The sequence below is a fragment of the Bos mutus genome, chromosome 23 (assembly GCF_027580195.1).
Source record: "Bos mutus isolate GX-2022 chromosome 23, NWIPB_WYAK_1.1, whole genome shotgun sequence".
Classification (NCBI taxonomy): Eukaryota; Metazoa; Chordata; class Mammalia; order Artiodactyla; family Bovidae; genus Bos; species Bos mutus.
In genome coordinates, this window is record NC_091639.1 from 29,202,809 (window position 1) to 29,346,987 (window position 144,179).

The following is a 144,179-nucleotide window of genomic DNA, read 5'->3' on the forward strand; positions in this document are numbered from 1 at the left end:
GGTTGACTACTTTCCGTGTCCCCTCAACATCTCGGGAAGTCGCAGTCCAATGGCACTCCTGAAGCACCACCCATTGGGTGGCAACTTGGCTAGGGTTTGCTCCCTGGAGATCTCCAGACCCTTGAAGTCAAAGCCAGACAAGTAGACATGACAGGAAGTGTCCCCAAGTTTCAGATTCCACAAAGCAATTCCCATATTTGTTAGCAATTCAATTCTGAAATATTTCTTCCTACCTTTATGTCAAATTCCTCCATCCCGAAAGCCATAGGTTGAGTGACAAAGACAAAACAGGCAGAAAGAAAACATATGTGCTGCACCCTGGCTTGTGCTTTTGCATATGGCTCCATCGGAAACAAACATCTGTTTAATTTAAACACACTCACACACACAAGTGATAGAGACCAGAGCAGCTCTATAGAATGATTGGGGGTGGGGGGGACTCTACAACTTTAACCCTTAAATCTTGACTAGGAAAAAAAGAAAGTATTGGAATAGCAATCATGGCAAACACAAACAAGAGTCAAGAAAACTCCAGACATATTTTGATCAGACACCCAGGAGTATTTCAATCACCAGCCTGGTCAGCTGAGTCTGCGGCTCCTACTTGCATAATTAGGTTTCGAGGTGAATTGCTGAGGCTTCTAGTGAGATCCACAAAACACTATGTAATTTCCCAGACAGACTGTGGGAATACACTTCAGATGATCTCAGGAGTGGAAGATTCCATAGCGTCTATCCTGTAGACATTGTACTCTTTCACCCCTAGTCAATGGCCAATCCCTTCCTCCTGCCTAAATGCAGACACTATGAAAGGCAAGAGATTGGTAAAACAAATAGACACTGTCTATTACTGTGTGTCTGACACTATATTTACATTCACTCTTGTAATGCCTTTGGATAGTTCTAAGTAACTGAGTGATTGCCACAATTTTTTTTTTTTTTTAAATTAAGGGGCTAAAAGTTGACCCTGGCTAACCTCATAGTTACTAAGTGGCATGGCTAAGATTTAAACCCAGATCTGCAATTTTTTTCAGTATATCACATGTCTTTTCTGATATAAGAAAGAGCTGAGCTTTGTATGGAGTTAATTCCTTCAGAACATTTCACATATAACTTTCACCTTGACCTCATAAAATTTTATGTGGTAAACAAAAAAGTTACCATTTTTCCTTTTTTATCAAAGAGGAAATTGTCCAGATAGAAGGTGGCTTTTCCAAGATCATACTCCAAGTTACTAGAAGAACCAGATTCTTTTGACTCCTGATCAAGGGCTTTTTAAACTATATCGATCTGTCCCTGTCCTCCTTCCTGTCCTCATTGGAGACGTAAAAGAACTGATCACTATCTCTATCTCTCAGTAAAAAATTATACACATAGACAGACAGATGGAAATAGTGATGTCAGAGATAGATGATAAATAGAGAGATCTAGGTTTAAATAATCTTTTAGAAACATACAAACTAAGTAGAATTGCCTTCAGAACTCCTTCAGTCTTCATCCTGAGTCATCTCCATGCTGTGCCCAGATGCTCAGGGTCTCATTTTGACTCCAGTCTAAAAATCTCTGTCCTTGGACAAAGCTCCTTCCTTACTCTGAAGCAAACTTTGCCACATCAATGAGCTCCTTTCTCAGATCTTAGCCATTTGGAATTCTTCTGACTGCCAAGAACTACCTTCAGTCAGGCTGACTACCAATAATGCGAAAGTGAATATTAATGGTTTGTGATTTAATCATCCCAGGTACGTGTACATTCTAACAGGAATTTCCCAGAGGCAATCTCTCCAACTTTGGCCACCTGATACGAAGAACTGACTCATTGGAAAAGATCCTGATGCTGGGAAAGATTAAAGGCAGGAGGAAAAGGGAACAACAGAGGATGAGATGGTTGGATAGCATCACCAACTCAATGGACATGAGTTTGAGCAAGTTCCAGGAGTTGGTGATGGATAGGGAAGCCTGGAGTGCTTCAGTCCGTGGGGTCGCAAAGAGTCAGACACAACTGAGCAACTGAACTGAACTAAACCTCTCCAACAGTAGGAAGTAAAGGCACTGACCTTGGTCAATGGGCCAAATTTCTGGGCACAAGGATGACCCTCTATGATCCCAACCATATCCGCAGAACCACCTCCTCTGATATGTTTATGTAAGTCCTCTGTTTTCTCCAGATGCCCAGTTTTTTGAACTTTCCATCAATTTCATTGGTTCCCCTGAGCCTCGGCAAGCTTCACTAACCTCCTTTTGAATTGGATGTTTTTCTCTTTATGCATGCAGATTTCAAGCCATGATGAGTAATGAATTACTCACACCTGAAAGGTAAACAGCAAACAGGTAGGAACATGGGTTGATGGTGTCTATGCAGGCACTTGGTAAAGGTGTACCCCAAGAACCACCAGCCTCATGAGTCACCACAAAACCAAAGAGAGAATTTACTCTGACAGAGACAGCTGAGATAAATTCAAGAGATCATAAACATATACAAAATTTGGAAAAGAAGATTAAGTAACTAGGTAAACCCAAATTATTGTGGCTTTGAAGCACTTCTGGGACTCCATCATATAGAAGTAACTTGAAGTACAGAAAAAAGCATGATTATGTAAGTTTGCTGATCACGCTTGGATAATATATAGTAGGTGGCACTAATGGTAAAGAATCAGGCTGCCAATGCAGGAGACGCGAGAGACCGGGGTCCATCCCTGGGTCAGGGAGATCCCGTGGAGTAAGAAGTGGCAACCCACTCCAGTATTCTTCCCTGGAAAGTTACATGGACAGAGGAGCCCAGCAGGCTACAGTCCATGGGGTCACAAAGAGTCAGACACAACTGAGCGACTGCACACGTAACTGTCAAATAATAATACAGTGCATAGTAAATTCTGATAAATCTATATAAAGGAATATTACACAAATATTAAAAATGTTTATGAAGAGCTTTGATAATATATTAGTATGAGGTAGCAGTGTTTTATATATATATATATACATGTATAATTTTGTAATAGTAATGGGACATCAGTCAATAGGATGCAACAGTCTCATGGGTTATCTTTGTGAACTTTAGCTCCATCTTATTTGACATTTGGTATTCTCTCATTTATATTATATATATATGAAAATAGCTGTTCACAACTCATATGTATGGAAATTATGAATATTTTCTAATATAAATAGAAAGAGGAGAATGTTTCCAAATAGATCTTCAAAAATTTTTTAAAAACTGTGGAGGGGCTTCCCTGGTGGTTCAGTGGTAAAGAATCCGCCTGCCAATGCAGGAGACACGAGCTTGCTCCCTGATCTGGGAAGATCTCACATGCTGCAGAGCAACTCAGCCTGTGTGCCACAGTATTGAGCCCATGCTCTAGAGCCGGGGGAGCTGCAGCTACTGAGCCCACGAGCTGCCAACGACTGACATCCTCTCGCCCTAGAGCCGGCGCTCCTCAACAAGAGAAGCCGCACTGAGAAGCCTGAGCACTGCAACAGAGAGTAGCCCTTGCAGCAATGAAGACCCAGCACAGCCAAAAATTAAATAAAAAAAAAAAATTATTTTTTTTTAAATAGTGAGGAGTTTAAAAAAAAAACAAACAACAACCCAATATGGAAACAAGGCATCACCTAACTCCTAAACCTGAAACAATATGTCAGTCCTGTTCAGCTCTGAGTTTCTAAAAAGAGACACTGCTCCTCCTGTGGTCCCTTAGGTATCACATTCTTTCTTGTTCTCTGTGCCTTTTCTCTATGTTCACTTAGGTCTTGCTGGAATGTATCTTCTCAAACTTCTGCAATGAAGATCTTTGAGTGGTGAATCCTCTTAATCTTTCCTTCCTGAAGATTCCTGAGGTGAGGACTGGTCTACCCAGCTTGGGTCAGCTGCCCTCCCCTAATCCAATCAGCTGTGGCCAGGCCCATCTTTCAGCTCCATGTGCAGTAAACACGGAAGACGTAGGCAGTTTCTAGAAAAGTGTGGGTGGGGTGAGGGTTTATCTAGGCAAAATGATTAATAATGCAATAATAATAATAGGTGTCCAATGTATCCCTCCAACAGAAATGCAAATTGAGTCCTAAACTGCTGCATCTGAGAATATCTGTTGATAAGCCAAAGCCATTATTTCCTATTTTAGCTATTTTTCAAATTATGTCATTGTTTTCAAAACACTCACTCTCTTCTAGAGAAGCTGAAAGAGACAGCAGCCCACGCCCGTAGTTTTCAACTTTACACATTAGGATTCCCAGAGAGCTTTATTTTTAATTGCCAATGTCTGGATCCTACCCCAGAACCACTGAATTGGGATTTCTGAAAGTAAGGCTCAAACACTAATATTTTTCCCCAAACTTTTTATTTTGAATAATTTCATTACTACTGAAAAGTTGAAAGAATAGTACAGTGAAAACCTACATATCCTCCACTTAGATTGCACTAATTATTAACATTTAGGGATGAGTAGGGTTTTTTTTTTTAACTCCCCAGCTGATGTTAGTGTGATGGGATTGAGAACACCCCTAACAACAAAACAAAAAAGAGCACAAAATTAAGTAGATACGGCAAGAAAGATAAAGATTAAAAATGGCGTCCTGGCGACCCTCAAGATCCTGTATTTCATTCCCTGGGTTCTATGAGCCACCTTAGTATCATCATCATAAAATCACCTTCGGGGCTTAAAGTAGCATGATTTAGGACTTTGTTTATTGCTATCAAAAGGGTCAAGAATAATATTCAGAGGCAATAGAATTCTATAACCTCTTTCCTAATTTAGCAACAACAACAGAGGGTTTATTGACTTGAAAGATCAAGATTACATTAAGAGGAATATACTTTTTTCTTACTAACCCAAGAATTGAACCAGGGTCTACTGCCCGGCAGGCAGATTCTTTACCATCGGAGACACCAGGGAAAGACCTTTTAAAAACCAGAAGCTGTGTATTCCCAAGAGAGTGGGATTAAAGATAACTAGACCACAGGCTATGGTTTTGTGGAAGCAGCAACCGCTAAAGTAGCCGGTTGGTGAATCAAGACAAACCTTGCACAAGCCAGGCTCCATCTGAAAGGGGAGGTGTGGGGAGGAGGAGGAGAGGGAGGGGAATGGTGTGTCCCCAAGGTGACAAGTATTGTATCATAACACTGATGTGGTTTAGAATCACCAAAACCTGATAATAAAAGTAGACTGAATCTCAGTTAGTTCTATTATTCTTTTCAGACATATTTAAACATATGATTGTCTACGGATACTGCCTCCCATTATTGGCTGGACCCGGGCAAACCACCTCTACTCCCAACGCCTGTGCCTCTGCACCCATGTCCAATTTTAGCAAGATCAGGCGGTCACCAGGCTTGGAGCTGTCCCCTGATCACCTCATATTCGAATGACAGCCTTGGTTTCTGTTTACAAAATATCATTTATTTTGCAAAAAGACAATGATGCCATAACTCTATATCATGCAAATACTGTTGGAAAGGGGTTTAGGTCTGTATGATCTTAAGATGTCTCTAAAGACAGAAAATAGTTTTTGCTGTCTTTTAAGTTTTGCAGGGTTTTTTTTTTTTTTTTTTTTCTTTATTGAATTTGTTACATGTTTTATGTTTTGGGTTTTTTGGCCTCAGGCATGTGGGATCTTAGTTCCCTGACCAGGGATAACCTTCACCCCTGCATTGGAAGGCAAAGTTTTAACCACTGAGTCACCAGGGAAGTCCCAGTTTTACAGTTTTTAAAGCTAAACAAAAATCATTCCTGTGAGCTACAAATAAACTGATTTTTCCAAACCGTAAAAATATGAATGAACTTTCTAGGAGAAAATTTAATAAACCCAAATAACGTGAGGTCCAGTCAAGCCTCATTCTTTAATCGGGCAAGTTTACTTTAGAGGGGAAAACTCATTTTGTCAAAATTCAAAGAGAAAAAAGTTTTTAAGCAGAACTAAACTTTCAAAATTCACACTCAACAAATACAAAGAATCCTTCTGAAAAAGGAAAGAATCAAATTAAGCACCAATTTCAACAATATTTTAAGGAAGAACATGAAAAGCAATAGACATGGGGATGTTTGGGTGTCTACCACCACTCCTCGACCCGCCATACAAAGAACACAAGTCAAGAGAAATCTACCCAAACTTTGTATTCCTCCTGAGAAAGTCTGATCTCAGGAAAACAGTGTTTAGGATCAGGAATTCTTAATGCCATAGGTTAGTCATTAGAAATGCAGAATTTGTGTGTGTAAGGGTGTAAAAAGATTCCTCTGTATTCAAGGAGACTTTAAGGCTGGTGATGACTTAATAATAAGCCAAAATTATAGACAAAACATTACAAAGTGTGATGAGGGAAATTATGATTTTTAAAAAGTTAATTAGCTTCTGTATCTGTACTTAATCACTGTCAAGTCATCAAAGAAAAATTCCTTTAAAGATTCTACTTTCCTGGCCTCTGTTTGCATGGGATCAGAGAAGTGGAGAGTAATAAATAAAAACAAAAATATTGTCCTACCAGATTAGTGCTCTTATTGAATTATGCCAAGTGCCCCTAGGTTACCAAATTCCTTTTTAAGACTCTCTGTATATGTTAATGAAAGCCCACACCACACAGCCTCACTGGCTGCTCATCTCTGAAGTTCTCCAAGGGAAGGCCTTGGACTGAGAAGGTCATGGGGCTACTCACCGTGGCTAGCCAACGACACGGGCGAATTTGTCACTGGCAAATTCGACCTACTCCCGGCAGCTGGAGACGCAGATGTCAAAGACTTCCCTTTGCCATATCTCACAGCAAACCAGCAAGCTGGGCTCCTGTATCTCTGAGCCGTCAATTTAGCCCTGAATGGTGGCTCCCCTGGCTGAGACAGTCAGGCTGGGCTCTGCCTGACAGGCAGCCAGCCCCATACGCCCTGCAGCCTGCCAGGCAAGTCCTGCCTGGGAGTAGCCCCTGCCGTGGGAGGGGCAGCGTGGTGGAGAATGGATGAGTCATACACGAGGTGAACACATGCAGACTCTCACAAAAGGCCAAGGCTTCTCTTTCTGGCAAAGGATCCAGGACTATAGAGACGGCACAAGATTTGTGGTATTAGGTCACAGCTACTAACATCCTCACGCATCTGCCTAAGCCTGAAAATGGGATACGGGAAACACAAGTGTCTGTGCTTGGAGCTCTTTGGCTGGCTTTCTGGTCACGAAGATTATGGTTGTATGGTTTGCTAATTGTCTCTGGGTGTCCCTAGTTCAGATACAAGGTGGCACTGCCATTCCCAACCTCCTTGTAGTTGGATGGGGTCATGCAAGTTGTTCTGCCATGGGGACCAGCAATTTAAAATGGTAGCCACTCCATCCTGACTTCCTTGTAACAAGTATGGGGCCTGTTGACCTCTGATGGACATGAGTAAAAGGTGACGATTATTTCTAGTTGCTAAAATTTGTGGGCTATTTGTTACTTCAGCCATAACTTAGCCTCTGCTGATAGATACAAGGTCCAAGGCTCTTGGAAGATGACATAGATAGTTTTACGTCTTTCTAACTTTGAAACCCTCACAAATCTTTTTCAAATTTTTTTAGCATTCATGGACTTTCTAGCTCTCCCAAGTCCATGTTTCAAAAACCAAACTCACATTTATCTAAGGTGTGGCATTTTCAAAACCTGTATTAAAGGGTTCTTGTAACACAGAAAGAGGCACTCATTTTTAATCCCAGAGATCCCTCATCCTCATTTGACTTCCTGGGTCTTCTTTTGCCCCGGATCTTCTAAGGAAAGAAATCTGAGAATCCCCTTTGGGGCCAAAACCCACTCAAGTTCCACCAGCAGATGGAAAAATTCAGTATTTTCATTGTATATGTACCATACACCCAAGCATCCCCTATATTAGTGGATATATGTAAATTATGTAAATTTCACAGTTGACCTCTCAGAGCTCACCGTCTTATTGGGAAAAAAAAGAAACAGATGTGAGACTTCCCTGGTCATCCAGTGGCTAAGAATCCACTTGCCAATGCAGGGGATACAGGTTCAATCCGTAGTTGGGGAACTAGATCCCACGTACCTTGGAGCAACTAAGGCTGTGTGCCACAGCTACTGAGCCCCAGTGCCCTAGAGCTGTGCTCCATGGCAAGAGAAGCCACTGCAATGAGAAGCCTGTGCACCGCAATTAGGGAGTAGCACCTGCTCGCCACGACTAGAGAAGGCAACTAAGCACAGCAACTAAGACCCAGCACCTTAATGAATCAATCAGTAAGAGAAACATAAACGTGGAAAACGAGTAAGACCAAAGCAAGGATGGGTTGATGAAGGCTGGTCCAGGGTCATTTGATCCAGCCTGCAGGCCTGGAAGGGCATTTCCAGGTTATAGTGATGGCAAAGTCGTGGCAACAGGAGAAACTGAGGCTCATAGTTCATATGCTGGCTTAACTTTTCTTGAGCATCTACTAGAGACACAGAATATGAAAGACAGAGGTGTTCTTGGGGATCATCCAAGCCCAACCTCACACTGCCCAAAGGAGAAAACCAGTTCATTTATTTTTACCAGGGACTCTCAACTTTGGAAAAGGCGAGTCTTGGCCTAAATTAAGTACAGCAGAGCTCATCAGCATGGCTTGAATCTCATCACCAGTTGCTCTCTGACTCATTCATGGCACACTGGTTGAAGCTTTTCATCATGTTGTTCCAAATCTCCAAAACTCCAAACCCACTGTCTCTTTCTTGAGAAAGTCTCCACAGCTTGAAGTGAAACTGAGTGCCCTCCTTTTGCATATAATTACATTATCATGACTTTTGTAATGTTGGAATTGGAATCTTCCCATCTGAAGTCATCTTCACCAGGGTTGCGACCTAACCTGTCTTGTTCATTTCACTCTTGCTTACAAACTGGGTCACATTCCTTTTCCTTTCCATTGGCCTCTCCTGCCACCTGAAAGGCCTCCACCCATCTCCACCAAGAGTGATGGCCTCCACCCATCTCCACTCATTCTTGTCCTCAAGTGTCTACTCTGCTTTTGGAGCACCCACCAGGAACTAACGTGGCCCAGGTCCCCCTCTGCACCACCGAGATATGTGGTACACAAGATTGGCACCACTTCATCATTTAGGTTTTGGCTCAAATGTCATTTCAGAGAGGCATCCTCTGATTTGGTAGCCATTTATTTACCTAGCCAAGGTCATTCTGTCTTCTTGCCAAAAATCTAGACTTGATGACTCATCGTTATTTTGAACCAACGATGACAATGCAAGTCCTCTTACTGATCACTGAATTAGATGTAGATGGATGGCCATTTGTATTCAATGAGGTTTAGTGGGAAGTCTGCTGGGGGATAAGGGAACTTCTAGGAAGGATTTCTCCTGATAAAATGAGGGAGCTACACCAGGGGGAAAAATTTATCTTGCCCCTCTTCATCTCCCCTGTTCTCCCTTCTGCTTTTGGCAGCTGTAAGAGAATGTAACATCTGCAGCTATAGAAGTCATCTTGCAACTGCAAGGAAAATGTCAATGTATTGAAGATGGGGAAACAGATTGAAAAATTCTTGGTCCTTAATGATACCACTAACTTACTGAACCCACCCTGGGATCGATAACTTCTGGACTTTTTTTGATAAATAATTAGTGCTCCTAGGATTGATATGATCATAAGATTTTCTATTATATGTTGTCAGAGTAGCTTGACTGATACTCTAGTGCCCTCTCCAAAGTAGCACCCGTCATTATCTATGATATTCCATGTATTTTCTTCATACATATCACCACTGCAAATTATCATACTTATTGAAATATTATTGGTTGGTTTTCTTCCCTCACTAGAAAGTAAACACCATGGAGACAGGAACCTGTCCAATTTTATCACTGCTGTATTTTCAGCACATAGAACAGTAGCTGGTGTCTTGTAGGAGCTCGATAAATGTGTGTTATTCAAGTGATTGGATGAATAAATACCTCTGGTGACAACTCTTTGATACTTAACTATCTCTTATGGCAGATTGTGAGTTCCATTAGATCAGAGACCTAGATTTAATTATTTTTATCCCCCACCCCCAAACTAACAGACTGCTTGGCATACAGTAGGTAATTAATAAATATTTGATGGATGGAGACATATGCTCTCTGGGCCCTTCCTTCAATAGCCATGCCTCCACTTAGGACACAGCTCCTGAGAATCTCATATTGGACACCTTGGTGAAGGAATTCTGAACTGTCATCTCAGGACAGTTTCACTTACAAGAGAATTTTATGAGAGTCTTAACCTGGCATAAAATCCTTGAGATTAGACTCACAGACCAAACTTCTGATGAAGTACTTCCAGTAATCAAGAGCTGATCCCCTCAGAAGGCAGTGCTTACAATCCCATCGCAATTATGGGATATCGCAATTATCCCTGAGTAGACTCATATAGGTCTCTTTGTGACTGACAACGATTGCCTTGTCTTTGAAACCCTGAACACCTGCATGCAAGCAGCTGAACCTGGCAGGAATGAAATTACATATTTCACTGACTCTAAGATGCTATTGATTGAAAGATGTGGTGACTTTATGGATAGCTCGGAAATAACACAGGTAACTAAACTCTGAATCAGTGCCAGGAAACCATGGAACAGTACCAGAGGGTACTTCAATTTCAGAAGTGCATCTTAGAATTGGTAAAATACAAAATGTATTTGTCACTTTAGAGTAACATATGCAGAATTCCACAGCCCCTCCAGAGGTTGATCAATTTTTCCATGATTCCTCCTGAAACTTAATGATATATATTTGTTCTCTTCAAACCACAGAAGTAACTTCCCCCTAGTCCTCACATTACCAACCTCATCTCACATTTTAAAGAGAAAATAAAACCAGGAGATGAGACTCCATCTGCCTCTCACCTGCAAACCCACAAGCCCACCGTCGCGCACCCCCAGCTGCTCTTCCTTGCCTCCTGTCCTGTTAGAGGAAGCCCCTGTCTTCCTGTCAACACTTGTCTCTTCCCAGGAGCTCTGTCCTGTCTCTTCAGCTCTTCTCCAGGGTGACATTCTGTTAGATTTCCTATTTCCTGCCTCATCAAGCTCTCCCTCTGTGATGGATCATCCCATTAACCTTCACATATAACAAGTCTTTTCTTTCCTAAAAAAACAAAAACTAGTTCCCATTCTCCTACTCATTCCGCCCCACCACTTCCTCCTCAGCCAAGCTTCTCCTGCGAACTTTCCACACTGGCTGTGTCTCCTTCCTCACACTCAGTTCTCTTTCAGTCCTGTTTGCTCCTTCAGGCCACTGCAGCCAGCTGTACACAAGCCACCAGTGCGTGCTCTCCACCTTCATGAACCTGCGTGTTAACTCTCTACTCTCTTCTTGCTTGTTCTCTTGCTGCTGCTGCTGCTGCTAAGCCGCTTCAGTCGTGTCCGACTCTGTGCAACCCCATAGACGGCAGCCCATGAGGCTCCCCCGTCCCTGGGATTCTCCAGGCAAGAACAATGGAGTGGGTTGCCATTTCTTTCTCCAATGCATGAAAGTGAAAAGTGAAAGTGAAGTCGCTCAGTCGTGTCCAACTCTTAGCAACCCCATGGACTGCCGCCTACCAATTAAGATTTACACAACTTTCACACAACAGTAGGGTACAAATTATATTCACGTTCCCATAGATTGTAAACTAGGAAACACTGGAAAATATCAAGGGATGTAAAACAAGGCACAAAATTTTCATGATCTAAAGGTATTGAAATCATGCAGGGTGTGTTCTCTTATCACTGTAGAATTGTTTAGAAATCAAAATTAAAAAATATTTGAAAATAAGCCACATATTTTTAAGTGCAATGAAACACCATTATTTTTGTTTTGTAGCTAATCTTTATTTTATTTTATTTGAGTATAGTTGGCATAATATTGTGTTAGATTCTGGTGCACAGCCAAGTGATTCAGTTATTCATTTCTTTGACCATTGTCTCCAAATAAGTCCCTCATCCTTCCACCTACCAACCCTTTAATCCTAAATTGTTGCACCTTTCTTCTTTCTCATGGTTCATGTGTTCCAGTGTATAATTATCTGCATGCATGCATGCTGTGTGCTCGTCGTATTAGGTTCTTTGTGACCCCATAGACTGTAGCCTGCCAGGATCCTCTGTCCATGGAATTTTCCAGGCATGAATACCGGTCTGGGTAGCCATTTCCTACTCCAGGGGATCTTCCCAACTCAAGGATTGAACTCACATCTCTTGCATCTTCTGGATTGGCAGGCAGATTCTTTACCTGCATCACCTAGGAAGTCGCATAATTATCTACATATTTATTTAATTGGAAGTTGTCTGTCTTTCCCTCCTCCTCAGGAAAACCAGAGCTGGGCACACACAGTAAGTGTTTGGTTTTGAATACATTTGATAGCCACAGTTACTTCAACCATCCTTGAAAGTAGAGGGCTTCACATTCATATCAATCCCTGGTCAGCTTCCTCTCCCTTCTGGGGGTGGAGGGAGAGGGAAGAAGGAAGGGGGATAAGAGTTGCCACAGGACTGATACTTGAAGTAAAGCTTCTGAAATGTTTGATTTTTCAAAATGAAAAAAATTCAAGCATTACTAGATCCAAGATTCTTGGAAAGATAGAAATCTTGACAATTAACCCAATATACAAAATGTAAAGGTAAATTGGTATGGAAAAGTGGCCTCATTTCTGATATGTTACAATAAAACTTTTGTTTCATAGCTTAGAGCAACATTTCACTTTTGACAACTGCTCAAAACACCACTAGAAAAATCCATTGATCAAGCAACTCTAAGTTCATTACACCTTTTATACAGAGTAAGAGCACACCACCGTGATGGCCTTCATAAGGTTCACAAGAAAGAAATCAGGGGAGAATATGTAAAGGGTTGTTAGGTGATTAAAAACGCTGGGGAACTGGTGGGACTGGGCAGAGTTTGTGTCCAATGGCTTGGCTAGGTGTTTAAGACCAAGATCTTCAGTAAGTCTCAAAGAGCAAGAGGTTACTGTTGATAATAAGTTCTTTTACATAGTCCAGAGCTTTTTTTCTAAGTCACTTCAGTCGTGTCCGACTCTGTGCGACCCCATAGACAGCAGCCCACCAGGCTCCCCCGTCCCTGGGATTCTCCAGGCAAGAACACTGGAGTGGGTTGCCATTTCCTTCTCCAGTGCATGAAAGTGAAAAGTGAAAGTGAAGTCGCTCAGTCGTGTCCGACTTTTAGCGACCCCATGGACTGCAGCCCACCAGGCTCCTCCGTCCATGCGATTTTCCAGGCAAGAGGACTGGAGTGGGGTGCCATTGCCTTCTCCGAGTCCAGAGCTTATCTTCCAAGAATTAACATTTCCTGGAGACCAAGGTCTCAATCAATTTTTGCATGTTTTCTGAGTTATTTCACACTGGGACAGGAAAGAATGCTCAGTTCCAGTATTGTTTAACACAGGAAAATACACTGAATTCTCAGCCATCATAAAATCTTAATTGTAAATTTCTAAAACCTACTCTCCCAGTTTTCGCTGACAAGCCCTCTTCTTTGCCCACCCCTCATCTTCCCTCAACGCCATTATTTAAGTAGTCAATATTCTCATTTCCGATCTTAATCACTAGATAGGCCTTCAGGCTCAAATTCGATCGGCAGGCGACCTTGTTACCTTGCTCTTCCAGTGGTATTCTCTATCCCAGACTTAGCCCGCTGGGTAACTCTGAGAGGCTCATTGCTGGGACAGACTGTGATGTTGACTGTCTCCCGGGGGCACAGTGTTTCCTTTTCACTGTATTCATCTATGTACCTCAAGCCACTTCCCTGCTTTCTTTTTTGAAGGACTGGTCCTTTCAGCTGTGTTCCTGTCTTTGACAAAAATAACTAATAAACAATCTATAATAGGAATAGAAAAGAATTTTATTTGAGCCAAACTGAAGACTATAGTCCAGGAGACACAGATTCAAGAGGCACTTGAATTGTGTTCCAAAAAAGGTAGCGATGGGAATAGGAGGTATGCATAGGCAAAAAACCCTCAAAGTTATATAAACAGTTTGTCAAGAATTAGGATTGGAGCCAGCTTGTTAAGTAAGGGTTGTTGATGTCCAGAATGGTTGCACAGTTACAAGAGAAGACCTTGAGACCATGAGGCTTCCCTGGTAACTCTGTTGGTAAAGAATCCGCCTGCAATGCAGGAGAGCCGGTTTGATTCCTGGGTTAGGAAAATCCACTGGAGGAGGGAGAGGCTACCCACTCCAGTATTCTTGGGCTTCCCTGGTGGTTCAGCTGGTAAAGAATCCACCTGCAAAGCGGGAGACCTAGGTTCGATCCCTGGGTTGGGAAGATACCCCAGAGAAGGGAACGGCTACCCACTCCGGTATTCTGGCCTGGAGAATTCCATGGACTGTACAGTCCATGGGGTTGTAAAGAGTCAGACACAACTGAGCAAGTTTCACTTTCACTTCACCTTGAGACCACAAGTTTGCAACTGCCAGCTGCCAGCAGACATTGTTTTGAGAACGGCTGGTGGTGTCCTTGAGTCTGATACAGTTCAGAAAATTTAAGTTCTTGGTGACGCAGGAATGTGTCTGAAATCACATGCACAATGGCCATGCGGCTCCATTTTGCCTGAACCAGTTAGTCCATTTTGAGTTTTCAATGTGTTCTCTTCTTGACTAGTTAAAGTTGATGTACGATGCGTATCTGACAGGCTGTGTGACAGGCTGTTCTGCTTAACATAAAATTCAAGTCAAATCATGGCTGAGCCAGAGTGACTTCCCCATACCTCCATATGTGAATATTTCTTTCATCTTGTGTGGCTTAATATTTACTGGTCACTCCATTTCCCTTCCAGATGCAGACCCCAGCACTCTTACTCAGTGTGATGCTGTTGTTCTGCTGGGGTTCTGTGGGTTTCCGTCTCAGGTGAAAACCCCTAGACACACCTACTTCCTTGCTTTACAGGAGTCGGTGACCTTGCAGGTGGACACCATTGACTGTGGAAATCTTCTCCAAGATCAGACAACAGTAACCCTCTAAAGAGGAGAAACCACCATCTGTTCATGTACATAGCACCAAGGACAGGAAGAGATAACACCAAACACATGTTAGAACAGCTCTTAAAATTCAAGTTCTTAATTTTTTGTTAAAAAAATAGATCCAAAGATGTGATGACATCTATTCAACTTCCTTGAGATGGAGAATGCAAGCCCGGATTAGACTCCAAATTTCAACTCCTATCTCTACATTCAAGAATGGGGGTGGGGGTGGGGTGGGGAGGAATTGGGGAGGAACTATTCAGTAGTGAATAAAAACACTGAAACGCAACTTTTCCTTTGCCCTTTGCTTTGCCTGTAGATGCTTGCTTGCAAAACTTTAACAAGAAAAAGAAGACAGTTCTTACTAAATTTTGTGCCATCGAAGCCCTCAGAAGGCTGTTTTTCTCATTCTTTGGGACCTTTGTTTCCATTAAGAATCATAATTACTAGCTCTTACTTGCTCAAAATAAGCCCTGAGCCTTTCCCAGCTGATACCAGCCCACATGGAAGGCTTTGCTTCTCCCCAGAGTGCACTGTGGGGCTTCCCTGGAAGTTCAGTGGTAAATAATCTGCTTGCCAATTCAGGAGATGCAGGTTCGATCCCTGGGTGGGTAAGATCCCCTCAGTTCAGTTCAGTCACTCAGTTGTGTCTGACTCTTTGTGACTCTACGAATTGCACTATTCCAGGCCTCCGTGTCCATCACCAACCCCCGGAGTCTACTCAAACTCATCGAGTCGGTGATGCCATCCAGCCATCTCATCTTCTGTTGTCCCCTTCTCTTCCTGCCCCCAATCCCTCCCAGCATCACAGTCTTTTCCAATGAGTCAACTCTTCGCATGAGGTGGCCAAAGTACTGGAGTTTCAGCTTCAGCATCATTCCTTCCAAAGAAATCCCAGGGCTGATCTCCTTCAGAATGGACTGGTTGGATCTCCTTGCAGTCCAAGGGACTCTCAAGAGTCTTCTCCAATACCACAGTTCAAAAGCATCAATTCTTCGGCACTCAGCTTTCTTCACAGTCCAACTTTCACATCCATATATGACTACTGGAAAAACCATAGCCTTGACTAAATGGACCTTTGTTGGCAAAGTAATATCTCTGCTTTTGAATATGCTATCTAGGTTGGTCATAACTTTCCTTCCAAAGAGTAAGCGTCTTTTAATTTCATGGCTGCAATCACCATCTGCAGTGATTTTGGAGCCCAGAAAAATAAAGTCTGACACTGTTTCCACTGTTTCCCCATCTATTTCCCATGAAGTGATGGGACCGGATGCCATGATCTTCGTTTTCTGAATGTTGAGCTTTAAGCCAACTTTTTCACTCTCCTCTTTCACTTTCATCAAGAGGCTTTTTAGTTCTTCACTTTCTTCCATAAGGGTGGTGTCATCTGCATATCTGAGGTTATTGATATTTCTCCTGGCAATCTTGATTCCAGCTTGTGCTTCTTCCAGCCAAGCGTTTCTCATGATGTACTCTGCATATAAGTTAAATAAGCAGGGTGACAATATACAGCCTTGACGAACTCCTTTTCCTAGTTGGAACCAGTCTGTTGTTCCATGTCCAGTTCTAACTGTTGCTTCCTGACCTGCATACAGATTTCTCAAGAGGCAGGTCAGGTGGTCTGGTATTCCCATCTCTTTCAGAATTTCCCACAATTTATTGTGACCCACACAGTCAAAGGCTTTGGCATAGTCAATAAAGCAGAAATAAATGTTTTTCTGGAACTCTGTTGCTTTTTCCACGATCCAGCGGATGTTGGCAATTTGATCTCTGGTTCCTCTGCCTTTTCTAAAACCAGCTTGAACATCAGGAAGTTCATGGTTCACGTACTGCTGAAGCCTGGCTTGGAGAATTTTGAGCATTCCTTTACTAGCATGTGAGATGAGTGCAATTGTGCGGTGGTTTGAGCATTCTTTGGCATTGCCTTTCTTTGGGATTGGAATGAAAACTGACCTTTTCCAGTCCTGTGGCCACTGATGAGTTTTCCAAATTTACTGGCATATTGAGTGCAGCACTTTCACAGCATCATCTTTCAGGATTTAAAATAGCTCAACTGGAATTCCATCACCTCCACTAGCTTGGTTCGTAGTGATGCTTTCTAAGGCCCACTTGACTTCACATTCCAGGATGTCTGGCTCTAGATGAGTGATCACACCATCGTGATTATCTTGGCTGTGAAGATCTTTTTTGTAGTTTTTCTGTGTATTCTTGCTACCTCTTCTGAATATCTTCTGCTTCTGTTAGGTCCATACCATTTCTGTCCTTTATCGAGCCCATGTTTGCATGAAGAAATGGAAACTCACTCCAGTATTCTTGCCTGGAAAATCCCACGGACAGAGGAGCCTGGCAGGCTACAGTCTGTAGGATCACAAAGGGTTGGACACTAGTGAGCGTGCACACACACACCCACAGTGCACTGCAGGGAGCCCGCCGTTGTGTGGCTGGTTGGTGGGAAGAGCTGTGTGATCTCCAGTTCCCTCCTCCTACAACTCGTGTTCCACAGCTTCAAGTCCCTCGGATGATCATATTCTTTCTGGGGTAGCATGGTTCTCTGCTTTTGTGATCCTGTAGGCATGTCACCAATCACAAGATGGACATTTTAACCCCCTTGTGGAGAGAAAAGTCATTTTCTGCTTAGAATTCGAGCAGAGTCTGGATTTGTCTTTTCAGGCACGGTTATGGCACCAAGGACTGCCCACTGACCACCTGCTCTAGAGTCAGACCCCAACTGTATGTGAATTGTACAAAACCTTTGCAGAGAAGACAGGTGGCAAAATGAGAGATATTTATGAAGCCCATCACACAAGCTCACTACTGTGTGAGCTTGTTATTTACATAAGTGACCATGGAAGGATTTGATCTGGTTGATATAGGTACACGTTGCAGGGGAGAAAATGGAGCAATTCCCAGAGAACTGAGGGCAGGAAATGGCAAATCAGCTTCGATGAAGGGCCGAGGACACTGCAACCACCTGGGGTCAAAGGAATGACCAACAGACCAGAATGGTTTTGTTGCTGCTGTTGCGATGCGACTATTCTGAGAGCAGTATATGGAAGTATGAAGGGCCCTTTTCCTCGCTCTTCTCTGAGTAAATGATCACAGGGAAAGCCTTTTTTTTTAATTGAGAATTTTTGATTAGTTTCAGGTGTACGACATAGTGATTCAATATTTTTATAGATTATACTCCACTTAAAGTTATAAAATATAGGCTTTTTGCCCTATGCTGTACCATATATCCTCACAGCTTTTTTTTTTAATTTAAGCTAATTTTTTAAATTTATTTAATTGAAGGATAACTGCTTTACAATATTGTGTTGGTTTCTGCCATGTGTCAACATGAACCAGCCATATTTATATGTATATCCCCTCCTTCTTTATGTTTTTAAATATTTATTTACTTATTTAATTACTGCATCGGGTCTTAGTTGTGGCATGTGGGATTTTTTTTGTTGCAGCACCCAGACTCAGTTGCTCTGTGGCATGTGGGATCTTAACTGAACCCACATCCCCTGCATTGCAAGGCAGATTCTTAACCACTGAACCACCAGGGAAGTCCCAAGGGAAAGGCTTTAAATTGTAGCAATTATTTTTTTTTCCTAGATCTCTTTTGAATCAGGGAAGTGACAAGGTTTGAGCGACCTGCCAAGTTCACATGGCTACTACTTTTTAGAGCCAGTTTTCAAAGCCAGATCGATAGGATTCCAAAACCTCAACTCTTTGCAGTCGTCTCTCATGTGGAACTTGAGGCAGGCTAGGAGACTGTAGTGGCTGTGTCCTAGTTCTGGGGGAATTCAGTTGGTTGGAGAAGTCTGTAATATTTACAGCTTTCAGCTGTTATTTGTGGTTTTAAGCAAGGCGCCCTTGAGAAGCTGGGCTTTCTTTGACTGCCATCTAGTGGTCATTTAATCTCTGTAGGGAAGCTAAGCACTGCAGTTTTTGTTTTTCATGTCTTTGCTGAAAAGCCAATAAAATAATTTAAGTTTACAAAAATGTAGATCTAGAAACAAAGAATGTTTCCCCAAATCTTAACTTACGTGAGACCATGTTACACGGAGAAATCTAAGCAGAATATGAGACCACTAAATATGGACTTTGTAAATAATTTTCTCTTACGGATAGGAAAATTTGATACTCAGAGAAATATAAAAGGTTACAAAGAATGTTCTTTACACAGTACGTAGAGCGAGCATACAATCAAGAGCACAGGCTTCAAAATTAGCTTGCCTAGTTTTAGCTCTATCCTTCTATGCCTTGGCCAAGTTGCATAACCTCTCTGAGCCTGTTTCCTCAGATGTAAAAGTGTAACAGAAAACAACAACCTCATATGTGAAAGTGCAACAGAAGAGGTGGCAAGAATACACAGAAGAGCTATATAAAAAAGATCTTAATGACCCGGATAACCATGATGGTGTGATCACTCACCTACAGCCAGACATCCTGGAGTGCAAAGTCAACTGCGCCTTAGGAAGCATCACAATGAACAAGGCTAGTGGAGGTGATGGAATTCCAGCTGAGCTATTTAAAATCCTAAAAGATGATGCTGTTAAAAGTGCCACACTCAATATGCCAGCAAATTTGGAAAACAGCAGTGGCCACAGGACTGGAAAAGGTCACTTTTCATTCCGACCCCAAAGGGCAATGCCAAAGAATGCTCAAACTACCGCACAATTGCACTCATCTCACACACTAGCAAGTAATCATCAAAACCCCTCAAGCCAGGCTTCAACAGTATGTGAACTGAGAACTTCCAGATATACAAGCTGGGTTTAGAAAAAGTAGAGGAACTAGAGATTAAACTGCCAACATCCCCCGGATCATAGAAAAAGCAAGAGAATTCCAGAAAAAACATTTTCTGCTTCATTGACCATGCTAAAGCCTTTGACCATGTGGATCACAACAAACTGGGTAAATTCTTACAGAAATGGGAATACCAGACCACCTTACCTGCCTCCTGAGAAACCTGTATGCAGGTCAAGCAACAGTTAGAACCGGACATGGAAAAACAGAATGGTTCCAAATTGGGAAAGGAGTATTTCAAGGCTGTATATTGGCACCCTGTTTATTTAACTTATATGCAGAGTACATCATGTGAAATGCCGGGCTGGATGAAGAAGCATAAGCTGGAACCAAGATTGCCAGAAGTATCAGTAGCCTCAGATATGCAGATGACACCACCCTAATGGCAGAAAGCAAAGGGGAACTAAAGAGCCTCTTGATGAAAGTGAAAGAGGAGAGTGAAAAAGTTGGCTTAAAACTCAGCATTCAAAAAACTAAGATTATGGTATATGATCCCATCACTTCATAGCAAATAAAGGGGAAGAAGTGGAAGCAGTGACAGACTTTATTTTTTGGACTCCAAAATCGGTGCAGATGGTGACTGCAGCCATGAAATTAAAACACGCTGGCTCCTTGGAAGAAAAGCTTTGACAAACCTAGACAGCATATTAAAAAGCAGAGACATTATTTTGCTGACAAAGGTTCATATAATTGAAGCTACGGTTTTTCCATATCACATCCAGCTATGTATGGATGTGAGAGTTGGACCATGAAGAAGGCTGAGTGCTGAATTGATGCTTTTGAACTGTGGTGTTGGAGAAGACTCTTGAGAGTCCCTTGTACTGCAAGATCAAACCAGTCAATCCTAAAGGAAATCAACCCTGAATATTCATTGGAAGGACTGATGCTGAAGCTGAAGCTCCAATACTTTGGCCACCTGATGCAAAGAGCTGACTCATTGAAAAAGACCCTGATGCTGGAAAAGAGTGAAGTCAGGAGAAGGGGATGACAGAGAATGAAATGGTTGGATGGAATCACTGGACTCAATGGACATGAGTATGAGCAAACTCCAGGGGATACCTGGTGTGTTGCAGTCCATGCGGTTGCAGTCAGAAACCCCTCTAGCTCTAATCTTTGAACTCTGTTGCCTGTGCTTAATCATGTTGGCTTTGCACCTTTTCTAACAGAATACTGCCTGTAGTCTGAATATACAGGATAGCCTATTCTCAAGGCTCTGACCTTTACACTTTCCCATTAAAAGTTGTAGAACAGAGAATAACATTTGTCTCGGAGGTTTATAGGCTGATTGCTCACCTTTGAATCGGCCTGTTATTAGCCAATTAGCAGAGAAGAGCAGCAGGAGATAACTGTACTTTTATACGTTTTCTAAAACACTCCATCATCAAACCTGCTGTCTTTCCTGGGAGCCCCTAGGTTTTCTGCCTTCAGTTAGTAGGGCCTACAGTGGTTGGCTGCTTTTTCAGTTTCAAGCCACTGCCATCTGGCCAGAGAGGATTCGCATCTAAGACCATCTGATGGTCATTTTGTTCCAAATCTCAAAGCACTTGGGAGGTATTTTTACTATAAAATTGTCGTGGTTGTTTATTTGGGAAGGATGTTTTTACCTTAAGTCTCTTTCAATCTATGAAGTCGATTTTTCATTCATTTATTGTTTTTGGTCAGTTTCAAGGGAGAGGATAAGAGTGAAACATGTTTTTATTCTATCATGTCAGACTATATTTGCATCCTGTTAACATTTAGTAATATTTCTAAAAATACACACGAAATATTAACAAGTGATTTCCCTTATTAAAGAACTAAGTTACTCAATGCACTTAAAATATAGCTTTACTTTTCCTAGCATTATTTACACAATTTTCTAGGAATTGACATATAGCTATTAAAAACCACTTATAAAATGATATGAAAAAATACCACCCAATAGCTGCAAAATGAAAAACCACACCTGTGATAAAAACTGACTCTATACGAAAAATATTGATACTTATTTCTAAATTTATTTTCCTTTTATGTAAGCATATTCACAATAAAGTTGTTAAGTGGTAAAAATAAAGGCAATAATTGTTAGGGTTCAGAAAAAAAATTTCACACTCCACCACCACCTAGTCTCTTAAACCTTGATTGGCAAATAAAGTCAAATAGACCCATTTGAGTTAAGCTGCTGCCAGCTTTTACTTCCTAAAATAGGGCTAAATTTGAAAACTTTTCCTTCAACCATCTGCACAGTTGTTAGACAATGTCTAATGTCCTTTCAAACATTGTAACTATAATCCAAAATTTTACCATCATTTCCACCTGCAGGGCTTAATTTATCCCGTGTTTATAAAGCCCAACAAAAAGCAAAAACTATCAAAACTAAAAATTTTAAAATGACTTGCTACACTTATTTTCCATATTGCTTCATAGTAGTGTCTTAATCCTTTTCTGATTCAGATCTTTCGGATTTCCACAAAGTCTGGAGTCATAGATGTGCTCAGCAAGAGTAAATTGGCCTTCATGTCTTCTGGACAGTAGTGCCCCCTTATCTGTGGTTTTGCTCTGTAAAGTTTCAGTTACCTGCAGTCAATTGCAGTCCAAAAACCATGAAAATTTCCAGAAAGAATTCATAACCTTTAAAGTGCATGTTGTTTGGAATAGCATGACAAATCCTGCAACATCCTGGTCTGGACATTAGTCACTTCGGAGACACAGGGATGCAGTGCTTACATTAACTAACTCTTTGCTTTAATAATGTCCCCAGAGCCTAAGAGTAGTGATGCCGGCAATTTAGAAATGACAAACAGTGCTTCCTTTAAGTGAAACAATGACAGCTCTTGAGAAGGAAAAAAAAAAATCATCTGCTGATGCTGCCAAGATCTATGGCAAAAAAGAATCTTCTATCCATAAAACTGTGAAGAAAGCAAATTCCTGCTAGTTTTGCTGTCCCACTTCAAGCTGCAAAAGTTAGGCCCAGCCACGATGTGTGATAAGTTCCTAGTTAAGATGAAAAAGGCATTGTATTTGTAAAGTATCATGAGAGAGAAACCATATTCATATGACTTTCATTAGACTATATTGTTATAATCGTTCCATTATTAGTTGTTAATCTCTTAACTGTGCCTCATTTATAAACTAAACTTCATCACAGGTGCGTATGTATAGGAGAAAACACAGTATAATGTAAGGTTCAACACTGTTTGTGGCTCTAGGCTGCCTCTGGGGGGGTCTTAGAACGTACCTGCTATGGATAAGGACACATGACTGTATTTTCTCTTATTTACCAGGACATCCAGTTCTAAGTTCAGAAACCCAAAAAGTTTATGTTCAAGTTTATACTTAAGCCACCAAGCAATGGGTGGGTAGTTGGGGCTTGGGAAAACTCTAGTCAGTTTTTAAAATCCTCCTGTATTCTATTCTCATATCTTTATATATACTCTACTTTGCTCTTTCAAATCAGCTTTTTCCAGATGACAGAAAAATGTAACTGTGGAGAGCTTCCATGCTGAGACTAGCTCTTTGTTTCAAATGTTTAAAATCTCAATCTCTGAGTCAATAAGAGACTTCAATTTGGGCAAAGCACTCTCAGCTCCATTTTGAACAGAAGACAAACGAAAGGTGTATTTCCTCCGAGGAAAGGGATGCTGCATTCAGAAACAAGGGGAGAGGATGTCCGTGCCTTTTCATCTGCCTAACCCATATCATCTCCATCACTGCCAGATGTTTTTGAGAAGAGTAAATTAACCTCTCCCATTTTAAAAAATCTACCCCATGGCAAACACTCCATGAGGTACTTCATATAAATCATTTCAAATTCTCCCAGCACTATGAGGTAGGAATTATCTCACAGTTCCAACTGAAATAAAAGACTCACAAAGGTTCAGGAAACATCATACAAGCCTAGAACTTTTGATGCCTTTATATCTTCCTGCTTGCACTGCTGTATTTGGATCACAAAGAGCTGGACATGACTGAGCGACTAAAACTGTTTTAATTGGAAAACTCAAAGTAATATAAAATAATCTTCGTCATACTTTGCAATAAGCATAAGCTGAAGTTAATGAAAAAATAATAAAGACCAACACAACTGGCAATACTATTCTTTATTTTCTTTTTGAAGGAGAAGCATGCTTTTTTACAGCACCTGTAAACAAGTCAGTGAAGTATACTGTTCTGAGTTTCCCCATAAATATATATTATTATTATTATTTTTTTGGAATGTTAGAATACCACAACACCAACTGCATTACATAATAGTTACTGAAGGCAAGTTAGGCTATAACAAGGGTAAAATTTTATGGCTAAAAATATTCATAGCAGCAACTTTTAAAAAGATGATTTTATTAAATCAAGTCATTGCACTTGGTCATTTTATTGCTACAGCAATACAAGGCCATTAAATTTTAACACTTCTCATTGCTGATTTGAACTGATTGTCTCATTCTATTCATACATTTCAAGTTTAAATGCAAGCATAAAATGTTTACCAATACATCTAGAGAGCACTTGGGTTGTTGTTGTTTTCTGTGATCACGGTAAGAAGCATAAAAAGAGAATCCTCTGTTACACCAGGCCCATTCTCTCTTCCTATCTTCAGACTTAGATTTTGTAGAGAGGTAACAGCTTTATAGAATGACCGAAGCCTAGTGGTCGCATACATACACACAGTACATCTAATATTAAAATATAACTCCCAAAATTAGTAATATGACGTGTTTCAGAGAATAGCAAACCTGAACAACACACTCACCAACAATTTGGCAATGACAGATGCCAAGCAGTTCACCTCCACTCTGTCATTTATACTCACTCGTTATTAACAAAAAGAGAAAAAGATTTATCCCCAAGTAAAAGCTATTATTATTACACAGCATCTTGTGATATGAACTTTACAGGAATTAATAAAATTCCTATATCAAGAGCAAATACTGGTGAATTGCTAGATTAATCGTTTTTCCCTTTGAATTTGTTGGGTTTTCTTTACTATTTGGTCAAGGACAGGAAAACAGATATGCTACTTTATTATTTTTTAATTCTAACTGAGGCAAACACTTTATTAAATGCCTTTCTGCACTCATGACCATCTTGATCTTATGAACTGGTGAGAAAATGATCAACAAAAACTTTAAGAACAGCCTCAAATCCTCTGGAAACTTCCCCTACCCTATTATTAGAGTGGGGAAGAGTCCTTTCATAAGACTTTACAGTCATCAAGCTGAAGGATGATTTCCAGAATACACTGTTTTTATTTCTACCTAAGGACTTTCATATTAAAAGAAAATTAGATGCAATTTATTTAAGTAAAAAGAAATCATTCATTTGACAAGTCATTTAAAAACATTAGATGAGGAATAAACAATTTTGTTCAGTAGTGACCTCATCAGAAGAGCCCAAGGACTTTAAAAAGTTAAAATGTATTCACTCAACACACAATCAGATTTCCCCCAAAGCACTAAAGTCGTGGATCTAACATCAAGTAATTATGTATTGGAGTGTCTATTATTTTCTATTTCACTCTTCTTTTATTAGAGACAACATGACAAAATTTCATTAACACAAGATTTCAGTATTTTAAGACTAAAACTTAAAGGAAAAATATCGGTTTGGGGGTTTAAACAATACATAACAGAAGCATGATAGATGGTACTTAAAATCTGTAAGTCATTTGCTATAATAAAGCTTAAAGACTAATCTTTTTGCAAAAAAAAAAAATCAAATTTTTACTTTTAATATAAACTCACATATGTTGAGACATTATTATCTGTAGATAACATTTTAAAATGCACAAGTGTTCATAAGTGACTCTGAAGAATCTGCTCTTCATCCATTTTGTGAAAATGCATTTTGAAAATGGACAAGTATATTTGGTTTTAAATAAGCCTTATGATCTACTAGACACTCTTTTTAAAGTTGGTACCTAAACGATAGCCCAAAACATCTGCACCAGCTAGTTTAGTCCAGCAGGTGAATCACGCAAGGGAAAACCTGAGTATACACACAATGACGGCGCGTCCAAGTAGGTAACTGCACACTGAAGTTCTGAAACTTCCGGAGTTTCGTTTTCTACACTTCCGTTCTTAAAAATCAGAGGCAGGGGCACAAAGAATTAAATCACAAGATCATGAAATGAGTTAATATTTGAGCCCGTAAAATAAGCAGAGAAGTACAGCAATAAGGCTGGTGTCTGCATATTATATGTGCTGTTGTTTGTAGGCACAACAAGTTAAGGGTTAAATTGACATTTTTAGTTCCTTAGACCTCATATGAGCTTAAAAGATAGCTCACATTTTCCCCAATATATTTAATAATCTGATACATTTTAACTAAATTCCTTTTATGAATCCTATAGTGCAAGCAATATAAAATATTCCCAAAGTTGAAGAAGTTATTTTGATTATTTCATTAGTTATTACTATATGCATGGGTGAGTAATCTGGTTCATAGCTAGGAAACTATTTCATCACCCAGAGTACAAACAGCACTGCAAACAAACAGGCACAACAGTGTAATCCTGGGTTAAGAAGCTAAACATAAAAATATATATATATACAAAGTTTATATCCCTTATGTTTTATGGGAAAGGTAGTGGCTACAGTTACTATAAAGCTAAATTGTCCCTCTCAAATGATATATTTTACAGATTATTTGAAAAGATATCACCATATTTATAGTATAGATCTCTTTAAAAATAATACTACAATTTTGATTAAAAAAAAAATTGTGAACTTTCCTTTTTATACAGATTCAGTAGTATTTTAAAGCAAACTCAACAAAAAAGTTTGCAATCCCAGCACATAAGAAATAAGGCCTCTTTTTTTTTTCGTATTGGCAAAACAAAATATATAAAAAAAATTTACCCTCCCACCTACAACTTTTATATAGATATAGTATACTATATTCATATAGTATATGAGTTCATATACTCATACTCTTTATCACAACATCAGCGTTTATTATTTCAGTTGAAGTCCATAGTGTTGCTTCTGCATCCCTGGAACACTGAGAACACTGGGTGCCCGTCACCTCAGGAAGACAGGAATGCTTTCTTCAGCTTCTCTATTTCCACCTAAAATACAAGACATAAATTGAGCAACAGATAAAAATCTTTACTTTAGTAAGGTATGTTTATTTTCATCATAAGTCAAGAAGATCTGATCATAATTTCAAGCCTCCAGATTTTGGTTTCCAATCTAAAATCTAATTTCCAATGGTGTGATAAATACTTAAAAGGTTCAACAGAAGAAAATGTCACAATGCAAGTTCCTTAGTGGTAGGTAACAACAACAAAAAAAGCAGCTACAGCTGCTTTCGTAGAGAACAATGTTAAATAATGTAATTGAAGATCGGTAAGAAAATCTTTAGCCCTGCAAAGAACAAGAGCATCCTTGAAACCAAATTAAGAAATACACTCATACCTATAATTACACAAAGCGGGCAGTTCAGAATATTTTTTCCCAAAAAGTAGGACCAATTTAGTTCTACGTTTTTTACTTACTGCTTAGATAATATTGGTAAATCACTTAACCTCACTTGGTCTCAACTTCCTCAAGTGTAAACTAGTATGTTCTAGATTAAGTTGCCTTTGAAGCCCAAGAATATATATAAAACTCAGTCAGTGGGTTATAAATATGTCCACCATTAGGTAGAAGACATTCTTCACTTAACAGAAATTCATGATTTAAGACACTGAAGAAGAAAGTTAGAAAAATTCACAAAATTTTCACAGTAACTCTAGAGTTGTTTTTAATTTTGACATAATACAAATAACTAAGTTGAAGCTAAGAGATTCAATACCACACTTGTGACTCCATGCAGAACTTGTACTGGTAAAGTCTAAGGCTTTAAAAGCCACAGTTTTTGTACTCTCTTCCCAATTATATCCCTTTCATGGATCACAGCCTTGTCATGGAGAAGGGACTTGTATAACTCAATGAAGCTATGAGCCATGCCATGCAGGGACACCCAGGACAGACAGGTCACAGTGCAGACATTTTGATCATCTTTGACCATTCACTGCATGTAGAAACATTTAGAGTTTACCTTCTCCTTACAGCATCATCCTTCTCTCCCATCATCCCTTTCCCCAATAAGGCATAAAAATAATGCATGTTATGGCTAACTTCTGACAAACAGTTCATTACTAAACGATGAGCATTTTGCAACTGTCGGAAAGTATAATTTCAATAAGCTCACCATCTCCTAATGGATCCTAACCATTCAAGAACGGTTTGCTTATTTCAGGATATTTCCTGGTATTATTCTTTGACTAAAACCATCATGCACTGGAGAAGGAAATGGCAACCCACTCCAGTGTTCTTGCCTGGAGAATCCCAGGGATGGGGTCGCACAGAGTCGGACATGACTGAAATGACTTAGCAGCAGCAGGAGCAAGACGATTATTAGCCAAACATGTTAGCAGCATTGGATTGAGACAAAATACCCTCAATCTTCAGCTAGAGTTTCTCTTTTACTATGTTTATGTCCATTGTTCATCACTAGCTTTTCATATAACTCCACAGTATAATTTAATACTATCTGATGTTAATGTTAGGGCTTCCCTGGTAGCTCAGTGGTAAAGAATCTGCCTGCCTATCTATGCAGGAGATGTGGGTTCAATCCTTGGGTCTGGAAGATCCCCTGGAGAAGGAAATGGCAACCCAGTCCAGTATTCTTGCCTGGGAAATCCCACCGAGAGAGGAGCCTGGCAGGCTACAGTCCATGGGGTCACAAAAAAATCGGACATAACTTAGCAACTGGACAACAACAACAAATGTTCATGCTACAGTAATTCAAAGTGTTATTTTTAATTTGGAGGAAAATATAGTTTCTCCTTTAAACTATGATCCTAAAACTCTACTGCTTTATTAAGTACACTTTTGCAAATACAAGGGTCAAATTTTTCCCAATTAAAAAAATAACACAGGTCACTAAGAAGCTAAATAACAGCCGATTTTGCTGGGAAACAAAAATTAGATGAAATTCTTCAAAATAAGAGACAAATAATTCATTTGACTTTTCATAATTTTTATGACAAACTAAATCATATATACAAATTTAGCATTATTAGTTCCTCTTGCTAACATTAATACCTTATTTCCATGTATGAATATTGTTATGTATAAAAATATAAGGAACAACATTCAAGAAACATTAAAAAAATTTTTTTCAATGTCTACCATGCCTTACACTGGAATTTAACATACATTTAGAAGATGTTATGTATCTCCTACCATTTATTAGTGTGACAGAAATTTGTCAGCAATCTAATATGTATACAGCACTGTACTAAGAGCTATGGGCAAAGATGAAACAGAAAAAGATCCCACCTTCAACAGTACAGAAGTGGGCAAAATAAGTATATAACATAAATAGCGATGGTAGAAAATTATTACATATTCATCTCCTATAAGACTAAACAACATGAATTTGAAATAAGAAAAACTGCCTTTAATCAGAAGACTGGTGGCCAACTCAATGAATGTCATTGTTTGAGCAGGGCCTTGAGAATCTACAGAACTTGGGGATGAGAAGACGAGACAAAAGGGACACCCATGAAAATACAGTAGGAGCAAAAATTCAGACCAGGGACTTTCCTGGTAGTCCAGTGGTTAAGACTCTGCATTTCCACTGCAGAGAAGCAAGGGTTCAATCCCTGGTCAGGGAACTAAGATCCCACACACTGCACAGCACGGCCAACGATGACAATAATAATAATCCAGGCAAATCAACTGTAAGGGACAATTGGGGATAAGAAGCAAGTGAGCACAGAAAGATAAACTAGGATTAGGACATAAAAGACTTCATATACCAAGTCAATAAGCTTGAACTTCATTCAGCAAGTAAAAAGAAGTTCTCAAAAACACTGAGTGAGGAAAGACAAGAATGAGAGAAACAAACTAAACAGAAGATAAGAGCATGAGAAATGGACAGAAATAGTGGGAATAAGGAAGACGTTTCGGGAGTAAAGCCAGACCTGAAAAGTGAGTGGAATTAGAAAAGATGGAAGTCCCACATCTGCATGACTAGAAGGGCAACAAACTTTCAACACAAACAGAAAATCCGAATCTGAATAGAAGGTATTAAGGGTAACGGGACATGCTAGGTGGAACATTCAGGAAGACTACTAGCTGGAAACACAAGAGAGACGCTGGGAAAAGAAGAACTAGACTTCAGTGGAAGATGCACCACACTAATCGCCATACTGCTGGGCACAGGTGAGCACCGTGGATACAGAGAGGAGGGCTGAGGATGGCACTGCAGGAGCACCTCACTTAGGTGAGGAGGGACGAGAAGTCAGAAGAATGCAGGGTCACAGAACCCAGAACACACTTTGAAAAGTAGAAACGTGAAGCGCTGGAGAAACTGAAGAGACACAGGAGTTGCCTTCAGAAACCCAAGATGCAAAGGGTTAAGGACTGAATTAAAAGCGAAGAATCACTGACTACAAATATATGCTTTTCTTGTGCTTTTGCTGGTTTTGCAACAAATGAAAAGAGAAAACTACAGATCAAGAGGGTAGCAAGATCTCAGGGGGGCTTTTTATTTTTTTAATAAAGAGGAAAATTGAGTATTTTCAGGCAAAGAAAGGAGAGTACCAATAAAGGGTACATGTCAGATAAAAAGAGTAAAAATGGAGTTTTGATAATCTGCCAAATACCTTCACATATAGTATCTCAACAAGTAAAGCTAAACTAGGTAAGTGACTTCCTCATTAAAGCTATGTAACTTAATACCTAAGAGCAAAGGTTCTGAAGTCTGGCTGCTTCTGTTAAAAAATGTTAGCTCCACTGCTGACTTAATCATTCTAAACCCTAGTTTCCTCATTCTTAAAATAGGAACAATGATGCCTACAAGTTGTTATGTGTCCAATGAGACAATGTTCAGGAAGTGCTGAGTCTGACATATGCACAGTTCTGAACTGAAAGTCACAAGGCTACGTCAGAAGAGGAGCTCAAGTTTGTTTGTTTGTGTTTTTAAGAAGTTCCATGTTTGCTGTTCCACAGTGAGAACAAAAAGACACAGGGTAAATAAGAAGGTAAGGTAAAATAGGGAGGAGTATATCAGACTTAAATACAAAATGGGAAGAGCCTCTTAAGAAGAGGAAACACTGAGATATGCAGGAAAAAACTCAAACACAAAAAAATACAAATGAAGACAGAAGTCAGTGAGGATGGAAAAAAGGGAGATAAATAAGTGAGACTGTCAGTCATCAGCAGATTGAAGATGATGACATTAGCTATAAAGTAAAATTAATTCAGTGAGAAATAGAAGTCAGCAAATCTAAAACCATTTCATTGCCATTACCACTACCCCTGCCCCCAAGCAAAAAATGGAAAAAAAGTTTAACTGTGAAGAAAACTACAGGTCAAGAGAGAAACAGAGTGCAAAAGATCTCGAACTAGACACTTTTAAGAGACAAGAATGATGTCTGCTTTATTTAAGAGTGCATCCCGTGTGCCTCATGCCTACAAGAGTGAACGCTCAAAAACATTTGCTGAATGAATGAATGGAATGTGGCAGGGAGTCAGCAAGAGATTAATTAAATGGTGACCCATGGTAGGGAGTGTCCAACCAAAGCAGGATAGCATAATTTGTGGTGGAACCAATTGCCCAGTTGGGTTGGAAAAAACATGTCTAGTTTATGCTGACTACAATCTCAATGCTGGAAGAAGTGAATTACCTCTAGATTACTTCTCATTTCCTTCTCTTCTTCCAAATCTTTTCGTAGTTTATCCAGTTCTTTCCTAAAAACAAAGTTATTTATTGCTGTTAAGTCTTTCAATTAATAAATGTATTTGAGTAAGGTGAACAAATCTGTTGGCTGATATCCCAGAACATTAGGAAAAATTTTACAAAGGAAACAACCACGTTGATTAGAAAAACTTCAAATTCTCTAGCTGAGACAATTCAAAATGACAGTTAAAAGCAAAGCAAAAGCAGGGCAAATCTGAAAGAATGAAATTTTTAAGTGAATACAGGTAATTTTCCATATTCAGTTATCATCCATTTCAAGGCAGGACACACAGCTCAAATAAGGTGATAAAATGAATGTGACAGTATGTCACAGGGCAAAACAAATTATAGTTTTTAATAGAATAAACTTGAACTTTACATATATCTTTCTCTCTCTTTTTTAAACTTAAATATTACATTAAACTCCAAAATCCAAACCAATAACAAAAAACTTCAGCCAGCAATTCTTCTCCTATAACTCATGTTCTCATTTTTCTAGGCTTCTTTCTATCTTTTTATATAGTCATTTTGCCTTCTATTTGATTTTCCAGGAGGAATTCAAGACTTTTAAAATAGTCTTTGGAAAGACTTCTAAAAGATCTGATATATATGCTTTAAAATATAGGTCATTAATATTTTTATTCATTCAACAGCTTATTTAAGAGCATCTACGGGTAATCTGTATATGTATTTCTTAGTTCTTAACAGCACACTTGGCATCAAAAATGTAAGATGTCCCAACCCATTTATTTTATAAATGCCCAACTCAACCCTAGCAAAAAGTGATTCCAATCCTCTGAGAAGAAAAACAAATATACATGCAGACATATCCCAGATCCAAAATAAGGTGAATCTTATTTGCCAGTACTTTTAAGACTAATTAACCCCTATGTTTGACATTTCTAGCCTCAAATTACATTTTTCAGGCCTATCTATGCTATAACAGGCATTACCAGCTCACTTCTTTTCTGGCTGTAGTCAGGCACTCCACGGTACGCATGCACCACACCTTGCTTCTCATTCATCAACTGATGGACATTTAGGTTGTCTGCACTTTTTGGCTGTTATGAAGAACACTACCTATGATTTTTGTACAAGTTTTTGTTTGAACATTTGTCTTCAATTCTCTTGGACAGCATTATACCTTGGAGAGGAATTGCTGGATCCTATGGGAACACGACAGTTAACTTTCTGAGTAACTGTCAGGCTGTTTTCCAGATTGGCTGTACCATTTTACATGCCCACTCTCTCAGTGCATGAGGATTCCAATTTCTCACTTCCTTGCAAACACTTGTGATCGCTCAGTTTTTATTACAGCCATCTGAGTGGGCATGAAATAGTATCTCACTATTTTGATTTTGATTTGCCTGTGCTAATGACCAATGGTGCTGAACATCTTTTCATGTGGCTATTGGCCATTTTTCTATAATCAAACTGCTGGAACCTAGTCTATAATTGAGCTACTACTTTCTGTTTTCACTGATTTGCCTTTTTCATAATCAGGCTAGGTTTCCTTATTCAAGCTTTCCAATTCCTAATTGGAATAATTAGAATTAATAACTGAGTTTCTAATTATTCTGTTTTCTAATTCAAGCTTTTTGCCAAGAGGAGACACTATTAAAAAATTTCTTTGAAAACAAACTTGCTCATACTAGAAACGTCTTTACTTGAGGTATGTAATTTGGAAGAACTCTTTACACATGTGTTAAGTAGTACTCAAAGAACACAAGGGCTACTTACCCATGGTCCTTTTTCAGTGCTTCCACAACACACAGCAATTCAACAATCTGAGCTTTAAGTTCATCCAAGGAATTTTCTGCTTCTACCTTAGCTTTGATTTCTAATGGAGTTAGAAAAGAAGCTGTATTTGGTTTAGAAGTACTTGAAGGTGTTGGAAGGTGCACAGGTGGCTGAAAACATAATAAACAAAATTTTTATTTTATTTGTATTTATATTTAATAAGTTCAAAGGATTTTTTTTTTTACCACAAGGAGATAAATAACTGAAGTAATACTTTCAAGATAAATGATAAACTTGAAAATCAAAAAAAGCAGCTTGATGTTCACAACTGGAAAAAAACCACTAAAAGACCAAAGAATAAACCTGTAATTACTAAGGGTTTTTCTTAGAAATGTCAAAGGTTTCATTTAAGAAAAAAATCCATTATATTTATCTTATGGCTGCCTATTGGACCATCTAGAAGCAAGAATATAAAAGCATTATTAAGGTACTACTTTGATCCTTCATATTAAATAGTTACTGTTTAGAATATCCAAAGAGCTCCAATGAAAAGCAACTATAAAGAATGCAGTAAGTCCAAAGAGGCATTAAAATGAATCCATGGCCTGATACCCTTTTCCTATTTCACTTGGGCACAGCAGGTATTGATAAAATTTCAACAGACTGCTGTCAGCTGAGAGAATCAGATTAAGTGTATCTGATAATCTGAATGGCAGTCAGATACCCTGCAATGAATCTGAGGAGCAGGAATAATCTTCTCAAACATAAGATGTGTGTCAGTTGTTGTAATACTATCTTAAATTAAATGGCAAGGGTCTAGAAAAGGCCCTCAACACCATGTAACAGATGGAAGAATAGAAGTCATTCCTGTGTGCATCAGTGCTTATTATGGTGTCAAGCTCACTATGATGTAAGGAGTAAAGAACTGTTGGCTTCTGCAAAACAGCCCGTGTTTTAATGGGAAATGAAACAAATGTATAGATCTATGCCTTAAAAATTATGAAACAGGTAGCATTTGTGCTACTCATTTAAAATAATGTAACCCTCCTAAAAAGAGATCTACAGAGAATAATGCAACTTCAATTTAACAGTAATCATTTTATTTAGTTTTAGTAGGCATTATTTCTTGGCTTAAGAAATAATCCTTCCTGACAGACACTTTTAAACCTCGTAATTCTGATGTTCACAAAGAACGCTACAAATCATACAAATCTTAGACCATGATGCACCTCACCTTTGGAGAGTAGCATGAATCCTTCTTGTGTTCAAATGGCTTTAGGTTGGCACTGTCATCTTCTTTTGGTAACTTCAAGGTTTTTTCTGGGCTTTGAGTTGGCTAAATGATTTTATTTTTTAAATCAAGAAACAGAAAACACCAAAGAAAGAAAAGGTAGTAAGCATCTAGATAATAAACTAAGCAACTTTTATCACTGTTTTCAGCAGCTACTGTTCCAGATATCCCGTTGTTGTTAACAGCATATTACATAATTTCATGCAGTAAGCATGGAAAAACAGCTTGTCTATTAGCAACAAAAATTTTCTCTACTTACATTAACTTAAAAGCATAATAGTGCTTAAGAGGTAATATATTAATACTTAAAGTACTACCAGTATCCCAGGCGATGCACAGAAAGCATAAAAAGAAGTTATAAGGGGGTGGGGAATGCTCTCACTTTTTCCTGAAGTGAACAGGTACCACTCAATTCTAATTATTGTTGTTGGACAAGGAGATTACACAGGTCCCCTGTCTCCTTTCGACACTGTGCTCTATGGTTACGGTCTTGGGACAGCTCCATTTCTGATTCTGTAATCTTCCATTCCACATTCTGCGGAAATGAACAGGTCTCTTTCCCCATATCTCTTAAATACAACCCTTGGCCACTTACGTATAGCTGTCTTTCTGATTTTTTAAACTTCAGTGGAACTCTAAATCCCCCTTTCTTATCTTTGGAAGGACTCTGGCTTTGCTAAATGGTCTTGCTTCAGAGCAGCAAATGTAACTCACAGAATGTGCACCATTGAAGCGGCCAGGCAGTCTTCTTCCAGGCATCTTCGGTCTATTTGCAGTGAGATGTAGTAAGTTTTCTGAGGAAGCGATGTCATCAAAATTTACAAGATCTGGAGAGTAAAAATAAACATATCTATTAAGAGATAACTGCACATTTTAAAAGGTAAAAAAGAATGTCTCTGTATTTTCAACAAACTATAAAATTAGAAAGAGTACCACTAAGACTCACAAGTTGACCTGTGCTTTTCATATGCATTTGGAAAACAACACTCACCCTCAAACACTAACATTCTCTTTACCTGATACATTTTATATATCAACAATATAATGTTCATATCTTCCATAGAGACTTAGACCTCAACAAAGTTCTTATTGAAAAATATAAATCCGTATCATAAGCTGTGTGTGTGTTAGTTGCTCAGTCGTGTCTGACTCTTTGCGACCCTGTGGACTGCAGCCTGGCAGGCTCCTCAGTCCACGGAATTTTCCAGGCAAGAATACTGGAGTGGGTTGCCATTTCATACTCCAGGGGATCTTCCTGACCCAGGGGCTGAATCCAGGTCTCCTGCATTGCCAGCAGGTTCTTTACCATCTGAGCCACCAGGGAAACCAGTAGTATGAAAAAGCCAATCTTCCTAAGTTCTTACTTACAAAAAAAAAAATCTACTTCAACTCAGAATTAATTACAACATATCAAAAAATTAACTCATGGAATGTGTATTAAAGTTCAAGTAATATCCTAATATTAAAATGTTAAAAACTCAATTTTTTATCTGGAACCCTGCTGCTTTCCAACCACATTTCTTAAGGTAAAGATGAAGTGTAATTTAATGTCTTTATACATGTATGTGCATAGTATACTGTAGCTGGGCTTGGACCTATTCATATACTTCACTGCACTTCTGTTCAGACAGCATCCATGTGTACGAATCAGATGACGGTCATAAATCTAAGGCAGGTTCAGACAGCAAGGGAAAATGCTACATACATCATCCATGTGCTTTCCCATCACCAAAGGCTGGTTGACCTTTCATTCAGTATCTTGAGTTTAAGAACAAATCTAGGTTAATTTGCATCTCTGAAACAATGGTATATAATACCTTCCCTTTTGCTAGATGGTCCAGAAAACCTTCCTGAAGGAGCTGATCTTTAATTTTGAAGCCCAGATATCTTAAGTGGTATAAGAACCCTCTAATTCCAGACACTTCCACTATTATTAAAATCTCCCTCTGGCCCAGATTCCAAACAAAGAACATTAATCACAGCAAATATGCCATCACTCATTTCGGCAGCAAGGCATCTTTCGCCTTGTCTTCCAAGTATGGAATCATTCTTCACGCTGCCATTGCCTAGAAGTTTAAAATGCTTCCTGTCAAATATTTACATGCACAGATTCAAAGAACTGCTATTTCTTAAAAGAAGTCCAAAGACAGTTATCATTATTGCCTTTAAAACTTAATCAATTTTCATATTCTAAATAATTTAGAGAATTTTTTTTAAAGGGCTGGAAGACACAAAGGTAAAACAGGCAGAGGTTACTACTACTTGGCAATATGCATTCTGTAATAACTGTATTTGTTGACCTCTGTTAATTCTTTTCCATACTCATGTTCTGGGGTTGCTTTATTCTATCTTGGATCTAGTCACTAGGCTAATATATCACAACAAGCAATCTAATATGCTTGGTTTGATTTCTGTCTTGAATTGTTTGGTAAGTGTACACAAATAATTATAATATACACCAAAGCATAATAAGAAACACAGCGGCTTTAATGGAAAATGCATTATATAATGTGAGAGATCTTGAGTTTAAATATATATCTAAATATCTCATTTGTTAATTACTGCATAAATGAAGATAACAGTCTTTAAAAGGTGTTAAAAATATGCTATAGTTTGAAAGGTTAGAAACTGCTTTTTACACTGATACATACATACTGACAACCTACAAAAAAAATCTTGAAAAGCACAATCCAGTAATTTTTGCCTATGGAGATTATTTTCAAATGCATATTTAAGCAACATGCAAAAAGAAAAAGAAATAAAAACACAAGAAGAGATGAAGCTAAATGAAATTTAAAAGGTAAATGAAAGGAAGATTTACAAAATTATATATCATGCTCATGTAAAATGCCTTCTATATGTCCAGTTTTGGCCCACAACACCAAGACAAGTAATTTTACTATTCTAATACTCTCTCAGGTCCTCCATTTAAGTCACTGGGTTAGTAAAATGAAATAGTGCACATTTCTGACTCATGATATGTTTGAATGTTTTTAATTTTACCTAAGAGTGGTATCAGTGAATCTATATTTTACACATGGCATGAAAGGCATGAGAGGCACTTAACTCTTGCCATCACACAGCCACTCTGCTTGCCGTGTACACTGCTACACACTGCCGAATACGTGGAATTTTTAAAAATCAAAATGAAATATAAAATTTGGGGGAGAAAATAAACTGACTTTTATGGTTGTTAATTAAAAAAAAAACTTTTATCAAAAGAATATTTTAAACTAACTAATCAAGAAAAAATTTCCAATATGAATTTCATTTTATTTTAAAATGGAAAACCAAAAGGGTTAGAATAGACAGACAAACATGTACACTTTAGTAAAATCACAAAGAAAACTCAATGTGCACCACCTATTTATACTGAATATATTATTTTGATTTCTTTTATAAATTGTCATCTTACCAAAATGGAGAAAGGTAGGATAATTTCCTGACACGTAAGAAGGGAAACATGGCAAACAGGCTAGGAAACAAAATCTGGAAAGAAAAGTCAAGGATAGGAATGTCTAGAAAAGACTAAACCAAAAGAATTATTTTACAAAGCAGGAAAAAGGAACAGTCGTAAATGAATAGAACCATTTCATGTTTAGCAGATATTGCAGTTTATCTAAACTTACATTAAGATGTGTATTAGATTTTAGATTTATTCTTTTGTGTTTCATAAGGAAAAACTATGACTAGTATTAATTTCAACATACATTAAACTAGAAAGAAGCCTTTTTAAAAATTACTCACTTAACACCACGACAATTTCTAAAAGGATGCTTTAGTACTTACTGAAACTAGAGGTCAGAGTAATAAATCAACATATTAACAACTCATTGATATATTTGCAAGTGAAATTAAACCACCTTATAGTCAAGTTTTAGTCCTCAGCAGATGATAGTAGTTACAATAAGACAGGCAATTTTAATTCTGGTATAATAGGAAAAAAAAAGTGCCAAATATTATTTTTAAGTATCTCACCATAAAAATACAACTCAATATAACACTTAAAATCTCCCACAGAAACAAATGAAAATTCAACTGTGCCTTATGTGAAACTCTCTATAATGATATTATCAAGCAAATTATTATTAGAAAATAAAAAAGTTTAATTACTGCCCTTATTTCCCAGGTAAATTCTATATTTTGGGGTACAGTGTTTTCTTTTGGTTTGAATCCTAGCTTAGATGCAAGTTCACTTTTTAAAGCGTCTACCACTCAACAGGCAGACATCATATTTGAAAAATCTCACCATAAGTTGAATAAATATTGAGAAATTAATTTAAACAAAACAGATCAATTATTAAATAGAACTGAAGAGAAAGAAAACCATTCTACTTAACAATGATGACTTTCAGATCAAATAATGTATATATTTCTACTATTTCTTTTAATGTAAGAAGAATTATCACAGAAAGATAATCAAACAGGATAAAATACTACACTCTATAAGAATACTTCATCAATTGTCCTTTCTCAATGAAATAGCTGTTTCCACTAAATTTTCTAGCTGGAGGTTTAAAACTACTTACAAACCAATTTTACTTTCTGGAAAACTTACTATTTTAGAAATATTTAGACTATGTGAACTTTATACTTAACCTGTAGTAGCAGTAAGGTTATCCTAAACCTATTTTTGATGAAGTGTTGGAAAAAGAGAAAAGAAAAGAAAAAAAAGAAAGCATGCTTTGACAGCTCTGCAATGTACAATGCTATCTTGTATCATACGAGAATATTTATGAAGAAACGTTTTAACAAACTGAAACAAATTAAGTATTCTAGGAATTTTTCTTATATGAACAAAAGTCAGACTCAATATTTATATACATATGTTTATATATGGCTTTATATATAAGGAAATCAAATCAGAGAGTAGGGAAAGGAATTTATATCCTTAACAGACAAGAGTAGGTACATCAGAGATTTAAGGGATCATTCAATTGTTAGATAAGTGAGAAAACTGAAGAAACACGTCAATTACCTACCAACTAATAATTTAAAACCCACATTTTTTAACAGCAAATTCTACTATATCATTTCACCTCAAATTATTATTTTACAAAATAAATTCTAAGGAGACTTTCATGTATGTTTTAAACTTTCTGGAACTTATGTTAAAGGGCTAGTTTCATGTTATTTAAAAAATTTTAAACCTCACACTGACCCATGTATGTAAATTAAATCATACCTCAACGCAAGGCCAAATTTGAGGCTGTATCTGGTAACAAGCACAGTTCTGTTTATTTTTTTAAGGTGCCAACATCTCGAAGAAGAGGTAAAACAAGTACCAGGTACATTTTATACTACAAGTACTAAGAACATAATATTCTAATTAAAAAAAAAAAAAAGGAAATAAAAGCCTCTGATGTGAGGCTTGAAACACAAGCTACTTGCTGTCAGCAGCAATGCCTTTTATCTTAGCATCCTACTTGTGCCCAAAACACTACTGTGAATACACACCTGCTCAGTAAGTATTTGCTACTTAATATGAACTCAATTTCCAAAATCTATATTTTCTGAACTTCACAGTGAGTAACTGCAATACATCAAAGGCAGTGTGACAGTGGAAGATACAAAGACTGCAGCTTGGAAGTTAACTGTTAGTTTTTTGACCATGTATAGTCTTAGCACCTCTAAATTATTCATTTCAACAAAAAAGCTAACTAGAAATCAGAACATTTCAAACCCTGTTCCACAAAGCCTCTAATTTTTAATGAAGAATAAATAATGGTTATGGATATAAGACAAGAAATGGGACCAAGAAACAAAGGAAAAAAACAGAACTTTTCAATCACCAGTAGTCACACATGTCAAGGAAATAAAGCTTGCTAGTAATCATATATAGATGAGGTTTGGGGGGAAAAGTGAAAAATTTGTTTTAATCTACAAAAATTTTTGATAATTTCCAAGACTATGAGGAAACTAAATAGAGCAAATGTTAAAGAATGATACAAGTAACAAAAAATACAGGCAGGGGAAAAAAAACCCAAAAAACTCTAAATATTACACTTTCAGCTACCAAAGAGACTTTTTAATCAAAATCCAGAACTTCTGTGATAAAAGACTGCAGAAAACTGTGGAAATTCAAAAGATAATACCAATGGATTTTTGATATCGAGTCTGTGTTTAATTTCTTCTTTACTATTGAAAACATATTTCTAGCTACATTTAAAATCAAACAGAAAATAGTAAGAACTAATAGAATTATATTTTTTACTACTAACCTCAATTTTTTTTAAATTAAAGGATTTTTTTTAAAAAACAGAAAGATGATTTTTGTTTTTATTTAACTACCAGTAAATAAGAACAATTTTTTACCAAAAATATACTGAATATATTTGAGTGAATGTCTCTAAAATATAATCAACCTCTCAATTTCCAGAAATTATTGATAAATATGACTTCATCCAGATCAGGCATGATCTAAATATATGATGAAACACCTATAAAACATTCCAATTAAAAAACTATAGGCGGCTATGCTAAAGTCAGAGCTTTTGTACTCCCAAACTAAAAAGAAGGAAGAAAAATACAATCACCTTAAAAATAAGAAAGGAAGCACATTTTACAATAGTGATTAAAAAAATTTTAGTGTAACTGGCCTTCAAGTTTAACTGTAAAGAAATGTTAACTTGAAGCTAAAAAATACATTAAGACATTAAAAAAAAAAATTTTTTTTAGGAAATACCAGAGAACTTAAAGGGGATTTAAAGAGTTCTCTTCTGGTTTATGTGATCTTGAACATTTGCTGTAACTGTAACTTACTTTGTTTAGATGCAAAATAGGGAAAAATGGTCTCTGCCTCTTAAAGTCAGTGTTAACATAAGAATATGTATGAGAAAATGTGTTTAAAATGTTAAAAAACTAAAGAACAAATGCAAACTGCTAAAAAACAACCATTACCACAAAGTAAGGACTGTGTGATGCTTTTCCTAACAGTGAGACCTTTATCTAGACTTTATCTAGACTTCTCTGATGCAAAAAGAAAAAGGAAAATGACCTCTCAGTATTTCATTTTATAACCAAGAAGTATAAAACACCAGGAGACAAAGAAGATTAATGGGCTAAAAAATTAGTGATAAAACTGAAGGAATAATATTTAGCTAAAGATGTAAACCTTGCTATGTATATATACAGAGAGAGAGTCATGAAAAGTCTTATTTTTCAGAACTGGAAACAACAGTATTTGGAGATTTCAGTAGGAACAGAAAAATATTCTTCTTAAATATAATCTAGCATGGCACTGAAACTCCAGTTCATTCATATCTGCCCAAGTTAGGTGGTATGGTCGTTCCACTAGAGGGACAGAACGATAAATGGCTGATCTTTTAATATCCATCTCAGTTCTCTGACCAGTGACAAAGCTTATGTGAACCAGAAATATTTTGTCCATTTATATTCTTTCAGTTTCATTTTCTTTTTGGCTTGAGAGATTTTAAACAAGTTTTAATTAATTTCCATTATATCCACACACAAATCGTATTTTCAGTAGTTTCTGAAAACTGTATTTGCACTTTTATTTTTTATACACCATCTTTCCACATGTTAACTTACCTGTTTCTTTAGAGCTTCTAACTGTAAATGAATCTAGGTCTACTGATTTTGGTCTAAGTGGTAACTGTTCAGAATCTAGCTTTGGTTTTGATACTGGCTCAGCTTCAAATTTTGATGAGCTGGTAGAAACATCTCCATTAATCCTGAAATGAGAAAAATCAAACACATGCAAAAATCATTTGTATCTGAAGCATGACCATCTTTTTAACATTGTGATTTAATGACACTAAAGATGTTACAGTATAACACTGATTTTTCTTATTCGCCTATAAAATTATTTCCATAAACATAAACCTCTACCCTAAGACCTATCCTAATAAAATAAGAAATGTAAATAAAACAGTTTAACATAAGTGTGTCTGCCTAGAGTGAACGTAAGATTAATAACATTTAACACAGATTACAGTCTATACGAAAAAGATGAAAAGCAAGGACTTTAAAAATAACTTTTACGATTAAAAAAACAGTAGAGCCAAAATTATGTCAAAACCAAGTAAATCAATAAACTAATTTAAAGTTAGATAAAACCTACTTGGCTACAGGAGGAGGTGGAGGAACCGGTTTTTCAGGGCGCTTTGGGTACACTGCTCCAGACCTCAATATATTATTGGCTTTGGTGGGTGGAACAGGCTTCTTGGGTGGGACTAGTGGAGCAGCTGGTTTAGAAGGTTTCTGTTCCAGCACTGATTTTTCATCTGATTTTTCTATTATTTAAAAATATTTAGAAAGTTACTAACAATCAGAACTATTTTTAAAGCTAATGTCAGACTAGAAAGGTGTGAAACAAAAAGAGACACTTCGTGTATGTGTACAATTTCATCTGTTTTAAAGTTATAATTTAACTTTAAATTATTTATGAAGTATTAGTCGCTCAGTCGTGTAGGACTCTTTGCGACCCCATGGACTGCCGTCCTCCAGGCTCCTCTGTCCATGGGATTCTGCAGGCAAGAACATGCAAGTGGGGAGCCATTCCCATCCCTTCTCCAGGGGATCTTCCCAATTCAAGGATCAAACCTGGGTAGCCTGCATTGCAGGCAGATTCTTTACTGTCTGAGCCACTTTAAACTTAACTATCATTTTTAAAAAACTCTACCCTGGTAGGAAGGGGGAGCACTGATAATCTTCTGATTAACAAATAATGCCTGCTTCTTACTGTCTTCCCACCATCCTTTGCTCTTAGGGTTGGTATTCTACTCCAATATAATCATGTATAATTTACTCTAAGCAGAAAACAACATTATCTAGACTTAAATCCAGTCCACTTTCTAAAACTGAAGTATAGGGAACTAAAAATGAGTACAAACTCTAGTGCCATTTAATTAATTTATTTAAAAATAATCATGATGACAAAAAATTTCTTTTGAAAAACTGAGGCTACATTGATTAGCTGCAGGTAAGAAAATGACAGGCTTATATTTATAATTTTTATCATTATATTAAGAATTTTATTAGTACCATTTCACTGAATAATTTTATGAGATAGTTAATAAAATATACTGGGGGAAAAAAAAATTAAGAACAGTACCATGTCATGTTAATAAAAATTTTGTCACCAAAAAGGCATAGTTATATACATAATGACATACTTGTAAGTTCTTGTTCCATATTTTATCAGTGGTCACTTGGAAATGCTTTAGAGAAAAACACAGTAACACAGTACTCTGCAAAAAATAGGAAGTATATCCTTAATTGATTCTACTTTCCTAACATTTTAGAAAAGTTTAGGGAAAAAAAAAAAAAAAAAAACCCCGTATTTATCCAGTTTGAAGTGACTCAAACTGGAATGTGATGTATTTTCAGAAGTCTAAGTACAAAGTTCAAGGAGCTATCATCACAGGAACACATCTGAGTAACCACTGCTCCAGCCAAGAACTAAGCCTTAACATTAATTCCTTCTCTTCATGCCTCTTTCCAATCACCACCTCAACGCACCAATCCAAAGGTGTCTTCTAACACGACAGATCACTTCTGAATATTTTAAGTTTACACCAATGAGATCATAATATGCTGCTGTGTGAAACTCTATTGTATTCATTTGTGCTATGCTATATATTCTTGCCTGAAGAATCCCATGGACAGAGGAGCCTGGCAGGATACAGTTCAAGGGGTCGCAGAGTCAGACACAACTGAATGACTAATGCACACACATGCTATACTGTATCCTGGCACATGCATTACTTCAATTTATTTATCCATTCAACTACTGATAGACATTTTGTACTCTTTCCAACTGAGGGTCAATGTAAATGATGCTACGATAAACTTTGAGTCTTTTGGTGTACATATGGAACACACATTTCCTGTGAGTATATAATTAGAAATAAAAGTGCTGGGCAACAGGGTCAACTTTAGTTCTCAAGGGTAGACACAACGACTTACATTCCCACCTACAATGTATTAGGGTTTTGATAATCTGGATCCTCACCAACATTTAGTATTGGTGCTGCTGTTGCTAAGTCTATTGTAAAAAAATTCACTCATGTTGGTGAGAATCTTACTTTGGTTTAAATAAAATTACATTTCCTTGCTGAGTAATGAATTTGAGTAACTTTTTCCTACTCAGGTAAGAATGAAGCAGGCTACTGAAAGGTATGTCCAGGAAAGTCTTCCCCCAAAGCAGGAGAAAAGCATGTGCTCCTAAGTGTTGGGATCATTACTATCCTGAGGGACAACACGTATGATGAGCACAGCACCTCTGAGAAAACAGTGAGAATGATGCTGCAAAGCAGGTCTGAGACAACCCGTGCGGAGTCTTGGACAGGGAGGATTTAAGCTCCATTCTTATGATATGGGAAAGTGCCCCATGAAATATTGGGGAGTCACCTAAGAGTCAAAGGTAAGATGGTGATCTGTTTCATGTTTTCTAGTAGCTCCACTTTTATCCTTATCAATAAGGCAGGGTTTTTCAAAGGACATGCTCTGTGAAATGGCCATCAAGAGAGAGATAAAAGTAAGAAACACACACTGGAAGAATACATTGTATCTCCTGTCAGAAGGCTAAGGTTCCTCCAAGTGGACCTAGCCTAGCTATGGTTTGAAAAAGCTCTGTTGACTCTGGAACAAGAAAGAGAGATAAACTTATGTTTATTTTTTTAAAGACATAATGTAATCTATGTCTATAATAATAGTCAGACCCTCTGAACTGATATTGGCTCTCCCTGAATGCTAGTTAATAGGCAAAGCACTGACATTCTTCTTATTTCTTGCACCAGATTAAAGTCATACCAGGTTGAGGAGAACATTTTCAAAATATTAAGAATGCTTTCCTTGTTGTAATTGTCTTATTTCACTTATTTAAAAATTTCTTACATTTGTACACCTAAACTTTGAAATCAACACTTCATAGTAAGCTTGAAAATTTTTTCAAAGAAGAGTTTTGGTGGTTTTGGTAACATTTAGGGATAAGGGGGGAAAAGGTCTTTTTTATTCATTTACATAATTACCACTTCTGGCATTCTTCATTACTCTGTGTACATCCAAATGACAACACAGGATCATTTTCCTTCTGCCAAAAAGAACCTCTTTAAACCGTCCCTGTGTGGTACATACAGGTCTACTGGCAAAGTATTCTCTCAGATTTTATCTCCAAGTTTTAATTTTGCCTCCACTGCCTGAAAAGTAATTTTGCTAGGTGGAGAATTCAAGGTTGTCAGTTATTTTCTTTCAGGCCTTAGGTTTTTCTCTTTATCACTGCTTTTCACAGAACTTATTATGATGTGTCTTGAGGTGATATCCTTTCTGTTTTTTCTGCTTGGAGTTCACTGAGCAGCTTGGATTTGTGGGCTTCAAGTTTCTTTCAAATCTAAAGATTTTTCAACCATTATTTCTTCACATTTTTTTTTCCTGTCCCTTCTCTCTCTCATTTCCTCAGGGACTCCATTCACACATAAGTAAATCCATTTTCTTTCTGCTGCCTGAAAACTGCTTCTAGATAATAAGCTGGGGGTAACTTTAGGGTTTGCCTCATTGGTTTCAGTGATAACTTCTCTCAGTGATAACAGCCCTATGTTACCTGTTGTCCAATGTCTGAAACCACCGTTAAATGTATTTTACGCAGCTTCCTAGTCGTCCAACTCAAGAGGGCAAATTCAGTCCCTGTCACTTCCTCATGAAAAGGATTTTGAAAAAATAAAAGTAATAAAAATGTGTTACCTCCCATTTTGTTTATAAGATCAACTGATTGATTTCAGGAAATATAGAAAGTCACTAACTTATTTTAACAAAACCCTTACCTACTTGATAAAGGGGACTACAAAAGAAATAAAATAATGAAAATAATTTAGTAACAAACTTCTTACATGTGTGTGTGTGTGTGTGTGTGTGTATATATATGATTCTATATAACTTTGTATGGTGAGTTTTTCATGTAGGACAGATATTATAACCAAGTACCAAAATAAACTGATCCAAGATGTGGACCTAACAATAGGTATATCACAAGACTAATCAAGAAATATCTTTGCATCTAAATTTAAAAATCTCAAATGTAAAAAAAGGAGGAGGAGAGTTGAGGATATAAAAACTTTCCATGGTAAGCCCAGACCGTGAGAAAGAGATAAAGCTATGAAGGTGTATGACATTCAGAGTCAAGAGTGTGGTTGCTACATTTAGTGAATAAAGTAGAAGATAATACCAAAAATGTCATCTGGGATCATTTCCTAACAACACTAAATACAGACCAGGATGTGGAGCAACAGGAACTCTCATTCATTGTTGGTGGGAATGCAAAATGGTGCAGACGCCACGAAAGACAATTTAACAATTTCTTACAAAACTAAACATGCTCTTACCATATGAACAAGCAATTACACCCCATGGTATTTACCCAGGTGAACTGAAAACTTATGGACACACAAAAAGATGGCACAAGTTTTAAAGCAGCATTGTTCATAACTGCCAAAACCTGAAACCAACTTCAGTAGGTGAATGGATAAACTGTGGTACATCCAGACACTGGAATATTAATCAACACTGAAAAGAATTGAGCTATTAAGCCATGAAAGGACATCGATAAACCCTAAATGAATATTACAAAGTGAAGACAATGTGAAAAAGCTATGTAGTGTATGAGTCCAACTATATGACATTTTGAAAACCACAAAACGAGGGAGAAAATTAACAGATGGGCAGCCTCAGGGGTTGGAGGAAGGGAGGGACCTAAAGCACAGAACACAGGAATTTTCGAGAGGTAAGAGACTATTCTGTCTGACAGCACAGATATACATTTGTCCAAACTCATAAGCTGTCCAATGCCAGAGGTGACCCCCCAGTGTAAACCATGGACTTTGGCCGATGCTGTGAGTGGAGGTGCACTGCCTGTAACAAGTGAACCACTGTGGGGTGCACTGATGGAGGGGAAGGCCGTGCATGCCTAGGGCAGGGAGGATGCGGGAACTCTGTGCTTTCTGCTCAACTCTGCTGTGGTTCTGAAACTTCTAAATAAATTAAAAAAAAAAACCAAAAACTTTAAAAAATTAATCTGGTAACAATGTGAAATAGAAGCCAGACTAGGGACTGAAATAAGAGAAATCATTAAGAGAATACATTAACACTTTAAGCAAGAGACAAGAACAGGAAGGAGAATCAACACTGGCAGTAGATACAAAGTATTCTGCAACAGTGACAAGTCTTTGCAAGTGTCTATAACCTACTCTGCTAGATACACCACTGCAGATCTTGTGTACAAGAAGCAGGTATTAACAGTAACAAAACATGTGACGTTTTCAAACAAAATACATATTTTGGAATACCTTTCCAAGTTTACATGATAAATATACACAGTGAAAATCAAACAATACATAATAAATCACTTCCATGTTTTAGGTTAAGACCTCACTCTTATACCTAAGAAAAAATTTTTAATATATTTCAACTGGGACACTATGAAAATAATAAGTATAACTGTTTAATATTTGGTTTTCTCACACATTATTAGAAATAACTGATTAAATGCTATATCCTTACTGAAGTGATGGTATAACTTTCTCATGAATGTAAATTGGTATCAGTTTGAGTAAAATCTTAATTTCCTATTGATCTGCACAAACTCCTTCCAGAAAACTCCAAGAATTTCATAATACATAATGAACACTTGTTAAAAATCAGTGTCAGTGACTCAATGTGGAGATACATTTTTCTCTACACTGATAAATAATAATTATTTTTCTGATACTGGAAGAAATCACCTCACCTTTTTCCTCATGCTTTGTGGGAAAATACTTCTTCTCGGTACCTACCAGCTCAGGCTTTGAAACTAAAAGGGGGAATAAAGTTAATACTTTAAAAAAAAGATAGTTTTAGAGCACAAAGATAATTATACTACTAAAAGCAAAAGTTAAAAAAATAATGTAAGATGAAAACACGGTTTACCAGAATGAGCAGTACACTGCAATCACTCTGTATCTGACCCTGAACCTGCCACTGTCCCCTTGAGTAAGGGACAGCACTATGGCTGAGCTCCTACTCTATCAAGGGAAGGCATTCACATCCTCTGCAACACCACTGCTCAGGAGAACTTCCTGTACTGATGGAAATACTCTGTTTTTGTATGGTCCAATACTGACCACTGACTGAGACCTGAAATGCTGCTACTGCAACTATGGAATTAACTTTTACATTTTATTTAATTTTAATTAATTTTAAAAGCCCAGTATGACTAGTGGTTAAAAACTCTCCAATGCCAGCTTCTATCGAAAATTACCTTTAAGGTATCCTTGCTCTGAGATAAGGTTAGCAAACACAAAGCTGAAATTATGGAGGAGGGAAGGACTTGTGTTACTCAAAAAAAAAGCAAATCTTTCAAGGAAAAAAAAACTGGACTGCACATCTTAAAAATCAGAAATTATGGGTTAGAATTTAAAAAAGTAGAGTCAGATTATAAAACATTAACTCTGGAAAACACTTCTAGGTACTCATCATTTATGCAACTGTTTAAAAAGGAAAAACAAAACTCTTCCAGATTGCTTAAGCATTATCACACTCTTTGAAGAATATATAAATAAATCAGTACTTGTTTGTGACACTGAAAAATGGATTGCATCTGAAAACTTATCAGCTAGGTAAATATTTAAGATTTAAGCTTAGTCAATTTTCTTAACTCAAAATGTCATAAAATATCCAAATTATTTTCAAAATCCCAATTTTATATGGTTTATACTTTTAAAAAATACTGACATATTAATACACATGAACACTCAATTTTCATAGATTTTAAAAAATTATATATAGTGTCATAGCATTTAATTTTTGCTACCAAAAATAAATGATTTACAGAAGACCCAATTTCATCATTTTAGAACTTAAAACTATAAAAAACAGAAAACTGAATAATCTGTTTCTTACTTACTTGGACCCTTAGCAGGTGGTGGTGGTTTCTTTGGTTTCTATTAAAATAATAATTGTGAAAACAGTAAAACACTTACATATTAAATATTTATAGTTAAATTCTGATCATAAATAATCTAAGTTACATAAATACCTCTCCTTACCCCATCCCTGCTAGAAATTATAAAATGGTAAGATTCAAGCAACTCCACAAAAGATTACAGACAAAAAATTTATCCTATTAGAACAAATGCCTCTTTGATCAAAATTCAAATACTTCAAAAATTATCACTGACTTAGATGAATTTAAAAAAGCTTAATGATGAGCAGAAACATTCTTCTTTCTCTCTCCTATTTTAAGATTCCTATGCACCATTTTACCTCTCTTTACCTGGCAGGGAAAGAAAGATACTTTATTTTAAAAGAAGAGGAATACCTAATAAATACAGAGAGCTTTCACTTTTGATTATTCAGGACTCTCAAAAAGAACAAAAAGGCAAAGGTCTATTTTTTAATTTATTAAAATTCTCTTGGGTTTAGAAGCATTCATTCATTTTTGCCTTAAAAAACTTGAAACACATTTCTAAGTTTGTGAATTTGGTTTTTCCAAATTAAAAATAACTGATAATCAATACTCCATGAACATCTAATAAAAGCCAAAAAAAGAAAATGAGCTCATTAACAAGAGTATAAAGTGTGTAAAAATAAAGCACACCTGAAGCCTGTTGAATTAATAATGAATGAAATTTAGCAAAGGAAGAATCTCAGACAGTGTAAGCTTTCATACATTATCCTTTTGTAATTTACTTTAAATAAAAGACTGCAAAGGTTAGAGATTTCTGCACTGGCTTAAATTAAATATGGCTTACTGCCTTGCTGGGGTTTGCCAGCTCTCTGTGTAAATCTTTTCCTCTTGTTTAAAAATTCATTAATCCCTCCATAGGCAAAAAAGAGGGATCAAACTGTATAAAACTAAAAGATCATTGACTCAGTCTCACATTATTCATTGTGAGAAGTGAGATCAATACATTAAATCCTGTAAGGAGGCTAAATAAAGCCTTCTCACTGTCCCAGAAATGCAGTGACACAGTAACAGTAACCAACAGTACCTTAAAATAAAAATTTTCCACAAAATTAAATATAATGACTTACAGTCAAGTGCTAACTTGTCTGAATAGTACAGCCAGTCTTTTTTCTTTTAATCATAATAAAGTAATAAAGTCTAAGTTAATTTTTAGTCAAAGGAAAAGAAAAACAGGAACAAAACACAGACGTGATACACTGTTTTGTTTCACCATAATTCAAATAATTTTTACCTGATTATATAAATCTGAAATTCCTGGAAAACTACTCAGTAACTATGTAAAAACTTGTTTTTTTAAGAAACACTGGTAAAAGGTTTTTTAACTTATCATCATCACTAAAAAAGAAAAGCTTACAGGAAAGTCCTTATCCAGTTCATTTATCTGAACAGCAAAATTGTCTGGAAATACTCCTTCTTTACCATTCAGTTCACCCTTCCACCAGCCAGTTTCTCCAGTCTCCTAAACCGCAAAATGAAGAATAAAAATAATGGTTATGTCTAAATAAGAAAAAAAGTTAGCAACAAAATAAGAAAACACTGAATTCCATTATTTTTATAAAGAAAAAATAAAGACCTAAAGCAGACTTTGAGATCCTACTAAAAAAATATATTTCCCCACAATATGAGGGTAAAAATAATTTCCAATACATCAGTTATAACAATAGACAATAAACATTTGCTTAAAAAAAACCTTTCTGCTCACTTACTATATGCCAGGTTCTCAGGTCACAACAATAAATATGACAAAGTCCCAGGTCTTTCATAGTTTACCTTCTAGTGTGAATGCAAGACTACTGAAAAAATATTTCTATGAATACATTAAGTTACTCACTGAAAAACTTGCGAAGTGTCTTACCTTACTTATCAACTGTATTATCTCCCCCTCTTTAAAAGTCAGTTCATCTTCATTAGTACCTTCATAGGCAAATAGCGTTCTACAGTATTCCTTAGCTAAAATGAAAAACGTAAATAAAGTTTACATATAAATTACTTCTTTCAACAAATACTTATTAAGCCTCCATTTTGTCTTAAGAAATGAATACTAGAAGCTTTTAGAGATGGTTTCAATAATTTTAGCCAATTTACTTCATGCTGAATTAAATAACAAGTTTCATTAATCATTCATTCAAACAGTTACTATGTGCCTACCTGTTCCACGCACAGTTCTAACTGTACTGGATATATCAATGAATAAAACCTCCAAAAATCTCTGACCTCATGATGTTCACATCTAGGAGGATTTAATACTCTGATGAAGTAGTACAATGTAACAAGTGTCTTCAACAAATCTAATAATATATTTGAGCATGCTTCACTCAACATGAACATTTCATTAAAAAACTTACCTTTAAGTTTACCTTCAGTGTCTGTTTTTGTTATCTCCACACTCTGAGTTTTGGATCCTAGTGACGGTGTGATTAAAGGCTAGAATAGAAAGGACAGTATCGTCTACTTTAAGTTATAACAAAGCTAATAAGGTTAAACAAAATTTCCATTAACAATTATCTAGCTTTCCCTAACAGTACTTATAGCCAGATTAGTAATATAACTGAAAACTCTGCCATGAAAATGATAAATATCTGAAAAGCTATTTAAATGATAGTCTAGAACTTCTAGTTTTAAAATGCTGTCTTAAGGATAACAAACATACTCTGATACCCAAAATGCTATGATTTTAGAACCTCCAAAACAAATAAAAACAGCATTTGAAAATGTACCATGTACCAATCTCTAAGCTAATAAGCACTTTACACGCCTTGCAATTTAATCCTCAGAACAATCAGAATAAAGTAGGCACTATCAGTCACCCTTTTTATAAGTTAGAAAGCAGTTAAATAACTTGACTACAATAAAAATAATTTAGCAGTGCAGCCCAGATTTGAACCTTCAAAATTCAACTCCAGAAGGAGGGCTCTTAAACGACAGAACTGAACTTCCTTACCATCAGAGAAGAAAAGAAAGTCTTTATACTTACTTCAATGCTGCTATCAGAATGAAAACATTTAGGTAATGTTACAACCCTTGTAACTATATAGTCTAGTGGACAATTTTCCATTGTAATCAACTACAGTAAGCCTTTCATCATGTCTTAGTGTTTCCTTAAGTTCTCTCCTCAGAAGTAACACTACATTTGACCTTAGATTTCATTAGTTAAAAATCTGAGCATACTGCTAACTGGTAATATCATTGTACGTTCTATTTATCTTTTAAAATACTCACTTTAATTTCTCCTAATTTTTCTCCATTATATCTTCCAATCTGGTGTTGCCTACAAACACACATGTGCTCCCTACTTTATCAATTCCTAGGTCAGTGATCAAATCAAGTCTTGGAAGGCCATCTTACATGGTAATCCTGAGAATACCCTCACTTACAACAACTCTTTACTGAACATTATCAGTGGCAAAGGAGGGGCTTCCTTGGTGGTTCACTGTTGAAGAATTCGCCTGCCAATGCAGGGGATACGGGTTCAATCCCTGGTCCGGGAAGATCCCACATGCCATGGAGCAACTAAGCCCGTGCGCCACAACGACGGAGCCCACGTGTTCTAACTTCTGAAGCCTGTGCTCCTCAAGCCTGTGCTCTGCAACAAGAGAAGCCACTACAACGAGAAGCCTGTGCACCACAACTAGAGAGCAGCCCCTGTTCACCCCCAGTAGCAAAAAGCCCACACATCAATGAAGACCTAGCATAGCCAGAAATTTTAAAAAAATGGCAAAGAAAAGATTACCAGTGTAATCAATAATCAATCAATCAATAATCATCCTAGCATAGCCAGAAATTAAAAAAAAAAGGCAAAGAAAAGATTACCAGTGTAATCAATAATCAATCAATAATCATCCTAGCATAGCCAGAAATTAAAAAAAAAAAGGCAAACAAAAGATTACCAGTGTAATCAACAATCAGATAAAGTTATTCAACATAACCATAAGCTTTAGAGTTAAAAAGGGACCCCAGATCATCTAGCCTAATATCCCTCATAATACAGACAGTGCTTCTAGACATTCCTAGCTGTTACAGGACTATATAGCACCATCCCAAAAAGAATTCTAATCTGTACCTTTAAAACCAAGAATGAATTAGGCCCATAATCCTAATGTCAGACAGTCACACAGCTAGGAGAGGGCAGAGGAGAAAGTGTAAGCTCTCTTTCCAGAACCTAACTTATTATTATATAGGAAAATATGTAACAGGCTGGGAAAGGAAGGAAAAAAAAAAGTTGAAACTAACCATTTTAGGAGAAAACTTCAGAATATATTTCACCAACCAAAACAGTCTTAATAGTGAAATGTAACTAAAAAAGACAAGTAAACACTAAAACATTTTCAAATATTATGAGTTAAATAAGACACAACAAAGGAGAACCAGAAGGGAAACAATACTTTAAAAGTCAAGGGACAAGCCTCCTGAAGTTAAGTACTCAAACTAATCTCCAAGGTGTTAACACCAGAAACAAGACCTGAAGTAAACATCCTAAAGACTGTAGCTATTTCCCCCCCAAAGTAAAAATTTAATGATTTATTTTAAAATCTCTTAATAGATGGTACATTCTCTTTATTTCACAATGCCAGTGAAATGCTAGTAAAAAATAAAGTTCTCCATACATCTAGGGCTAATGATTAGTAGATTTCACCACTATTAACAATCCAAAAAAAAACAATCCAGAGAAAAATTAAGCAAGGCCTAACTTAACTTAATATCTCACTGTGAATTCATTTTAAAATGGCCCATTTAAGGGCTACTTCAAACTGAAAGGCAAAACATAATTTTAGCTTTAAAAGGAAAACAAAAATGTATTTGCTTTTATATTTTTACATTATAATAACTAAAAACTTAAAAATTTCCACTAAGAAAAATTTGTGTTAAATTTACCCCCCATCCAATTTTATAAGAATCAAATGTAAACATTAAAGGAAGTCACTTAAGCTTAAAAAGTTTCTCACAGTTTCTCATTCATAACCTATCACCAGCAATCTCAAAAAAAAAAAAGGAAGCAGAATTGCAAACTAATTGTGACATTTTTAAAACTGCTTAATGAGAGAATGAAGAGGGTTAATCTAAGGAAAGCACATCACTACTACCTTCTCTGGTTTTTTCTCCTCTGTTTCACTACTGGATGTTCTTGTTCTCAGTTTCACAGAGCCTTCTTTAAAAATATCTCCAAATCCAATTCCTCGGATTTTCTTTGGCTGGGTAACTGATGCAGGTGCAGTTTCAGTCCCGTTCCCCAGAGAGAAGGGTAAAGGTGAGGTAGGCCCAGTCAGAGCAGTTTCTGAAAGGATAACTGGTTGTTAAAGAATGACACCTAAAATCACAAAAGCCTTGACATTCCACTTCCACAGGATTTATATCCTATACCTCCTAATAAAAAAATGGTAGAATAAAAATAAAATTGCTGAGTAGTAAAACTATCCTAAGCACTTTATACTGATTTTTTTTCCTATATTTAAGAACAATTTTAGGTATTTCTAATTCATAAAAGGCCAATCAGAAATGCAGGAAATCACAGTATATCAGTTTCTTAAGAAGAGTACATCAAAATTTACAGCTCCTTTACAAAGATGACACAAGACACAAACGGTAAACGTGCACGATATGCTCAGTGAGCATTCAATGTACTGAACGAACAAATACATCAATGCTGACTTAGTTAAATAATAATGTTTATATTTAGAATTTCCCTTTACTCACTTCCATTTTTAAATTTCAGATTTGGGAATACACTGGATCCAGGGAAATGCCATCAAACCCATATACCACTGCTCATATTTCTCACAGGGGTGAAAGTACATGAAAAGACAGTTTTACAGGCAAGGCAAAAGGACACTCTAAACAACAAAGGCTAAGAATATTCGACAAAATGAAAGGGCAGTCACTTTATTATAAAAACTGAAATATAACACTTCCCTAGAAAAGCAAAGCTTTTCCTGAAATTGACTACTAAAAAGATATTAATCTTGAGGTTTTTATATAGAAACCACTAAGTAATAGAATAGATTATAAATTTACCATGTTCCTATTAAAAAATATAAAAAGGGGCTTTCTTATACCTTTTATTCCACAGTTCTTCAATGAAAACAGAGGGCATGAAAATAAATTATTCATAAAAGCTCAGGTAATACTGTCTACCTACTGTCTAGAGTCAGAATTATCTTCTTAGCAGTAATAGCCAGAGTTTAACTGGTCAAACCACAACACATCCCATATACTTCATTCTATCTATTAAAAGAAGGAGTGTAAGAAGAAGCTATGTAAAATAAATGCAGTGGATATGGCATTCCAATACTACAAACAAAACAAAACAAAAATTTTATAATGTACAGTTGGTAATTCCTGTAACAGTTATCTGAAATAGATGCTATTTTACTGACTGAAGAAGACTGTCAAAACATCAGTTAACACAGAAGATGTTATATTTCATTCTCTAAGACCCAATGTGTAAGATACCAAATGCTTAAATTAAAACTCAAAGGACATCATGTCTTCAGTAAAGTTCTAAAGATCCTATAAAGTGCTCACTTCTTGGTACTTACATCAATATGCAAAATCTTTCTGCCTGAAAATTTGAGTTTTAAAAAAAGGGAAATTACAGTGTACTTCAACCACTGACTTCCCACCCCATAATCACAAAGCTCCACATTTAGAATGCACTGTTATTGTAAAGGGGTTAAGCAAGCAAGGAAGTACATTTTTAACAGATATGATTCTGCAAGGTTACTAAAATTCAAATAAGGCTGAATAGTGCAAGGAAATGCCCAAAGTATTATAATTATGAAGTAATGAACTACATCCAAATTTAAATTCGATTTTCTTTTGCTACTGATCCCTTATGGACTTTGAATTTCATACAATATTTTAAGGGCTCAGTTTATATGGCATCATAAAGACTATTTCACTACACACTTTAATTCACACTAAATTCTTTTTTTTTTTTTCACACTAAATTCTAACATTAAAAATAAACATCAATAGATACAATATCTATGACACTTAATACCAATATGTGCCTGAAGTAATTCAGGGGACAGGGTGCAAAGTAGTAACTGTCCCTCCAACATTCCTATGTTGAAATCCTAGCTCCCCAAATGAAGAGGTGGGCCTTCAGAGAGGTGATTAGGTCATGAGGGCAGAGCCCTCACGAATGCGATTAGTGCCTTACAAAGAGGCTCCAGATAGCTCCCCTGCCTCTTCCAACTTGTGAGGACAAAGTGAGAAGTCAGCAACTATGCACCAGAAAGGAGCCTCGATCTTGGACTTCCCAGTTTCCAGAACTGTGAAAAATAAATCTCTGTTGTTTTGAATGCTACCTAGATTGTGGTATTTTGTTACAGCAGCTCTAATGGACTAAAACAATAGTCTTCGTATCTTGACTCTACACTGTCTTTGAAATAAAAAAGCAATATCAACAACCTTAAGGTTGTATGTCTATACCTCATTTTTATGAATCTATGTAACCATTATAAAACTGCCAAATAACACGAATGTACAAATGTGAATTCCTGAACATTTTCATTACATACTTTTCTATAAAGAAAAATATCTACTTATCCCTATGCCACCACTTATGAATTTAATATCTCTTAAAAAAAAAAAATCTCTCCTAAATCCCTCAGCAGTTCACAGATGCAATTCCAAGTTTGGGGATAAAGCTTTTTTGATTATACTTTTGAATGGTCTCTAAATGACAAGGTCACAAAATAATTAAATTACATTCTGGCTGCACATGGAAAACAAACTCTATTAAGTGATACAGAAGATCAGAGGAAGAGTCTTTTAAACTCCTAATATTTCAGAAGTAGGCCGTTTGCAAACTCTGATCACAACTGTATATAAGTAGACCTTCAGTGGGAAGAAATCAGGTAACATAAGCAGTATCGTTTCATAATAAGGGTAGTATAAGTTTACTTTGGGTTGAAGCAGACATCAGAAAGAAAAATAGTAAATTACCTAGAAGGGAATAGCTACCCACTTTTGCCTGGAGAACCCCATGGACAGAGGAGCCTGGCGGGTACAGTCCATGGGGTTGCAAAGAGTCAGACACGACTGAGCGACTAACATTTTCACTTTAAGTCCTTGTCATAAATTGCTTTTTTTAAAAGTAGATAAACTAAAGCTCATAGTTCAAAAAGACGAGAGACTAAAAATATACAAAATGAACACTAGTCATATACAAAATTTGTTTAAATCTATTCAAATTTTTAAAATAGTCTACCTGAATCTTCCTGGGCTTCATGAGTGTCATCATCTGTTACCTCTAATTCTTTCACAAAATTGGAGGGAAACAGTCCCAACTTGTTGTTCAGGGTTCCACTCCACCAGCCTTCTTCTACCTGAAAGAGTTCACAACTCAAAAATAATAATAGTTTCTCTTAAGTTTTCACTTCCCCCACAGAAAAATTGAGCTACAGAAATGAACAGGCACAAAGGTAGTGGTGCAAAATAATCCCTTTAAATCTATAAGAAAAAACAAAAGGGAAAAAAATTTTTAAGTAGATTAAATCTACGTGGATTGAATTACTCATACACGGATTAATCAATAGCACTCTGCAACCCTTCCACAATGAGATCTTATTAATAAATCAAAGAACAGAAACATGCCATCCAATCTGAATTCTGGACACACATAACTAACAAACCTAACAAAACAGTGTTCTCTGCCACAAAATTTGGAATGCTGTGTCCTGCAGCAACAGGAGGTAAGCCAGTCCCTTATCTTGTGTGAGTCCATCTCATTCGTAAAATGGGGATAAAAATTCCTATCTCCTTAGGTTGTTCAGAAACTTACATGAAATAATAAGTTTGAAACACTCAGAATGGTGCGTCAGGCATAATATGAGCTTGATGAACACTGTTATTATTGCCACCTGGTAGCAATAAACCAGAACTGCCTTTTATAAACACATTGGAATTTAACAAAAACTAGCGATAAATTACACGTTATCAAACAAAATCAGCTGCGGTGGCAATACTTGATATCAAAATATATACTCTGAAAATGGCATCTTTAGCTGCTAAATAACACTTTGATATTCCTTTAATGATAAAAGTAGATATATGAAAAACTATTTTTGAAATATTTTAAAATCTTATTCTAAGATATTAAAATGAGGCAAAGTGTTTTGGGGTTAATATTTGAATGTGATAATTCAAACAAAACAAAGCTTTTACATTCTGCTTGCAAACATCTCTGCTGTGCAAAAGGTAAAAATCCTTCTGTTTTTATGGCTTGTGTCTAAAGTGAATTCAGAATCAAAGAAAGGTTTATATGCTCAGCTACTTAGATTACACCAATTTTAGCTTAAAAAAAAAGAGCTTATTTTATTTTTAAAGTCAAAGATACAAATTCGGTACACAAATATTAGGCATAGCAAGGATGAATAAAGCTTTATTTCTACAATTAAACAACCTTCCTTTAGGTCATTAAAGATCCACTTTAAAATCTGTATCTTAAAAAAAAAAAACTGGCAAAATAAATTTTAAAAATTAGTATTTTTACAAAGCATTTTTCTAATATCCAGAGCATTAATTCTAATTGCTGCTTTATCTCTAACATGTGTTTTCCTTACCTCTTCACTAATATCAATAATATCTCCCACTTTAAGCTCCAGTTCATCCTCATTTTGTGGAATGTATTCAAAGAGAACTTTACACTGACGCTTCTTGGTCTCTAAAGGAAGTCACATAAAAAAATTAAGAAAGACCTTTAAAACAAACAGTAGCAGCTTTATTTACACACCATGTTTACTGTCACAGGATTTGTATGTATGAATGAAAACCGAACACGGACGCATTCTCAACAGCACCGTTATCTGTGCCATCTGGCTTTCCACCTGGCTCCCCACCCTAGAAGCGCTTCCTTCTCCTAAAATGAATTCAAGCCAACTGCAAATAAGGTAGCTCTCAGAAATGAAATCAGATCCAACTGATTATACAAAAGTAAAATTTCCACTGCCAATTTGCAAACTAGAAACACAGACTTTAGACACTATTGGCATAACAAATTTATCACAGACACGTCCTTCGAACCAGTGATTTTCAGACTGCTTCTTGATCAAAATCTAGGAATACTTTAAGGCACTAAGTCAAGAGTATCTGTGTTTAAAAAAAAAAAGATACAATGCACAAATCTAAAATGTATTTTATCTTATTTAATAATTTTTCTGACAAAAACACAAGTGAAGACAAAAATAATTTCACTGTAGCGTTTTAAACAAGCTTCATTTATTCAGAAAAGTAATGATTATATAATGTAGGACTTCAAAAGATGTAACTTGATTCTTTTTAATGAATATCAGTATCTTTTTAAATAATTTAAAGTTAATAAAGAGTATTAATTAGCTCCTCTGCCCCTAAGCATATGTCAATTAACTTCAAACAACCTAGTGATATTTTAATCAAAAGCTTTGTTTTTGTCTTGTCTTTCACACTAACATAATTCTCCAGTTTTTTTTCCAAGATAGTATGCAAAATTATTTGCAAAGGAACTTCTCATTTTTAAAAGGAAAATCCACATTGTATAAAAATATCTAAATAGCCCCTACCATTGCCACAAAATGTGAGTCATTTATTTAAAAAAGAAAATTTTTTTTGTATGATTCTGTATTTTTATACAGCTTACTCTTCAGTTAGAATGACTGCCTATAATGAACTTTTCTATTAGTTGGCAACACAAGTTAAGCAATTTGGAGATTCTTCACATTTCAAATGGCACATACAATGTCTACCCATACATACTGGTCAATAAATATTTACTGAATTTCTAAAATGTATCAGAACCTTTGCTAAGCACAAAAGAAAAGAAATTAAAGAGTAAAACTGTCAATAAAAGGATATGTAGCATTCAGTCGATTTTTTTAACTAGTATTTTCTTAACGTAAGTAACCTCCATACAGCTTTTTAGAACTACAGAGAAATTAATGATAAAGTATTTCTTTAAATCAGTATTTTATAAGTAAAGCTATTAATAAGAAAGCAAATAAAGAAGTGTAACAACAAAGGCAGTGACAAATTTTTATGTACCAATATTACTCCAAGTCCTTCATAAATACTTCACACACAAAAGAGCATAAAAACTTGCTAAGACATATTGTATCAAGGAGAAACAGGAACTCCTTCCCACTGCATCAGGCTGCTTTCTTCACAGATTAGAGTGCTTTACCATAACTCATGTACCCTAGTCATGTCGGATCCTTATTCTCTGAAAATACCATGGACCTGCTTATCTTTATGGGTCTTTCAAAGGCTGCAATTCTAACTGCAATGCCATACTCTCCAATTTTTATGTGAATGATATGTCCTACATAAAGAAGAGCTTAATGACACTTTATTTGATGACTTGGGTACAGAATTGCCCTTTCATTTGAATCTGAACTGCACATTATGTATGTTTCTAGTCATCAAGCAAAGAGCCAACTCATTGGAAAAGATCCTGATGCTGGGAAAGATTGAAAGCAAAAGGAGAAAAGGGCAGAAGAGGGTGGTTAGATGGCATCACCAACTCAATGGACATGAATCTAAACAAACTCTGGGAAAGAGTGAAAGATGGGGCAGCCTGGCGCGCTGCAGTTCATGGGGTGGCAAGGAGTCAGACGTGACTTAGTGACTGCACAACAACAACAAGTACGGTTCTTAATAGTATAAAATACTGCAATGACAAGTACAGACATTTACAGAGCATTTCTTATAATATTTACTTAACATGTTAATACTTTGAAAACCCTATAAGGTAATTATTACTATCATCCTTGTGTTAGAGTAACTTGGCATTTTCCTCTGTTAAATTGTGAGTTTTGAATCATTATCCATATCTAGTTTTTATTTGGTAGATTTGACTGTCCACATTAACACTGCTCTTATGGTCTTCATACCCACAGGTATTACAGTATTCATCACATGAATGTCAAATAATTTCAGAAAAACCTTTTCGAAATATTTTTTATTTTCAAATGTAAGTCATCACAAATGGGAAGTATTTCATGGTTCTTAAAAAAAAGATCTAAATATTTAGATCAAACAGAGTTCTTAAGTACTTCTTATATTATTTCTCATTTAAGAACACTTAATTTTTTCCATCAAATGCTAAAATGAAGAGCATATCATACTCAGAAGTTAGAAGCCTGAATGCCAAAATTTCAGCGATAGCAACAAAAAGATTTTTTTTTAATTTTATTTTTAAACTTTACATAATTGTATTAGTTTTGCCAAATATCAAAATGAATCCACCACAGGTATACATGTGTTCCCCATCCTGAACCCTCCTCCCTCCTCCCTCCCCATACCATCCCTCTAGGTCGTCCCAGTGCACTAGCCCCTAGCATCCAGTATCGTGCATTGAACCTGGACTGGCAACTCGTTTCTTACATGATATTTTACATGTTCTGATCCACTTTTAGTTCCATTTAGTTCTGGAAAGTAAATCGTCAAACTTTATTACAGCATTTTCTAATGTAAAAAAAAATTTTTTATCAATTTCTTTCTCCAGTAAGCAAAGGCAGTCATCAAAAGTAAAGAAACATCAAGACTGAGCCATTTGCTACATGGCTGAATTTTTTTAATTTTTTCTTATCCTCAGCAATAAAAAAATCATATTAAGCCAGTAAGTGAAAATTTTAAGCTTCTCAAGATTCTACCTATACTGCTGAGATATACACTTAAGATCATCAAAATCTTAGAAAACATTATCATCATCACTAGCATGAAGAAAAAAACTCATGTACTTAGGGATGAAGTATCATGTCTAACAACATGTCTTCAACAGATATATAAAGCCAATATAACAAAGCAAGCTTAGGTGAAGAATATACCACGTTTAGCACACAATTATTACTTCAACTTCTCAGTAAGACTAAATTTTTCAGAATAAAATAAAAAATCAAAACACCTTACCCCATTCATATGAAAGGTTGCAGCCAGGGAGCAGTCATTTGAATGAGGTTTTATTCCCCTTCTAAGTCAGAATATTTCAATGTCAAAGAGCAGAGCCTGAACTACTAATATGCCCCTTCCTTTTCACATGTATGCTGCAAAGATGTATCATCAGTGACCATACTTTGATGAGATTCAGAAATTTATCTTTTTCAGTACTGACTCAAAATTGGGAGGCATGTTACCAAATGTTATCTGAGAATCAAACACTATGTGGATTATATTCTAGTCAACCAACTTTTAATGTATCATCATTTCTTTCTATACAACTACCAATGATTTATCAATATTAATCTCAATGCATCTTTTGCATTCAAAATAACTAGATGGAAAAATCACTTCTGTAGCATGAATTCCCACTAATAAGGAATACAATATACCATGAGTAGATTCATATCTGGTATCAAGGTTTTCCAAATATAAAGTGGAATATCCACTAATATTCCACACTGCACATTATATACAACTGTGATGCTGAAAGACATCAATTCTTTACTCCAAGTAAAAATATTCTACACCATTATATCTGTGCCCGATTTTACAAGGGTCTCAGCAGGGATTCCATTTGTACATGTTTTTGCTATAAAAGAGTAAATTGGTTCTATTCTATAATTTTAGCAACTTTTTACAATCAACTTTGCCCTGGAAAATTTTCTGTGCTCAATCTAAAAATAACTGTCTTACTAAAGAAGATGCTTAATTTACATGCAATAGCAAAAGTTTCAATGGTTTCGTGACCAGACTTTGCAGAAAAAAAAATAAAGCCAACGTTTTTTGGCTTTGGAGAGAAAAACAGCTAACGATTCCAGTCTCCAGGTATCTATCATATTAACTATGTGAACTTTTCCTTGTGGTTGCTTAGTCAAAATTCAGCACACATGCAGATTCACTTGTCTTGGCAGAGATTTGAACTGAACCTTCACAATGCAGTGTTTATCATTATCAACCTTTACAATGGTTTGGGGTTTTTTTATATTAACAGTCTTGATTAAAAGAGTATATACTACTATTTAACATTACAATGAACGACTTTGAATAACTGATCTATTTCATTAACCAAGGAAATGATGCAAACTAACGGTAACAAAAAAAATCTGATTAAAAAAAAATTAGCTGCTTTTCCTGGAAAAGTAATCTGAAAGCAAAAACAACCTGCATCCTGTTTTAAATGTTACTTAGCACACCAAGTGACTAATTTAGTCTTTGCAGCACATGCACTTAAAAACAAGTTATGGAGGAACCTTAGGAAAAAGCCTAAGCCTCTTGGCACCAACTATATAATGGTTTCTCCTTCTTACAAGAAAAATGGACAGTGTTCTCAAAGAAGGTGAAGTTTAGTGTCCTTTCCTATTAGGAGACAAAATAAACCTGAAGTCCTTTGTCTCGCCTCCACTTAAGAAAAAGTGTGTTCCTTTATAGCTCAGTAGAGCTAAAGAAAGTAGTATATATATCTTACAACAGACAGAGATCATAAATAACTATTTTATGGGTCTAAAATTCTCCTTGTGCACAGAAATTCTACGTAGAGATTCATGTATAGCTTGCGGAAATAACTCCGTTATCTATTCCTCAATCTCCAAACAGTTTCAGAGTCCAGGACAACCAGAACTACTAAACAGTCCACCTTCGGGCAGAAGACTGAAGGCAATGTGAGTGATATCTAAATATTGTCTGTACACTGCACTCACTGGGAGAAAAGAACAACAAGTAGTACCTTTTAACTGGTCTGTCTCTGTGTCATGAAACCTGTTCATTTTTATGAAAACCTATTTTTATTTTATGAAAATAATCAAGTGTGATATAATCTAGAAAGTAGAGATTTCCCCTAACTTCACAGACAGTAGCATAGAAAGTAACAGGTTTAAGATATGAGACTATAAAAATCAAAAATAATCTTACATTTATGAAACATATATTAACAAAATTTCTTTATATTTTAGGCTACCTGGTACACAAGGTAGTAACCAGCATCAAACACAAGGGACCCCAATATCAAAGAGACTGGTGTGGGGAGTGGCGAGGGAGGGAGGGGAGGTGGGTTTAAAAAAAAAAGAATGATCGAAGATAATAGTGGATAAATACTCATTTATAACTTATTAAATCAAACTGAACATAGTATTCAATCTCTAATGGGGCCTCAGGTTTACTATGTTAAAACACTATCTGCTCCCAGGCTTGAAGTACTTCTTTGAGTAACAGTCTTTCCAAAGACTACGTTTTTGACAACAGCAATATTACTAGTCTTTTTATTTTTTTTAAGCCACTTTTTCACCAGCAGTAAAATAAAACTCAAGAGTCTAAATGATCTAAGGTCATAAGACAGATTCAAATAGTGTCTGATTTTAAATGTGGTACTCTCCCTCTATATTAAACTCTTCTTTGGTGTAAACATATTTACACCAAATACTTCAAAGGCACTCTGCTAGGCCAACCACCTTGGAAAACTGAATATCCATGTTCAGATGGCTAACCACTAAAGAAAATGTATTATCAAATGCTTGCATCTATACTGCTTAAGGATGAACAGACATTTTAGCATCCCATTTAATATTTAATAAATAATATTCAAGTAAATTTAAGGCAAAGGATTAACTATCCAACAGAGCCTGTAAGATCAACAAGAAAACAAAGCCTTGTATCTCAATTTACAATTCCTATAGAACAGCTCATGCTGGATTTCCAAATGAAGACTGACGACATGGGCCCATAACTAGTAACTGAAGAATAAGTAGGAAGTTTCTGTAGTCTGCTACAAAAGGTTGATTTTTCTTAATACAACTTATGAACAGTTAGTTATAAAACAAACGTCTATTCTGATTTAAATGAAGAAGAAAATATTATTTACATACTCTTCTTAATGGTTTTGGTTTGTGGAAGTGGCTGAATTCCTCCAGGCAGAAGTCCATAGGTGCTTATTCGTTGTACGAGATTTGCTACATTCCCGTGCCTTTCCCGCCTGATGGGCAAACTGTCATCCTTGGATTCTGTCTCTTTCTTAATTTCCTACAAAAGGGGAAATCAGCAAATAGGCAAATTAAGCTGTATTTCATTAAATTAAACCCTCAAATGCAAAATACCAAAACCAGGTACATTGATTATTATATAAAACAAAGTATCAACAGTTTGTAACCTTTTTCTCTGCCCACACATATCTAAAGAATATCACACTTTGGTTACAGCTCCAACAAAATGTTATTTATGGACACTAAAATTTCAATTTCATATAATTTTCACATGTGATTAAATACTGCTTCTCATTTCATTTTTTCCAACTATTTATATAACTCTTAGCTGGCATTCTCAGTTCAGTGACACTATAAAAACAGGTGGTATTTAGATTTGGCTCATGGGCTGTTGTCTGATAAACCCTGTTCTAAGTCACAGGTCTAAGAGAAGATAGGTAAATCTTCATGAAAAGAAGTATGAAGTTTTACTGGAAGACATAAAAGAAGACATAGGAAAGAGAAGTCATGCCATGTTCAGATGTTGAAAACTCATTATCATAAAGATAGCATTTTTCCCCTAAAATTGATACAATGCAATTGAATAAATATGTCAGATTTCGGAGAGCAATTAAATAAACTAGTTCTAAATTTGTAGAGAACAACAAATGACCAAGAACAGCCAAAATACTTCAATGAAAAGAAAGTGAGGGGATTTTTTTTTTTTTTTAAGAAATAAAGAAAAACCATACGATACTACGAATCAGAGTGTATTGGCACAAAAACAGACACAGTGATAAATGAAACAAAATCCATAAACAGAAAAACGATTTACAACAGGCAAAAAGGGAGGGAAAATATTAATCTTAAAATAGATGGTGCATGCACTGTTTCACATTTAGGCAGCAGGGAATCAAACTGGATTCCTGCCTCACACATTTAATATTAAAATTAAGTTTCTGTTCATTAAAAGTAACCAACCACAAGAAAAAAGTAAATCCCTAACCAGAAGGTATTTTTCACAACAAAGAATCTATATCTCCAGGTGTTTATGTCTACTGCAATGTTAACGAGTTGTTACTCTAGCTGGTAGGATTTCAGATTATTATGTTTGATGCTTGCTTTTTTGTGTTTTTTTAACAAGGCATATCATTTTGCAAACAGAAAATTTTTTCATTTTGGAATATCTGTTAAATGATGAGAAACTGTGAAAACTATTAAAGTATAAATCATAGAAGACACACAAAATATTTCACACTGTAGTGACTGCTTCATTTTTACTAGTAATGTATGTAAGGAAAACAACTTCAATTTGCTACTAATAATAAATGACACACCATATGAAAACTTCAGTTTTCAGATCACAGTAAGTATTTTTCAAACTAATAAAAATATGAAATCTATGTAAAAACTAGTAGCTATAACCTCAACATGCCAAAGAGTACTAATTTTGGATTCTCCTGAACATCTCATGAGCTACCTACATTTTAAAAAGATAAATATCGTATCTCTGAAAGCTATTGTTGCCTCTCTGGTACAAGAGACCAAGAACCTGGCTTGATATTCAAATCTTATTCCTCTAGGAAAATAATTCCAGTTTGACCCAATGTGAGACAGGAGACAGATATCCTGGGTTTAAATCTTCATTCTATCCTGTTCATAGGCTAAATAGATATTTGTGTTATCTTTTAACAAAAATTAACCATATAAACAGGTATGATATACAAGACAATGACAATGTCTACCACTTCTAAAAATATAAATTTACAACATACTGCTCAAGATCTAGAAACATTTTGAGGACCTTCAATACTCACTGAGAAATCAAACCCATGAATATTAGATATAATATATCTTCTGAAGACAAAAGACACGAAGAGAGGAGGAAAGCAAAACAAAAAAAATATACAATCTACAGTAATATGGAAAACTCAGGTTTACAGCCTTCCACATACACAGTGCCAACTAAGCCATTATCAAAAGTACCAAGTGACTTTAGGGTCTAAGCAAAATTACAAATAAGGTAAGGTCCACTTTAGGCTCCACCCTGCTCCATCTCTGGAACCTCTTCCTGTTACAAATTACTACCACCAGATACACACACACACACACTCTCTCTCTCTGTCTCTCTCCAATCTCTCTCCCCTTTCTCTCCCCCTTCTCTCTCCCTCTCTCTCTCTACTCTAGTCCCTCATTCCTGGACACATAGTGCCTCGAAATTATTCTTTGGCTATCATCTTAAATAGCAATTTTATAGAGCACCTATGAAGGGTCAGTAAGGCTTCTACTGTTTCTTCCTTCTGCCCTTTATTTTGATGCTGTGAAAAGCGCTGCACTCAACATGCCAGCAAATTTGGAAAACTCAGTAGTGGCCACAAGACTGGAAAAGGTCAGTTTTCATTCCAATCCCAAAGAAAGGCAATGTCAATGAATGCTCAAACTACTGTACAACTGCACTCATCTCACATGCTAGCAAAGTAATGCTCAAAATTCTCCAAGCCAGGCTTCAACAATACATGAACCGTGAACTTCCAGATGTTCAAGCTGGATTTAGAAAAGACAGAGGAACCAGAGATCAGATTACCAACATCCACTGGATCATCAAAAAAGCAAGACAGTTCCAGAAAAACATCTACTTCTGCTTTATTGACTATGCCAAAGCCTTTGACTGTGTGGATCACAACAAACTGTGGAAAATGCTTTAAGAGATGGGAATACCAGACCACCTTACCTGCCTCCTGAGAAATCTGTATGCCAGTCAAGAAGCAACAGTTAGAACTGGACATGGAACAACAGACTGGTTCAAAATCAGGAAAGGAATACGTCAAGGCTGTATATCATCACCCTGCTTATTTAACTTATATGCAGAGTACATCAGAGAAATGCTGGACTGGATGAAGCACAAGCTGGAATCAAGATTGCCAGGAGAAATATTAGTAACCTCAGATATGCAGATGACACCATCCTTATGGCAGAAAGTGAAGAGGAGCTAAAGAGCCTCCTGATAAGCGTGAAAGATGAGAGTGAAAAAGCTAACTTAAAACTCAGCATTCAGAAAACTAAGATCATGGCATCTGGTCCCATTACTTCATGGTAAATAGATAGGGAAACAGTGGAAACAATGACAGACTTTATTTTGGGGGGCTCCAAAATTATTGCAGATGGTGACTGCAGCCACAAAATTAAAAGACACTTGCTCCTTGAAAGAAAAGCTATGACAAACCTAGACAGCATATTGAAAAGCAGAGACATTACTTTGCCAACAAAGGTCTGTCTAGTCAAAGCTATGGTTTTTCCAGTAGTCATGTATGGATGTGAGAGTTGGACTGTGAAGAGGGCTGAGTGCCAAAGAATTGATGCTTTTGAACTGTGGTGTTGGAGAAGACTCTTGAGAGTCCCTTGGACTGCAAGGAGCTCCAACCAGTCAATCCTAAAGGAAATTAGTCCTGAATATTCACTGGAAGGACTGATGCTGAAGCTGAAACTCCAATACTTTGACCACCTGATGCAAAGAACTGGCTCATTTGAAAAGACCCTGATGCTGGGAAAGATTGAAGGTGGGAGGAGAAGGGGACGACAGAGGATGAGGTGGTTGGATAGCATCACTGACTCAGTGGACATGAGTGTGAGTAAACTCCAGGAACTGGTGATGGACAGGGAGGCCTGGTGTGCTGCAGTCCATGGGGTCGCAGAGTCGGACACGACTGAGCGACTGAACTGAGACTGAGAATCAGCCAGTAAATAAAATATTGACATATTAACACTGTGACATCTCTTTCCTACAAATTTCACTTCCTTTACTGACTTTGAAAATGACTCTAGGAGATGCAATGAAAGAATGAGCCCTCACTTAAAACAGTATCATGTACTGACAAAGCAAAGTCAGAAAACTAAACCTCACTGTACAAATAAGGGAAGTCTCCTACACAACAGGTAATGTCAATACAAAACCAGTCAAGAAAATACAGCGTGGATGATTGCTGTATAGATAAGAATGTACTACACATTGACTTGCTTGTTTTCGTAAGGATAAGAAAGTAGGGTAAGGAGTAGGAAGTAGTAAATTAAAGGAAAAGATGAAAAATATAAGCAAATAAGAAGCAGCTTTAAAAAGGTGGGAAGGATATAGTTACTCTTGATCTGAGGTAAAGAAGAATACTTAATTCCAATCACATTAATCAAAAAAGGTAACTTAAAAGGTTCATCAATAAAATTCATGAACCACTCCATCATGTTGAAATATACCTATTTTATAATTTGATTATCTAATCATGGCCAGTGAACGACCATGATCTGAAAATAGAAAGCAATTACCTCTAGAACATAGAAGCAAAGGTCACAAAGAATAATAAAAACCAGATTAGATGGCAGGAGCGTTCTACTTCTCAGACGAAAGAGGCAGATAACTTAACCAACAAATCTCTAAACAGTTATAGTTCTGCTTATGCTAATTAAAATCTGAGACCCCCCAGTGGATGCTTGAAAACGCAGAGAACACTGAGTCTTACAGATACTATGTTTCTTCCCATGTATATATACCTATGATAAAGTTTAATTTATAAATTCAACACAATAAGAGATTAACTGATAATAAAACAATTATAACAATACATTCTAATGAAAAGTTACATAAATGTGGTTTCTATCTTTCAAAATAACTTAAGAGATATAATGCCTTCTGCATCCTAACTAAGCACTTACCGCCTCCTGTGGCAGTAACTTTTCCATCTGAGGTAAGACAGCAAAACTAGTGTGAACTCCTTTTTTCTTCTTCACAATTTCACAGACGAAAAGATTCATTCTTAATGTAGATCTTAGCAACCTCAGCACACAACTTTTTCTTGTTTATTAAGCTTTCACACCTTTTCACTCATATGATTTCTGTCATATCTGAATGGTCAGCATCACTACTCTTGCACTTTGGGGCCATTATTAAATAAAATAAGGGTTACTCGCCCACAAACACTGGGATACTGAGACAACTGATCTGATAATCAAGAGGGCTACTCCTAAGTGACTAATGGGTAGGAGACTCTGGACAAAGGGATGATTCACATTCCAGGCAGAAGGGTGCACAATTAAAACACGACTTATTTCTGGAATTTTCCCAAGGATAAGGAGGGGACTACACTCAATTACTTTTAACATTCAGGATTTCCAAAAGTGTTACCTAAAACTAGTACCTTCAACTTTATAGAAGTATAAATCAGAAGATATGGAAGTGATATTACTAAAGAAAAGAAAACTAAGCAAGATTACATGTTTATTTGATACACATCCACTGTTAAAGGTCACATAAAATCAAACTGTCATTTATTTCATTCAAATAATAATTCTTCCTATGGAAATAGTGGAATAAGATTTTAAAACTAAATCAGAATGTGATATTTTAAAAACAAACAAAAAATCACTGAAACTCTTTCAAAGTATCCATCTCATCATCATCTTATTTCCCATATTGCTAATTAACTTTTCTTTAAAAGCAGTTTTAAAAAGACATGAATAAATATTTAATGTCTACTTAGCCATTTAACTTATGAAATCTAGAAATAAAATGAAAACAAACATTTTTGAAGGCAAGATAAGTTGTCACACTACATATTATTTAAGAAAAAACCAGGTGCAATGATTTGAATATTTTTTTCTAAACCAGTAAAAAAAAATTTGTTCAGAAATTTAGGTCCAAACAAGAGTAAACAGCTGAATGATTTTTACTTACTTACCAGCTAAAGTGTGAATAACTTCTGTTTCCTTGTTCCTTATTATACCAGAAAGTCTAAAACATATTATTATCAAGCTCTGAGAACTCTTCAAAAGGGACCAAAATCCCACTTTAAATTAAAAAATATAAAGAACAGCAATTCACTTACCAGCTCTGAACCATCTTCTGTGGACATACTCATTTATTTTTTAAAGCACTAAAGTCAAAACTGTATTATTAACAGATCTTAGAATAACCTGTAGCACCTCCACGGAATAAGTATAGTGCTCACAGGAAAGGTGCTTCAAAGCTTGAACATTAGGATCTCCTACCACAAATACTGTCCTGCTAATACTCTTCAAGTCCAACTAATAAAAATAATTTCTTTTCACCTCTTTTATATCTTATTCCATTGGTATTTCTCTGTTTTCTCCGTACTGCCCTGTGCTTCAACACTGGTCAAACTTTCAAGTGTACCTTGAATAGTAATGCTCCTCCCACTCTCCAGCCCAACCTCCTCTGACTCACTCTCAGTGAATCAGACCATGGCCTCTACCATACCCGACACTCTTCAGTGAACAGAGTCCACTAACGTTAGTAAATGCATACAACTAGTCAGCTGCACTATTAGCTACTGTCATGGTTATCTTAACCTTCAGAAAAAGTCAAAATCGCTCAGTCGCGTCCAACTCTTTGTGACCCCATGAACTATACAGTTCATGGAATTCTCCAGGCCAGAATCCTGGAGAGGGTAGTCGCTGTTCCCTACTCCAGGGGATCTTCCCAAACCAGAGATAGAACGCAGGTCTCCTGCATTGCAGGTGGATTCTTTACCAACTGAGCCACCAGGGAAGCCCTAACCTTCAGAAGCAAGGCATAACTTAGAGGGTATCAAATATGCTTATTACCTTTTTACTGAACACTAATCTATTCTTATGTTAAAGGTAACTAATACTACATTTTTCTGAACACCAGCTTTATAACCACAGCTTAAGGGAAAAACAGCTATTCCAACACCACTTCTAAAAGGAGAAACTTCTATATTGTGCAAGTTTTTAGACTGCTAAAAATCTCTATCAAAATGCATCACCATCTAGATTATCTTGTGGAGAGATGGAATACATATACTTTTCCCTACTTCTCTCACTAACCACAGTTTAAACTCTGAACATTACATAGACATAGAATACAGAATAAAAAAGAAAATTTGATAGCATCAAATGTTAATGAGAACATTAAAGAAAAACACTCATTACATCACTGGTAGGAGTTTAAATTAGCATATTAGAAAATAGCTAAATACTCATAAAATATGCTTAAGACATAAACTGGAACACTATATGGCTATTACAAATTGAATCCTAAAGGAAACGAACCCTGAAGGAAATGAACCTGGAAGGACTGTTGCTAAAGCTGAAGTTTCAATACCTTGACCACGTGATGTGAAGAGCCAACTCATCGGAAAAGACCCTGATCCTGGGAAAGACTGAAGGCAAAAGGAGGTGACAGAGAATGAGGTGGTTAGACAGCATCACCAGTTCAATGGACATGCACCTGAGCAAACTCTAGGAGACAGTAAGTGTGCTGTAATCCATGAGGTGGCAAAGAACTGGACACAACTTAGCGACTGAACAACAAAGGAACTTCTACTATAGACGCACTATATGATTATTCCTAAATACCTGACATTCGGGGCGAGGACGGGTGGGTTAGGTGGGTTGGGTGGGGGGTGGGTGGGGGAGTGGCAGGAGGAATCACACACTAAAAAAGCAATGATTCTGTGAAAACCTCTGAATCAAATACTAAAAATACCAATGATTATGCAAACAGTAGGACTTGGGGCAGACTACTCTAAACCTATGCATGCTCTGGAAACTGACCACTAAAAATGTAAACAAATAACATAATCAGAACCTCAAAAGATGAGCAATAACCTAAGATTACCCAAGGAGTTATGACAAATAGATTCTTCAGGAGTTATTAAAAATGCATAGAACAATAAAGTAGAAATGGTGGCTAGTGGATACTAAGATAATGCAGACAGAAGCAGACGGAAGCACCAGAAATTAAAAGCCCTTATCATGTTAGGACTGTGTAACTTTGAGGAAAATATCCAGTTATAGAGGATCAAATATAAAAAAGGAAAAAAAGAGGTTTTAAGAGCCAAAAGAATTCCTGTCTATGCAAGCAGGTAGGTGAGTTTTAACTTTTTACTGAAATTAAAACACTACACTCTATGACAGCTCACCTTGTCTAGAAAAATAAATACAACTTTGTCCCAACTTCATTCCTCTATTTATCAATCACTGATGAGTGATATAAAACACATTTTGGCAGATGTGACTATATTATGTATCCACATCAAAATCTCACGTTAAGTATTTTAAAAGCTGCAATCTGACACAGTACTTATGTAAATGTATAAATCACACAAAACAGTCTTTATTTATGTGTAGGTAAATACATATAAAACTATGTGTTAGAAGGATACACAGAGCTTCAGAACACAGGCAATTGGGAGAAAGAGAAATGAGAAGAGGGTAATAAAAAACTCAATGTTACTGTCATGCTGTCTTTATTATAAAGTTAACGCTCTGAAGCAAAAAACAAAGTGACAACATTCTTACATTAAGTTCACAGATCCTTGTCCTATGGTTTTTGTAAAATATTTTCTAAATCATATATAAAGATGAACTAACATTGCAAAGAGACACTGAAAACAGACACGTTAGCCACACAAAAAAATTTTACAGTATCTACAATGTTTCATAACAGGCTACAAAAATGATGTGACCTTTCTATCCATCTTCCAGCCCTATTTAAATGCTGCTTTTCAGTATAGTTATTCAAAACAATAACAGGAATTTTCTATAGGAAGCTTCGTTCTACCATCGACACCACAGTTCTGTGTCTACAAAGCACCATACTAGTGTCCCACTGAAAGCTTATTTTCCAGTAGACAAAAAAATTTATTTTTTTTTATTTATTATTTTATTTTTTTATTTTTCCTTGAAACTTCTAATACGCATCTGAAATGATAAAAGTCAACTACCTTACTAAACTGTGGACTCTCCACTGTTGTTCATCACCTGTGGTTAACTTTTTGATAAAAATTCTGCTTTCAGCCCCTTCAATAAATGCTTCTGGGAAAACTGGACAACTACATGTAACGAATGAAATTAGAACACTTCCTAACACCATACACAAAGATAAATTCAAAATGGATTGAAGACTACAGGCAGAATGGTCGATGACATAAATCAAAGCAAGATCCTCTATGACCCACCTCCTAGAGTAATAGAAATAAAAACAAAAGTAAACAAGTGGGACCTGATTAAACTTAAAAGCTTTTGCACAGCGAAGGAAACTATAAGCAAGGTAAAAAGACAGCCCTCAGAATGGGAGAAAATAATAGCAAATGAAACAACTGACAAAAGATTAATTTCCAAAATATACAAGCAACTCATACAACTCAATACCAGAGAAACAAACAACCCAACCAAAACAGACATTTCTCCAAAGAAGACATACAGATGGCTAACAAACACATGAAAACATGCTGTACATTGCTCATTATTAGAGAAACACAAATCAAAACTACAATGAGATATCACCTCACACCAGTCAGAATGGCCATCATCAAAAAGTCTACAAACAATAAATGCTGGAGAGGGTGTGGAGAAAAGGGAATGCTCTTACACTGTTAGTGGAAATGTAAATTGATACAGCCACTATGGACGACAGTATAGGGATTCCTTAAAAAACTAGGAATAAAACCATCATATGACCCAGCAATCCCACTCCTAGGCATATGCCCTGAGGAACCCAAAACTGAAAAAGACACATGTATCCCATTGTTCACTGCAGCACTATTTACAATAGCTAGAACATAGAAGCAACCTAGATGTCCATCAACAGATGAATGGATAAAGAAGTTGTGGTATATATACACCACGGAATATTACTCAGCCACAAAAAGGAACACATTTGAGTCAGTTCTGCTGAGGTAGATGAACCTAGAACATATTATACAGAGTGAAGTGAGTCAGAAAGAGAAAGATAAATATTGTATTCTAATGCATAAATATGGAATCTAGAAAAATGGTACTGAAGAATTTATTTACAGGGCAGTTAAGTGAAGAAGAACTAAAGAGCCTCTTGATGAAAGTGAAAGAGGAGAGTGAAAAAGTTGGCTTAAAGCTCAACATTCAGAAAACAAAGATCATGGCATCCAGTCCCATCACTTCATGGCAAATAGATGGGGAAACAGTGGAAACAGTGGCTGACTTTATTTTTCTGGGCTCCAAAATCACTGCAGATGGTGATTGCAGCCATGAAATTAAAAGACGCTTACTCCTTGGAAGGAAAGTTATGACCAACCTAGATAGCATATTCAAATGCAGAGACATTACTTTGCCAACAAAGGTCCATCTAGTCAAGGCTATGGTTTTTCCAGTGGTCATGTATTGTGAGAGTTGGACTATAAAGAAAGCTGAGTGCTAAAGAATTGATGTTTTTGAACTGTGGTGTTGGAGAAGACTCTTGAGAGTCCCTTGGACAGCAAGGAGATCCAACCAGTCCATCCTAAAGGAAATGAGTCCTGGGTGTTCATTGGAAGGACCAATGTTGAAGCTGAAACCCCAATACTTTGGCCACCTGATGCAAAGAACTGACTCACTGGAAAAGACCCTGATGCTGGGAAAGATTGAGGGCAGGAGGAGAAGGGACGACAGAGGATGAGATGGCTGGATGGCATCAATGGACATGGGTTTGGGTGGACTCTGGGAGTTGGTGATGGACAGGGAGGCCTGGTGTGCTGTGGTTCATGGGGTCGTAAAGAGTCGGACACAACTGAGCGACTGAACTGAACTGAACTGAATAAACAGACATAGAGAATAGACTTATGGACATGGGGAGAGTGGAGGAGAGGGTGAGATGTATGGAAAGAGTAACATGGAAACTTACATTACCATATGTAAAATAGATAGCCAATGGGAATTTGCTGTATGGCTCAGGAAACTCAAACAGGGGCTCTGCATTAATCTAGAGGGGTGGGATGGGGAGGGAGATGGTAGGGACGTTCAAACAGAGGTGATATATGTATACCTATGGCTGATTCATGTTGAGGTTTGACAGAAAACAACATAATTCTATAAAGCAATTATCCTTTAATAAAAAATAAATTAATTAAAAATAAATGAAAGGCTAAAAGAAAATTTTAAAAAATTCTGCTTTGTAATAATTTTGTTTACAGTAGAGTTGCCAAGGTACCGCCCAGAGTTCCCATATATCTCCCATATATATGCCACAGTGATACCTGGCGTAACTGTATTACACTTGTCAAAACTAAGAAATTAAAATAGTACATTACTACTAACAGAACCACCAACTCTATAGAGATTTCACAGTTTTCCCACCAACATCCTTTTTCTATTCCAGAATCCAATCCAGGACACCACAATGCATTTGTCACTATGTCTCCTCAGTCTCTGCTCAACATCAGTTTCTTAGGCCTTCCTTGTTTTCTAATGACCTTGAAATTTTTGAAAAGTACTGATCAGATATTTGTAAAATGTTCCTTAATTTGGGTCAGTCTGATGTTTTTTTTCACAAATGGACTGCAATGATAGGTTTGGGAGAAGAATAAATACCGGAGGCTCAGCAGATACATGGTATCAACATAATTTATTACCGACGATGTTAGCGTTGATCACTTGGTAAAGGCAGTAATTGCTGAGTTTCTCCACTGTACAGTTGCTGTTTTTCTCTTCCATCTATTCTTTAGTCCAACCTACACTTGAAGGATACTTGGGGGTGGGGACAGTATTTACAAATATTACTTGGAATAATTCTGTAAGATTTATCCTTTCTATTCCATTATTTACATAACAATCCATTTATATCAGCATTTATTTATTTAGACTCGTGCATATCTATCTGCTCTTCAAATACTAGGTTATTCTGATGCTCAACCAGCTTTCCAGTTGGCACCTATGTTGCCTTTTTCCAAATTCTTACTCTCGGCACTACTAGCTGCTCCAGCTCATCCTGTGAATACCGTGTTGCAGCCATAGGATCACTCCTCTCAGGAGCCTCCTTTTACTGGAAAATGATATTCTGAAACCAAGATCTGAGCAACGAGTGTACTCACTGGTACTGGTGTGTCACTGCTTCCAGGCCCTCAGTGGAAGAAATGAGGAATATATATACGCATGTGTAGTGACCGGAGTATAAACACACACATATAAAATTATTTCTGTATGTATCTGTACATATTTTAAATTAAACACGAGTTCATGTTGATGTCTCCCAACTCTAGTCCACCCTGTGGTTCATTTTAATCCCAGATTAAGCTTCCCTGCATCTCCGAGCAAACACAAACAGCATCCTCTACTAGCAGGCAGATTAAATTCAAGTTCTACAATTAGCTGTACTGTAACAGGATAGGAAAATGTATTTTAAGATGGGAGTGCCATGACAGGTCATCTCCACCAGTGTGACCACATGTCAGCACGGGGACTACCTATCAGCACACAATTTAAAACAGACCCATATTAATACTTCTTACTAAGTTCTTTTTTTTAACCACTGTTCTATTACTTCAATATATTTTTCCTGAAAAGCCACTTCCCCCACTCACCCCAAAAAAGAGACACAGAGAGAGAGAGATGAGAGGCCAATGTTGCAGCTTACTATATACAGACTACAGACTAAAGACAGGCCATTTTAAAAGGAAGAAAACAAAGACATTATGTGATTTTCCTTATATCATTCTACCAACAAAGGGAGACTTCATTTGACTGGGTTTAAATGTAGTTATTCTGCTTCAATTTTGACAGCATCTGCTTTACACTCCATTTTAGATTAGAAGAAAGTCAATTTGTAAAGAAAAAATAAACAAAAGAGCTCAATTCCTACTACAGCTTTTCTCAGGTCTTTTGAGAGGTAAAATGTAGTTAGTTCACCTTCTCTAAAACCAATTAACAAAGTATGTGTTCATACTTAGTAAAACCGCAGCTGAGCAAATATTTACAAAACATTCACACTGCACAGACATTCTAACAACTACTCTGCAAGTTGGACAAACCAAATGAGAGATAGACTCGAGCCTTCCCAGAAGAGCTCACAGCCACAAATTCATGAGAAGAGGGATGTGGCTGAATGTAAGAAAACTAATCCAGAAAATAAAGACAACTATAGTAGTGTTAGTTGCTCAGTCATGTACGACTCTGTGCAACCCCACCATCTGTCCGCAGAATTCTCTAGGCAAGAATACTGGCGTGGGTTGCCATTCCCTTCTCCAGGGGATCTTCCAAACCCAGCAATTGAACCGGGGTCTCCTGTGTTGCAGGCAGATTCTTTACTGTCTGAGCTACCAAGGAAGCTCTGGGTTAAGACTATTATAAATGGCATGTAAACACACAGATATCCTTTACTTTTTTTTTCCTCCTCTACATTTCTGAGAACTTTTTTAGTTTGTAATATATTTAAAAATCTTGATTGTTTTCTGGCAGAAGTGACTAGAACATTATTTAAAAAGGAACGTCTGGTGGTAGTTGAAGAGTATTTGTTACTATCAAAGATAACTGCTGCAAAGCTGAAACTTAAGAATACAAGATTCTCAAAGGGGCTAGAAAAGCAACAAAACCCAGTAAGTGTTTTTACTCACACTTGAGTAAAGAGGCAACTATCTCAGATTTCAGTTCAGATTCTGTTTTATTAGCTATCCAACCTTGGGTAAACACCATTTAACCTCTCAACCTACATGTCATTGATTTAAAATGGGGCTATCGTCTTCCCTACTTCCTCCACAAGATGTTTAGGCTTAAATGGAAATGTAGATAGCAAAAACTTTGCAAATTACAAAGTGCTACCTACATCACAGGTAGACAGGTACATGTACACACACACACACACACACACACACACACACACACAGAGTTTTATAATCCCCCAGGACACCAGGCAACAATAACATTCATTACAGTGATACCTGAGTCTCCAGTTTTTTTAATTCCTCAGACAAAAAATTTATCTAAAATATTTTAGTGTTAAAAATATGTGTATGCATCTCTTCAAGATTAAATCCGATAGAGCAACAGCAAGGAATCTAACTGAGAATGCTCACCTTAACGAAATTATCAGGAAACATGCCTCGCCTCCCATTCAGCTCTCCTTCCAGCCATCCCTCCTCCTGCAGTTTCCTCACGTTCCTGATGACTTCCCCAACTCGGATTGTTAGCTCATCGTCATGTACAGCATCGTAGTCATACTCCACAATATAGTCAACTAAAAAAAAGAAACAAACATCTAAAACTTAACTCATGAAATACTACTAACCATACTAATAAACTTAAAACTAAGGAACCTATTTAGCAATGATTAATACAATAAAGATACCATCAAAGCTTACCTCAGTTTTTAATATTTGGCTACACCCGCAGATTTCTTTTTTGCCTAACTATAACGCACAGTACCAGTGTTACGGAGAAACCTCAACACAACATACAATTTACCTCGTCAGTTATCCTGCCAGTCAGCTATACATGCTTTGTGACAACCCCTAAGGCGGCCCCCATGATTCCCATCTCTTGGTATTCAGGCCCTTGTGTACTTCTCTCTCCGTTAGTGTGAACGTGATCTATGACTGACTTCTAGTCACCAGAATGTGACAAAGATGATGGACTGTATGTGATGACATAAGGCTGTAATACCCCTGCTAGGAAACTCTGTCACTTCCTGGCTTTGAAGACACAAGTTGTTTTGTTGAGCTGGCCTATGGAGAGGGCCACATGCAAGTAACTGAGGAAGTCTCTGGATGAGAGCCCACAAACAGCTGAGGCCCTCAGTCCAACTGCCCACAGGGAACTGAATGATGCCAACAGCCTCGTGAGCCTGGAAGCAGATCCTTCCCCAGCTGAGAAGCCAGCCATGATCAATACACTGATTGCAGCCCTTCAGAGGATGTAGCCATGCCCGGACTGAAGAAACCACAAAAACCGTGAGATAATAAATGTGTATTATTTTTATCTGCTAAGTTTGTGGCGATATTTCTCACAGAAGCATAGAAAATGAATACACCCTGAAATGAAGGCTGTTAAGGATTTTAAGGTTATAGGACAGCATATAAGCATACTATTAATATTTTAACTAGTCATACCTCCATTACCTTTTCTTCCTCCGAAAAGAATGATTAAGAAAAAAGAACACATATATACAACTATACCAAAAAAAAAAAAAAAAGGGAAGGGAGTATGGGCAGACACTGTTGGCTACCAAACAAACAGCCACTCCCACACCGACTCCTCCTCCTCCTCCTTCCTTTCTCACTGAACCCTGATTCTGTTCAGGTATTTTGGAACTCTGTACTTTTACAAGTGAAGCTTCTCTCAGACTCAGAGGGTTAAACCCTGAGGATTAAACTATTTTAGACCAGTACTTCTCAAATACTAATGTACAATCAGGTCATCTTGTTGACTTTGGGAATCTTGCTTAAGCGCAGACTGAGTAGGTCCCAGGACACCTAACACTTCTGGTCAAGGAGATAAATGTCTGAAGAGAACTGATTTATAGCAGGGGCTTCCTAGGTGGCTCAGTGGTAAAGGATCCACCTGCCATTGCAGGAGATGCAGGGACACAGGGGATGCAGGTTCAATCCCTGGGTCAGGAAGATTCCCTGGAGAAGGAAAGAGCAATCCCCGTCAGTATTCTTCTCTGGGAAATCCCAACGATAGAGGAGCCTGGTGGGCTAAAGTCCACTGGGCTGCAAAGTATCGGACACGACTGAGCATGCACACAGATCACACACAGATTTATGATAATCTCATTCATATTCTCTATCTCACACACACACACAGACTGGTTTTCAAATACAGATATGATGAATCGACTCAGACCAATACAATGTAAGTAGGGGTTCTTGAAAGGTTTTATTTGACCTTATAAACAAAACACAAGGAAAGAGTGTCCTCCTACAGACTTTGGATATTCTTCATTGAGAATGTAATGGCCAAAACTGCTACAACTAGATTAGACAAGAAAAACAGCAGATATGCTTAGAATACAAGAAAAGAAAGATGAAAATGGCTTGGATCTTTACTAGACTGATTCAACTGCTAATCTAACCAGCCCTATAACTTTTAGATTTCTTGTTATAGAAGCAGTTTTTTCTTAACTTTTAAGTAAATTCTAGACGAGATTTGTATTTGCAGCTGAAAACATACCAATCTGAGATGGAAATTAGCAAGAAACTTAAAATTCCTGAAAATGGATCCATAACTGATAAAGCCAGAGCTCAGAAAACTTAAGGAAACTATAACTGAGACATCAAACTGCTCTGCAGAACCCCAGAAAGGCCAGAAATTAAGAAAAGGAACGCTCGTGGGAAACACAGAACTGAAAATAGGGAAATTAGCGTCTCACAGAAGAGCTGAGACCCATTATTAACCACAACAGTTCTGAGACAACAATGCTACACAGGTAGGTATTTTTCTTCAAAGGTAAAATACTAAAGGGTTAATCTCCGAAACACACACACATACACACACACAATAGTCTGGGGGAACTAGTAAAGCTACTATGGATGAGTGATGGTTTCCTAGAAAAACGACTTCTGATACCCAGAATTTAGAGGTCTCCAGAGCAATGGGTGGTTTCCAACCTACCAACTCTAAAATAAAATTAAAAAGTTACACCCATATAAAGAGTTCCCAATCAGCTTTTTGCTTTTCATTTATTCATAAATATGAATAGTAGACAACAGTTAACCATGAAAGACGATGATAAACTGAAAAACTCCTCCTGGATGAAGCACACACCAACCTCTCCCCTTCCAGAATAATTCAGTATTAAAGTCACTAGGTATACAAAAGCATAGTGGGGGGAAGGGAGACCAAGGAGGGGAAGGAGTCTGAGAAGGTGTGAGAAGACAGGGACCAAAGAGTAGAGAAGGTATCCAAAGCTAGGAGGGCAGGGGTGGCTGTGACGCTATCAGAGCCAAAGTAGGATGAGAAGCGTGTCTGTCTGTGGCGGTTCCCCAGTGCAGCCTATCACAACTCGAAGGCAGGGTGAGGAAGGCATCCATGTAGAGGTGACATGATATGGTATGCCAGTTCCCAGTCACAGTGGTGAGGGCATCCAAGCTGATGGGCAGCCTGGTGAGGAACAGAAGCCCCCTGTAGTGGGGTTAGGGCCAGATCACCATGCAGAGGAAAGGTAACCTAGACGGAGGGTGGAGGTCACCCAGAAAGGGGTGGAACAACCTGTGCCAGAGAGGAGGGTGTCCATACAAGGGTGGGGAATGACTGGCTACATCTAGGAGAGTTGATCAAATAAATTAAGGACAATGGAAGCCAAGTTTCTCTATGAAAGGAAGGGAGTTACAAACATAACGGGAAAAGACTTCACTTAATCCTATGATATTAAGTGGGAATGAGAAGTATCACTGTGAACTCAGGGTTTTCAATACACAGACATTCACATACACATAAACACAAATGTACCACACGGGCATGCACGCTCTATCCACTGAAAGGGCCTGAAACCACAACCTATCAACGAGCAAACCTAATGCTGAGATCTTATAAAAACCACTTTCTACTGAAAGGAACCAGGAATCCTTGGGAAGATATGCAATTCCAGGGCTTAGGCAGGAAAAGTACAAGATAAACGTGGAACAGGGTGTTGTGCTAGAAAGCAAGGAAGTTCTCAAAGAAGATAAGCTGATGTCCAAGGACACGGAGAAGTAACATCAGAACACATCCTACTGGCCAAGTCAATACAATCTGAGCATCAAAATAAACGATGAAAAAACGAAAATAAATGACAGTGTAACAATATACCCCACTGAATAAAGCAAAAAAAACCATGAGTCCACACATATATAAATAAATGTTAATTTCTTACATTTTATAGAAGATCCTGATCTGTAGAAAACACTAAAATATTCAGGAGAAAAGCATCAGTCAGGAAAAAATTCTTTGTATTGTACTTTAAACATTTCTACAACTTAATGTCTAAAAATTTTTAAAGATTTAAACTGTACAAATTTTTACCCTCAAGAGATGTAATAAAATCAGAACAGAATGTTATAAAAAAAAGAAGTATGAAAATAAAAAGCATTTGGAAATATATCTTCCAATGAGTCGTGTTAATTTTTTTTTGCAAAGGTAGAGACAAACAAACCCAAGAAAACTTTATCAAAACAGGTAAAGAGACATAAAGAAAATATAAAAGAACAGACAAGACACAGATGGTCAATTCAAAATCCAAGTAACGGTTCTAGGGGGAGAAAAGAGAAAACAGAGAATAGGTAGTGAAATAATAGAAGAAAATATTCCAAAGCTATATGAAACAAATCTTCAAATAGAGAGGTCTATGAGAAGCCAGTACGATACAAAAATTTTAAAGTAACTACTTGGGCGGGGCAGGGGTGGTGAACTCAGAGATTGGAACTGACGTATACACACTGCCGATACTATATATAAAATAGATGACTAATGAAAACCTACTTACAGCTCAGGGAACCCTACTCAGTGCTCTCTGCTATGCTGTGTTTAGTTGCTCAGTCATGTCCGACTCTTTGCAAACCCATGGACTGTAGACCACCAGGTTCCTCTGTCCATGGAATTCTCCAAGCAAGAATACTGCAGCAGGTTGCCATGCCCTCCTTCATGGGATCTTCCCAACCCAGGGATCAACCCAATGCTCTATTGTAACATAAACAGAAGGAAATCCAAAAAAAGAGGAGATGTGTATGCATACACATACAACTGATTCATTTTGCTGTATGGCAGAAACTAACACAACATTGTGAAGTAACTATATTCCAATTAAAAATTAATTTAAAAAACATATCCTAGAAATTTATCTGAGAAGAAATAAAAAGTTCATATACAAAAGAATGAAAATCATATTCATTAGGAGACTTCTCACTGGCAACACCAGATTCCAGAAAAAGAAAATAAAAAGGCAAAGCCACCTAAGTACTGAAGAAAAATGTATTCCATATTCAAGATATAACATTTTCAGACAGACAAGGACAAAGAAAATTAATTCCTACATATGCAATTTGGCCACCTGATGCAAAGAGCCGCCAACTCAATGGAAAAGACCAATGTTGAGAAAGACTTCTGAAGGCAAAAGGAGAACAGGGCAGCAGAGGATGAGATGGCTAGATAGCATCACTGACCTAATGGACATGAATCTGAGCAAACTCCAGCAGACAGTGGAGGACAGAGGAGACTGGCGGGCTCTAGACCACAGGGTCAAAAAGAGTCAGACACGACTCAGTGACTGAACAACAACAATACACAGGCGATTACATGATCTTATCTGACAGAGTAAGAACCAAAAGACAGGATACAAAATTCAAGAACCAGTGAAGCCAGCCTTAGAGTAAGAAAAGTTCTAAGACAGTAATTGTGCTATAGATCTAAGGAACAGTCTAGATTAAGCAGGAGACAGAAAGTTGAGGAAGTATTTGGGGGCAAAAAAGAAGTGAGAGCCAGACTGTGAAATTGTATACTATCCTTAAGAATCTGGAATTCAAAGAGACAATAAAACTATAAGGAGAAGAAAAACTAAAGAGACTAGAAACTTCTGAAAAGGCAAAGAGCTATACAGTGTTGAAAATATAATCATCATATACACTACTTGGCTGCAAACTAAAAAGTATTTACATGGTCATAATAACAGAGACTAGTTATTAATTTTAACACTGAAAACCAACCCATAACAAAACAAGACTATATTACGGTTACAGAACAAAATGTAAATATTAACAAGCCTTCACATTATAGGATAAAGTAAATACTGGAGAGGTTGATAAAGAGAAAGGTAAATCTTCATCATACAAACTTCGAAGTCCAGAAATAATGCGTTAGTTGCTGAAAAAGAAATAAAAGTGTAACTATAAAACTCAGAATTCAGAAAGGTATCCAAGAGAGAAATAAAACTGTATTGGGATAAACTTAGAACAGAAGTGAGATTACAAGTAAGCCAAATCTTTACCTATCACATCAGAAGGTTAAAAAACGCAAGTATCCAATCAGAAACAGCTACACAAACTTGTTATTTAGAAATACAAAAGCCAAAAAATCAAAACTGAAAGATTAGATAGTTCTAAGTTGCTTCCCTCTGGAGAATGAGAACAGAGGAAGAGAACAGTAAGGCAAGGAAATACCGTTTTTTTCATTGTAGTTGTTCAGTCGCTAAGTCATATCTAACTCTTGGTGACCCCATAAATCGTAGCACACCAGGCTCCTCTGTTTTTATAGCATATGCAGGTATTACTTGTATAAGATTTTTTTAAGAAAGCACTAAGTATTAAAAGTGGCTTGTCCAATATTATTATAAAGATGTTTATAACTCATGATTCTGTTTCATAATTTAAAAGTTTACTGAGTCAAAGATAATTTATTTCTTCTAAATAAAACACCATATGGTAAATAAGGTTAAATTCTTGCCCTTTTATTTTAATGTCTGGCCACACCATGCAGCAGCATGTGGGATCTCAGCTCCCCAACTAGGGGCTGAACCCATGGGTTCATTGGGAGCACAGAGTCTTAACCACTGGACTGCCAGGAAGTCCTTCTTGCCCTTTTAAACATTTTTAATTAGGCTTGCAATACCATTCTAAATAATAAAGGTTATAAAACAAAGGTACTGTAACAACTTATTTTTGTAAAAAGGGAAGAAACAAACATATGCACAGAAAAATATAAAGAGTTACATTCCAAAATGTTAACAGATGCCTGAAGGGATCTAAGATGCTGTTTGTTATCTCTTTTTGATATAATATTTCACCTTTAGTAAAGAATTAAAAGAGTGGGGGAGTACGTACTTGGGATTGGCAGATTGGGATTCTGGGGTTGACACGTACTCATTGCTTTATTTAGAGCAGATAATCAATGAGGACCTACTGTGTAACAGCAGGAAACTGCTTGGTATTTATTCTGTAACAACTAAATGGGGGAAGAATCTGAAAAAGAATAGACACATGTAGATGTATAACTGAATCATCCTGCTGTTCACCTGAAACTAAAACAACACTGTTAATCATCTATACTCCAATTAAAAAAAAAATGAATGTCACCCAAAAGAGAGGACAGGACTTGGCCTCATCCTGATCTATGGGAAGAGTTTGTTTATTGAGGGGTTCTGAAGTTCCTCAGGCACCTTTGTTACCTGAAGACTTTACCAAACAATGTCATTATGTTGGGACTTCAAACCCTGTTGCAGCTGTTCTACCTCTGGAAGCGCTAGACACTAAACAGGTCAGTTACCTGGGCAGTCAACTGTATCTTTTCAATAAAACTCTGGACACGAAGACTCAAGTGAGTTCCCCTAGTTGGCAATACTCTCCATGTTGTCACACATCCTCGCCAGGACTTAACGCCATCCGTGACTTTAGAGAGAGAGACTAACATCATGTCTCGTACCTTCCTGAAATCTGCCCCAGGCTTCTGTCCCCTTGGCCAACCTTAATCTGTGTCCTTTTACAACAGAATACCATCCCCAAGAGTATAACAGCTTTCAATGAGTTCTGCAAACTCTTCCAACCAACTGTCAGAGGTGAGGGCAGTTGTGGGAATCCCCAAAGTCTGCAGCTGTCATAAGTGAGGGCATTCTTAGAAACAGTAACCCATATTTCAGGATTTTTCTACAATAAACATACACTAGTTAGGTAAAAACAAGTTACTAGAAACACTGATGCTCACTAGACAGTATGTAACAATGATACTTGCAGAAAAGCTACAACAGTTTAAATAAAACTTCATTTAATTCACAAGTCTGCTATACCAAGAATCAGCATCCTCCATATTGTGGAAACTCAAAAAATTCATTATTTTAAATTTCAAATTAAACAAAACTCTTTCATCACTTAAAACAATTGTATTTTGACTGACTAAATTTATTTCTTCACTTTAAATGGTTGCTTAAAGTGAAGAAACACATGTTGACTAAAAACATTTGGAAAGAAAAAAATAAAAGGAAGAGAAAATGCACATCCTGAAAAACACTCTAGGACTATAAAAGGTATACAGACCCTGTCTATCACTGAGGGCTCTTCCCCCTGACCTACTCTCCTACAAAACCAATTGTTTCAGACGACACTTTCTGGTTGTGGATTATTCATTGTGCGTTTCAATTGTGACTGGCACTGAAAGAGAATGTTAAATTTAAATTACTTTGGCTATGTAACAGTTTCTTTTTAAAGTGTGAAGAAAGCTATCCAATTTAAGCAGATATGACATTTTAGCATTTATCTGATCAGTAGGGTAATAAAGATTTTAAAACATAGCAACAAAAGACTCAAAATAGAAGAACACTAGATAATCTGCACCAAATCTCACAAGATGAAATATAAAAACCATTGATGAAATATAAAAATCACTTTCTTAGGAAGATTAAACTACTAAAAATGTAGCAATTTTATCAGATGAAACTTAAGTGAGCACTAGAAATCTATACACACAGTTTGAGATAGGACCTAAATATATGCACCCAAGCACTGTACCCCAGCTTAACGTTATGTGGATGACTCAGGAAACCTCACACCAAGACAAAAGAGAAGAAACCAGAACCTTCTCTGGGAGATGCCCTATTATGTCAAGAAATACTTTTTTAATTTACAATATCCAGAGACAAGGAAATACAACCTGGCAAGTAAAGTGAAAAAAAAAAAAAGATTAAAATAAGTACCTAGGGAAACAAGAAATAACAGAAACACTTCAATGAATTCCAAATACTGAACTCATCACATACAGACTTTAAAATGATGGCATTTACCATGTTCAGAGATATAAACTACAGCTTGAAAAACTGACACAAAGCTAAATAGCACAGACAGTGAGAAAATAAACCTGAACCACAAAAGTATTCTAGAACTGAGAAAGACAATAACCAAAAGTAGGAACTCAAAGGATACGTTTTAAAGTATATTAGACAAGGCTGCAGAAAATTAGCTAAAAGGCAGACAGGTAAATAGAAACTAACCAAAATTAAGCCAAGAAGGACAAAAATATAGACAATAGAGATGAGAATGTAACAGAAACAGAAGATATAGTAAACCAGTCTAACATATTTAATTGGCATCCCAGAGGAAGAAAATAAAAACTATCTGAAAAGTTAATAGCTATGAACTCACCAAATTGATAAAAGAGATCAAACCACAGAGTCAAGAAGTCTAAGCAATTCCAAATGGAATAGACAAAAAGAAACCTGCAACTCAACACAGTAAATCTGCCAAATAGCACAGAGGAAAAAGAAAAAAATCTCAGAAGAGACAAATTTTTAAACGGTTACCAAGGAAGCAACACTTAAAATGGGCTTCTGATGAGCGACAATGGAAGCCAGAACGCAGCAGTTTCATATTTCCAAAATGCAGAAAGAAAATAATTGCAAATCATAAAATCTGAACCAGAGGGGAAAAATCCTTCAAAACACAAGAAGAGACAAGCAAAAACAGAGTTTGCCACCCTGAAAGAAACTCTGAAGATGTTCTCTGAGGACATCAGGAAAAGAGGAACACAGCCAATACCCAGGGAGAGACTCAGTAGGTAAAGGCAAAGCGAGGTAAACACACAGGCAGGTAAACACCGAGTAAAATACAAAACCGACTCAGAATGGACTAAAGACTTAAAACCGGAAACCATGCAACCCCTCACAGAAAACACAGGCTGTGAGCTCCTTGTCATCAGTCCTGGGGATGGTTTTCTGGATATGACATCAAAAAGCAAAGGCAACAAAAAGAGAACTAAACAAGTGGAACTATATCAAACTAAAAGCTTCTGCACAGAAAGGAACATCAACAAAGCGAAAAGACAACCTACAGAATGGGAGAAAATATTTGTAAATCACGTGTATTAAAAGGGATTAATAAGAACTCATACAACTTAAAAGCAAAAACACAAAAACAAAAAGCTAACCAAAAAAATCTGACTTAAAAATGGACAGAGAATCAGAATAAACATTTTTCCAAAGAAGCCATACATATAGTCAACAGATACCAGAAAAGGTACTCAACATCAGTAATCATCAGAGAAATGAAAATTAAAACTTCCAACTATAAAATAAGTAAGTCCTGGGAATGTAATGCACAGCATAGTAACTTTAATAAAACTATACTGCATATTTCAAAGTTGCTAAGAGAGTAAACCTTTTACAAGTTATCACAAGAAAAAAAATTTGTAACTATGTATGGTGACAGATTTTAGCTAGACTTACTCTGGTGATCATTTCTCAAAACATAAATATCAAATCATTATGTTGTACACCTGAAATACACTGTTATATGACAGTTATACCCAACAAAAAGCCTAAATAAGAAGCAGAAAAGGAGGAGGGAGGCTGATGAGGAAGTTTAAAATATAGGAAGATTAAAATAATAACAGCTATATAAATCAGGAGTTAAAGTAGCCTAAGACTCTTGGATGACACAAAAGGAGAGTAAAGGCAATAATTAACATTAGATATTTAAAAGATAAACATGCATGTGATAATCACTAAAATAATACAGTATAAAAATGCCAGATCCCCACCCCCCACCCCCCCCAAAAAAAAACAACTCAGCTTGCAATTTCAATTCCAACATGAAAGAAGTTCGGAGACTGTCACACTCACCCTTACAACGAGAAAAAATTTAAACAAGCTAAACAATCAATGACTTTCCTTGGACCCAGCAGAGAAGTGAGGACATGGGGCAAACCACCACCTCAAGATACAGAGACACAGGCACATCCAGAGTCACAGTTAAGATCTACTAGATCACTCCAAGCAGCAAACACCAGAGTCATCAACTGGTATGAATACCGTATTAGCTTCCCAGGGCTATCACAGAAACTATCACAAACTAGGTGACTGCAAACAGTAAAACTTATAAAATTCTTTCATGGCTACATTTTTGATGGCCGGAATACAAAATCAAGGTATCATCAGGACTGCATCTTTCTGAAGACTGATAAAGAATTGCTCCACGCTTCTCTCTTGGCTTTTAGGGGCTGCCAGCAATCTCTGGCATTTCTTGGCTGACATAATTCCAATCTCTGTTTCCATGGCCCTCCCCTTCTGTGTCTCTATCTCAAATCTCCTTCTCCTTACTCTTAATAAGGATACCAGTCACTGGATTTATGGCCAACCCTAAATCTAGGATATCATCTTAAGATCCATAGTTACATTTACAAAAACTATACTTCCAAATAATATCACATTCATATGTGCCAGGGCAGGACTTAGACATAACATTTTGGGGCCAAAAATCAATCTACTACAAAAATTTAAAACACAAACTTCGATGAATTTCTGGAGGCCGAGTGTGGAACAGCCTAAGAGTAGAAAACTCCTAGGGACAACAGTATCAGCAGGCCCCCACCTTTCGTGGGTTTTACTTCCAGGAACCCCATCAGGTTCTCACAGTCAAGAGTCTATAAAGTTCTGGCAAGGAGGAAAGGGAAAGTACTCACTGTGAAATAACCACTAACCCAAACAAAGACCTGCTCTCCAGGAAAAAGACTTAACCAGGTCCTGATTCCACCACTGGAAAGGGTTATAACAGCATTTCTCTGATTCCAGTCCCCTCTTACCTTTCTGTCTCACATGCAGAAGTGGGGAGATAAGACATCACAGACCCAGGACAAAGACCCACCAAAAGTTTAAGGTTTAATTTTAAGATTATAGGATGCTTCCTCTTCCCAGCACCTTACAACTAGACTGATGGGGCTCCATTATAACAAGAGTTAATCACCATGAAAGAGTATACATGATGCAGATTCTACCTGAGAAGGAGTGCTTAGGGAAACCCAAGAGGGAGACAAAAACAAGGACACTAAAGGAATCTGATGCCTCTGGCAACTACAGGTAGAACAGTGTTAGAGAGTACACTCCTTGACAGGTTACTATAAAACCTCACACAAAAGACCTATTAATCTCAGCTCCTTTTATCTAATACAGCATGTCCAACTTTCAACAAAAAATTACACATCATTCACTCAGAAGGCAAGAAAAACACAAAGACAAACTAAGAGTCAAAGCCAGACTCAAATATAACAAATTTTTTGAAATCTGAGAATTTTAAATATATTAAGGGTGATAATGGAAAAAAAAAGAGGTAAGCAAAGATGAGTAAGGTAAGCAGATAAAGACCCTAAGATAAGCAATCAAAAGGAAATGCTAGAAATCAAAAAACACTGTAATAGAAATAAAGGGTGCCAATGGTAGGTTCATCTACCAACTAGACACCACCAAGAACAGAGTCAAGATGCTTGAAGACAGATCGACAGAAACTTCTTGAACTAAATATAAAAATAATATTCTTTTACAAAACAGAACATCCAAGTTCTGTTTCATCCAACAATTTCAAAAGATATAACATATGTATAACTGGAATATAAGAAAAGGAAGAAAGAAGAAACAAAAGAAATAAATGAAGTAATAATGGTGGAGAAGTTTCCAAAATTAGTAACCTATACCAAAACCAAACCATACATCCAGGAAACTCAAAGGACAAAAAGAAAGAGGAAAAGCCTACACTTAAGTATACCATATTCAAATCAAAGACACAGAAAATCGTAAAAAAAGCCATAAGAAAAAAACACCTTAACGACAGAGGAACAAGGAAAAGCATCACAGCAGGCTTCTCTCAGCGACGCTGAAGCAAGAAAGGAGTGGAGTAAACTATTTACACTGTTGAAAGAAAAAAATTACCAATTTAGAATTCTATATTCAGTGAAATTATCTTTAAAAGAAAAGGATAAAGACTTTCTCACACAAACAAAAATAACAGACCTACAATGAAAATGTTAACAGAAGTTCTTCAAATAGAAGGAAAATTATACAGGTCAAAAACGTGAATCTATAATAAAGAGTAAAGGCAAAGGAATAAGTGAAGTAAAACAAAATCTTTAACTTTCCTTATTCTTAATTTATCTAAAAGATTAGTTTAAATTGGTAACAGTAACAATGTACTGGGTGACTTTTAGCATATAGATAAATGAATGACGGCAATATCATAAAAGACACAGGAATGGGGAATACTCTGGGATCTGCATTTGACATGAGGTGGGACAGTGCTATTTAAAGGTGAACTTAGATTAGTAATCAACATATACTGTAAACTCTAGGGCACCTACACTAAAAGAAAATTTTAAGTATAAAAGGACATAAATTTGAATAATATAAAATGTTCAACTGAAACCAGAGAAACAGAAAAATAGGGAAAAAACAATGAAATCAAAATTGGTTATTTGAAAAGGTCAATAAAATTGATAAATCTCTAAGAATGATCAAGGGAAAAAAAGAGAGAAGACCCAGTCTACCAATATTAAGAATTAAAAGGAGTATCACCAGAGACTTCACATTAATTTTTAAAATAATAAAAGAAAACTATAAACAAGACACTGCCGTCTATGGGGTTGTACAGAGTCGGACACGACTGAAGCTGCTTAGCAGCAGCAGCAGTATAAACAACACACTCATGCAGAATGCCACAAAGTTTTAGTAGTTTGAGAGAGTCTGAATAACTATTTTTAAATTGAGTCTGTAGTTAAAAGCCTTCCAAAAAAGAAATCCCAAGAGCCAGATGGCTTCCCTGGCAAAATTTAAAGAAGAAATCTCCCAATTCTACACCATGAGATACTGCTACACACCTATTAAGAATGGCTAACAAAAAAAAAAAAAGAGAGAAGGCAATGGCACCCCACTCCAGTACTCTTGCCTGGAGAATCCCATGGACAGAGAAGCCTGGTGGGCTGCCGTCTATGGGGTCGCACAGAGTCGGACATGATTGAAGCAACTTAGCAGCAGCAGCAGCAACATACGAATGAGCGTCTTCACTTTCACTTTTCACTTTCATGCATTGGAGAAGGAAATGGCAACCCACTCCAGTGTTCTTGCCTGGAGAATCCCAGGGATGGGGGAGCCTCATGGGCTGCAGTCTATGGGGTCGCACAGAGTCGGACATGATTGAAGCAACTTAGCAGCAGCAGCAGCAGCATAAAAAAAAAAAAAAAACCACAAAGACATGAAGCAAGTGACACTTTAATATACTGTTGGTGCCAATGCAAAAAAAAAAAGGTATATACACTCAGGAAAAACTTGGAAGTTTCACATAAATAGACACTTACCATATGACTCCAAACTATACATACTCTGAAGAAGTAAAACTTATGTTGACCTAAAAACCTATACACAAATGTTTACAACAGCTCTGTTCTTAACTGCCTGCCACAAACTAGACAAATCCCAAATGCCCTTCAATAGACAAATGGACTAAAAAAATAAAACTGGTACAGTCATCCAGTGAAATATCACTCTGCGATACAAAGTGCCTCTACTGATGCTGGAAATGCTCCCAAGAAACACAGAGAAGTTGTGACGCCAAAAAAAGCTGAATTATTTGATATGCACCAGATTGAGATCTGTAGCTACGACTGACCTCCATTTCAAGATAAATGAATCCAGGGTAAGGACTATTATTAAATTTAAAAAATAAAAGACAGGAAATTTGTGAAGCTGTCACTCACTGCAGCTGTCCCAGCATACAGTTGAAAACTTTGCACTTTTTACTCATATCGAAAATGCAACTTTTACTTCAGGATTGCTATAAGAAAGGCATACCAACAGACTCTAGTATGATTCAAGAAAAACAGCAAAATCATTGCATGAAAACTTAAAGCAAGAGGAAGATGAAGAATGTGAAGCTGGGAGAATTTAATGCCAGCAAAGGATAGTTTGATAATTTTAGAAAGAGGTTTGGCTTTAAAAATGTCAAGATAATCGGTGAAACAGCTTCTGCTGTCCAAGAGACAGCAGCAGAGTTCTCAGATGCCATTAAGAAAATTACTGAGGAGAAAGGATATCTGTCTGAAAAGGTTTTTACTGCAGACAAAGGTGCCCTATTCTGGGACGGGGCGGGGGGATTCACAAAGGATATTTATTAGTGTAAAAAAAAGAGAGAGAGAGAGGGAGGAAGAGAAGGAAGCAAACACCAGGATTTAAGAGAGGAAGAGACTGGCTAACGCCACTGTTTTGTGCAAATGCAGCTGGGTTTATGGTCCAGACTGCCCTCCTCTATAAAGCTACTAATTTTTGAGCCTTGAGGGAAAAGATAAACATCAGTTGCCAATCTTTTGGTTATAAAACAAGAAGGACTGGATGAGAATCCAATCCAGAAAAAGGACTGGTTCCACTGACATATTCCCCAAGTCAGGAAGTATTTGGCCAGTGAAGAACTACTTTTTAAAGTTCTTCTGTTATTGGACAATGTCCCCTGGCCATTGTTATTGAACAACGACCCCATGAGTTCAATAATGAAGGCGTTAGTTACCTATTTGCCCTCATACACAATGTCTCTAATTCAGCCTCTAGATCAGGGGGTCAAAGGACCTTTAAGGCTCATCGTACATAAAGCTACAGAATAGGTTGGCAACACTCACAGAAGAGGACCCTGACAGAGATCATGAAGGTCTGTAAGGATTACACCACTGAAGATGCCACTGTTGTTAAGTTTTTAAAAAACCATAAAAGCCATCAATCCTGAAACAAAAAATTCCCAGTGGAGAAAACTATGTCCATATGTTGTAAATGACTTAACAGCATTTACAACAGAGCCAATCAAGGAAACCATGAAAGAGTATAGATACGGCAAAAAAAAAAAAAAAAAGTGGAGGATGAAGGGTTTCAAGACAGGGATCTTGGAGAAATTCAAGAGCTAACAGACAAAACGCAACAGGAATTAATAGGAATGCTTCCAAAGCAGACAATGAGAAAGATGACATAGAAACAGCAGTGCCAGAAAACAGACTGACACGAGATAATCTCGCAGAAGGGTGCTGATTATTCAAGACAGCTTTTGACTTCTTTTATGAGGTGGATCCTTCTATGATACAGGCAGTGAAACTAAACCAAGCTGTGAAAGAAGGATTGGTAACTACAGAAATGTTTTTAGAAAAATGAAAAAGCCAAAAAAGTCAGACAAAAATTTTATCTCCGTAATGTTACACCAAGCAGGCCTGCCTCTCAGTACAATGAATTCCTCATTAAATTACTCTTTATTTTTGTCATCTTGCAGAGTAACAGAGTTGACTTTTGTATATTTTAGCCACTTAAAACCTTTATTCCAAAGTCCAACTTTCAACAATCCATGTTTTTTCCAGTAAAATTAACTTAATTCATTAAAAATCAGTTTGTCAGAGCTACTTTCATGTACATGTTAAAGTAGCATTCTATTTTTAATTTTTCTCAGATAATCAAACTATATTAAAAAAACACCAGCATCTCATTTATTAGAGCTAAGTGAACCCGATCTTTCTGAAGTCAGTAAACTTCAAAATAAATTCATCCTAGATATCTGGGTTTATTTTTTTTGCCAATACATGAATAGCCCTTCTAACAGCCAATATTGAAAATATGTATATTTAACCGATGCACTCCACCAAGTGATCTCAAATGGCACTGGCACTGTTATGGCTAACCCATCCAGCAACCCATTTCCAAAGCATCTCAAAAGACTGAATACCTCCAAGAAGCCTATCAGGATAAGCAATGAAAAATAAACCGGAGCCACAAGAGATTACAGAACACACAAAGAGATCTGTCAATTCAACACTCTGAAAAGAGATGCTGCAGAGTTGGGTCAGACTCAGCAGTCCAGTGGGATGTGAGAACTTAATGAAACTAGGCTTGTTCTTGGATATGCCCTAAAGTTCCAAGCTTAAAAATCTCAATGAAATGGATAAATTTCTATTTTAAAGAAAAACTAGTTACTCAACAAATTTTTAGAAATCAACAGATCAATCCAGGAATAAAATCAGAAAGTGGTCTTAAAAAATGACCTCATAAAAAGTTACAAAGAAAAAAGCTTGTTTTAAAGGCTTTTTCAAAACTTCTATAGAACACAAAATAAGTCTACAAAGCTTCACTATTTAAAAATAATCAGTATTTGAAATAATATGAATGTTATTCAGACCAAAGATTGCACCCAAAAATGTACTCGCTCAAATAGAAATGGTTCTAAATTATCAACAAAGGGAATTCAAATGCATAATTAGATAATTGGCTATTACAACTAAGCAAGGTCTATCATGGGATAGGTTTAATCTTGGAAAATCTAATTTGTCATATAAATAGATGTAATATGAAAAACCACATGATCCACAGATTCTAAAATAAGCATTCAATAAAAATTAGCCTTTGTGAACCTGATCTCCCTGGCCCCAGTAAAGAGTCCACAGTGTGAGGTCTTAACCTCAAGCTTTGCCCCAGAAAACGTAAGTTTGGGGCTAAAACAGCAAATCAGTGTCTCTCAGGACAACTATATTTAGAACATATAAATTCAAAACTAAGTTATATTAGGGTAATGGTTCTCAACCAAGATAATTCTGCCCCATAGGGGACACTTTGGAATGTCTGGAGACATTTTTGGTGGTTAAAACTCAGGCAATTCTATTGGCATCTACTGGGTAGAGGTTAGGGATGCTGCTAAGCACCCATCAAAACACAGGATAGACTCTTAGCAAGTAGTTTCTGGCCCCAAATGTCAACACAAAACCTCCACAAAACTCTGTATAAGGGTAACATACTACATACAGATGTTCATCTCATACCATATCCCACAGTTCCAACTGAGTAAAAGAGAACTCTTCACACACACACACAAACAAAAGGAAGTAGACAGGCAGGAGAGAAGGAAATGGAAGCAAATATCAAAATTATAGAGAAAGAAGAAATTTCTAAACTAAAGCAAACAAACTGAAAACTGGGAAGACTAATAATTGAAAGTGTTTGTAAGAACCAAAAAGACAACTATGAAAACCCAGAATGAAAATGAAGTAAAAGAAAGTGAACTATTTAAAAAGTACACTAAACCACTCTAAGAATTAAATCCTCAAAAAAATTTTTTTATGTAACAACTTGGTTGCAAGAAGAAATTGGGGGAGTAGTTCTGGTGGAATATGTTTTAAACACTTAATTTAAAAATATTGATCTTTTTAAAACAAAAATATCTGAAAACTTAAAACTCTTAAAAATCCCTAATTTTTTAAAAGATCATACACAAAAATATTTAAGATAATAACACTATAAAAGTTTTGACTGTTCTGCACTAATAATTCCATATTTTTTTGATAATGAAATACCATCTAATGAAGAAATAATAATTCACACAAATTCCAAGTAGGTTTAAGCAATAAGAACATTCACTAGGGAATGTTTACTTTGGTTTGGATAAATACAATACAGATAAATAGCACAATGGCATCATCTAACTAGGTATGTCAAATTAACCTTATTCACATCATAACACCTATATAATTATAGGACCTAACTTTATTTATATTATAGCAACTATTATAGTAATAACCTTTATTATAGAAAAGTCAAAATATAGAAAGTTACACAAAAATGAACAGAAACACACTTCCCTATAAGCTTTATTGCCAAAGAAGTAGCTGTATGATAAGAAACACTTCATAATGGTTCCACATCTTATTTCCTATTTATTTTTAGTATTTTTAGTTATTTTCAGGGTTAATTTTTTTTTTTTTTTTTTTTTACCATAAACCAAACATCTTTACCAGAAATTTATTTCCAGGACTATCTTCACCATAAATGGAGAAATGAAAAAACCACTGTCCTACTCTATGTGACGTCATAAACTGCAGCATGACAGGCTTCCCTGTCCTTCACTATCTCCCGGAGTTTGTTCAAACTCAAGCCCTTTGAATCAGTGATGCCATCCAACATCTCATCCTCTGTCGTCCTCTTCCCGTGTTGCCCTCAATCTTTCCCAGTATCAGAGTCTTATCCAGTGAGTCAGCTCTTCGCATCAGGTGGCCAAAGTATTGGAGCTTCAGCTTCAGTATTAGTCCTTCCAATGAATATTCATCGTTCATTTCCTTTAGGATTGACTGGTTTGACTTCCTTGAAATCCAAGGGACTCTCAAGAGTCTTCTCATCAACACAATTCAAAAGCATCAATTCCTCAGCACTCAGCCTTCTTTATGGTCCAACTCTCACATCTGTACATCACTACTGGAAAAACCATAGATTTGACTATATGGACATTTGTCAGCAAAGTGATGTCTCTGCTTAATATGCTGTCTAGATTTGTCTTAGCTTCTTAGCTTTTCTTCCAAGGAGCAAACATCTTTTAATTTCATGGCTGCAATCACTGTCCACAGTGATTCTGGAGCCCAAGAAAGTAAAGTCTGTCACTGTTTCCATTGTTTCCCCATCTATTTGCCATGAAGTAATGGGATTGGATGCCATGATCTTAGTTTTCTGAATGCTGAGTTTTAAACCAGCTTTTTCACTCTCCTCTTTCACCCTCATCAAGAGGCTCTTAGTTCCTCTTCACTTTCTACCATCAGAGTGGTATCATCTGCATATCTGAGGTTGTTGATATCTCCTGGCAATCTTCATTCCACCTGTGATTCATCTAGTCTGGCATTTTGCAACCTTTTAGCTATATGCATAATATTAGAATTTCTATAATTTACTTCCTCAAGCTTGTTAAACACAGAACTGATAATCAGCATTTCTTAGAGCAGAGATAAATAAATGCAGTCATTCTTAAGATATCATACACAAAACCCACCTCTCCTTTCTGTATTTCACATAAGAGTGTGAAAAGTATGCAAAGTATCATATACTTTTACCACACAGTAAAAGACAAGAAAATAAAATTTGGTATAAAGAAGCTTTTACATAGCATTGCATTCCTTTAAACATTACTAAATCAGATCAATAGGTGACAGACACCCAAAAACAACCTTAAGCAAAGTTTAAAAACAAAAAAGGATTTCAATCTCACAAAAATTAAGAATTAGCCCAAAACAAATTATGTGCATGTGATGTCTCCTCCCAAAATAATAAATCCTAAAAACAACAAATTTACAAAATCTTAAAAAGCAAATAAGTTGGAAAATTCAATTAAATATTCCTCAGATTTTTAATCCACTATTAACTCTGAAAAAACACTAGAAATTAATTTTAAGCACATTTGAAGCCAGATTTTTAAAAATACCAATAAATTTTTGTCAAATTTTATAGAACTCACCCCCTCAAAAAAAAAAAAAATCCTATGATTCCCCTATTATTGACTGATAAATGAGTAAAAGAACAAGGTGTAATACAGTTAAAATGTAAGTCTTTTGAGAGAAAATAGTAACACAAATTCATGAACAATGTGTAAATTAATTCACAATTTTTAGGTAATAAATATTTAAATTTGTTCATTTTTAAACCATATTAGGGGGTTTCCATGAATGTTCAAACTACCGCACAATTGCACTCATCTCACACGCTAGTAAAGTAATGCTCAAAATTCTCCAAGCCAGGCTTCAGCAATACGTGAACCGTGAACTTCCTGATGTTCGAGCATGTTTTAGAAAAGGCAAAGGAACCAGAGATCAAATTGCCAACATCTGCTGGATCATGGAAAAAGCAAGAGAGTTCCAGAAAAACATCTATTTCTGCTTTACTGACTATGCCAAAGCCTATGACTGTGTGGATCACAATAAACTGTGGAAAATTCTGAAAGAGAGGGGAATACCAGACCACCTGACCTGCCTCTTGAGAAATCTGTATGCAGGTCAGGAAGCAACAGTTAGAACTGGACATGGAACAACAGACTGGTTCCAAACAGGAAAAGGAGTATGTCAAGGCTGTATATTATCACCCTGCTTATTTAACTTATATGCAGAGTACATCATGAGAAACGCTGGGCTGGAAGAAACAGAAGCTGGAATCAAGATTGCCGGGAGAAATATCAATAACCTCAGATATGTAGATGATACCACCCTTATGGCAGAAAGTGAAGAGGAACTCAAAAGCCTCTTGATGAAAGTGAAAGTGGAGAGTGAAAAAGTTGGCTTAAAGCTCAACATTCAGAAAATGAAGATCAGAGCATCTGGTCCCATCACTTCATGGAAAATAGATGGGGAAACAGTGTCAGACTTTATTTTTGGGGGCTCCAAAATCACTGCAGATGGTGACTGCAGTCATGAAATTAAAAGACGCTTACTCCTTGGAAGAAACGTTATGACCAACCTAGACAGCATATTCAAAAGCAGAGACATTACTTTGCCAACAAAGGTCCATCTAGTCAAGGCTATGGTTTTTCCTGTGGTCATGTATGGATGTGAGAGTTGGACTGTGAAGAAGGCTGAGCACTGAAGAATTGATGCTTTTGAACTGTGGTGCTGGAGAAGACTCTTGAGAGTCCCTTGGACTGCAAGGAGATCCAACCAGTCCATTCTGAAGGAGATGAGCCCTGGGATTTCTTTGGAGGGAATGATGCTGAAGCTGAAACTAAAGTACTTTGGCCACCTCATGCGAAGAGTTGACTCATTGGAAAAGAGTCTGATGCTGGGAGGGATTGGGGGCAGCAGGAGAAGGGGACGACAGAGGATGAGATGGCTGGATGGCATCACTGACTTGATGGACTTGAGTCTGAGCGAACTCCGGGAGTTGGTGCTGGACAGGGAGGCCTGGCGTGCTGTGATTCATGGGGTCACAAAGAGTCGGACACGACTGAGCGACTGAACTGAACTGATGAGAATATACACTTGTTATTTAATCACAATAAATTATCAATAATTAAATATCTAATAAAAAACTAATTGGTAAAGGCCAAAAATGGTTTATTTACAGAAACCTATAATAGTTCAATTCCTTACATAACTATTTATAATTGCATAGTACTTATAAAATGTTTTCACATATACTCTCACTAGATTCACAAAAGCCTTTAAGATTTACATTCTAAAACTGCATCCTCTAGTCAGTAACCGCCACCCACCGGTATTATGAAGCACCTGAATCGTGGCTAGTCCAAACTGATTATAAATGTGTAATACATACTAGATTCCAAAGACAGAAAAAAAGTACACAAATTAATGACTTTTATATTGAACATGTTGAAAAAAACATATCCAAAACATTTAATTTCACCTTTCCTGTATTTTTTAACACAGCTACTAGAAAATTTTTAATTATATATGTAATTTATCAATTTAGTATGCCTCAAAGAACGTATGTATAGCTGCTTCATAATACCCATTTAAGATGATATAATTTTATAGTTCAACAACATTGTTCAAGTTATTTTAAACAAACTTTTTGAAGCAAATTATGCCTAAATTTATTTAACAGGAGAATCATAAAGAAATGTCTCTCAATTGAAAAATAAGCAATTTCCCCTTTATTTAGTAGAAATATGTAACCTCATTCTAACATTCATGGAGTAGGCAAGCTGCAGATCCACCTGACAAGATGTTCAATATCCTTGATTACTGATTCTCTACTAAAGGGACTTAAAGAGTCTCAGTGAGTCATACAGGAAAGATTAAAGAGTTCACAGTTGACCTCTGAACAACATAGGGGTTAGGAGTGCCAATCTTCCTCACAGTTGAAAATTCAAATATAATTTATAGTCAGCTCTTTGGACCAACAGTTCTGCATTCACAAATTCAACCAACCGAAGACCCTATAGTACTGTGTTATTTACTACTGAAAAAATCTATATAAGTGGACCTGGGAAGTTCAAACCAATGGTCAACTGTTTTTTAAAAAGAAAGTGAGACCTCATCCACTCCAGTTACTCCAATTAAAACACTATTGAATCACAAACATGGTGAACACACAGCAAGCTCCCAATTTTCTGTGAGTTACTAAGAGTATTAAGTTTTTTTAATAGTATAAAATAAATTATGGGGTCTCTGGCATACATAAGTTCCAGGCAAGTAAGATTATTACATATAAAAGACAGTAATAATATAGGAATTTTTATTTAGGCTTTAAACTGTAAGGTTCTAATCATAAGTTCAGTTGGGTTGCATAGAATGTAAGAAATTTAGGCAATTTTTGTGGGAAAGAGGTTACCTAGAAATTTAATAGCCTTTACATTTGACATTTATTTAGGCTTTAAACTGTAAGGTTCTAATCATAAGTTCAGTTGGGTTACATAGAATGTAAGAAATTTAGGCAATTTTTGTGGGAAAGAGGTTACCTAGAAATTTAATAGCCTTTACATTTGACATTCATTCTGAAAATTCATCGACAGATTTGTTTTCATCATGTAAGGTAATTTTTTTAACTGCTTCAAAAAAGTGTGCTGGATAAAAATGGTCTAATTAAGAGGCAAGAAAAAAATGGAGTCTTCATCTTAAACACCTTAAACACATGCACATGTGCACACACACGCACCCTCCAAAGCAGCAAGGCAAAATACGCATCAGGGCACCTTCTGCTGCAGTAGAACAGGAGTTTTAATTAAAGTCTAATTAAAAACAAAAAAACCCCTGATAGTAAAACACATTCTAACTATTAAGTCTAACAACAATTAGGAAAAAAACGTAGAAGAGTATACATTTTCTTGAAAGTGTGTTAGTTGCTCAGTCGTGACCGACTCTGTGAACCCATGGACTGTAGTCTGCCAGGCTCCTCTGCCCATGGAATTCTCCAGCCAAGAACACTGGAGTGGGCTGCCACGCCCTCCTCAAGGGGATCTTCCTGACCCAGGGATTGAATCTGGGTCTCCTGAGATACTTTACTGTCTGAGCCACTAGGGAAGCCCATACATTTGAAAGACCAACTTTAAATATGTTTCCTAAAATCATTACACGCTGCTTCAGCCAAGACTAGATGATCTCAATTGTACAAATGTATGAAATTCTATACTTATAAACCAAAGCAAACAACTTGGCACTTGATTATTATAATAATCACGATAAATACATATACTGTAAGAATAGAACTCTGATAATTAACAAAGTCAGCCTAGATGTTAAGTAAATTCTGACCTCCTCAGTACCGGGGCACTGATAGACACTAAGAAGGTTAGTAAGGTTTTAGTACTTCAGGTAAAAGGATCTTGAAGAAATCAGTTCAAATGAAGGTGTGCTTCACTCTAAAGGTTCAGTACCAGGAGGAGAGAAAAAAATATCCTGGCTACTGTCAAGGACTCATGACGTCACTGGTCAAATGAAGAGAAACGAACAAATCCTATTTGACTTCCAATGCAGGAATCTATATCCTAATCTTCCTTATACTTCTATTATATTTTGACATTTCTGACACTGATACTTTCTTAATGTACTAAATTCCCTTTCTAAATGGATTTCTGGTGATCCGTGAGCTAAGTTTTATTCCTATTATGATGTCTTATTCCTTTCACAACACTCAGCCATCCCAACCCAGTGATGACACTTATCAACAACTGGAGTGAAGGAGACATGGGAGCATGTACATCAGAATCTCCTGTGTGAAATTTTTGAAATCCAAATGACTTTAATAACGTGCCCAACCTCTAACACTGCTGTAAACCACTGGATGTGTATGTGTCCTAATGTTCCTCACACCGAACACACCATTAATCACATTCCTCACAGTAAGACAAATAATTCTGGATTTATCTCTCTCTCATTGAAAGCTCTTTTCTTTGACAAAAAGCTCTTTTCTCTGACCTTGGGCAGAACCTTTCTCTTCATGTTGGTGGTAACTGTTATTGTTACCACACTTAAAGTATTTTTCCACTGGGAACTCCTAGTGATTAGATGTCACAGTCACTCCCTAAGAATTACCTGGACACTGGATCATCAAAAAGAACCAGAGCTACATGGCACTAAAATAGTCACTGGAATTCAGGATCCTATGTTAGTCATCTCTGCTTTGAAACTTAGTTGAGAAGTAAAATGTGATCATGAAGGCAAGTGGAGTAAGTAAACAAAATTTTAAAGATTAAAAACACAAGTCTACTGGAGGCAATGGAAAGGAACGATATAGTATAATGAGACTCCAGGAAACAGTCCATAAAACTGCCATATCTGACACTAGATCAACATTTTAAGCTAGGTATCATTTTAGAATAATGAATACTTAAACAGTAGAGTTACTTGTAAGAGTAAAAGCTCCTTTAAATACAAACAACCAGTAAACATGCTTTCAGTTGAAATAAAAGAATCAAAGAATAGAACATTCAGGCAACTGAGGTCTTCAGAAACTATCAAACAAAACCCAAGAAACAGAAAAGAGGTAATGTCATTTAGTCCAAAAGAAGAAACACTGAGACCCTAGAAAGAAAATACCTAACTCACCTGGGGCTAAAACCAAGTGATTATAACTGAAAAATGAAAGTATAGCACAGTCTTGGGTCAGAGAAGCCCTAGTAGATTATGAAGGGAACTCTATACGCTTACTGCTGCTGCTAAGTCTCTTCAGTCGTGTCCGACTCCGTGCGACCCCATAGACGGCAGCCCACCAGGCTCCCCCGTCCCTGGGATTCTCCAGGCAAGAACACTGGAGTGGGTTGCCATTTCCTTCTCCAATGCATGAAAGTGAAAAGTGAAAGGGAAGTCGCTCAGTCGTGTCCGACTCTTAGCGACCCCATGGACTGCAGCCTACCAGGCTCCTCCGTCCATGGGATTTTCCAGGCAAGAGTACTGGAGTGGGGTGCCATTGCCTTCTCCTATACGCTTACTAGTAGTGATAAAAGACTGTGAACTAGTCTGAACGTCTATCCAATATAAGCAAACCTAAAAGAAAGCTGTGGATAATATAAAGTGGGGGAGCATGAGGGAGGACTGAAAAGGGCAGATATACTCTACTAAAAAACAAAGCAAAACCAAGAAAGGTCGTTCTAATAACTAACCTAATACCACTTCAGTGAAATTGTTCAGGAACAATTAGTAGTACTTTCAAGTTTCTTATGGCTTACTCTATCATTTATTATTATATTGGCAGCTAAAACTACTTAAAACTGTTAAGGATTGTACACTTGTTTCTCAAACAGAAGGGTATACTGAAATTTTGTAATCTGCTTTGTCTTGGGTGAGAAAGGAGAGGAACAGGTGAAAAAGGCAGCCAAAAAAAAAGAGCAGATGTATCAAATCCCTGCGACCAAGTAAACAGAGGAAGTGCTAAACTGTGAGCAAGAAATATCCTCAAGCACTGAGACAGAAAATCTCCTTTCATCCCAGTTACCCAGGACAACTTGTAACACACACACAGATTCAGCTACTGATGTAGTGCCAAGCAGAAAATAAGTAAGATCAACAGTTTAATAAGAGTTCAGTTACCTTGTCAATATTACTGCCTGGCTCACCCTAAACAATCCAATAACTAAGCTCACTTTTGTTCTCAGGAACAAATACCTTACCTTTTATCTCTCATAAGAAATGTGGACCTTGACTGGTTTTGTTTCTCCCCTGCTAGCTCTCTAAAGCCTACTGCTAAAACCCATTTCCTCCCTTTTCCAAGATACCAGTCTGAACCTCTCCAGGGTGCCTGCTGCTCACCACCATGCCAAGCTGGCCAACTCCACCTGTCTGTGCACTGGCTTTTGCTAGAATGTATTCTTCATGCTGAGAGGCTAACTACAGGCATACATGGACCTTCATCCAGATTTCTCAGGCGAGTGTTCTGGCCTCTCCATTGAAAAAGAACTAATTCCGCTTGAGGAACTATTGCCTAATAGCTGGATATCAAATTTCACAATTAACAAAGTCACAGATCCATCATAATGATTACCAATTTACCTAAATTTCAATCACATCATATTAGGTTTTATTCCCCTTTCTTTTCTGAACACAAACTCCAACAGCTTTCAGATCTTTCACAACTTGCACCAGTTTACAGCTTCTGCAGCTGTCCTTCTCCCACCCAAATCAAGAATCTTCACCTCTTTCTTTGCCTATGTTCAACCTCTTGACATGACACCACTTTTAAAACACATTAAAAATGGTATCATACTTAAAAGGTATTTCATAGAGGGTATTCCATGACACAGAAGAGGAGGGAAAAAAAAATCACAGATTGGATTACTTACAAATAAAAATTTGAAGGTATTTTTGATTGACAACATGGAATGAACCAAAAGCACTTTATGTGTTATCTTAAATGTCCTAAAATTTAGATCATCTTATTAAGTTAATAAGACATCATCTTACTTGGCTAACCCCTCATTTAGAGAGGTACATGGCAAACTTCAAGCTGGTTTTTATGGAAAAATATATTATGAACGTGTATTTTCACCCTAAATGTGATTTTATGGAATTATATCTATCCAAATTTGAAGCACTTAAGACAAATCTGATTACAAGTACTTACTAATTAAAGAATACAACTGATTATTTACTAGGATTCAACTTTGAAACAAAATTCCCTAATATTCCACTTTTGTGTTCTGGATTAGTTAATTGAAGTAAATCCTGAAATTAAAAGGTGAGCTACTAGCAGGCAATTTCTAGTTGCCCTTACTTATCTGGGTGAATCAAGATTTTCTCCAAACAATGAGCCAAAGAAATACATATCTGTATTATAGAATTGTACATATTATCTCTAAACCAACTGTGTGTTTCTGTCCATTAACTGCCTCATAATTTAAACATGTTGACTTGTTATATGTCATATGTGAAAAGTTCATAACCTTATTTAAAATTCAGAAATATCAAGTCCTTAAAATCCACTTATTTTTTCAAAAATCAGAAGTTACATAGAGTAACACTTTGTGCCAATTGCTTTCTGTCTTATTCCACTCCAAAATGCAGATCTGTACTTTCCCAATAAGAAATATAAGTACTGTCTTTCCACCTCGCTAACACTCTCCCCAAATTCTTTCCCACAGAATGCCTCAAATTTCCTTATAAGCATTCTTCCACATTTAACCAAATGTCGAAACTAAAAACAGTGCTTAAAAGATAAACTTCAAGTAAGTCTCTACGAGCACTCATTCCACTTAGTTTTTCCTACTCTACTAACCTTACTACCAATGCTGGACTTTCTCACAGTGTATACCAAACGTTGAAAGTTATCTATTTCTGCATTGGTACAAAATCATTTCATCCCACTGGCCTTTAAAGATAATAAAGGTCAAACATTGAGCATTATTTTTTTCAAGTTGGTGCAAGAATTGGGGAAATTTATTTGAAATTTTTATTTTTTAATTTATTTTATTGATTTATTTTATTTCATCATTTGAAAATAACAGCAACCTACACTGGCACTGTTCTAAGCATTTTACAAGTATTAACTCATTCAATCCTCCTAATAACCTGAGGTTGATAGTTTTATCGCATTTATAGATTAAGAAACTAAAGCTCAGTCACAACAGCTCCTAGACAGAAGAGCCAGGATTTGACTTTAAACTGTCCCAGTTCAGAGTCCATGCTTTTAACTCTCGCTGTACCACCTAAATGTCAAGAACCATCACTTAATGGCTATCCAAGTTACTTCAAAGTGAAGAAATTAAAGATTTTTCATTTCATGATAAATTAGATAAAATATCATGTAAGTATTTTAAGCTATCATCTTTTACTTTATTTTTTTCTGGCCATGCTGCAGGGCTTGTGGGATTTTCATTCCCTGACCAGGAACTGAACCAGGGCCCTTGGCAGTGAGGCTCAGATCTCTACCCACTGGACCACCAGGGAATCCCTTAAGCTGTCATCTCAAAACATAAGAAATAAAGACTTATGACAGTGAAATCAAGCACCTTAGACTTATATTAAAGAAAAAACTCCTTAAATGATTTTGACAGTTTTATTATGAATATATGACCAATAAATTTAAAGTACACATTCGTCTGACAAATACCTTTCAAAAATTAACTGCACATGCCCCCAAGTAACCAAACTTTAAAATACATTCTGGACAGTCCAGTTGAGTACTCAAACATCACACTGTACTAAGATAATACGGCAGAACTCACCTAGGCAGAACACAGCAAAGTCACTGAGTGAAGGCCTCTGGACAACCAAAACAGACACTCCAAAGTGGCAAGGATGGACACTCGCTATTCTCAAAGAAGATCTCACACACCAAATAAGGGTCAACTCATTTTTTCCTTTGCAGAATTACAAATTTGATTTCCGCAGGAAAAAAATGCTGTAGAAAAACTGGTGATGAGAGGGTGAAGGGGGACACTGATCACAGTAACAAGCACATCCAACAGCGAAGCACGAAAAATACTTACTCCAAAATGCAAAGAAATCTGATCAGGAGTCCTATATACAATCCAACAGATAGATCCTCAAAGAACCACAGTAACTGAAGGTCACAAATGATGACCCTAGGTCATCAAAAGATTTAATTAGACTCACATCCTATTTAAAACAGAAAAGAATTACACATTTAATTTTAGTATGATCTGCACTCAAAGTGGTTTTATAATTTGAAGCTTAAAGGATAAACCCTCAATTACCCAGTAAGCTCAACTAATCAATTAGAAATTCACTGGAAAGTCCCAAGTAACAAAGGTTTTACTGTTTCTAAGTTTAAGAGCACTTTGTGCACAAAAGTTACCTGAAAGCAAAAGGGAGACAGATTATAAAACTGTAAAGTCTAGGAAAACACAGAAGAGCTACTGCGACTGTCTATAAACACTATGCTTAAAGCATTTCCCACAAGACAATGTGTGGGCAGTAGGTGCCACATCAGCAGTCCTGTGTTTGTCCTGCTTCTAAATCATTTGTTAGTCTCATGAATTATTAATTTCAGTTAATAGTTTGTTGAGATGAAGCAGCACCAATTCTTTCCTGAACTGCAAAAAGTGAGAGCGTCCTTCTGACTACAGAACCAACAATGGAATTACTCTTACAGAGCATGCATATGCCTTACGGTGACACAGTTTGATTTTTTTAAAAGTTCTCTTTTAAACTGCTTTTCATTTTCAAAGGTTTTAGAGAGAGAGCGCCTAGCCCACATCGAACTTTTGTTATCAAAAGAATTGTTACACTACTCAACAAAACTCCCTTTCAAACCAGACTGCAACACATTCCTTCTCTAGCGCCAAACAAAACTTTAAAGCACACTGTAAATAACCTATAAGGCCTTGTACTTTTCTCCCCTTCTAGCGAGGAAGTCTAACTCCAAACAGGAAACTGCTTCTCAAAGGGTTCAACGCAGAAATCCTACTCAACTCCAATCCAGTTCTCAGGAAGAGATTTAATATTTAAGTGCCAACACACTTGCCTGGGTAGAAACGGAGCAAATATTCAAGCTTTCCTGCCCCTGAGATACCCCCTGAAAGTTTCAGGCTGGGGGGGGGCGGGAAATGCCTTTTCTAACAAACCAAAAAAGTGCTTTAAAAGGCCAATCTCTAAAAAGGTTCGCAGAAGATATATAAGTTGAAAGTGCTACGCGGTCAAGATTTTCGATCATCCTTCCCCCAACCCACTAGGATCTGGGACGAAAAGGGCTGGCAAAGGAGGGAAGTTCGGTACAGAGAGGAGCTGGGCGGGGGGCGAAGTGATTGGACCGCCCCTCGCCCATCCCCTCACCTTTCCCGAGACCAGGAAAAGAGGTGGCGAGAAAAGCACGAGACGGGAAAAGCAGCCTGGGGCCCCGCAAGCAGCTTCTCCGCGAGATGAGCCAGGTGGGAGGCAGAGCGAGGAGGGGACACAGGGAGCGGGCCGTGTGGCAGAGCAGGGACCGACGCCCACCCCCACTCCCGACCCCTCCCCGCCGAGGTCGAGAAAGGGAACCGCCTCCCCGAATCCGGAAGGTCGGAGCGGGTGGCGAGGAGCGCGCTCGAGTCCCTTACCCATGCTGGGGGCTCCGGCGGGGAGCAGCCCGGCGCCCGCTGCTCCTCCTCCCGCTGCTCGCGCGGCCGCTCCGGCGGCAGGAGGCGGGCCCTCCGCTCGGCTCTAGCCCGGCTGAGCTCAGGCGGGACAAGGAGGCGCCTCCATTCGCCCGCGGCGCTCCCCGGCCAGTCCGGTCCCCACGGCCCGCAAGGAACAGGCGGCGGCTGCGGCTCCTCACTCGTGGCGGCCGGAGGGCCCTCCCCCGCCCGCCCAGCCGGCGGTTTTCCCACCCCCGGTCGCTCCTGCCACGGGGCGGGACCTGCCGGTTCGTCCTGGCCGTCGGCTCCAACGCAGAGCCCAGCCCCGGAGCCCGCCCCTGGCAGCTCCGTCAGCGCCCGCCGTCCTCGAACGCGACGCCAAAGAGTGAGGTGGAGACCGGGACAGAGGCTGGGAAGGTGCCGGGAGCAGGGCCGAGAGGAGGAAAATCTCGCGAGAATCCCCAGGCCGCCCTGCCCCGCCCCCGTGCGTTCCGGCTCACCGCTGCGCTGGGGCTGCTGCCAGGTGCGGTTACGTCACGGCCGGGACTCTCACGCCGCCCGCGTCCAGGTGCGCGGAGCGGATGAGGGAGACAAGCGGCGTAGCTGCGGTCACTTCTCTGCCTTGAGGTTCGAAGCAGCTGGGACGGGCGTTTTGTGTGGTTTGTCGCCTCCGATGGATTGACAGAGGTTTTGCTGATAGGCAAAGTGAGCCTGGGCTGCCCCACTTTGCACTGTTGTTTTTGTACGGCAGGCTTCGGGGGACCTGAAAGAAACCGCGAGAGAAACGTGCAAGAGTATAGAGAAAGAGAGAACCCACTTTCTTTCGACCTTTAGAGACCCAGCTGCAAACAGGACCTGCGGTTTACCTTGCAAAGTTCTGTATGAATTAGAAGCATTTCTTCATCGAAAAAAAAAAAAATCATAGGCACAGAATAAATTCTTTTACAGGATTCAATTAGTGGATTCCTTTAGTTTCTGTCTGCTGAAGGCAACTTTCTAAATACCCTTTTCTGTTTTGAAAATATAAATTGCTACCTGATGGGGAGCAGGGCCGGAGAGTCATAATCTGAAATATTGGCTGTTTTTTTTTTTTTCTTTCTAGTCGCAATATGAAGAAGAGCATAGGATTGTTGTAATCAGACGTTAAAACGGAGCACAACCCTATGGTCCTTGCCCCCCACCCCCATCCCGGAAACCATGTCCTCTGCCTACCGTCTGTCTGGGGAAAACTTTAGTCAAAGAATAAGTTTAATCAGAGAAGTGAGAAACGCAGAAACAGAAGAAAACAGCCAAAGGAGACTAAATAATAATAATGTAGTCACTAGGCATAGTCAGTTCAGTTCAGTTCAGTCGCTCAGTCGTGTCCGACTCTTTGCGACCCCATGAATCGCAGCATGCCAGGCCTCCCTGTCCATCACCAACTCCCGGAGTTCACTCAGACTCACCTCCATCGAGTCAGTGATGCCATTCACCTCCATAGAGTCAGTGATGCCATCCATCCTCTGTCATCCCCTTCTCCTCCTGCCCTCAATCCCTCCCAGCATCAGAGTCTTTTCCAATGAGTCAACTCTTCGCATGAGGTGGCCAAAGTACTGGAGTTTCAGCTTTAGCATCATTCCTTCCAAAGAAATCCCAGGGCTGATCTCCTTCAGAATGGACTGGTTGGATCTCCTTGCAGTCCAAGGGACTCTCAAGAGTCTTCTCCAACACCACAGTTCAAAAGCATCAATTCTTCGGCGCTCAGCCTTCTTCACAGTCCAACTCTTACATCCATACATGACCACAGGAAAAACAGCCTTGACTAGACGGACTTTTGTTAGCAAAGTAATGTCTCTGCTTTTGAATATGCTATCTAGGTTGGTCATAACTTTCCTTCCAAGGAGTAAACGTCTTTTAATCTCATGGCTGCAATCACCATCTGCAGTGATTTTGGAGCCCCCAAAAATAAAGTCTGACACTGTTTCCACTGTTTCCCCATCTATTTGCCATAAAGTGATGGGACCAGATGCCATGATCTTAGTTTTCTGAATGTTGAGTTTTATGCAACCCATAAGAAACCAAACCATTTAAACTTTGAATGAATGAGGCTGATGAGAGGCAAAATAGGATTCATAGAAGGAAACAAAGAAAAATATAAGATATTATAGGAAGAGAACTGAATGTCTTAGTCTCCAGGATCTTAAATATTTTAAGAATAAAGACCAATGAATAGAAATGAAGAGAGGGTCAGGAAAACAGAAGGAGAGGAAAAAAGAACACTGGATTTGACAATAAGGTTACCTTTGAAACTGTAACTTAAGAATATACATAACAGAATATGTAATATATATAGCTGCATATATTCAGCATATATAGAACAGAAAAGTTAGAAGTCAGTTAAAGGTTTCAATGACTAAATAAGTGAAAAAGAAGTGAGGCCATAAGATGAACATATTCTTAACCAGAAGTCAGGTCGCATAATCTGAAAAGGTAAAAAAATCTACGATCAGTTCTACCCTAGAAATCTCAAGATCTGTAGTATTTTCATGAGAAACCACATATTTTAGAAGTTTGAAAATTGAAATAAGCAAAATCACTGTATAAATTCAGAAGGCAAAATCTGGTTGAGGTGATATTGACATAATGGATCATAAAAGAAATTGGAAAGATCAGGGAGTAGGACCATAAGGATGAGAAAACTGAAGTAAAGCAGAGAACCATCCCAGAGTTAATGCTGTCTTTTTTCTTTTTTAATAATATCCTGTTTTTCTCTGCTTGGCAGCTCTGGGTCTTTGCTTTGGCATACAGGATCTTTAGTTGCAGCATTCCAACTCTTAGTTGCAGTATGTGGGATCTAGTTTCCTGACCAGGGATTGAACCTGAGACCCCTGCATTGGGAGCTCAGGGTCTTAGCCACTGGACCACCAGGGAAGTCCCAACGCTGTCTTCAAGAGGAGAAGAAGCCAATGGAAATTCCAGAAGAAGAACAAAATTAGAAATATATCTTTTAAACTTACAAAATGGTATGTGAAACTATGTTCTCAAGTTGTGAGTAATAATAAGCAAATGTTAGCTATTAATTACTACATGGAGCTCTTTTCATCTTATAAGTCTTATCACCACCCCCCAGGTGACTTTCAAAGTGTGGTACTTTATTTTATACATTTTTATACATCTAGCACGTTGCTCAGCTCAAAACAATGCTTTCCTCAACAGTAACTATTAGTCGGATGATAGAAAATATGATGAGATGATAATCTCATCATATATTTAGATTTAACCTCAAATACCTTTCAGCTAAGAACAAATTACCTTTTCTTTTTGCCCTTATTTCCTTTATCTTATAATGAGTTAGGTTTTATCTGACCTTACCCTTTTTTGCATTCCCAGACAAATGAACTAATACCATTCTAGTTATTCCTTTTTTTTTTTTTTCTGCTGAATATTGACCTGGTATGAAAGAGAATATTACAATTTCGGTGAGAATGACAATTTCAACCAGTCTAATTCATGCCAAACTGCTATCATTTCTTCCCAGTGTTTTCTTAGGAATTTATCAGAAGATATCTGTATTGAAAAACCCATCTATCTCCTTTCCTTCTGGTGTAAACTACTCTAACCAGGAAGATTATTCTGAAGAAAATTAAATTCTAACTTGATTGTGTTATTTTTAAAACACTCATTTAGCTCAGGTCTTAAAGGCAACAAATTTTTTGTTTCTTTATTCTTAGTTCCAAAGTACTAGATTTCCTGGCCAGCTTTTTTATTGTTATCTTGTTTTGTCTTAGCTAGTTTGTTGTATACTTAAGCACAAATTGCAACAATGTATAACCTCAATTTTTAAAAAATCATTCTTTAGAAAATAATTGTAGGAAATAATAATCTCAAACACAATGCCTATACTGTGAGGTCAGTGAAGCTGAAAAATGTCCCTGCTCAAACTGGTGACCCATCACCTTCCGACAAATCCTGCTACTCTGTTGGTACTTTGGGAGATGTACTCAAACACATGATGGCTCTAAGCACTTTTCATTATTACACATTAAGAAAAAGTTTAATTAAAAATATGATGAACCCATCCAAATGAATTATCACTTTGCAAGCTGAAAAGGACCTTTTTAGTAATGTTGTTTGAACTTTATTCAGATGGTGAAAGTGAAAGTGTGAAAGTGTTAATCCCTCAGCCCTGTCCGACTCTTTGCAACCCCATGGGCTGTAGCCCACCAGGCTCCTCTGTCCATTGAATTTCCCAGGCAAGAATACTGGAGTGGGTTGGCATTCCCTTCTCCAGGGGATCTTCCTGACCCAGGGATCAAAGCTGGGTCTCTTTCATTGGGTCTCTTGCATTATAGGCAGATTTTTCAACCATCTGAGCCACAAGGAAATAAGCTCAAAATAGGTCTTTTTGTGTCCTGATTGGGGAATTGAACCCCAGTCTCCTGTGTGACAGTCGGGGATACTCACCACTATACTAATGAGGAGAGCCTTGTCATAGATCCCCAATAATAATCTCTTTCAAGAAGCATTACTTTTTCAAAATGTTAAAGCTAGTCTCTTTTGAAGGATCAGATATTTTAAACAATCCCAAATGACAAATACTATACATTTCCATTTTTCAAATATCAGGCAATTCAATTATACACACAATATCCCATGAAGAATTTCTGGCTATGAGTACAGATTCATTCAACTCAACAAACATTTTTAGGGATCACCCATTATAGATCAGCACCTGCTCTGTCTTAAATATAGAGGTAGAAAATATAGTCTCTGCTCTTAAAAGTGCAAATGTTGGGGAGCTTTGGGGGGTACATTGGAGTTGCCCAATAAGGACAAGAAAGTATATTTGGACAGCCAGGACAAGAAGTAGGTAAACTATTGAAAGTCCAGGATAGCTTTTAGGGGGAGCCAGGCTGGGAGAAGGCAATGGCAACCCACTCCAGTACTCTTGCCTGGAGAATCCCATGGACGGAGGAGCCTGGTGGGCTACAGTCAATGGGATCGAGAAGAGTCGGACATGACTGAGCAACTTCACTTTCACTTTTCACATTCATGCACTGGAGAAGGAAATGGCAACCCACTCCAGTGTTCTTGCCTGGAGAATCCCAGGGACAGAGGAGCCTGGTGGGCTGCCCTATATGGGGTCGCACAGAGTCAGACATGACTGAAGCGACTTAGCAGCAGCAGCAGCAGGCTGGGGAAACCATAGCCAAACACAGAGGGTTCATGTGTTATGGAGATGATCCTGAGGTCTTATCCTAGAAGTTACAGGTAGTTAATGATGAACTTGAAGTAGGTAATTGCTTTGCTCTTTCAGCCACAGAAAAAAATTCTCACGTTTTAAAAAATCAAGTATAAAAATTTGATTTTATAAGCATTGATTACGCCCCACTAACCCTTGATCAATTAATAAATATGTTTTTCACTTATACTAAAAAAAAACTAAATTAATTAAACTAACATAATATACAAGGCACTGTGTATGCTGGGTGCCGTGAAAGATGCAGTGCAGCAAACATCAGCTCTGCCCTTAAGGAATGTGATTTCCGTGGATGGATCTAGAGATGGTCATACAGAGTAAAGTAAGTCAGACAGAGAAAGACAAATATCATCTGATATCACTTATAAGTGGTATCTACAAAAAGGATACAAATGAACTTATCTATAAGTTACAAATGTAGAAAATAAACTTATGGTTCCCCGGGGATAAGGAGAGGTAGGGAGGGATAAATTGGAAGACTGAAATTGACATATACACACTACTATATATAAAATAAATAACTAATAAGGACCCACTGTATTGCAAAAGGAACGCTACTCAGTGTTCTGTAATGGCCTCTATGTATAAAAAAGAATGGGGATGTATGAATATGTATAACAGATTCATTATGCTGCATACCTGAAACTAACACAGCATTGTAAATCAACTATAACCCAATAAAAACTTCTTAAAAATGGAATTTGTAAAACAACTATACTCCAATAAAAATTTTAAAAAACAAACAAAGGAATGTGATTTCCAGCTCACACATCTATAAGATATGCTTAACTGCTATGAACTTTACCTTTTTTCAGAGAATCTGCGTTTAGCATTATCACGGCAAAAACCAATAGACTGGGTACCTTCTCGTTTTAGTCATGAATTTAGTAATGAATTAGTATTCTTATTTAGATCTCTTTGCAAATTCTAAGCAATAAATGCAAGTGACCTGTTGACCCCCAACTCAGAAAATATCTATACATATCACAAGTTGCTGTATCACAAGTTTCAAAAAAGAGTAGATTTTTTGAAAACAAAAATATGAGTGATCTGTGCTTTCTTCACTTGTGAGCTTTTATAAATGACAAAGAAGGGATTTTTCTTTTTAATAAACTAAGAGAATTCTCAGCAGAGGATTCCATCTATAATCATCATCCCCTGATCAATCCCATTTCTGTGTCTGCCTAATGTGACACTAAAAGGCACTCATCGAATTATCAAAGTGTTATATTTCTATGCTTCTGCTCATCTAACCAGGAATGGTTTCTAAAACAAGAAGTAGAAACCTTATTTCAAATCTCTACTTAACCTCCTTAATGGCATAGATGACAACAAGGTTATGTCCCATCTGAGACTGGAGTGTTTAAACTGCTTGCTCTGATATTATTCTGATGTCTGGGGTTAAATGCCTGCCAAGGCAAAAGAAGCTCATGAACCAAGACATTCCTCTCTGCCTATTCCTGAGAATTCACATGCTGTTCTGCAGGTTTCTGAGCCACTCCCACAACTGAGGCAGATTCTATATGTGGCTCCTAAGCTGATCTCCTCCATCTCCTGTGGTCAGCCCACATCACCTCGCCCAGCGTTTGCCTTTCCTCATATCACATCAACCCCTCCAGTTTATAACCAGGGAACCTGAGTCATTCTAAACGATCTCCTGCACATCCTGCCTACCTCCCTCACTCTAAAACTGATGCTTTGACAGGACCCTGTCCCCCTGTTTTCTCTCAACAGTCATATCACTGCTGGGGACTCTCATAATTTTATATTTGAACTACTTTTTCTTCACCCTTAATTCCCTAAATACCCCTCCTTTTTTTCATTGTTCCTTCCCCCCTCTTTCTATCTTACAACATATCTCTTCTAATTCCTTTACCTCCAATTGCCAATCCAGTCTGTCCGGTCCAGTCAACTTTACATACGAGGCCTCCCTGATCTCCTAACCCTCCCTGGTCACCAAATATTTTTTCACAGACTTACTGTTGCAGTTTTAAGGAAACAAAGTTTTTATGCATTAATAGCACATAATCTCAATGTATTCCTTAAAATAAATCAGTGAAATAATTCCTTGTTTTGCAATATTAGTAACAAAGGCAACATTAATAACAACGGAGAACGTCTCAGTTCAGTTCAATCGCTCAGTCGTGTCCAACTCTTTGTGACCCCATGAACCGCAGCACGCCGGGTCTCCCTGTCCATCACCAACTCCCAGGTCCACCAAAACCCATGTCCCCTGAGTCAGGGATGCCATCCAACCATCTCATCCTCTGCCGTCCCCTTCTCGTCCTGCCCTCAATCTTTCCCAGCCTCTGGGTCTTTTCAAATGAGTCAGCTCTCCGCATCAGGTGGCCAAAGTACTGGAGTTTCAGCTTCAACATCAGTCCTTCCAAGGAACACCCAGGACTGATCTCCTTTAGGATGGACTTATTGGATCTCCTTGCAGTCCAAGGGACTCTCCAGAGTCTTCTCCAACACCACAGTTCAAAAGCATCAATTCTTTGGCACTCAGCTTTCTTTATAGTCCAACTCTCACATCCATACATGACTACTGGAAAAGCCATAGCCTTGACCAGACGGACCTTTGTTGACAAAGAGTGTCTAACCATTTTTAAGTCTCGGGCACTGACCCATACACCTTATACCCCTCATCTGATACAGTTCTTATTACATTGCTATGAATTATTGTATAATCATCCCCGTTTTAAAGAGCTGGAAACTGAGACCAGTAATTCTCTTGCCTAAGATCACATAACTATTAATAGCAGTGCCTGTGCTTGCACACAGAGCTAATTTCACAGCTAATGTTTCAGTTGATCTCAATCTGACCCCTGAGTCATGATTTTTTGTTTGTTTGTTTAAAGAGAAGGAGAATAAATAAATAGGAGGAGGAAGAGAGAGAGAAGGGAATAGGAGGAGGATCTTAAAGGAATCCTCCTTCCATACTTTTTTCTTTTTAATTGTAGTATAATTGCTTTCAAATATTTCAAATAGCACATAATCCCAATGTATTCCTTAAAATAAACCAGGGAAATAATTTCTTGTTTTGCAATATTAGTAACGAAGGCAACATTAATAACAACTGAGAGTGTCTCAGTTCAGTTCAGTCGCTCAGTCGTGTCCAACACTTTGTGACCCCATGAACCGCAGCACGCCAGGCCTCCCTGTCCATCACCAACTCCCAGGTCCACCGAAACCCATGTCCATTGAGTCAGTGATGTCATCCAACCATCATCCTCTGCCGTCCCCTTCTCGTCCTGCCCTCAATCTTTCCCAGCCTCTGGGTCTTTTCAAATGAGTCAGCTATCATATTTCAAATCCTGAAAGATGATGCTGTGAAAGTGCTGCACTCAATATGCCAGCAAATTTGGAAAACTCAGCAGTGGCCACAGGACTGGAAAAGGTCAGTTTTCATTCCAATCCCAAAGAAAGGCAATGCCAAAGAATGCTCAAACTACTGCACAATTGCACTCATCTCACATGCTAGTAAAGTAATGCTCAAAATTCTCCAAGCCAGGCTTCAGCAATACGTGAACCGTGAACTTCCTGATGTTCAAGCTGGTTTTAGAAAAGGCAGAGGAACCAGAGATCAAATTGCCAACATCCGCTGGATCATGGAAAAAGCAAAAGAGTTCCAGAAAAACATCTACGTCTGCTTTCTTGACTATGCCAAAGCCTATGACTGTGTGGATCACAATAAACTGTGGAAAATTCTGAAAGAGATGGGAATACCAGACCACCTGACCTGCCTCTTGAGAAATCTGTATGCAGGTCAGGAAGCAACAGTTAGAACTGGACACGGAACAACAGACTGGTTCCAAATAGGAAAAGGAGTATGTCAAGGCTGTATATTGTCACCCTGCTTATTTAACTTATATGCAGAGTACATCATGAGAAACGCTTGGCTGGAAGAAGCACAAGCTGGAATCAAGATTGCCAGGAGAAATATCAATAACCTCAGATATGCAGATGACACCACCCTTATGGCAGAAAGTGAAGAGGAACTCAAAAGCCTCTTGATGAAAGTGAAAGTGGAGAGTGAAAAAGTTGGCCTAAAGCTCAACATTCAGAAAACAAAGATCATGGCATCCGGTCCCATCACTTCATGGGAAATAGATGGGGAAACAGTGGAAACAGTGTCAGACTTTATTTTGGGGGCTCCAAAATCACTACAGATGGTGACTGCAGCCATGAACTTAAAAGACACTTACTCCTTGGGAGGAAAGTTATGACCAACCTAGATAGCATATTCAAAAGCAGAGACATTACTTTGCCAACATAGGTCCATCTACTCAAGGCTATGGTTTTTCCAGTGATCATGTATGGATGTGAGAGTTGGACTGTGAAGAAGGCTGAGCACTGAAAAATTGATGCTTTTGAACTGTGGTGTTGGAGAAGACTCTTGAGAGTCCCTTGGACTGCAAGGAGACCCAACCAGTCCATTCTGAAGGAGATCAGCCCTGGGATTTCTTTGGAAGGAATGATGCTAAAGCTGAAACTCCAGTACTTTGGCCACCTCATGCAAAGAGTTGACTCATCGGAAAAGACTCTGATGCTGGGAGGGATTGAGGGCAGGAGGAGAGGGGGACAACAGAGGATGAGATGGCTGGATGGCATCACTGACTCGATGGAGGTGAGTCTGAGTGAACTCCGGGAGTTGGTAATGGACAGGGAGGCCTGATGTGGTGCGATTCATGGGGTCGCAAAGAGTCAGACACGACTGAGTGACTGAACTGAACTGATAATTGCTTTACAATGTTGCATTAGTTTCTGCTGTACAAAAACATGAATCAGCTATATGTATACATAAATTAGGGCTTCCCTCATAGCTCAGTTGGTAAAGAATCCTCCTGTGAAGCGGGTGACCTGGGTTCGATCCCTGGTCGGGAAGATCCCCTGGAGAAGGGAAAGGCCACCTGCTCCAGTATTCTGGCCTGGAGAATTATGTGGACTGTATAGTCCATGAGGGTCACAAAGAGTCAGACACAACTGAACCAATTTCACTTTCAGTTCACTTTCATAGCTGTATTGCCTCCCTTTTAAGCCTCTCTCCCACCCACCCCCAATCCCACTGCTCTAAGTTATCAGGGAACTCAGAGCTGAGCTCCCTGTGCTGTATAGCAGCTTCCCACCAGCTATCTAATTTATGCATGGCTGTGTATGTACGGCAACGCTTCCCTCTCACCATCACACCCTCTCCTTCCCTTGCTGTGTCCACAAGTCCATTCTCCACGTCTGCCTCTCTGCTCTTGCCCTGGAAATAGATTGAAAGGATTCCTCCTTCAGGAGTCTGTTATACAGATCAACCAAGAAAGGGCCTGGGACAGAGTAGGCACTTAATGCTAATTTCTCTTCCCACTTTTACACCTTCTTTGAGGACCTACTCAGCGCCAGGAGGTGTACAAGGTGCTTGAGTAGATGGATGTAGAGAAGTGATAATGGAGAAGTGGACCCAACTCTCATGGAGCTTGCGGTCTAGGGGAAGAAGTTGCGGTCGGTTTCCAAGTGCACAGTATAAACCATCTCCACTATTTCTCACGTGCCACCTCCCACACCATCCCTGCTTTCTTAAATTATTCTCTCCTTCTCAGAAACAGTCTGCTCATGCCTCTCCTAGAACACATGGTGTATTTCCTTTTGTATACAGCTATTATCCTTCAATTTACATTTTCTGTTTTAGGGTAATGGTCTTGAGACTGGGTCTTTTTTCTTCCTATCTTTGCATTCTTGCCAGCCATTAAAAAAATAAAAAAGGCTTTGCTGTGTGGCATGTGGGCATGTGGGATCTTTGTTCTCCCCAACCAGGGCTTGAACCCGTTCCCCCTGCATTGGAAGTGTGGGGTCTTAACCACTGGATGGACAGCAAAGTCCCCCTTGCCTGCCATTAATGCAAAGAGGCCCTCAATAATTGTGTACTAAATTCAACAACAGAAAGATACTGTAAAATTATGTCTCTACCTCCTGAATGTTTCAAATCAAGGCATTATGACTTCACTGATTCGGTCATATTCCTCTTACAAATGCTATCTTATCAGTGATTTATCTGCCACTCTGTGCCAAACTTTTCCTGGACGTGATTAGTCAAGATGTCATTACTTAGGCGTGCCTAAGTAATCCCTTATCTTTTGCAGTAAAGACAGTTCCTTTTAAACAATTGTCATAAATTTCAGTTAATTTTTACATACTAGAATTTTGGTAGAAATAATACTTATAAAAAGAAATATCTTCAGAATATAATGCATTCTACTTATTACAAAGTCATAGTTCTTTTTCCCTAAGAGTTATGGGGAGGGAGGAAGGAGTGAAATAAATGCTGGCTGTGTGAGATACATGCTAGAAAAATCTTAACTACCCTGTGGCATGCATCAGAGCCGCCAGTCCTGCGGGTGAAGTCCCATTAGCCTCGCCTTTTCACAGAAGTATATTTGTGTTTACATGCATGCGGTAGTCACTTCTCAGCAGGGGACCATCACTTTCTTCTTCCAGGCTTACCTATAACCTCTAAAAAGAATACAAAGAATGAAGAAATCCAAGCTATTACGTCACTACAAGACTGTGCTCGAAAAGTTAGTCATGCCCTGCTGATTAAGAAATGAGTCACCTCCCCAGTGCAATGTCGTCTCAGATCCGGAGGAAACGAGAACCCAGGAGTACGAGAGGTGCTCAGTTTCTGAATCTGATTAAACAATTCAATAAACATTTTACAAAACAGAAAGATGTTGCGATCACCACACAGTAGAGTTTTGTTAAAAGACCACCAGTTCTCAAGGACCCAGGAAAATGATATGCCATGAAAAAGAACTTTAGAGGAATTCCCATTTCTGGTTAAGTTCACCTAAGGATCTCTCTTCCCAAATGAAAGTGTTAGAGGATCTATTTGAATATTACTTAAACTAAAATGAAACGGAAAGGAAATTCATGACAGACATCTTGTAGACATAGGAATTGAAAGCCCAAGAGGACATTTTCATTTGTAGGAAAAGGACCCTGAGAAAGAGGAACTCTCTAAACAAATTTATTGAGAGAGACAGACAGAGACAGAAATACCGGGCAACAAAAGGCCTGAAGAGAAAATCTCTCTTAATTACTCATTTCTTCATTCATCTGTTCATTTTTAGAGGAGAATGCTTTAATCATGATTCACGAATTCTTAATGTGATCGATTTAATGTGACAAAGTGAAGTCAAATTTATCCAGTGTAAATAAAGACTTGGCCTATTCTTAAATCCATATATTAATTACTTCCACATTTTTATGCTTCTCTTCTGTTATGTAAAGAATGCTTGTTGTACAAAATTCAAAAATAAAAAGAAATATGTAAAGTAAAAGGTGAGGCCTGGCGTGCTGCAATGCATGGGGTCGCAAAGAGTCGGACACGACTGACTGACTGAACTGAAAAGTTAAAAGTCCCCAAAAATCCCATGTTTCAGAACAACCACTCTTAACAGTTTATATTAACCACATTTGTATTCATGTTCTAACATGCAAATTGCTTGTAATTCTTACATGTAAATTGCTTATAATTTACTACAATGTAGTATAGTATAATCAGAGAAGGCAATGGCACCCCACTCCAGTACTCTTGCCTGGAAAATCCCGTGGATGGAGGAGCCTGGTGGGCTGCAGTCCATGCGGTCGCTGAGGGTCGGACAGGACTGAGCGACTTCACTTTCACTTTTCACTTTCATGCATTGGAGAAGGAAATGGCAACCCACTCCAGTGTTCTTTCCTGGAGAATTCCAGGGGCGGCGGAGCCTGGTGGGCTGCCGTCTATGGGTCGCACCGAGTCGGACACGACTGAAGCGACTTAGCAGCAGCAGTACAGTATAATAATATATAGCGTAGTGTACTATACTGCACGATACTATAGTGTAGTGTAGTATAACTCACTATACATTGCTTGCAACTGTAATTTTTCCACCTAATCTCACTGCATTTATTCCCAAACAAGTCATCGCTTCAAATGGTACATTCTATTGTTTTATTGAATCGTGACCAATCTTACATTAATGAACATTTGAAGCACTTCCAGAATTTTGTATTTTGGGATGCCATAAATCTGCCTCAGTGAACATCTTTGTATGTAAATTTTTGCACACTCATGTGAAATTTTTCATAGAAGTGCAGTTGCTAGATCAAAACTCATCCAAAAATATCATGCCATTCACATTTCTTCAACAATTTATATTGTCACCAAAGCTGAGTATTTAATGATCTTTTGCGTTTAGTCCATATGGTAGGAGAAATGTTAAAACTCGTTTGAATTTACATTAAGGAGGCTGAGAATCTTTGTAGATTGACTACTTTTATTTCTTTGTTTAAAATTGCCCACCTCCAGCCCATATCTTTGACTCATCTTCATGTTTTTATTTATTATTTTCTCATGGCTTTCTAAGAACTCTTTATTCTAGAGATCTTCGTCACTTTTCTCAGTATCCAGGTATCCATTTGCCCTTAGATCTAGTTATCTTTCTCCCCTATGAGTGTGTGTTTGTGGGGAGGGTGCTGATCTCTGCATAGCACTTTCCCAGTCAGCTGTTTCCCAGTTGAGGATAGACGGTTGGAAGGTGTGGAAGGAAGAATAATACCCTTCAAAGATGTCTCAGTTCCCAAGACTTCCTTGGTCCAATGGCTAAGATTCTGCACACTCAGTGCCAGAGGCCTGGATTTGATCCCTGGTCAGGGAGCTAGGGGTTTCCCTGGTGGCTCAGATGGTAAAGAATCTGTCTGCAATACGGGAGACTGGGTTCCAACCCTGGGTTGGGGAGATCCCCTGAAGAGGGCATGGCAACCCACTCCATATTCTGGCCTGGAGAATCCCCACGGACAGAGGAACCTGGTGGGGCTAGAGTCCATGGTGTCACTAAGAGTCAGACACAACTGAGTGACTAAGCATGCACAGTACAGGGAACTAGATCCGCAGACCATAACTTAACTAAGACCCAGTGCGGCCAAATAAATAATTTTTTTTTCTAAAAAATAATTTGGAAAAAATGCCTAGGTCCTAACCCCTGGAAACTGTGAACATGTTATGTTATTTCAATTCAGTTCAGTTGCTCGGTCATGTCCAACTCTTTGCGACCCCATGGACTGCAGCACGCTAGGCTTCCCTATCCATCGCCAACTCCCGGAGATTTTTCAAACTCAAGTCCATTGAGTTGGTGATGCCATCATCCTCTGTCATCCCCTTCTCCCACCTTCAATCTTTCCCAGCATCAGGGTCTTTTCCAACGAGTCAGTTCTTCGCATCAGGTGGCCAAAATATTGAAGTTTCAGCTTCAGCATCAGTTCTTCCAATGAACACCCAGGACTGATCTCATTTAGGATGGACTGGTTGGATCTCCTTGCAGTCCAAGGGACTCTCAAGAGTCTTCTCCAACACCACAGTTCAAAAGCATCAATTCTTTGGTGCTCAGCTTTCTTTATAGCCCAACTCTCACATCCATACGTGACTACTGGAAAACCATAGCTTTGACTAGACAGACCTTTGTTGGCAAAGTAATGCCTCTGCTTTTGAATATGCTATCTAGGTTGGTCATAACTTTTCTTCCAAGGAGCAAGCGTCTTTTAATTCTATGGCTGCAGTCACCATCTGCAGTGATTTTGGAGCCCAAGAAAGTAAAGTCTGTCACTGTTTCCATTGTTTCCCCGTCTATTTGCCATGAAGTGATAGGACCGGATGCCATAATCTTAGTTTTCTGAATGTTGAGTTTTAAGCCTACTTTTTCACTTTCCTCTTTTCACTTTCATCAAGAGGCTCTTCAGTTCTTCTTCACTTTCTGCCATAAGGGTGGTGTCATCTGCATATCTGAGGTTGTTATTTCTCCCAGCAATCTTGATTCCAGCTTGTGCTTCAAGTTATGTTACTTGGCAAAAGGCAATTGAGTTGCAGCGTTATGTTTGGGAAATCAGTTGACCTTAAAAGAAGGAGAGCATGCTGCATCATCCAGGTGGGTTTAAGGATCCTGAAAAATGAAAGAGAGAGTCAGGAGACCTGGAGAGATGGTCATATGAAGAGGACATGAGCAGTCATTGCTGGCTTCAAGGACAGGGACAGGGACATGACCCAAGGCTGGTAGCCTCTAGGAGCTGGAAAAGCCAAGGAAACACATTCTCCTCGAGAGCCTCCAGAAAAAGATGCAGCTCTGCTGATGCAGCCTGTTTCAGACTCCTGAACACCAGAACTGTAAAATTAAGAGTGCATGAAAGGCACTCAGTTGTGTCCGACTCTTTGTGACCCCATGGACTGTAGCCTACCAGGCTCCTCTGTCCATGGAATTCTCCAGGCCAGAATACTGGAGTGGGTAGCTGTTCCCTTCTCCAGACGATCTTCCCAACCCAGGGATTGAACCTTGGTCTCCCACATCGCAGGCCGATTCTTTACCATCTGAGTCAACAGGGAAGCCCTGTAAAAGTTTGTGTAATTTTAAAAAACATTTTTACTTTATTTATTTAGACTGTGCTGGGTCTTTGTTGTAGTGTATAGGCTTCTCTAGTTGCAGTGTGAAGGCGGCATGTGGGATCTAGTTCCCTGACCAGGAATTGAATCTGGACCCCCTGCATTGGGAGCACAGAGTCTTAGCCAATGGACCACCAGGGAAGCCCCTAAGTTTGTGTAATTCTAAGCCACATAATTTGCAGTGATTTGTTACAGTGGCAGTAGGAAACTATACAGAGGGCCAGGGAAAGAGATAAACCACCCCTATCCCCTACTTCAAACAGCATCTCCAGCACCCACTACTGTCCTCTGGAATGATCTTGGCTTTAGCTAGCTTCAAGAACTCTGGTTATAACAGAGTCTGGAAGCTTTTATTTTTAGCTTTCTAGCCTCTGTAACACAGGAAGGATTTCTAGTAGGAGGCTGAGAATGGATATTAAAGAAATTAAGCAATCTATCTGCTAGAAACACACACGGTATGTTTCTGGAAGGAAATAAAAGAAACTAGTGCAGTATTTGCAACTGAGGAGCTGAACTGAACAGCTGAAGGATGGGAAGAGAAGGGCAGTTTATTGTCATTGCATAATCCTTTGTAACTATTGTGTGTTTTATTTGTTTGTTGTTGTTGTTTTGGCTACATTGAGCAGCATGTGGGATCTTAGTTCTCCAATTATAGTGGAAGCATGGAGTCTTAACAAATGGACCACCTGCAAAGGCCTAGTTTGTAAACAACTTAAATTGATACTTTGCACATGTAAAACTAAATAATGTTTTAAATAGGATAAGGCAATAGAATAGGTTTAAATATAATAAAGTTTAAATAGAATAAGGCAATAGAATAAGTTTAACTAGAATAAAACAAAACCAAGTAAACTAAAATCAATATAAAAAGATCTCCGATGATTCTGATAGAGCTGATCCACAGACCAAGATAACCACATCAATTAATACTCGTTGAAATAAATGTGTTTTCTATTTGGTCTAGCTGAGGAAGAACATAGGTGAAACAGTAGTTGATAATTGCTGGGATTTAGTTTTATACTACTTTTATTATTTTTGACTTATTTGACATATTTCACTTACGTGTTAAAAAATATTTCCTGTTACTTAGATATTGTCTTAATATTGCATTTTGCACTCATTTGCTACTTTCCCATTGCCCAGTGTAACTGCTGCTGCTGCTGCTGCTAAGTCACTTCAGTCGTGTCCGACCCTGTGCGACCCCATAGACGGCAGCCCACCAGGCTCCCCGTCCATAGGATTTTCCAGGCAAGAGTACTGGAGTGGGGTGCCATTGCCTTCTCCTAGTTATATCTAATATATACACAGAAGCAGAGAAGGCAATGGCACCCCACTCCAGTACTCTTGCCTAGAAAATCCCATGGACGGCTGAGCCTGGTAGGCGGCAGTCCATGGGGTCGCTAGGAGTCGGACATGACTGAGCGACTTCCCTTTCACTTTTCACTTTCACGCATTGGAGAAGGAAATGGCAACCCACTCCAGTGTTCTTGCCTGGAGAATCCCAGCGAAGGGGAAGCCTGGTGGGCTGCGGTCTATGGGGTCGCACAGGGTCGGACACGACTGAATCGACTTAGCAGCAGCAGCAACAGTAGCATACACAGAAGACTGACTTTCAATTATCCATCACTTGGGTCAGGCTGATCAGTTAGCCCCAATTCCATAGCCAGAACCACAATTACGTGTTAGCACCTGCAAATTGCAAGCATGATTCCAAAAAGAGAACAGCTTTGTCGGGTTCAGTTCAGTTCAGTCACTCAGTTGTGTCCAACTCTTTGCGATGCCCACGGACTGCAGCACGCTAGGCCTCCCTGTCCATCACCAACTCCCAGAGTTTACTCAAACTCATGTCCACTGAGTCGGTGATGCCATCCAACCATCTCATCCTCTGTCTTTTCCACCTTCAATCTTTCCCAGTATCAGGATCTTTTCCAGTTCTTCACATCAGGTGGCCAAAGTATTGAAGTTTCAGCTTTAGCATCAGTCCTTTCAATGAACACCCAGGACTGATCTCCTTTAGGATGGACTGGTTGAATCTCCTTGCAGTCCAAGGGTCTCTCAAGAGTCTTCTCTAACACCACAGTTCAAAAGCATCAATTCTTCAGCGCTCAGCTTTCTTTATAGTCCAACTCTCTCAACCATACATGACTACTGGAAAAATCATAGCCTTGACTAGACAGACCTTTGTTGGAAAAGTAATGTCTCTGCTTTTCAATATGCTATCTAGGTTGGTCATAACTTTTCTTCCAAGAAGCAAGCGTTTTTTAATTCCATGGCTGCAGTCACCATCTGCAGTGATTCTGGAGCCCCCCAAAATAAAGTCTGTCGTTGTTTCCATTGTTTCTGTAGGGTAGTCTTGCAAAAATCAAACCTATTAAGCTATGAAAATATTTTGACTAGTAAATTAAATATAATGCTGAGCTCGAGAGACCAGAAAAAGGAATTGTGTAAAGAAATGGGGACATAAATGTGGAATCCAGAGGAAGTGGTATTTTGACTGGGGAAGATAAGTTGGTTTACAAAGCATGTGGGTCACTAGTCGGACAAGTCCTTTCAAACAGCAGAAACTGAGCAATCAGTTGAAATGAGGAACCAAAATTTATGAGGAGGCAAGTCTGCTGAATACACGCATTTAAAAATCATCAAACATATAAAACCTTGATTATAAATACAGGTCTTGACAAAACCTGCTTTGGTTGGTTGGTTGGTTAGTCACTAAGTCGTGTCTGACTCTTCTGTGACCCCATGGACTGTAGCCCGCCAGTCTCCTCTGCCCAAGGGATTCTCCAGGCAAGAATACAGGAGGGGGTTGCCGTTTCCTTTACCACAAGCTTAAGACATAAGGTTTCCAATGTACACAGTGAATGAGTCTCAATCTTAGTAATATAAAAAGAAACCTACTAGCAGGAATTGAATAGAAGTGGTAATCCAAGGCTTTCTCACTGAGAAATGTGTATACAGCTCTCACTACAATCAGGTTGCTGATTTCTCTGGGCATGTCACCGAACTGGCTTGTGGATTCCCAGAGGTTAAAGAACTTAAGTGGAAACAGTTTAGTCAACCATGAAGAAGTGAAGTAAAAATTGCTCAGTCATGTCTTGACACTTTGTGACCCCATGGACTATATAGTCCATGGAATTCTCCAGGCCAGAATACTGGAGTGGGTAGCCATTCCCTTCTCCAGGGGATCTTCCCAACCCAGGGATCAAACCCAGGTCTCCCGCTTTGCAGGCCGATTCTTTACCAGCTGAGCCACAAGGAAAGCCCCTAGTCAACCATAGGGGACCACAGTAGTGATCTGGGAGAAAGCAAGCTGATTTCGCTTCTATAGCAATTGAGAAATTTCTGAGAGAAAAGGACTTTATTCCCCACCCCTACTCGCCCCCAACACACACACTCAGGTTTGCTGCTGCTGCTAAGTCACTTCAGTCGTGTCCGACTCTGTGTGACCCCATAGACGGCAGCCCACGAATCTCCCCTGTCCCTGGGATTCTCCAGGCAAGAACACTGGAGTGGGTTGCCATTTCCTTCTCCAATGCATGAAAGTGAAAAGTGAAAGTGAAGTCGCTCAGTTGTGTCTCTCAGCGACCCCATGGACTGCAGCCTACCAGGCTCCTCCATCCATGGGATTTTCCAGGCAAGAGTACTGGAGTGGGGTCCCATTGCCTTCTCCACACTCAGGTTTAGGGAGATATAATTAGTGTACAAAAAACTGGACCATAACCTATGAATAATATTGGTGATTTGGGGACTTACATATAAGACCTTGTTACCATCTCTGCAGTTCAGGTAATAAAGATACCGATCACCTCCCAAAGCTTCTTTACATACCCTCCAACCCTTCTTCTCCTGTAGTCACATGAGATTTACCTTCTCAACAATTTTTAAAATTTAATTTTTAAATTAATTTTTATTTAAGTATAGTTGCTTTACAATGTTGTGTTCGTTTCCGCTGTACAGCAAAGCGAATCAGCTATGTGTACACAGATCTCCCCTCTTTCTTGGATTTCCTTCTCATTTAGGTCACTATCAACCAATAACCCACCTGCAATGCAAGGTTCGATCCTTGGGTTGGAAAGATCCCTTGGAAATGGAAGTGGAAACCCACTCCAGTATTCTTCCCTGAAGAATCTTATGGTCGGGGGAGCCTGATGGACTACAGTCCCTGGAGTCGCAAAGAGCTGGATACAACTGAGCACACAGACATGTAGGCACAAAATTACACAGCACATGTCTGGAACATAGTCATATTAACTACAACAGGCTCCACAAAAGTCACAACCCTTTGGAATTGGGCCAGGGCTTGATCAGGAAAAGCGGCATGTAACTTGGTGTGGAATCGCTTTAAACAGGTGCTCCATGTCACTCACACGAACTAGCTATAGAAGAATTGCCTTCAAAAGTTAATCACTAACTAGAACCAAGAAGAGCATTCCCGGCTGCTCTCAATACTAACAAGGGCCTGCAGAAATTGCCGTAAAGCCACATAATTCCCTGGGGAATTCACTGGGCGTGGAGGAAGAAACTGCTTCAAGCAGTGATCTGACCCATGACCAGAAATCTGACTTCATTGAAGGACAACATTGACCGACACTTGGTTAGATGCAATCTCAGCCATTTAGCAGGACGAACTCAGGGAGGCCGGAGAGCCAACCGCCTGGGGCTAAGGGAGGCGTCCAGATCCCCAGAGGTTTCAGGCCTTTGCTGAGGAGAACTGTAAGAAAGCTGCATGGCTGGTCACTTTCCTGTTCTGGTCATGCCCAGCAGAAATGGTCTTGCCCATTCTTTGTCAAGAATGTTTGAGGCCAAGATACCGGGAAGTGTGGCTGCTGGCACCCGGTATCTGGTGCAGTGGTAAAGACTCCGCCTGCCAATGCAGGAAACGCAGGAGATGCGGGTTGGATCCCTGGATTGGGAAGATCCCTTGGAGGAGGAAATGGCAACCCGCTCCAGTATTCTTGCTTGGAGCATTCCATGGACAGAGGAGCCTTGCGGGCTACAGTCCATGGGATCGCAAAGAGTCGGACACGACTGAGCCTGCTCACACACATCAAATAGAATAATTCTGGGAATGCCCTGGTGGTCCAGTGGTTAGGACTTGGTGCTCTCACTACTGGGACTGAGTTCAGGCCCTGGTTGGGGAACTAAGATCCTGCATGCTCTGTGATGTGGCAATTTAAAAAAATAAAAGAATAATCCTGTTGTCAAGACGTTCACCTCTGCAGTGGAATTTCACCTTGCTGAGAGGCTCAAAGTATCTGCTCAAAATTACTATCTGGATCTCCTCTGGAAGTCCTTTGATCACAGAGGTGTTCTGCCCATTTTGTGAGTCCCTAAGTGCTTTCTTATCCAGAAAGAGGTGGACGGGATGTGTCCCATGGTGGGCAGGGGAGGGAAGGAAAGCCAGAAAGTGACTAGAGCATTGTGTCCATTTATTATTATTTTAAGCAACAGACTCTCTTTTATTTTCCCAAATGAAGTTTTATGCACAACCCTGACCTAGAAAAGGAGACTTTTGGGATTTGAGGCTAGATGGTTGGGATTTAGGTCCTTCCTGCCAGACAATCTCCACCACCACCACCATTTGACCCTTCTAAATTTTGAAAATTATTACAACTGAGATGAATTCCTTTAACATAGTGAGTATTCTCTTTGGAGCTGTCAAAACCCATGCAGTGATGACTAGGTTAAGCCATAATCTGATTTAATAATCCTTGGTATGAATTAGTGTAAATCAGATTTCTGTTTTTTCCTAGAAACTGGCTAAAACAAGTACACCAGAGAATGCTAATTTTAATAAAATAGAGGGAAAATGAGTTTTCAAGCATTTGGCTAATATGAGGTGGGGTAATCCCAGGGATGGGGGAGCCTGGTGGGCTGCCATCTTTGGGGTCGCACAGAGTCGGACACAACTGAAGTGACTTAGAAGCAGCAGCAGCAGACATGATGGTATCCCTCAGGAGGGACTCGGCACTGGATTTGGTTAGAAGCGACAAAAGGTAGGATATAGTGTCTGTGAGGAGTGACCTACAGCCACCTTATGTGTCACTTAAGCCATTTACTGACTGTATGACCCTGGGCAAGTTACTTGACCTCTCCGTGCCCTGGGCTCTTCATTTATAACATAGCCATGATAGTAGCGCATATCTTGCAGTGTTGTTTTGAGATCAAACGAGTTGATATTTTTTAAGCCTTAGAACACTGTCTGAAGCACAGAGAGCACTCTTCCTATTTTTTTGGCCACACCACGTGGCTTGTGGGATCTTAGTCTCCTGACTGGAGTACTATGCCAGTGATTGAGAAGTTGGTCTAAGATTTAGAGATACTGTGTAAACTCACTACTTCTGATTATCATGATTATGCTGGCTACTACTCTCGTTTTAACTCTCCCGGTGATTCTGTAGGAGAAAAGTGGAAGTACAGCGTCATACTACGCAATGAGGCCGTAAAAGGCACTGAGTCCAACCACTTGTCTGGTCCTGAGGGTATCCTTGCCAAATAGAATTCAGTCTATGATTCAACCTTACATTTTTTTTTTGGGCGGGGGAATCTTTTTAAATTGAGGGATAATTGCTTTAGAATGTGTTGGTTCCTGCCATATAATAACATGAATCAGCCATAAGCATACAGTGAAGTGAGAAAAAGATATGTTACAGAAGAAGGAATAAGGTAAAAACCTATAAGACCAAATAAATGAAGAGGAAATAAGCAACCTATCTGAAAAAGAATTTAGAGTAATGACAATAAAGAGCCTTACCTTTTCAACTGAGAATCAGCTACTAAAAGGTAACTGACATAGTACACCAGAAAAAAGATGGAGTAAACCTGTTCTGAATGTCGAGGTCTTGACTTTGTGTGTGTGCTAAGTTGCTTCAGTCATGTCGGACTCTGCAACCGTATGAACCATAGCCTGCCAGGCTTCTCTGTTCATGGGATCCTCCAGGCAAAAATACTGACCCAGGGATCAAACCCTCATCTCTTGCATCTCCTGCATTGGCAGGCAGGTTCTTTACCACAAATGCCACCTGGGAAGCCTTGAATACAGTCTCAATGAAACTGAAAGACATCATGGGACAGTCAGGTATCCCAGGCAACTGATGAGACTTAAATGTTCCCTAAGTCTGAGCTTCTCTAACTATGCCGTATACCCACATCATGTGGGGGTGTTATTGAAAATGCAGATTCCATAGCTGGGGAGGGGGCAGCTGAGATTTTAGACTTCTAATAAGTTTCCAGGTGATACTGATGCTGCTTGTCCAGCCACAAGGGACCCCAATACCCTCCACAGAGCTGGCAGGAGAATGCTAAATAACAATGTTACTAAACTTTGTCCAATGAGGTAAAGAATATGGGAAAACTATCAAGCCCCAAACACAAGCCACATACTATATTAGTAGAATCTCTCTGCCTTCTTATCTCATTTCAATTTCTGGACTGTGCATTTACCTGGCAAACATAAAATACCATGGTCATCAACAACAAAGACTTGTGTTTATCCCTGATCCATCTGTCTCCTATCTAAAAACACACTCCCCACTGAAACATCTTTTGAGCTTTGGGAAGCCGTGAAAGGTGTGGTTATATATAAACAAACACCAAAGAGGAAAGAGGGGAACACAAATAGCAGGTGGTAAGGAAAAGCTGGCAGAAAAGAACCAGAGAACATTTGCTAACCAAAATAAACATCTATATAATAAATATTAATACTATTTACCTTTGAGTTCAGACTGGGATACTCAGCTCAGAAAGTGATCATATATTTTCTACATTTGTGAATGAGAGATCATATATTTGCATGAAAAGATGAAATGAATAAATGAATTAAATATACTATAAACTATCCCTTATGTCAGGGCAGGAATGGGGGTTAGAGTAGGTAATGGATATAAGCCATTATTGGATACCTGCTGTATAAAATCTGCTTTAGGGACTTTCCTGGATGTCCAGTGGTTAATCTTTGCCTTCCAATGCAGGGGGTGTGGGTTCAATCCCTGGTTGGGGAGTTAAGATACCACATGCTTTGTGGCCAAAAATCCAAAACATAAAACAGAAGCAGGAGCAGGATTGTAAAAACTGCTTTACATGGATATCATTTAGTTTTCACTCAACCTCAAGAAACAGGTACAGGGTTAAGGTGCCCACTTCATGGTTGAAGAATCTGAGACTCGGAGAGTTTATACAACTCACCTAAATTTACATACTGGCAGAACCAGACTTTACAATCCATGTTTCTATCATAAAACTTCATAGTATCAGTCCAATACACTAAAAACTGTAGATAGATTTCTGTTTCTATGTGGGTTTGGTATTTTGAGAACCTAGAAGAACTATAACCACTAGCAAGTGAGGAGCATATAGGAAAGTCCATATTAAAGGCAAGTGCTTTTCAAGTTAAATTTTTCTTTTTAGCTGTACTGTGTGGCATGTGGGGTCTTAGTTCCCCAACCAGGGATTGAACCCTTGTCCCCTGCAGTGGAAGCTTGGGATCTTAACCAATGGAACATCAGGGAAGTCCCTCAAGTTAATTTTTAAAAATAAAAGGTAATATAAACATAGAACATTCAAACAGGATACAAATTGTACAAAGTGAAAAGTAAAATCTCTTTTGTTTCCCTTCTAGAAATGGAATTGTTGGGTCAGTGATTCAGAATCTTTAAGGATGGACCCCCAGCCATAGGATGTTGTAAGGACCCTCCCAATGAGCTGGAAGCACAAAGAGCTTGACAACTCCACCTGAGAGCCTCTAAAACTAAATCCCACACACTGAAGCTGCTGCCACACAACCGATCTGATTTTAAGGTTCCTTTCCTTTCCTTTTTCAAAGTGATCTTAAATCTACAAAGATTTACTGAAAAAGAAAGCAAGTGGCACCATTTTCCACCAGCTCGTGGGTAATATATCTGAAATCCCAGTACAGAGTTGGTGAATAGATCAGGAGTGTATCCACTTGTCTGTGTTCCTAGCAGAAGCATCATGTGTCTGTGAATCACAAGACCTGGCTGGCTGCTTCTGGCATGTTCACTGAATCTCAAATCTGCAGCTGATAGGGAGGCTGCAAATGAAGCACTATGTTTTTTAAAATTTGTTTTCCTTTGTTTTGTTAATATTTTATTTTTTTTAATGATCCTGGAGGGAAATTTTATTTGATGCACTATTTCCTAGAATCTGTGGGCGAGTTTGTGCATTTTCAGGGATTTCTAAAGGCTTCCTGTTGCTTGCCAAAGTGACACCGAAACTGTTGTAGTCTTGGTTAACGTCTTAGTGGTCAGTGATTGGAAATGACAGTGGGGTTTTGAGCAGACAATGACACCCCAAGAAAACAAATGGAAATACACAGCACTTTGTCAGTCTCCTTGCTAGCCTAAAACTGAAGATAACCTCTTCACCACATAATTAAACATGGCAATTATTCACTGATAATAGTTCTTCAAATAGCAAAGATCAGAGAGTTTTCTTCTGCCAGTCACAGTTGGTAAAACTTGGTTAAGAGGATTAAGTTCACCTTGTTATGTGAACACTGAGAGTGAAGGGAAAAGTTATGGCTGCATTGGCTGCCAAGTGGCACAATTTTTAGTCCTTACTGGCAACACTTAAAAAGCAGGACACATTCTTTTTATTCAGTCTTGTCTTCAAAACTCCGTGAAAAAAGTAGCACTAGACTCACAAAATGAGGGAAAGAAAGCTGAACTGGGGTCAGTGGAGCATGAATATTGTTGAATGAAACTTAAATGCATTTTCCTTTTCAGTCTTTGAGCAAGTAGGTAACATTTTTTTAAAAGAATTTTTTTTGTTTCTGGTATAAAGAAATAAGGCATAGAGTATATTAATGTACAAAATCAACTGGAGCATCAGGGAATACTTGGCTAACTTCAAAGACTGGTGTTCTGAATACTGAAGTTTTTTTTGAATATTGGGAATTTTAAATCTAGGAGGCAGAAATTCTGGACTGCAATTCTAGACTATTCATATCCAATTTCTAGACTATAGTTTCTAGAAAAAATATGAGTGGTCAATATAGTTGTCAAGTAGATTGACACTGAAAACATGATGCTGTTGCTGCTGCTAAGTCGCTTCAGTCGTGTCCGACTCTGTGTGACCCCAAAGACGGCAGCCCACCAGGCCCCGCTGTCCCTGGGATTCTCCAGGCAAGAACACTGGAGTAGGTTGCCATTTCCTACTCCAATGCATGAAAGTGAAAAATCAAAGTGAAGTCGCTCAGTTGTGTCTGACTCTTAGTGACCCCATGGACTGAAGCCCACCAGGCTCCTCTGTCCAGGGGATTTTCCAGGCAAGAGTGTTGGAGTGGGCTGCCATTGCCTTCTCCAAAAACATGATAATTTTCCCCTAATTATAATGAGGGGAATGTCATACATTTGGATATAATATCAATTGTACTTTAAGGTAACAAGCAGTTTAAACCCCCAAACAATTCAAAGTTTGAAATCATGAGAACAAAGACAATGACAAAAAAGAGCTAACCATGAGAAAAATGTGTGTGCATAGTCGCTCAGTTGTGTCCAACTCTTTGCAACCCTGTGGACTGTAGTCTGCCAGGCTCCTCTGTTCATGGGGATTCTCCAGGCAAGAACACTGGAGTGAGTTGTTATGACCTCCTCCAGGGGATCTTCCCAATTCAGGGATCAAACGCAGGTCTCCCACATTACAGGCAGATTCTTTACCATCTGAGCCACCAGGGAAGCCCATGAGAAGCATATAGAAAGTTGTTTTTTTTTTAAATAAATTACACATAGTCAAAATCCTTCTGCTGTTTTTGTTTTGATAGCTCATATTCTTCTCTAGTTGCAAGCTTTGGTAGTAGCAGCTCCCAGACTCTAGAGAACCGTCTCAGGAGTTGTGGCACAGGGGTTTAGTTGCTTGGCAGCATGTGGGATCTTCCTGGGCCAGGGATCAAATCCGTGTCTCCTGCATTGGCAGATGGATTCTTTACCACTGAGCCACTTTGAAACTCATAAATAGGAAGGCAATGAAAGAAAGAAACGGGAAGAAAGTTGGGTAGGGGGAGTCCCTTCTAAAGAGACTAAAGATGAAGCTACAGGGAAGGACAAAAAACTGACTTACTGACACCAGAAAGCTAATTTTCAGGTCCTTTCTCTCCCTTTCTAATACTTCTAAGTCTCTATTTAGCCTTCCTGGATTTGTCAGAGAAAATGATTATTTTCTTCTTCATGTTTATAATACCCTTTACTTTACTGGTCCTTTTCTTAATGCTCCTACCAACTGTGTATGTATTCTCAATCTTTTTTTTTCTTTTTATTTTTTTGGCTGAGCTGCATGGCATGCAGGATCTTAGTTCCTGCCCAGGGATCGAACCTGTGCCTCCTGCATTGGAAGTGTGGAGTACCAACCACTGTACCACCTGGGAATTCCCTCAATCTCTTTTTCTCTTAAGTTTTTGCTGTTTTTTTTATTAAATTGAAACATAGTTGACATATAACATTATGTTAATTTCAGCTGTACTGCATAGTGATTTGACATTTGCATACATTATGAAATGATCACCATGGTCTAGTGACCATCTGTCCCCATAGAGAGTTATTATAATATTATTGACTGTACTTCTTGTGCTGTATATTATACCCCTGTGACTTCTGTGTACCCTCTATCTTGAACCTAGTGTTACTAATCCAAGCTGGCTCAATCCAAGAGATGAAGTGTTAAGGCAAGGAATATGACTTTATTTAAAGAGCCCGATGACTGAGAAGATGGCAAAATAACCATCTCATTGGGGTCTGGATTCCAGGTTCTTTTATACATCAGAGACATTGGGTGCGGGGGGAAGGTAAGGGAACAAAATAAGAAAGCCATTAATCTTGCAGATATCTTCTAGAAGGGCAAAGCTCAGGCAGGGAGTATGTTAATTTCTTCCTTCCTGACATCTACAGGTTGACAGGGTTCTGAACAAAGGCGCTTAACAGTCAGGCAGCGAGGCAGGGTCTCTGAGGCAGACCGTTATATATGATTATATTAACAAGAGCAAGTCAAAGAAACATTCCCAACATGGAGTCAGAACTGACCTCCCTGCAACACTAGAGGAAAGAGCATTATTGGAAACATTAAGGAAATTATTCCAACATTAAGGAAAGAGCATTATTTTGAGTTATTTAATCTACGCTGTTGTACATTGGACAAGTCACTTAAATTTGAAGAGGCCTCCCTGGTAGCTCAGATGGTAAAGAATCCGCCTATAATGCAGGAGACCCCGATTCTTGGGTTGGGAAGATCCCTGGAGAAAGGATAGGCTACCCACTCCAGTATTCTTGGGCTTCCCTAGTGGCTCAGCTGGTAAAAATCTGCCTGCAATGCGGGAGACCTGGGTTCGATCCCTGGTTTGGGAAGATCCCCTGGAGAAAGGAACATCTACCTACTCCAGTATTCTGGCCTGGAGAATTCCATGCACTAAAGACTGTAAGTAACAGAAGAGTTGGTCTGAGCTGGCTTAAACGGAGGTGTGTTGGCTCACATAACTGGAAGTCCACAGACTGAGCAGGCTTTGAAGCTGGTTTAATTAAGTAACTCCAGCTCCTGTTTCCTCATTTCCCCTGGCTATGACTGTCTCTGAGTACTGCCTCATTGTCAGTCATAGTATCATTTTTGATGACAAAACAAAAATTTACAAGCTTAACATCCCTGTCTCACAATGTTGAGAAGAAGAAAGAGTGTGTCTTCAGGTAATCCCCTTTAAACAAGGGATGTAATTTTCCTCCCTCAGTCATGTCCAACCCTTTGTGACCCCATGGACTGGAGCCCACCAGGCTCCTTCTGTTCTCGGGATTTCTCAGGCCAGAATACTGGAGTGGGTTGCCATTTCCTTCTCCAGGGGATCTTCCTGACCCAGGGATCAAACCTGGGTGTCCTGCGTGGCAGGCAGATTCTTTACCAAGGTTTTATTCTCCTCAAGGTTTCTAAAAAATGTCTCTCCTTTTTGGCTCAAATTGGGTTCCGTCCCAAAGCCCAATACCATTGTATTAGTTTGCTATGGCTGCCATAACAAAATACCACAGGCTGGGTGGCTTAAGCAACAGAAATTAATTTTCCCACAGTTCTGTAAACTAGAGTCTGAGATCAAGCTGTCAGCAGGGTTGGTTTCTCCCATGCTTTCTCCTTGGCTTGTAAATGGTCATCTCCTCCATGTGTCTTCACACTGCCATTGCTCTGTATGTGTCTGTGTCAGAAGTCATAATGAATTAAGGCAACTCTAACAACCTGGTTTAAATTTAAGGACCTCATTAAAGGCCCTATCTCCAAATACAGTCATGTTTTAAGTCACTGGCGTTAGGACTTCAAAGTATGAATTTGGGAAGCTCAGAATTCAGTCCATTAACACCCGTCTAATCGTAGGGATCTGGGTGAGCAGATTGGCTTAAGCTGAGATTCTAAACCAGTGAGGTCATCCCCACCACTAAGTCAAGCCCGTGGCCAAAACACATTGGCAGCAGCTGAAAAGGTGAAAGGCTGGGTGAAAATTGGGCTGACAAAGGGAATCGGAAATCAACAGTGTTAACTATGGGTTTCCCTGATGGCTCAGATAGTAAAGAGCCTGCCTTCAATGCAGGGGACAGTGGTTCGATCCCTGAGTTGGATAGATCCCCTGGAGAAGGAAATGGCTACTCACTCCAGTATTCTTGCCTGGAAAATTCCATGGACAGAGGAGCCTGGTGGGCTACAGTCCATGGGGTCACAAAGAGTCAGACAGGACTGAGCAACTAACACTTAAGTGTTAACTATAGGAAGGTTGGTGTAAAGGATTGCTGAAATCTCTTCTAGCTTTAAAACTCAGCGACTGACAATCCCAAGTATTCTTCATCATAATGTACTAAAAGCTAATACAAAGCAATAGGTGGCGATTTGATGACAGTAAATCGGAAAAATGGGGTCAAATGTTATACTGCCAGAGAAGCCAGCAGGGCAATGTGACATTCTCTTAGAGATGCGGCTCTTTCGTCTCTTGATTGTGGGAATGGAAAACAAAACCATGACTCCAGGGGATGACTCCAGGGGCTGCATGTATGGAGGGCAAGAGATGGCCCAGCACAGTCTGTATTTCATCATGTAGGATATGGTATGCTATGCTATGCTATGCTAAGTCACTTCAGTCGTGTCCGACTCTGTGTGACCCTATAGACGGCAGCCCACCAGGCTCCCCCGTCCCTGGGATTCTCCAGGTGAGAACACTGGAGTGGGTTGCCATTTCCTTCTCCAATGCAGGAAAGTGAAAAGTGAAAGTGAAGTTGCTCAGTTGTGTCCGACTCTTAGGGACCCCATGGACTGCAGCCTACCAGGCTCCTCTGTCCATGGGATTTTCCAGGCAAGAGTACTGGAGTGGGGTGCCATTGCCTTCTCCAAGGTGCTGGGACTTCCTGGTGGTCCAGTGGTTAAGAATCTGCTTGCCAATGCAGGGGACCAGGGTTTGGTCCCTGGTGGGGAAGATCCCATGAGCTGGGAGCAGGGAGAAGCTACTCTGCATCACAGCTAGAGAACAGCACCCTCCCCCACCCAACTAGAGAAAGCCCTCGCACAGCAACAAAGACCCAGCACAGCCACACAAAAATAATAAACAAACCAATTAATTTAAAAAAGGATGCTCAGCCGTGGACTCAATCTTCAATTATGTTAGTTTAAAGCAAGAGAAATGAATGTTTTATAGATTAAAATAATTAAATATCAACAGCATCATGATTCAACCTAATAAAAAACCTTTCCCTTAGACCTTAAAGACACACATTCTAAGACAAAGCAACAAATATAAAGGATTTGTGAAAGAAAAGATATTTCAGAGCATGAATTCACTTTTGGTCTGATAGACCCCCATGGACTCCATTTACCATACAATATAAAATGTTGATAATGGCAACCTTGACTGATAGAGAAAGAGCTTAATTATATTTTATATGGTCTGTTTCCTTTATCTAAGGGATATAGAAGTCATCTAAAAGCATATAAAAAGCTAACAAAAACCATGGCTTCTTTTTTTAGTCTTGGCTATTTTAGATATCTTTCCTTATTTATACTAAACAACAGAATCCCCAGCTATAAATGGGAAAATATAATTTAGACATTTTTTAAAGAAGAATTTTTCTTTACTAAAGTTATTTCACTTTTATAGAAATTTTAGGTCGAAGTAATTTCTATTTATTATTTAATATCCCTCTCCTTAAAATTATGTTTAAGGGATTTGCCTGGCCATCCAGTGGTTAAGAATCCATGCTTCCAAAACAGAGGGTACAGGTTTGATCCTTGGTAGGGGAACTAAGATCCTACATGCCCCATGGAGTGGCCTAAAAAAAAATTATTTGATGTATATAGGATTTAGGTTGATTAGGAAAAATCGGAAAGCTCCCCAAAATATTTCCTGTAAATTTCCATTAATAAAAACCACTTATGGCTCCTCAATGGAGAAGTTGCTCAGAAGAATCTCAGTAAAAGTTTTACATTCAGATTGCTTTGTTTATTTACTTGTTCTCCAAGAAAAATATAGTATTATCTGCACAGAATCTGAGAAACTTCCATTTCTGAGATTTTTTTTTTGGAATACAGCAAGACTATTTGTTGCTAACCAAAGTTTGGGGCCAGTGCTATTGGTAAGACAACAGAGTGCTTAATTAAAACACAGAAGGATTCTTTCTATTTGAGAAATTAAAGAATGTCACATTTTTCTTTTTCATTTTCCTTAAGGTGATCTCTAAGGAATGTATTTCTGTTATTCAGTCACTAAGTTTGTTGAAGTTTAATTGCTTATGTGGCTCTGATTGACAGAACCAAAGTGCAAAAGTCGTCTTTTTCCTCCACACAGACTCAAATGCTGGTCTGGTCGTATTACAACTCACCGTGGGAGGTATTTATTCTGCAATTAAATGAGAGTGAGAAGAATGTTCTGAAGTTATTGCTTTAGTGCCTTTTCCACCAACCTACCCCCAACAACTTTTTAAAGATGATTAAAATCAAGGTTGAATGTGATTTTGGTAAAGTAAAATTCTAGCCTTATATAAATTAGTTGAAAGTTAACAAAGATAAGTATAAGTATTTGCATTTAGATTCAGGTGTGAAATGAACACGTGACCTGGAGGTAGGTTGTTCCAAAAATTCTGAAGATTCTGGTCAATCTAAAGCTTAAAATTGGGACTTCCCTGATGGTCCAGTGGCTAAGACTTTATACTCCCAGTTCAGAGGGTGTAGGTTCCATCTCTGGTCAGGGAACTAGATCCCAGGTACTACAACTAAGACCCAGCACAAATAAATAGATATTTAATTTTTAAAAAGCCTTCTGTTAACAACAAAAAATAAAGCTTAAAATTAGTCCAAGTATGACATGACTATCTGGTACTGCAAAAATAGAAGTATACTGAGATACTGACAAGTAAAATTCCCACTGTTCTATGAACTAATCAGGTTGCAATTGGGGCATCTTCATAATCAAATTTTAAGAGCAATATTGATGAAATGAAGTGGGTGGGCAGACCAGAACATTGAGTTATATGAAGAACAGTGTATGAAATGAGAGATGCTGAGGCTGAAGAAGAGGAGACTAAGGGGAAGAAAACCACTAAGATCCAATTAGCATCTCTTTTGTGCGAGGAAACTATATTAGATGCCTTCCAGTGAAGTGAAAGTCGTTCAGTTGTGTCTGACTCTTTGCAATCCCATGGACTATACAGTCCGTGGAATTCTCCAGGCCAGAATACTGGAGTGGGTAGCCATTCTCTTCTCCAGGGGATCTTCCCAACCCAGGGATCAATCCCAGGTCTCCCGCATTGCAGGCAGATTCTTTACCAACTTGAGTTATCAGGGAAACCCAAGATGCTTTCTAGAACCTTGGTCAATTCTCAAAGTAATCCTTTGCCATAGGATTACCATCTCCATCTTCCCAGTGGCTTCTTATGATTAGGCAACTTGTCCCAAAAGTCTTCATTAGACAGTGATAGAGTTGTGACTCCATCTCCTGCTTGTCTGATATCAAAACCTGCAATTTCCCTCTCATATGTTAGGCCACCATCACTGGATCTGGTTTCCGGAGAAAATTATGCCTCAAAAGTTGCCTCCTTTGGCCCTTTGTTCAACACTGTTTAGGACCCCTGAGTATACGACGCAGCATGCCAAGAATTCTGCCAGAAGTCAGCCTCTGGCTTCTTAAATGAAAGAAAAATATGTGCCTCAATAACAACAGTGATGGGCGAGAAAAGTAACATGAGCAGTACAGTTATGTGCTTCAGGGGAAGAAATACTCCTGCTGAAGAAGAGATGTGGCATTTGATCTGGGCTTTCAAAGACAGAGGGACTTGGATGTGTTGAGATGAGGCGGGGAAGACTTCCCAGGCAGAAAGCACACCGTGACCACGGGAAAATGCAATGCATTGTCTAGGGAACATTAAATAGTTTATCTTGTGTGTCTAACACAGAGGACGAGAAGATTAATGAGGAATGAGTTGGAGAGATGGATTGATCTAGAGGACAGCAGGTCAGAAATGCCAAGCTAATGAGTTCTGTAGTGTTCTGTAGGCAATGGGGAGCCACAACTGAATTTTTTTTTTAAATTAGGGCAATTACAATGGCCACTTTGGGCTTTTTGTAAGGGAACATGCTGCCGAGCAGAAAAGAAAGTGGGAGGAAGTTGGAAGGCTTTAATTTCCCAACACAAGGTAATGAGAGCCTGAGTGATCGTACTGTGCAGGCTTCCTCCACTTCTTCCCTTTTTATTTTTAATGATATCTTAAAGACAAAATTTCCATTTTTTTCACTTCGGTTATGATGTTTATTTTTTATTAAAATTTTTATACAATTTAAAACATTTTCATTTTAAATTAATTTTATTGGCTTATAGTTGATTTACAATGTCGTATTAGTTTCTCAGATGGTAAAGAATCTGCCTGCAATACAGGAGACCTGAGTTTGATCCCTGGGTGGGGAAGATCCCCTGGAGAAAGGGAATGGTAACCCACTCCAGTATTCTTGCCTGGAGAACTCCATGGACAGAGGAGCCTGGCAGGCTACAGTCCATAGGGTCACAAAGAGTCAGACACGACTGAGCGACTAACACATTACATTAGTTTCTGTTGCACAGCAAAATGAATCATTTAAACATATATCCACTCTTTTTGAGTCAATTCCCATGTAGGCCATTACAGAATATTGAATGGAGCTCACTGTGCTGAACAGTAAATTTTTATATAATTTATAAGGCTACTTTCCATTGACAGTTATTACAAAGTATCCCCATGTGTACAATACATCCTCGATCTACCTTACACTCAATAGTTCGTATCTCCTATTTCCCCACCCCTCTACTGCCCCTACCCTCCTCCCTGTATGTAACCACTAGTTTGTCCTCTATATCCATGTCTGCTTTCATTTGTTTTTAAGCCCTTTTAAGCCCACGAAACCCTCATTCACACCATCCAACAGCTGTCCTATCAAATCGACTCTTGACCTTCCCTGTATTCCCTTTTGTTAATCTCCTTCGCCTTTCTCCCCTTCCACTAATCAAGATTTTCGGTTCCCTGACTTCTGCCTTCAAGTCTGGGCCCCTTGAGTTTGACCTTCATCCTTACTTTCCTGCTGTGTGGACACCAGCTTTCTCCCATGCACTATTCTTTGATTCACTTTCATCCTTGGGCCTTTCCCTCATCTCTGACAAGTTCAGCCTTGCCTCAGCTTTGGCCTTAATCCTCCATTCTGTGTTAGTCAGGATTCAAAACTGCAAACGGAAACTACTCTAGTGAGTTTATGACAAACATTTTTTAAAGTTTAATAAATGATGTTTGGTACCCCGTGGAATTTCGAAGACTGCTGGCCTAGAGGCAGTGCCAGCAGGATCCACACCTGCATCATACTGTGAGGGCTGCTGAAGGGGAGAGGGCTTCACTGCTGCTGGGCACAGAGACCGCAGCCCCAGTGACTCCAGGGACTCAGCACAAGTTTCACCAATAGAGCTGATACCTCTAT

General features: G+C 38.1%; 1 protein-coding gene across 1 annotated transcript; it reads right to left on the reverse strand.

The window, feature by feature from the left end:
* Positions 1-24,007: 24,007 nt before the first annotated feature.
* Positions 24,008-109,962, reverse strand: CD2AP (CD2 associated protein). Its single transcript, XM_070361326.1, has 18 exons — positions 109,513-109,962; positions 79,105-79,265; positions 65,183-65,336; positions 58,976-59,076; positions 57,622-57,739; positions 54,491-54,681; positions 51,755-51,833; positions 51,265-51,359; positions 50,764-50,868; positions 49,347-49,383; positions 48,192-48,254; positions 42,534-42,705; positions 42,002-42,144; positions 35,165-35,277; positions 34,394-34,495; positions 33,160-33,329; positions 31,367-31,430; positions 24,008-26,752 (listed from the first exon to the last, which is right to left on the reverse strand). The coding sequence occupies exons 1-18, from the start codon at positions 109,514-109,516 to the stop codon at positions 26,711-26,713; spliced, it is 1,914 nt and encodes a 637-aa protein (XP_070217427.1). The 5' UTR covers positions 109,517-109,962; the 3' UTR covers positions 24,008-26,710.
* Between the last annotated feature and the right edge of the window lie 34,217 nt (positions 109,963-144,179).

Coding starts and splice junctions, on each gene's coding strand:
- CD2AP (XM_070361326.1), bottom strand. Junction 65,337..79,104: donor TTCCTGATAATTTCGTTAAG/GTGAGCATTCTC, acceptor CCCCTTTTGTAG/GAAATTAAGAAAGAGACAGA. Junction 51,360..51,754: donor CACTGAAGGTAAACTTAAAG/GTAAGTTTTTTA, acceptor TTTTCATTTTAG/CTAAGGAATACTGTAGAACG.